This window comes from Ochotona princeps, chromosome 1 (genome assembly GCF_030435755.1).
Source record: "Ochotona princeps isolate mOchPri1 chromosome 1, mOchPri1.hap1, whole genome shotgun sequence".
Lineage (NCBI taxonomy): Eukaryota > Metazoa > Chordata > Mammalia > Lagomorpha > Ochotonidae > Ochotona > Ochotona princeps.
Genome location: NC_080832.1, coordinates 11393851 through 11538029, shown reverse-complemented (window position 1 = coordinate 11538029; position 144179 = coordinate 11393851). Strand labels below are relative to the sequence as shown.

At 38.3% G+C, this 144179-nt stretch overlaps 1 protein-coding gene across 1 annotated transcript; it reads left to right on the top strand.

Moving 5' to 3' along the window:
* Positions 1-77685: 77685 nt before the first annotated feature.
* On the top strand, positions 77686-126485 carry OPRM1 (opioid receptor mu 1). Its single transcript, XM_012929893.3, has 3 exons — positions 77686-78112; positions 124863-125215; positions 125950-126485. Exons 1-3 carry the CDS (start codon positions 77820-77822, stop codon positions 126483-126485), a joined length of 1182 nt encoding a protein of 393 aa, XP_012785347.2. The 5' UTR covers positions 77686-77819.
* Positions 126486-144179: the final 17694 nt, after the last annotated feature.

The window sequence follows — 144179 nt, the reverse complement described above, 5'->3', positions numbered from 1 at the left end:
TTCTTCTCTGCAAAGATTTTCATTTTTGGATCCCTGCACATGCAAAGGTATAACATAGTCTCTTACAGTGTTTAGGCTTTTTCTGTTGGACTTCACAGGATAAAGTTCCTTAGATTCACTAGCAACATTGCAAGGATCAGAGATGTAATGTTTTTCATGAGCAAGTTGTGTTCCATTGTATGCACTGACTTCATTTTGTTTACCCATGCATTCATCAGCTAAGGACACTTTGGACTGTTTTTCTCTTGCCATGACCAGAAACATTTTGTTATGCAGATATGTCATTATTTTTTGGATAACAATATTTCTTGTTTGTAAGGCTTAATCCCCAAAGCCATGACATTTGGAGGCAGGGCTCTCAGAAAGTAATGAGGATTAAGTGAGCTTGTATGAGAGGGCCTGTGGGACTACCTTGGGAGGCTCTATAAGAAGAGAACTGGGTTTTATGAGAAACCAACATGCACTCCTATGTTCATAGCAGCACAATCAGTAATTGCAAAAACATGGAAGCAGCCAAAATGCCCATCAGCAGAGGATTGGATAAGAAAGCTATGGTTCATCTACTCCATGGAATACTACTCAGCTATTAAAAAAAACAAAATGCAGTTCTTTGTGGCCAAATGGGCCAAACTGGAAACCATAATGCTAAGGGAAATGAACCAATCCCAAAAGGTTAGATACCACATGTTTGCCTTAATTTAATATGATATGATGTTAAGCATATCATGTTATGTTATGGATATTATGTCATTTGTAGTATATAAACTAAAATTGAACTGTGAATGCGGGGTCACAGAAAGTGGTTAAGAAATCGCATTTATTTTTAACATGTTGACTGCTCAATATCATGTCAAGTCAATCCATAATGATGTTAATTGTTGCAGATGGTATATTAGTGCTTTTATTTGACCGGGAAGATACTCTGCTGACTCTGCCCTCAGACCAGAGAGGGTCTTCCCAATAAGTAGATGGACTTGTCTGGACTATGGGATGTTGGACTCTATGCTTGGCAAATTCTTGCAGGGAGGGAATTTCAACTAAACTTGAACTATGGTTATGCAGCGGGGTGGAGGAACCCACCATGGGGGGAGGGTGGGGGAGAAAATCCCAGATTCTATGTAATTACAACACGATGTAATTAATGAACAAATTTAATAAAAAAAAAAAAAAAAAAAGAAAGAAGAGAACCAGGAATCAAGATGGTAGAATAGAGTAAGGACACGCTTAAATAGATGGAAAAAAATTTAATCAGGATGAAGCAGAAAGGACATATTCCAGGAAATAGGAAAGGACAGAACAACAGCAGAGGGGTACCTGGAGACTGACAGACACAGGAAAGCAGAGGACACAATGGTATGGTGTTGCAGAGACTGATACTCGAGCAGCATTCAGCTAATGGAGATCTGAACTCCACCAGTAGCAAGAACTACACCAGCAACCAGGTGGGAAGGGACGGTCACTGGGAGCTTGGGAGGTAGACCCAGACAAAGAACTGTCCATCCTGCTGGTCTGTTTAATTTGACCAGGAGCAGAGACACAGCAGCAGATCCCAGATGGGCAGTGCGAGAACAAGGTGGATTCCACAGGCCAGTCAGCCCCCTAGAGCCGAACTGGGCGCCATTTTGCATAAGGAGGCAAAGGAAAGGAAAAGGACTGAGCATTCGCTGAGCTGGGAGTGAACTCATTTCTGACTTAGTGAACTGCATCAATGTGGCATTCTACAGGTTTCACCCAAGACAGGTCCAGGTAGCCCTCAGACATGATGGCCAGCAGATCAAGAACTCTTGCAGTGGTACATCAGGAGCCATTTTGTACACTGTGGCAATAGCCTTGGGGCTGCAGGGGACAACAGTGAGCTGCACATGTGCTGAACTCACAAGAACTCACTGAGGTCCATGATTTGCACTGTTCCCACAGGAAAATATTACCGACTGTAGCATCATATGGGTCAAAATAGGTCTGTGCGGCACTCAAACCTAACGTCCAACAGGTTCCAACAAGATCAGTGCCACCAACAACATAATTATATAGGACACCTGGTGTCTCTCTAATCCTGGGACCTGCTCCAACCAGGAGTAGAAGAAACGTTGCAGAGATAACAGTGTACTTCAGCACGACATCAAAGGAGGTGGAGAGTGGTGAGAGGCCAAGAGTTGTGGCTGTGGAGACCATGGTCGAAATCTAACATAAGAGTCCAGACCTGGAACTCGCTGGAGGTAGTGGCACAAGTGGCAGCAAATAAACAGCCATGCATCAACTACAATAAGTAAAATCGAATTGTAGACCTGTGGGTGACAGAGCTTAGAAACCTGCCTCAAGGAGAAGACTCTGCTAACCAGAAGTGCAATGACCAAGAGCAAAAGAAGAGACAAAGGCACAATGAGTATCACCGAAGACTCCTCTGCAAAGGAGCAAAACCCTATGCCAATCTCAGAGGTAACTGAGGAAGACATCGAGAAAATGGGGCATACAGAATTCAGAAAACTCATTATAAAGCTTCTGATCAACAATGAGAAACACATACAAGAGTTCAAAGAATTTAAGGAAGTAATAAAGCAAATCAAGGCTGGTATATCAGAAACTAAGAACACAGTAGAGCAAATTAAAAGTACAGTGGAGAGTCTCCAAAATAGATTGAAGCAAGCAGAAGAAAGAATCTCAGAATTGGATGATATTTCCTGTCATCAGGGGAAACAAATAAAAAGCTGGAAGCAGAGGTGGATCAGGCCAAAAAAGGTATTCAAGAATTGAAAGACACTATTAAGAGGCTAAATATAAGAGTTATGGGAGTCCCAGAAGGTGCAGAAAGAGAAGCTGAGTTTGCAGATGTATTTAATGAAGTAATAAAGGAAAATTTCCCTAATCTGGAGAAAGAATTGGGAAACAAGATCCAGGAGGAGCACAGAACTCCCAACAGATTTGATCAAAAGCGATCTTCACCAAGACACATGATCATCAAGCTCTCTTCAATTGAACATAAAAAAAAAGATCCTTAAATGTGCACATGAAAAAAATCAATTGACATACAAAGGAATGCCAATTAAACTCACAGGAGATCTCTCACAGGAAACTCTACAGGCAAGAAGAGAATGGAATGACATATTCCAGATTCAGATTCTAAAAGAAAAAAATTGTCGGCCTAAGATAACATATCCAGGAAAGCTTTCTTTTGTCTTTGAAAAGCAAATAAAATTCTTCCACACTAAAGAAAAGCTAAAAGAATTTGTCTCTTTCCAAGTAAGCCCTACAAATGATACTTCAAGATGTCCTCTTCACAGAGAAGAGGAATAGCCCCAAACAAAACCAAAGGCAAATGGGAAGAACATCCCAGTAAAATGACAACAGAAGACTAAACCAATGAACAACCCATTCCTAAAATGACAAGACCAAAGTAACACCCATACATATTAAACTCTGAATGTAAATGGCTTAAGCTCAATCAAACGTTATAGATTAGTAGACTGGATTAAAAAACAAAACCCATCTATTTATTGTCTAGAAGATTTCATGTGTTTCATAAGTACAATGCTAGGAAGAGAGTCATACTGCCTTCCCTCCCGAATTCCACAATCATCGTTGACCTCAGATTATTTTGCATGTTGGGTTTACCTCATTTTGCGAGTCAAACAAAGTTTATTTTCAACTATGTGAATTCACCTCTGTAATTTTTTCTCCTTTTTTCCTTTGAAAGATGGAGAAAGAAAAACTAAGAGACACAATGTGCTTTCATACACTAGAATTTACATTCCAACAGTTTACGACAGTCAGGCCTGGACCAAGCTGAAATCACAAGTTTGGAACAAGATAAAGAATGTGTTCATGCCAAGTTGCACCTTAACTACTGCTGGGCCACACTACCTTCCCATCATTATTTTTGGATTCATAGTCAATCAATCTTCATGGAGTGATAGTTATTTTAGTCATGTATGTATGCTCTTCAAATTCTTCCTGTGGCACCAAAGTGAACTTACCTTGATTATTTTAATTCCCCTGTTGATGAACTTTTTAAAGCACCTTCATATTTTGTCATAGGAAATTTATTCGTAAATCAGTTATTATTTCTCCACTGGAAAATCCCGAGAAAAATTAGAGGAATATTCCTTAGACTTATCTCTTCCTCAGGTGATAAGGAGAGAAGGCTACACTCTTTATGCTCCAGGGACCCTTAACCATCAGCTGATGCCTGTTCTCAGAGATGGTGTAAATACTGAGAGAAAATGTGAAGACAGTGTGAATGTGTTAGTGGCTTTGGCAATTCATTTTCAGATTGAGTTATACTTCCCTTTTCTAAACACTAAGTACCTATGACATTACTTTTAGTAAACTTAGAGTTATGCACTGAGTACTGAGTTGAAGCAACAACACAGTTCTTCTAAGAAAGGTGAACCATAGCTGTTTCTTTCCCACCCCATGTCCATTTCTGTCAATAGATTTGAGTCGAAACCTTGGCTGCCAGAGTGAAAGGTGGGATGGATTCTACTGTGACCCCTTTCTTCCCCTTTCTGTGTTTGGATCTCATTGGAAGAGAAAATGCAAGAGGATTAGCATTCAGAGTAGTAGGGCAGCGTGTCTACATATCTCTATGAGTGTAGACATGCAGGACTGGACCCTGATCTTTCTCTGGTTGGAGCATATTACCTTTGGTGATGATGTCCAGTGTGCTCACAAGTCTCCACAGATGGCAGCAGGAGTATCCTTGTTATGGCAGTGTGCCAGTATGCATCCAAGTCACTCCTGGCACTTGTGTCCCATTCAGAGATAGTAAGACTGTCAACTGTAGACTTTACAGCATTTCACACCCACAAGTTAGTGTTCTAGAATGGACAAGACCTTTCCAGATTTAGCTATCACCTAGGATTATTACACTCTCGTGAAATCTGTCTGTATTGTTGCATAGGGCCACAAAAAATGTATACATTTACTTCAGTACTCTTTCCCTGATCATATATGATTAACATGGTTAGGAAACCAGTTACCCCATAGTCTCCCCTTACAGGCCACAGTCTTTCATCAAGAACATGTATACCCTTTCATAACACAAGGGTAGCACTACGGTGGTCTTGTAGATCCTGCAAAATGGCAATCACGCAACTTTGGACACAGATGCAAGGATTCTCTCAGTATACCACCTCTCTCCCTCGAACACTTCTCACCACCTTGGAGAACAGAAAGAATCTGACAGTTAATAATATATTTCCCAATGACCATTGTCATATCCACTTAATCTTCATCTCCACAGTCCTTTCCACATATAGACTAAGAATATGCACACTGAATGCAATTAAATCATCTTTATAGCCACTTACTAAGTTGAAAGAGAAGGGTGCAGCCTCAGCTAATGATTCTGTTCTCTGTCATCAACAGCCACTTTCCCAAACCAATATGTCACTTGGGGATTTCAGCAAAATATCAATCCATGAAATCTACACTTTCTTCAAACTCCCAGGTGATGCTGTTGCTGTTGCTTCACAGACCAAACTGAGAAAAGCAGGAGAATTTAGTATTTTTTCTCTTCTTTATGGAGTCTGAGTTTCACCATTTTATTCTGAATGTGTTAAAATCAGAGAGACAGAGACAGAGAGAGATTTCCCTCTAACCTGCATTGGCTTGTGCGCTTCCCAAACGCTCACTACTACACAGCATGCTCAGACTAAAGCCAGGAGCCAGGAACTCAACATAGGAAGCCTATATGGGTAGCAGAAACCCAAGTGCTGCCATGCAAGGTGCATTTTATCAGGAAGCTAAAATCTTAGTAGAACAGGGACGTCAACCAGGTATGAGATGCATTTTTTTAAAGGCAACATATTTACTGCTAGGCCACCCTCATTTTTAAATTTAAATATAATGAGAGAAATATAAGAGTTCACCCTGCACTGCAAGTCAAGCATTTATGTCTTTCTTATTTAAGATGTACAAGCTTGTTTCAAAAATATGTTAACCAGAAGGAAATGCAGATTAGACTTCCAGGTTAATACTGCATGAGTGTGCTAAATTATCCTCAATTCCTACTGGTTAGTACAAAAGAAGGCAAGCAGTCCACACATGTTTGTAAAAAAATATAAGATCCTCAAAACCGCCATGATCCTTCCGCCAAACTAAATGCTTCCCTGAAAGGTGATTTAACCTAAGGAAACAGACTGATGTAATCTCAGAGAGTTGTGATCTACATTCTTGATGGCCCATCAGCTCCTGTTTGCACTCACAATATCACCCTATTGCGATTTTCTTTCCTCTATCCTTCTAAGCTAAGACTCCCCTAATGCAAGTGCTTTTGACTTATTCTTTATGTTTTGCCTTCCCCTCCTGCAGACTCACTGTCTTAGGCCATGTGCTGCTGAGGTTATCTGAGGATTCCTGCTCACAGACTTTACTCTGATTTCTTTCCAATTTCTGATCTGGGTTTCCCTGTACACTCAGCGCCATCTCTGGTCACGAGATGGAACTGCATGCAAAAAAAAATCTAGTTATTCCTCTACCCTGGGAATGCCCGTTACAAGTTATGGGCTGTTTTTGTCTGTAAACCAGATAAAAAGCCCAAAGTGTTCTTGCTGCCAACAGAAGCCAGTGAAAAACTAGTGATTGCTTAAGTCGTCGCACATAGGTAAGCTTGAATGCCATTTCTTGTGTACACATTGCAAGGTACAAAGTTGATTTTTTGTTTTGTTTTCCAAATAGTACCTGTTACTGGGATATATCTGGTGTGTTTATGTTGCGGCTTGTGAGTGAGTTCTTGGATTTGCAAATAATTACTGAGTTTTTTTTAAATTTTACATGTGTCAAGCACAGTATGTTTATGCGCTTTAATTTAGCTTCATATCTTACTTTATCTTTCCCTGCATTTCTTCGTATCTTTTCTGCTTTTCCCACTGATGTCATTTTATGTGGCTTTCTGCCTGAATCAGTATGAATTTGGATAACCCAAGTTTAATTGTTTGAAAGGAAAGCCCAATGCAATGGCTCAGTGGCTAAGTCCTTGCCTTGCTTGTGCCTGGATCACATACAGGCACTGGTTCATAACCTAGGTGCTCAACTTCCCTTCCAGTTCCCTGTTTGTGGCCTCAAAAAGCAGTGAACAGCCAAAAGCCTTTGAATCACCCACATGGGAGACCCGGAAAAAGCTCCTGGCCCCTGACTTCACAGCAGCTCAGCTTTGGCTTTTACAGCCGCTTGGGGAGTGAACCAGCTGATGTAAGAGTTTCTTTCTGTCTCTCCTCCTAGAAATCTACCTTTCCAACAAAAATAAGTAAATGTTTTTCAAAAGTATTTAAAAGATGAGCACTTAGTTGCACATTAACTCAATTAAATAGAAAATAATTGAATTACTTACAAATAGCAAAAAAAATCAAATCTGAATGTTATTGTAAAAAATCAAAAACTTTCACCTCGTCTTTTCATTACAATTCTTCTTTTCCCAGGATTTTGAATACCCAAGAAAGAATAAAAATAAAAAAACAAGCAAAATATTGATCTCTGACCTTCTTATTCAGAAGGCAAAGTGATGTATTTGGTCAAACTTAGAGGAGTCAGTTTCCAAACCCTGAACAAATGACTTTGTGCTTCAATAAAATGAAGTCAAAGCAGCTTGTAACAACTTGAAAACACAAAAATGATTAAGCATGTTGAATAACTGAAGGACATCTGTTGCAATTTGTAATGTACTCTTAAAATTTGTGCATCACATGTAAGTCATTAATCAACCATCCATAAGCGACTGATTGTTTATCAGTCTCTTGTAATCTCTTGAGATTGTTAATGTCCCTTTAAGCACTGTTATTGCTGCTGCCCATAACCAATGAGGATCTAGTCCTCACTGTACCTTTATTAGGGCCTTGGGACACCTACTGATATTTGTTCCTATGCGAAGATGCTGGACACTCTTTCATCATGCATTGCTACCTTTGTCATTTGTTCGTTAACCTCATGTGAATGAAGGTTCAATATCCTTTTTTTTTTCTTTTCTTTTTCCTTCTTCTTCTCCCCATGGTGGACTGTACTCAAGGGGATACATCATGAAAATGTAACTGAAATTAGCATGTCCAGAGAGAAACAAGTCCTCATGCATGTACTACAAGAATAGACTCATAACAAAATGACTGACACCCCAGTGGCAGCATGATGGATGGTTCACTAAGACATCCATTGCAAGACTGGAGGGGATAACAAAGAGGACGGGAAGAAATTTGGGGGAGGGGGAAGACCCCAGCACCAATCAAAGTGTATAAAAACAATTAAAAATAAAAAATAAAAAACTGCACATCACAGTAAAATGTATAAAACCTAGCTATTTCTAGCTATTTCTTAGAAAACATTGCTGACTCTCAATGCGGTGCACCTGTTGCAACCAAGATCTCTTTCCTGTACTGCAGTGCAGGTCATTCCAAGTCTGAGGACCCCTTCACATCTGCCTGTCTGCCCAGCACAGAGCACGGTGCCTTACTCAGGATTCACTCTTGATGGTGACCACAAATTAATCACTTGGGTCCAATCTTTTGAGCTTCTGAGCAGTTTGACAGCAGTTTCTACCCACATAGCAAAACTACATTCAGAAGGTAATTTACAACTTCAGAAACATAAAAAGGAAAACAGCAGTGATATTGCCATCCATACTGAATGACTCCTATGGAAATAAATTCTGTCAAATGGAGAATTCTTTAATTTCTAAGATATGGGAATTAACTACTTAAATTTCTGAAATTATCTGTTTTCATTTCATTTCCAAGAATTAGCTACTCTGTAAAATTGGACATCAGCACAGAGGGCAGTGTTTGATTCTATTTATGGGAACTTTTTTATCATATGTTCTGTGCCAGGTACTCTGCTAAACACTGGGCTTTTAGAGTAACAGCAAGGTTAGCAAAGGTCCCATGTGGAAACTCAGACAGGGCATATGCAGGCATGAGTGGATAATACACGTGTGTGCATACAGATGCTATTAGATGAGGGTCTTCCAAAGTTTATAGAAGGGCTGGAATTGTGGCAGGGTGGGTGACCACAATCCACTATACCGCATCCCATCTCAGCACCAGTTTGAGTATCTCCACTCTGTCAACTAGATCAGTATCTGTCATTCATGTGCCACGGGATTCTAGTACTGAAGTCTGGAGATAAAGATCTGACTTTGGCCTTGAGTTCTTTTATTTTAAAAGCAATTTAATAAAAGCTAAATTTGCAAATCAAGATTTCTGAAAAATATACAGTTTAAGTTATTGATGAATGATTAACTTCTAATATAACAAATACATCTAAAAACAGAAGAAGTTTCATGTCCCTATGAAAATAAATATAGAAATTATCAATTACATGAAGAGTAACTGCAAAGTTTTAGGCATGTAATTACATTTTCAGCTGCAAACAAAAGATTATTAGGGTGGGGACAGAGGGAGATTTTTCAGTTGACTGATCTACTCATATTCTCAGCTTTTCTCTGTACCAAGATGAATCAGCTCATTCACAATTTAAGTGCGAACTGATGGCTCCGGTGGGTGCATAGTCCAAGATACCAACACTCTTTGTTGTGCGTCCCCTCACCACACTATGAGATCCATCTCTGGTGTTCAGGGACTGCCTAGCTTCCACTCCAAGGGTACATTTCTAACCTCTCAGCTTGACACATCATGAAAAATGTGTCCATTTTTCTCATATACACTGCTTTTTAAAGTAATCACATATCATGAAAACTAGAGTAATACAATATTCTTAGCCACTGTTTTGACAAAAATGTAAAATAAACTTTTTACAAAACCAAATTTTCAGCAATACTGACAGACACAGATATATATATAACTTATATATTTTTGTATATATTTCCTTTTTTCTGTATTTTAGCTCCCACATATAAGGGAGAACATGCAATGTTTATCTTTCTGTGTCTTGCCAGAGACCAGCTCCAGCTGACTGAGAGCTTGCAAAGGATGTGTGGATCGGCGAGACTATAGGAGGAAGAGATAAGACATGGACCACTATGGCTTGATGCTCATAATGGACAACTCAGAAAAGCTGCTTTCTTTATTTATACACAAATCATCACAAACTTTTCCTCAATATCCAATTGCTTCATTTTTATTTCATGGTTAAGAGAATACAAAAAACAACCCTAAGGAAAACATTGTCAACAATCATTACTCATTGAAACCTGCAGTCACCTGGCTGAAGCCAGGAACTCCACGGTTGGCAGTGCATGTGGTTACATAGTGACCAATGATTTAGTTATACTTAAAATCAATTTTTACTAAACACAAACAAATATTGCTTAGAATACTAAGAGTACAGAATTAAATGATCATAAAAGGATCTTATAAAAGCATATAACATAGATTCTTTGCTAAATCTTATAATTGATCATGCATTAATTACCACCACCTTCACCTAGTGCTGATTCAATTGTTTTTTGTTCTTTTGTTAAAGGGCAGTGAAAGGGATCAGGACAACTCAGCCAATCCACAAACAGAGGGCTTTACAGGAAACTTCCTTTTATCTTTATAAACTGTTTTCTTCCCCTAAACATAAGTGCCAATAAAAGATAGAGATTTTAAGCCATTTTGAGGGGGGTTCACATTTGTTTCCCTTTAGAAGATGCCCCATATACTTTTGCTTTCTGTGGTGAGAAACCCCGTAAGAGTTCGAGGCGCATGGTAAACAAACTGTACCTCCATGATTGCTATCAGTTCCAAGATATTATCAAGCCATTCCTTAAGGAAAACATTACTTTTGCTAGGGCAAATTCCAGGACAAAAGTAGGCACATAACAGGATGTTTGGAGACATTGTGGGCTCAAACTGCACTACTGTATACTTTTAGCTGTGTGTCATAGCCTTACATCGCTAAAGATGTTTTTATCATAACATGATTAATCAATTTGAGGTGTCATACCAGTTACAGGAATCATTTCACATTAGCAGAAAAACAACAACAACACCCTCAGGAGAATTCTATGAAACATCAGAGAGGTGATTGAGTGTCCATACAGTGGGCTGAGGCAGCAATGAGGTGACCAGAGACATTCCGCCGGGCCTTGCCTCACTGCCAGAAACTCCTCATAGCCTTGCTAACCGAGGAGCGGTGCTCATCACTCACTCATGCCATCCGACCCAACTGCATGGCTCCCCACACTGTCTGGTTTATTTCACTCAACATGGTAACCTCCAGCTGAGTTCATTTTTTTCATTCAATAATTGTTTATACAAAGTGTCTACATTACCATTTAAATATGCACTCTGAATTTCATTTTTAAACTTTTATTTGGTGAAGTATTAAGCCTTTTTACTGTAATGTTTTTCATAAATTACAGAAAATAGATGTTAAATTAGGTTTGATTTGCAGAATGCTAAATCCATACATATGGTGATCCTTAAAAAACTCAGGAAAATATTGTGAAAATTTTTTGAGAAGGGAGCCAATGACTGAATAGTGAAAGCTGAGGTTCAGGTTCAGCTGCAGAAGATAGCACAACAAAGGAAGCACCATGAGGACTACTTAAGATAATGCTCAATGGAAAAGCAACAACATGAAAGAGACTCCAGGGACAGTGAGAAGGAGAGACACGCCACCCTTAACTGGGCTGCCAGCCACCCCTATGTTCCTGTGACCAGATCTCTACTGAGAAACACAATCTTACCAAGATCAGGCAGGAAGAAGGTGCCACGACCACTGTCACTGCCAGCTTTAGCTGAAAGAATTCTCTGGTCCCCACTGACTTTGAATCCAACCTGAGAAGCTGATGAGGTCTGAGCCACTAACTTACAGAAGCCACATTCCCTCCCAGTTAGTTCTGAGGAGTCACTGCTAAACTGTTAGGCTCAACAGGAGCACTCAGAAGCCCCCTGGTCCAGATTCAAGACAGTTTCCAGGGTAGAGCGCAGCTTTTCTGCATCCAGTTACTGTGGGAGCTCTGGGCTGAAATCCCAAAGCTAATACAAGTCCCAGGATCCAGCTGCAATCCTGCATCCTTGCCCAGTGTCTCTGGGGAAGCTAGGTGTTCCCTGCACACCAGAGACGGATCTCATGGTGTGGTCAGGGAACTCACAGCAAAGAATGTTGGTATCTTGGACTATGCATTCATCTGAGCCATCAATTCACACTTAAATTGTGAATGAGCTGGTCCATCGTGGCACAGAGAAAAGCTGAAAATATGAACAGATCAGTCAACTGATAAATCTCCCTCTGTCCCCACCACAATAATGTTGGGTGTTCCTATGGACTCTCGCTCCGTCTATGAACACTGGCTGGGGCTGCCTGGCCCCACATCGCTGGTGTCCAAATGTGCTTCTCAGACCCTCTAGGAAAACGCAATGGCACAGCTCTAGGAATCAAGGCTTTTAAAAAGTCCTCCAGAAAAGATGGACGAGGAGTGGATAAAGAACCTGTGGTACATCTCCACAGAACACTGCTCAGCCATCAAAAAGAATGAAACTCTACCATTTGCAACCAAATTATCCCAACTAGAGACCATTAGGTTCAGTGAAATAAGTCAATACCCAAAGAATAAATACCATATATTCTTTCTGATACAAAGCAACCTTTTTGCAAAATACGAGATCAATAGCCGTTTCAATACAATTTGTGCTATTTCTCAGAGGTTTTGATATTTTTGATTATCATTCATTAAGAAAAGGGTTTTTTCTCTTTTTTTTAAAGATTTATTTATTTTATTACAAAGTCAGATATACAGAGAGGAGGAGAGATAGAGAGGAAGATCTTCCGTCCGATGATTCACTCCCCAAGTGAGCCGCAACGGCCGGTGCGCGCCGATCCGAAGCCGGGAACCAGGAACCTCCTCCAGGTCTCCCACACGGGTGCAGGGTCCCAATGTGTTGGGCCGTCCTCGACTGCTTTCCCAGGCCACAAGCAGGGAGCTGGATGGGAAGTGGAGCTGCCGGGATTAGAACCGGCGCCCATATGGGATCCCAGGGCCTTCAAGGCGAGGACTTAAGCCACTAGGCCACGCCGCCGGGCCCAAGGGTTTTTTTCTTAAAAATTTCCTTACGGACTCATAGATCAAAGAGTGACAATCATGTGTTTTAACAAGGTTTTTTATTTTCTTTTTCATTTCTTCAGCAACACATTGATTATTCTATAGCATGTTGCTTAACTTCATTTTAGTTTTCTATTTCTTTTCCCATTGTTGATTTTGTTTTATGGATTTTCATTTAATGGGGTGTATAGTAATTGTAAGAAAGACTGTCACATGCGGATGTGAAGGTATAATGCAATATGCATCTACCTCCAAAACAAAGATGGACTTCTAATAAAAACTGTTAAATATATTTCAGCAATAGGATGCTGCGGTCTCTGCCATTGTCTATACCTGCAAAGTCAGGATACACTTCAATAGTTGAATGATGGATGTAACAATTGCTCATGAAGGAGTACACTATTGCCATGATGTAGATGACATCATTTGTGGAATAGAAACTTGGGGAGGGGGTAAGGGAAATCCCAGAACCTATGGAACTGTATTATAAAAAATAACATTAACAAAATAACAGAACAAGAAGAGGTCTCCAGATGCATAGAAATCAGCACTGAAAACAACAGCAAGAATGGGGAAGGCACCATGACTTTGCAGAAGGAACACAATGACGTGTTGTCATTTGAAAGGGAGATTGACAATGCCTAAAAAAGAACTCGAGTGAATTATTGTACACTTACCAAAAATGCAGAGAACCGTTCAGTGAAATTAGGAATTCAGTACATGACATTGGCAAGAAAGCTCAAAAAAGGTAGAGACAGAGGAAGAGAGAGAGTTTTCCATTCACTGACTTACTCTCCAAATGAGCACAATATCCAGAGCTAGGCTGGTCTGAATTCAGGAGCTAGGAGCCCCGTTTGGGTCTCCCACATGAGCAGCAGCTACCCAAGCAACTGGGCCATCGTCCATTGCTTTCCAGATGTATCAGCGGGAAACCGGACTGGAAGTGAGGCAGCCAGGACTTAAACCCAAAGTCCACCCTCGGTGAGGGCTCTGGAGGCAGCAGCCATACTTGGTATGCCACAGCATTGCTCCTAATATACATGTCTTAAAGGCTAAACATAGCTGGTGGTGTTCTTGCAGTACAATGGAGACTTTAGTAAGAAGTTAAGAAAGTATTTCTAAGAGGAGTAAATCTGTGCAACTGTAAGGGAGAAAGCTTTGCAAAGGCTGTTGCTCAGAGGTTCAGTGTTTTACAGACAGCAGGAACATAGGGCCAGAATTACAGCAAGGGATCAGATTTCAGAGGATTTATATGAGTAAACCTAAACTTTCCTGTTATGGGTGCGGGAAGCCTTTAACAGGTTTTAAGCTAGAGAGTGTCGGCATTGGGGTAGAATTTGGAAAGGGAGCAGCTATGAGAAGTAACTAAAGTGAATGTTCTCTGACAGTGAAAAGCAGCATCACAGGCCAAGATTTCTGAATCCCTGGAAGATTCTCTGTGTATTGATAAGCAGGTGTTCAGATCTCTAGGCAGTCTTGCCATCTTAAAAGTGCAATCAACCATATTCATTTCATGACGACATACAAGAAATTCTTAGTTCTGAATTTAAAAAAAATCTGATGGATACACATGAGTATTTGGTATTTAAACATAAATTGAATTAATGTCAGAGGTTTACCACAATTTTGTGAGTGGTTCTCTTTAAAAAGGCAGTTTGTTAGTAGCTGTCTGTTCCCTTCGATTTTGTATCAAAGCATGTTTTCAATGTTTAAGATTGTAGTTTTAGAAATCAAAAGAGCTACATGAAAGCGTAAAGTGATACGCTGTCCCAAAAGAATCTTTACTGTGCTTGTCTTCACCTCTGATCGCTAACTTTGAGGACTCCTCACTGCACAGGTGCTAATCTGTGACAGCTTCAGAAGCCTGTGAAAACAGGAAAGCTAAAGCCGGCGCTTGCTACTACCAGAGAATTATAATAAAGTTTTGATCTATAACTCATGATATCATTCAGTGATTGAGCAAATTTGACATGACAGCTTTAGTCTAATTAATGTTAGTTTCATTACCTTTTCTGTTGTAATTAAACATTGCTCAAAAATAGTCCCTTTTCTTGGAAACTCATCTTTAGTGTTGACTAAAGATGCAAGCCAAAACACTCCCACACAGAGATCATTCACAAAATTGTGAAAAATACATGGTTATTTTCTTTTCACAGAAGTAAATATTTATTAAGCATGAAAGAAGAGAGACAGTTCTCATTCAATTTATTGCATTACAAAATTATTCCATTATCCAATAAATTCTATCAAAACCTTCTTTTATTTTTGATAGACATTCCAAGTCACCTAAATCTTCTTTAGTGGAGCCATGTTTGAAAGACTTGGTGCTCACAAGAGTATTGCTCATAAAAGAATTGCTGAGAATAAAAACTGCATCTGGACTCAGCGAAAAAGCATTGCACTCGTATTGACCAGCCGATCTATGCCATTTTATTTTTGATCAAGTTAGCATACCATATAGTAGAATATATTCTGTTTTCTGTGACCTTGATAAAGTCTAATTTCTGCATCTTTATTCTTTCAATATGCTTGCGTATGTATTTTCACTGTCCATTTCAAATTTTCAAAAATAAAATTGGCATATATGTACAAAACATTTCTTCATGGTTCATTTTACTCAGGTCTGTGGACAGAAGCTCTGCACACCAGCTATGTACCAAGCAGCTGTTGCTAGGATGTGTCTGTTTCCATAGCAATAGATGAACTCTTCAGCCACATCCAGATTTCTTCGTCTTCTTCACTATCCCTGAAACCCTGCTCTAAATGTAAATCAAGGTCCTCATTGCTAACGGCACCAGAATAATCTGAACTGATGATATGCAGCATTTAATATCAATGTGTATATATAGTAATGTACACACATGATTATTTTAAAAATTGTTTTATTTGAATTGTAGAGTAAAAAGTAGTGGCGGGGGGGAAGCAGACAGATTTTCCATCTGTTGGTTCACTTCTCAAATGTCCACAACTGCCAGGACTGGGCTGGGCCAAAGCCAAAAGTCAGGAACAATCCCCGGTCTTCCACGGGGGTGGCAAGGACCCGAGAACTTGAGCGTCTGCATCTAGCTGAGAATCAGGGAGCTGCATCAGGAGCAAAGCAGCCAGGACTCAAAAACTGTGCTATGGGATGCCAACATCACAAGCAAAAGCTTAGCACAATGTTGTGCTACAACGCTGGCCACGATAATATTGATTTCCCCCTCCTTTAAACTCTGCATTGCAGGTATTTACATTGGGCAGAAATTCTTGATTTCAGAGGATGAACACTCTGCCATGTTCAAGTAATCAGCAACATTTTCTGACACTCTGCTTTTCAAACAGAGCGATTAATAAGAAAAACAGCAGGTGTAACATGATGACATCTTCTCTTTTTGTATCCTTATACAGAATTAAATGTGGAACCATGATGTAAATAGTGTGAATTAGAGTCCACGTGAATATGTGACAATCAAGTAAAAACAGAAGACAGACCCATCACTGACTCTTGAGAGCAAAGCTCAATCTTAGAATCACAAATGTGGCACTGGTGCCTTGACACGGGTGCACACTTTCTGAGGATGAACAACACACATGTTTAACAGGCAGATAGAAATACTGACTCTCCCTTCTGAAGTTTCCACTTTCTCATCATCACTCCAGCAGGAAGTAGAAAAGATACATGATGGTCCTAAGCAAACCATGTACTCTTGGATTTGAATTGTCTGTATCCAAAGAACATACATGTTTATAAAAGTCTTAAATTCATTAACAATTACTTGTTTGAGTACATTTTCAATAAAATATTCTAATTTTGAATTAAACCTAAGGCATAATAATTCTGCAAAAAGGAATTGTAATATTTGAAAATGTTAATATTATTTTAGAATGTCATTTATTGTGTTTATGGTCAATATTTTATTTTATGCTTAAGCATATGTGAAGAGAGTAGATTTTATCTTAAATGTTCTAACCACAATTAAATATAATACTTTAAAACCATCTAAAACTGTAAATGATATCTTTAGTCTGTTTCTATAAGTATATTGACAATGAAGTTGGAAGTTGGAAGTAACAGATTAAGAGATGTTATATAACTTGTCTTTTTCTTAAATGTTACTTTAAGAGAGAGAGGTAAAATGTTACTTTGCAGCGAGGTAAAAAGATAAGTTACATTGGCTTAGGAAAAAAACTACTGACTAGTTTTATAATTTGTCTTCAATAGCTTTTCCAAATTGAAATTGGTTATAGTAGAAACAGCATCTTCTTCATATTCATATTGTGGAACTGGCTCTTTGGGTTGTTCATGGGGAAGAGTTGAGCTCTGGACCTTTGCGTCTCCTCAGAGTGGTGACCAGCTGCAACTGCTTAAAACAGCTGATGATGTGGTAACTAGCATTTGGCCCTTAAATGATGTCCTGTGTCAGACCCATTTCCGTTTTGTCTTCAATTATGAGAAAACAACAGAAGATAATTTTCAATATTGATTTTAGTCCTCAGTACAAATTCAATTAGAGAAAATTAAAGCTATGTGAAAAAAACCTCCTTTTCAATAAATGTTACTGGTAATATTTCTCTGAATAAATGTTAAAAACAATATAGAAAGAGAAAATATTTATTTAGACACCCTGAACTCAAAGCAGTTTCTCACATTATGTTTCTCACATTTGTTCATGTTCAATCAGTTTTTTGGAGTAAAAATATGGGTCTGCCTCATTCTAAACTAATTAAGCACTTAGATCATAGAGACGGAATCTACAGCTAATATGTCATATATGTACTTTCTGCATCATTGCCATTACATAAAAACTAAACAGAACTCCTTGTTTTACTGGTAATTATAAATATAGAGTAGTAATTAACAATGTTATAAATATACAATGTAATAATTAATGGCTAATACAATAAGTATAAGCTTTTAGCAACCTTAAAATAAATATTAGATATAAAATTAAAAGGAGAATGAAAAGTATTTTACATTTATACACTCTGTCTAGAATTGATTTCATAATGCTTTAAGATATACTTTGTTACTTGCATGAATTCGTCCTGATACAAGAGAATACAATACTAGAGATTGGTTAAAATAATGATGGAACAACCCTATAATGGACTCATTTAAACCTTAAAGTTGAATGTAGAAGTATCTTTAGCAACTCATGAATGCACTTGCCCAGTACATCGAGTGTAGAAGATTGCTATATCACATCCATCTTTTAAAACATATCAAAAGATAACGGTAGTTATCACTGATAATGATCTTACAGGTGCATTTTAATATATTTCTTACATTTTCTGTATTTTGTCATAATCACATGTACCATTTTCAAGGACAAAAGGTAAAGATTGTAATATAGAAAATCATCTGTTAGTATTAGACAATAAAGTGGTAGAAAATGATTAAAAGAGAAATTTACTATTAAAAAAGTAAAATAAATTCTGTTACAAGACTTAAATTGCCTTTCTCCAGCATCAGCTAGGCTGATTTTAAGAAGCCTCTTGTCCTAATGTTACAGTAGTTCAACTGAGAAGTAAATAGTAGCTTATGCCTAAACATGCTATGCAAGGATATACCAACAGGACCAATGTTTTCATAACCACAAAATCATGCATGAATCTTGAGTAATACAAAAGGGATATTTGGGTGAACATTCCATCAAAATGATAACACATTTTTCTGCCACAAATGTGATGTCAACACTGAACCTACTCACTAACATATGTTTAAAAAAACTATGCATGCAAATCAGAATTTATGTATGTGAGCACATGTGAAGTACTTCAAACCAGCATGTATTAAAACAGAATTAAGAGTTAAATTTATTTGGGAACAAAATAATTTTAAATCTGTGTGGATTTCTCATAATATGTATTTTCCATGAACATTTTGATGATCTCTTATATGCATGGATGAATGTATTTTAAGATTCATTTACTTGTTTATTTGAGAGAGTTACAAACAGGATTGAGAGAGAGACAGAGAGAGAGACAAAGAGAGAGCGAGAGAGAGAGATCTTCAATTCATCGGTTCATTTTCCAAATGGCCAAAACAGCCAGGCCTAAGCCAGGTCAAGTCAAAATCCAAGAATTCCATGAAGTCTCCAACATCGCTGACAGGAACTCAAGTACTGGGTCTGTCTCCTGCTGCCTGGACCAGAAGTTGGATAGGAAGTAGAGGAGATGGGGTTTGAATCAGCAAGCCGCCATTGAAACAGGAGTATCAACCTGACAGATTTCAAATGTTTAAGCACCAAAACAAACTGACATGTTACTTTCATTTTCTACCAACTTTTGGAAACATTCTTAACTTTTCCTAAAGTCAGAGTCAATGTTAGTTAACACAAGTGAAAGCTTCGGAATATTAAGTAAATATAAAAAATGCATTTGTGTTGACTTTTTGAAAGTGAAAATTTTGTTGTTGAAATACTTTGATCATTTCATTTGAGAATGACAGAATTCTTCACTTCTGAAATACGTAGGAAGGTTGCTTATTGGTTTGAATTTTGCTCTTGTTTTATTCATTCATCTGTTAATTTATTATTTATATTTGCAAGCAATGGTCCGCCTCCAATTTTTGCTAGAGATGGTTTCTGTTCTTTAAGGCTTGAATGTGTTCATCATTCCCCACCTCACAAAATTTGGCACTTAGCAAGAGCTAACTAAACGTTCGATGTTTGGATGAGTGATGGAAATGCCAGAGTCATCTGGATTTCACGTCTGGAAGAAGGGCTTCTGCTTGCCTTGGAATGTGCTCAGGACTAGTGTCTTCTCAGATCAGTTTTCCACTAAACAGAAAGACCATTAGTGATTATTTTAATTCCTAACGTTTATTTGGGAACTTTCTTCCATTAAAAACAAGTGTTCCAAGTAAAAAATCTACCAAAAAGAAACATACAATGACAATTAATGTGGAAAATAGGTCTTAGTGTGATGAACGTGTTTTTTGGAGTCTAGTCCCAAAATTTTATTTAATCTAATTTATTGCAAACGAATTGAAAGAAGAAACTGAATATGTCTTTAAGTGTGTGCTTCAAGAGAAAAATGATGGGAGTGTAAATAAGCTGGATGACAGATTCATGTCAATACACAACTTTCTCAGAAATGATGGCCAAAAAATCTAATGTGATGGATTTTTTTTTAAAGATTTTATTATTATTGGAAAGCTGGATATACAGAGAGGAGGAGAGACAGAGAGGAAGATCTTCCATCCAATGTTTCACTCCCCAAGTGAGCCGCAACGGGCCGGTGCGCGCCGATCCGATGCCGGGAACCAGGAACCTCTCCCAGGTCTCCCACACGGGTGCAGTGTCCCAATGCATTGGGCCGTCCTCGACTGCTTTCTCAGGCCACAAGCAGGGAGCTGGATGGGAAGTGGAGCTGCCAGGATTAGAACCGGTGCCCATATGGGATCCCGGGGCGTTCAAGGGGAGGACTTTAGCCGCTAGGCCACGCCGCCGGGCCCTGTGATGGATTTTAATTGGGAAATTTCACAGGACTGCATTCCTGTCGATATGAAATGATTACATATACTTTGGTTTTAACTGCTTTTGATTTAGCAAATAGCTTGTATAAAATCAAGTTGATTTTATGGCGCTAGCATGAACAGATGCCAAAAACATGTGTTGAATGATTAAAATGCTGATGTAATCCTGTTCATAAAGGTATAAATTCTAGAGTAATAGCAACAATATAATGGTTGCTATGTACAGATGAGAATATACTGAAATATGTATTCACTTCTTGGATCACATTTGCAAGGTATAATAAACAGAGCACACACACCGTCAACAGGTCTAGAACCCAAGCCAAATGAAAAGTAATAATAAGCTAAACATTGGGATGGGCCCGTGGCATGGCCTAGTGGCTAAAGTCCTCGCCTTGAAAGCCCCGGGATCCCTTATGGGCGCCGGTTCATATCCCAGCAGCTCCACTTCCCATCCAGCTCCCTGCTTGTGGCCTGGGAAAGCAGTTGAGGACGGCCCAATGCACTGGGACCCTGCACCCGCACGGGAGACCCGGAAGAGGTTCTTGGTCCTGGCATCGGATTGGGGCGCACCGGTCTGTTGAGGCTCTTGGGGAGTGAATCATTGGACAGAAGATCTTCCTCTCTGTCTCTCCTCCTCTCTACATATCTGACTTTGTAATAAAAATAAAAATCTTTAACATTGGGAGAATAAGTCCCAACGTTCCTAAACAGCACTGAATATTCTCTGATTCCTTTCATTTCCTTTTAAATTCCTTTCATCATTTTTTATTAAAAAACACAAAATTAATTCTAGAAAATATTAATTTATGTGTGTCTCCTATATAAATCTTTCTCTGGTTGTATTTTCTTCCTTGGCCTAAGTGACTGAATGAATAGTCATTCTATATTCCAAAATCGGTGAATTTTGTTAAATTGTTATTCATAAAATCTGAATGAGGTCGAGGCCAGCATTGTGACACTGTGTGATAAGCTACTCCCTGACACACAGGCATCCCGTATGAGCACCAGTCCAAGCCCCAGCTGCCCCATTTTCCATACCCTTCCCTGTTAAGGTTTCTGGAAAAGTGGAAGATTGACATACATGGGACTCTGCCACCCATATGGGAGATTTGGTCAAAGTTCCAAGATATTGGCTTATTTCCACAATATGGGAAATGAACTGGTGGATGGAAGATCTATCCCCATTTTGTCTGCTCGTTTCCCCTGTGTATAATTCACTGACCTTCAAATAAATACAGTTTTTTAAAAAGAATTTGACTATGATATACTGACATGTTACCTATTTGTTTTACCAATGTACAGGATAAATTTAATGAAAATAATAACTTTGAACTCAACCCAAGAAGGGAACATTTTGATACATGCAAAGCATAAAACACAGGCAAAAAATGAATACATTATTTAGATATGCTTCATTGGGTTTCAGACAATTGAGATTTCTTATAGTAAACAGGTGTTATTGATTCCTAAATACCTTATTTTGCCTCAGAAAAGCTCATGAGAGTGTAATTTCTACCGTATGCTAATGCTTTTCAGTAAAACCTAGTGTTGGCTGCATTTCTTATGGTCCATGTGCAATGAATATACATCCGTATATGGTTCTTAACAGCAGGGATTATTTTATTTACATCAGTTTTATTAATCATTTTTTTAAATTTCCCAGTTGTGTAGCTTTTTAAGGTAATATTTTTCCCTGTTCTTAGAGTTTATGCTTTTGACAGCATTTTCTTTTTTTATGTATATGCAATGCATACAACATCATTGAAAAATCTATCACAGAAGGATGCAAAGAAATGGAAGGTAAACTAGTTCTAAATATAAGTTAATGATAAAAGTAGTTAGATTTAAACATTTAAGGGAAAATCATAGCAATTTCTTTCAGATTAGCAGATACTAGAAAACTAAAATAACTGACTCTCTATAATAGTTGAAGAGCACACGCATCAGAAGATTCAAAAAGTTTGGAAAAATTCTTATTGGATGTTTAAGTGTCTGCACCAAAATCAGCACATTTTAGCTTCATTTTCCTCAAACTACTTAAAGCTCTTTCCAACGTAGAGCATTTATCTACAAACTTTGAAATAGAAAACTGAGACACAGAAAAATTATGACTTGTTCAAGAAAAGTAACAGAAAACTTACTTGTCACATGATGTTAGAAAAATGAATTCCAGCACACAAGAAAACAAAACCAAAATTAATTCTTTTCACATCATTTTGAAACAAGGCAATGCATACCAGTTAAAGGAAAACAGAAATTCAAAATCAGAACATGATTTTACTACAATAAAGAATACATTTCCATGACTGAAGTGCTGTTCAAAGTTCTTAAAGCAAAAAACATGATTGAGCACAGGTATGAAAAGCACCCACTCATCAAACCTGAGGGAAAACGCACAAAAAGCAACCATTTTTAAGTACCAAAAATGCTGGAACACCTGAAAGAAGGGAAATTCGTCCAATGACCTTAAAATTCATCTTGGCTTTGGAGTAGCAACTGTCAGTGATCACAGAAAACCCTGACTATGGGAAGGAGCACTTCAGTGGGCAAAAGATACAGGAGTCTAGATTAAAATGGCTGAAATTAGTGGGATAAGAGCCTTCTGAAAGTTGTTTCACAAATATTTGTATGTGTGATTTTGCCCAAATGCTAAGTGGCTGCTACAGAAGGCAGGGCTAAGAGGTAGTCCAACATTTCCTGGATGTTGATTGTGAGCTCCATGTGGATGTAGGAGATCACATTATTGTAATTTTGGCTATCCAAGCTGGACAGCCCTCTCTGAAAACCTGGCCTTTTGGGGACACTCCAAAACCCACTCTTTAAAAGTGAGGCTACACTATAGGAATTTGACACACTGGTTACCATGCCACTTTGGAAACCAGCGTCCTCTATTGGTGTGTCTGAATCAAGTCCCAGTTCCCTCTCCAAGTCCAACTTCCTGTGAATTCACACATTGGAAGGTAGCAAATATGACATGAGTTCCCAGCGCTGGTTGCTGTGCATCTCTGATGAGTGAAAAGGCAGATGAGAGACCTCTTTCTGTGTTTCTGCCGCTTAAGAAAATGCAATCAATATATATTTTAAAAGTAGAGCTAATGAGAGACTAAAAAGAAAAATGTGGACCGAAAATAGAACATTTCATACTCAAATCATACCTATGTTATATAATGGATTTCATGGCTGAGAAGTGAATTTGTGAGATCTTTGTGGGGAAAATCCAAGCATGCTACAAAGAAATGAATGTCAGGCAGGTCGTACACCCTTATCTAGGTGCTTTCCATTCTGAAATACGTGAAGGAAAGAGTTCTCAGTCACAGCATTGTTGATTCACGTGATTCATTCTTGCTAAAGAGGTGCCAGAAGCACACTGTCATCTTCTCCCAAATTGTGACAGTCAAAAATGCAAAATCTTCTTCTGTGTGGAGGAAGATGAAGTAAAAAAAAATTGCCCTCTGGTTATAAACCACAGAATTGCAATAACAGGATACAGAGGAAAAGTGTAATCCAATAATATTTATCAAGGAACGCACAATAAAAACAAATGAAAGAACCCTAGGGATACATACAATTGGAAACATGTCACAGTCAAAATCTGTTGGTTTATGAGCATTGACCACATTCTCATAACAGGGAGAAAATCTAAACAACTGTGGGATATATGGTCACCAAAGGAAAATGCTGCAAGTCGTGAAAATCTAAAATAATACCCAAACAAATAAAAACTATGGACTGGTGACAGAAACGAAATGGAAAATATGTAGAAATTTATTATGTCTTAAAGAAAATTCAATAGTTATCTCTTGTAAGATATAAATCAAAGATGAATGTAAGTAAACTAGAAAAATTCATTAAAAACAGAAGAAATAAAATCTATGAAAGGAAAAGCACCAAAGTAACATATGTGGACATTGTCATCATTCCCAAGAAGATACTTACAGGTGCTTTCTCTAGTAATTACCCACAGAGGTGAAAGAGAAAATGCCACAGATACAAAGATCTGCTAAACTATGTGAAAACTATGAGCACTAAAAGCAATCCTAGAAACTCACATACTCACTTTACTGTACATGTAAGCCCAGCGACAAGCCAGTCCGATCTCAACTCCAGCGTGAGTGCAAGGGTACAAGCACTTGGGTCATACTCCAAGGCATTTTCGTCTGTTCGCAAGAAGCTAGGTTGAAAGTGGAGCATCCAGGACTTGAACCAGTGCCAGCACTGCAGGGGAGGCTTCACCTGCTAACGCAGTAGCTTCACACAGTGTTGAATCCAAAAACCAGGTTTATCAATGGGGAAAGCAGCATCTCTCCAACACTGCTTCTTTCTCTAAAAGATATGAGATGATAAAAAATGTTATTTAAACTTAAGGGAACTTGTATTAATAAACGAGAATTTAGCCCTTTGTATTTATTTTTTAAAATTTCCAAAAATGTTGACACAGCAATCCCATCGTGGAAGCCTGTCTTAGAATCTTCATTATGTTAGGATTTATATGTGACATTTTTACTGCAACTGAATTACAAACTTGAAAAAAGAAGTTTATATATTTCCAAAGCAAATAACTGGCTAAACTCATGGTACATTCAAGCTATAATAGGCAAAAAGTAACTATGAACTGCATACAATCTGTCAAAAGCTGTATTTTCAGGTTACAGATTTATACTTAATATGTCATTCTTGAAACACACACAGGCACAAACACACAAAAATGTGGCTGTACATGCTAAACGTGACCCCAAATCATACACGTGTTTTGTTTTGTTTTGTTGTTTATTGGTATTATTTGTTTCCTTGCTGGGAACTGGTGGGTGAATACGCTGAACTGTTTATATGTTTCACTTACAGTAAGGAGGTTTTATAGGTTTAATAAGAAAATTTTTGGTTTTTTCTAAAAAAAAACCCACATGCCTTTACTGATTGATTTTCATAAGAAATAAGTGCTGCTGTGAATTAAAAAAAAAAAAAGTTTAAGGGCTCGAAAAGTCAAATGGAATCTAAAACAAACCAAAGCAGTTATTTGACATGAGTTTAAACTGCTGTTTCAGAAGCCCACACCCCTATCAGTCTGCCTCCGCTGCGTCCTGGCTCAGTTCAGTTCCAGATTCCAGATTCTTGGCTTGCAGTGTTGATGCCTGAGCCATCCATGTGGATGGCCAGAACTGGGTTAGCCTGGGTTCAGTGTGTCTTAGCTCTGGATGTTACGGGAATTGAGGGGAACAGCGCAGCAGATGGAGGATTTCTTCTGTCATCCCTTCCTTCTGTCTGCTTGAGTATCTCTCTTCCCCCTCAAACAAATTGAAAATAAGTAAAACTACAAAAAAACAAGAAATGCTGCTTCCTGAGTACCCTGTGTGTTAGAGTCAATGTCCCACAAAATAAATTTGTGCTGGTTTTCCATTGTCATATCCTAGACCGAGAAATGACAAAATGGGTTTTCTCTCTTTTTAATTGAGACATGCAAACTTTCTCTTCAAAGTATCAGATTTTAAGTATTATAAACTTGAGAGGCTACATGGTCTCTGTCCAGACTACTTGATTCTGCTGTTGTTGACCCAATGCAATCATAGGCAATACATAAGCAATTGACAGCACAGGGCTGAGTTCCAATTAAACTACCTAATGACACAGAAATTTAAATGCGCCATAACTTTCACTTTGTCACACAATCTTATTCTTAATATATTTTTTACTAGTATAAAAATGTGGAAATCGTGTGTAGTTCATGGACTATGCCAAAACAGGCTTTGTGCCATAGTTTCCAATCCCAGTTTTGGATAACAAAAATATATATGTGGAAATACACCTGCTGGAATCAGGGTCCATTATCTAAAACAAAGCCATTGGGACACTGGTGGGTTCAGTGTGGAACTCCAATACTAGTGTTGATCACTCCTACCCCTAAATGACCTGATAAATGCATCCTAAAAAAATATTTTCTCCTGTTCTTTCCTGGTGAAATGCACTTGATTGCTTTCCCACCTCTAAGTCTCATTCTTTATGGAGGAAAATGTTAAAGTTCTAAGGTGGGGGAAAAAAAACACCCACATTAGGCCATGCAATCTCTCACTATGTGAAATTGTGAAAATGATTTTCTCCTAACAACCATACCCAGAAAATGGAACTTTTAATGGGCTAGATGAGATGATGAGAGTCCCCTTTTAGATAATAGAGCCCTGAGACAAAGGCCATGCTGACTGTAGCCAGGCAAGGTGCGGATCAGTAGGGGCTCCAGGAGGCGGGGCAGAGAGCAGCAGAAGGGAGGATGGGGGGAAAGAGGGCTAAGGGAGTTGGGGGTGGAAACCAGGGGCATGGGGCAGCTAGACGAGGTCAGACTAAACCACTGCAGGAATCCTCCTGAACACGTCCTGATTTTATCACCAAGATTAAATCTGCACACAACAAAGCACTTTGTTTTTACAGATTGATCATTTATTAGTTATTCGTGATGTAGTTTTTTTTTTGTCTTTTTGTATTATTATTACTTTCTGTGATGTGGTTTCGCAGATATTCCCCTCTTTAGGTCCATTTCCTCCCTGACCATTTTCCACCACACCATCATTTTCTCCATATCATTACAATAGCATATAGTCGTCCATCAGCAAGACTTACAAGTCCAACATTCTACTATGCAAGCGTATCGTGGCATTGCAGGTAATGGCATGATGGAAAACATAGTATCCAGTTGTCAAGTTTGTAGTTAACAGTTTCACCAGGATGGAATGAGACAAGAAGAATGTGAACATTTCCATTGTTCTTGAGACTTCTAGCTAAGACCTATTTGGATGTCCTTAAGGCAGAAGACAAAACAAATGCCTTGGTTGATGAGAGTAAGGTTTCAGGAAACATACATGCTGCAAAAGTAAGAGTTTCATGAGGCAGGGATGTTAACAGCACAGTTGGGAGGGGGAGGAATGTTGTATTTGAGGTAAATTTTGTAATCATGTGCTAAGGTCAATGAAGGATGCTCAGTACCTGCACTGCTATTGCAAGTCCTAGACATTTCCCATCTATTAACCTCTATAAGACCCAAGAGGACATGTCACCACTTCAAAAAGTGTGTTGAAAAATGGAATTCAGCAACAAATGTATGATGGTGCAGAAAATTTGAAAAGCAAGCATGTAAAAAGTCTCTCAAATGCATTTTATAAAAGAAAAGTGGGGCCCGGCGGCGTGGCCTAGCGGTTAAAGTCCTCGCCTTGAAAGCCCCGGGATCCCATATGGTCGCCGGTTCTAATCCCGGCAGCACCACTTCCCATCCAGCTCCCTGCTTGTGGCCTGGGAAAGCAGTTGAGGACGGCCCAAAGCTTTGGGACTCTGCACCCGCATGGGAGACCCGGAAGAGGTCCCTGGTTCCCAGCTTCGGATTGGCCGTTGCGGTCACTTGGGGAGTGAATCATCAGACGGAAAATCTTCCTCTCTATCTCTCCTCCTCTCTGTATATCTAACTTTGTGATAAAAAGAAATCTTTAAAAAAAAAGAAAAAAAAGAAAAGTGTACATGGATTTCACATTTTTCACCAACATGAACTTTTACTGGTTTTCCATTGCCTGGGAGCTTTTTGAAGTTCCCTTTGCCTGCATGTCTGCATGTGTGTCTGTGTGAGTCTCTGTGATATCTCAGGTAGAAATCTAAAAGCATATATTGAAAAGCACCAATTTAGTTATAACTTTATTATTACAAAATTCGTCATAGAACAATAAACCAGTAACCACTCCCAAACTAAGAACAAACAAAATTCATATTTACTTATATACATGTAGCGTATTCAACTTCCTGTGGCATTTACATAAACATTCTTAGAAGCAAAAAAAATATTAACTTCCCTGAAATTTGCAATACTCTAGATAACTCAAAAGGTACTTCCTCCTTTTCCTTTTTTAGTGGATGCGAGTAAATACCTATTGAGCAAATCTCAAAAATAGCCAGGCAACTCTTGCTTAACTCCTGGGCTCCCCATGGGAGTAAAGGCACCCAATCATGCAATGATGGTGGTTGAGGAGTTGCTTGTACAGTACCTGTTATGGTTCCTGGTTTGCAGAGATTTTCACGACCTTCCTTAATTACTCAACAACAACATCACATTCCTTATAATGGGGAAATAGTTTGGGGGACTTTGCGCAAATGACAGTTGCTTCCTAGCCCAGGATGGAATTCCCCCTAAAATGAAGTAACTAAATCAGGGACTATCAATGCTTTTGAAAAGAATACTTACAAATTCATCTCCTCTAATGTAATGTTTTAATTTGCAATTTTAGCTACTGAGATAAGTAATTGCTAATTGCTAATGTATTGATTGAATATTTTTATCTTATTTTATACTGAAGACATTTGCTTATGATTTTACTGAGTCATCTATCTTCTTTAAATTTTCTTCTAATAATTCTTAACATAGATTAGATCTGCCCCTCCCCCGTTTTCAGTATCTTTTATTCAATATCTTGATGAGTTTTCCAGGTTATACTAGACCCACACTGAGGGAGCAAATAACCTCTCCCAGTGTATTCACACATAAGTAGAGATGTGCTGGGGACCTACTTACTGGTTTATACAGGGACTCGGATGTTCGTAGTGACTGATGCTCTGGTTATCTGGAATACTATTCTTTACCAGGACAGGGAAAGCACAGGAAACTATAAAATCCCATACCAGAAGGCATTCCAATCATATCTTCTGGATAATATTGTTCAAAACTAGACAATCGCTCATGCCTAACCAGGCCTATCTGTAAGAAGACCAGGAACAGGCAATTTCTGCCTGCTCTGGACAGCTTTGCTCAGTAATACCACACATCGACTTTCCTTCTTCTAATGTTTGAGGGCGTTCCAGATTTGACTTACAAGTGATGATGTCTGCAAGTTCTCGTGATCATCAATATATTATGATCATCAATGTAAGTTTGTTTAGAATAAATTTGTGGAGGAAAAAAATGTCCAAGTTTAAATTATTGTTTGAGATTCCAGTATCTCCTCTTTTGTTTTTCATTCATTGTAAATTGATGTTGGAAATGCTTAGAAAGATGTTGATGGGTTCTGAATCCAATTCAATATTGTCACTTGAACTATTTTAAATTGATTTTCTAGCTGCAGAATTCATAGATATGAAGAACAGACCTGAAATTACTGCCGTCAGAATAGGGGTATAGCCAAACAGAACAACGATCTGCTCTGTGTGAGCACAGTGCTACAGGCTTCAGGGCTGTTGTACACGCTGGGAGTCTCAGCCTGCCTATGACTGTGAGTTTGCCCTTGTAGTGTACCCGTCTGCGATAGGCACACTGAACCCTTGACCTTGATGGAAAACAAAATCTTCTGCGGATGGATGTTCAAAAAATCATTAAGGTGGCTGACTGCTAATCAGAGTGTAGCAATAAGGCTATTAGGACCAGATGCTGTTCATTTTGCAAGCCTGCCAAAATGTTGAGCATATCACAGCCCTGCTGTGCTCTGGAGACGCATGGCAGAGGAAACTGGCAGTGAAAATATGCCTAGCTCAGCTACATATTGCTGGACTTGTGGACTTTTTTCACAATGTTTTGAACAATAGTGAACCAGAACCAAGTAAAGCACTATAACGACATTTCTCCAGCATAATATAGATGAGGAAACCTAATTACAGAAAGATCAAAGGTCATTTCCCCGGTGATACAAATCCAGTGGCAGTGAAGAATTGAATATGTTGGAGTCCCCATAGTTGGAGCCCCAGTCAACACACTCTATGATGCTCCTTGATTTGCTCAAGGTGAAGGAAAATGCGCAACTTAAAACAAAAGCTGGGCTGCATCAGTATTAGCGGTTTCCAATGTGTGACCCACTGATCCATGTATCATTAACATCTGTACGTTTTTATTAAAGGCAGTAAAAACCTTTGCAACTCAGCATGGGTCTTGCTCTGAATGGAATAAACTCATAAACTGAGGAAAACTGCTTTGCCCATGAGTTTGGTGTGTATTTTCTGGCTAAAATTGTGATGAGCATAATTGCAGTATGTGTCCAAATTTCCAATATTTTCCCATTATGATAATAACAGTAAAATTTGGTCAGGGAGTTGTTTGCAAGGTGAAAAAAAGCAGCATTTTAGTCCCTGGCCTTGATGACAGATTAAATCAGATTTCTGTTCTTCACACAGAGTGCTTAATTACACCCTACCTTGACTAGCTGGTGGTATTACAGACTAAGTCTTTCTCAGATGATGGCTTTGCTATATATCCAAGATTTTGATCTTTCTTAATTATATGTTGGGGACAGCGTTGTGGACAGCAGGTTAAATCACTACTAATGCAATAGATTCATGTGAGTGCCAGTTTATGTCGCGGCTGCTCCAACTCTGACCCAGTTCCCTGTTGCTGCTCCTGGGAAAGCAGTGGAAGTTGGTCCAAGAGCTTGGACCCATGCTGTATGCAGGTGGCATATCGATGGTGAAGCTTCAGGATCCTAGCTGGTGCAACTAGTTGGGAAATGAACAACAGATGGAAAATCACACATAACTGGGTCTGAAACATTTCTGTACTGCAAACATGTCTAGTGATTGGCATTCAGGTTGTTTCCAGCTTGGACTTGATACAAAATAAACTGTTACATATTGAAAAAAGGATTTTACAAACTCATTTTATACATGGTTTTAAATGGAAACATGGACTCATTTCTCCTAAATGTTTAAATATGTATAATATAGAATGCATCATATACACATATATAGCTGTATATACATATCATACAGTATATATGTATATATAATATACATATATATACAATATAGGCATATTTATATATGTGTCATAAATAGTGATATGCAAAATTCTAAGTGCTGGAATATGTACATATGTAATGCTAACAGCCATCACAACTTGTTTCCAAAGTCATATCCCAATTTGTTCTAGGTACTGCATCCTTTTGCAAAGGTTTTGTGGTGTTGGTCTTCTCAATTTCAACCAACCCATAAGTGTTGAACAGAATCACTTATTTTGTTCTTTTTTTCACAAAACTTTTAACCTTATTCCTCTGATCTCTGTATCATCTTGCAAAAGAATCACGATGCCAGTAATGTCGCTAAAATAATGATTAGAAATAGATGATCAGTCAACTGCCTGGCCAAGCTACTGTCACTTTGCAAGAATATTTTTATATAAATGTATGTGTTTGAGAAGGAGTTACCTGTTGCTGATCGACTCTCCAAATACACAGAGCGGTCGACCTGAGAGCTGGGAACTCAATCCAGGCCTCCCACATCGATAGCCCAGCTATGTGATCCATCATCAGTCACCTCCCTGCGTCTGCTTCACAAGGAAGCTGGGATTGGAAACAGGGCCAGGACTTCAACCCATCCGTCCCAGTATGTGATGATGAAGGTGCCTTCACTACCATGCTAATTACAAGGACAAACACTCATCCCCAAGAATCTTCCTTGATGATTGCTTATTTGCGTCCCTTAACTTTGTTTCCAAAATCTATGATTCACAAAATTGTTACATTTTAATGGATTAATTGATGAACTTACATTAATAAATTCCCTGCTATTTAACTTCGGTTCATGGATGCAAAACTTTATGAAATCTGTGTGCATTTCTCTCATCATACTCATTTCCTGTGAACTTTTGAAGACCCTTAATTTAATTAGAACAAAATGTGGTTTATCATGCTGCTAATTCTCTCTGCTTAATTATGTTAACTTAGAATACTTATATCTGAATCCACATACATGCTTAGTTTGTTCATGGTTTGATGTGCTCTTTTTGGGGATCTGAATGTATCAAGATTATTTCTGTTTTACAAAAGAAATTATAAGTTCATCTGTTTCTTTTTTCTGAAACTGGCCAAATATCATGAAGATGTAGAATTTTATTTGCCATTATTTGTCCCGAGACTATTTTTGGAAGGTGGCTGATGGAAATACTGATTTTGGCCTGCTCTCAGTGCTTCTTTCGCTGGGAAGCCGTAGGTCTCACTGGCTCGATGCAAGGACACTGGTGTCAGACACTCAAGCCAGAGCCATAATGTCATCCCGTGCCTTCAGCCAGACGATGATCCTCCGGAGCTGCATTTTCCCCACGGAATACAAGAAAGGTGAAGAACAACAATTACAACAATTACAATAATCTTTCAGAAACTTGTGAATGTGAAAAGAATGAAATCGAGTTAAAGCTCACAGAAGTTCCAGGATTGGAAGAAGCAGCATTCAGTATCATTGCTTCATCTCTTGTGGAGGCAATTTGAGCAATTGATATTCCTGCAGCAAAACATATTTCAGTAAATTACATTCCCCCATGATTTTTAATAGCTAATTGGAAGATTTGGTTCTTTCTTGATTGGTTTTGCTAACAATTTTAACACTTTACAGTCTGTATTCTTTTCCCTTTCAAATAAACCAATGGGATTCATTCTTTGCTTCTAATAATTGTCAATTCCTAACTTATCGTTTTCTGCCTTGTTTTCACTCATATTTATTCCTTTCCACTGTTTATTCTAGTTTCTCTAAGTTCTTGCCTTAGGTCTTCAATATTTTATTTTGCTTTTCTCTTTGTTATCTGCATAGTTATGCTATTCCATCTATGTCAAAGATTTTGAAACACACTTTTATGACTGTAGGGACCCATCCTATTATTCAGATCATTTATAATTTCATCAATTTCACATCTTGTTCATCTGATCTGCAAAGACTGGAATACAGTAAACTAAGCATCATAATTAATGTGATTTTCTGTTTTTCTTGTAGTTCATCCAGTTCTCAGTTAATGTTATTTTCTTTTAAAAATATTTTATTTTTATTTGAAAGGCAAAGTTACAGAGAGACTGGAAGAGATAAGGAGAGAGAGAGAGAAACCCTCCATCTGCCGGTTCACTCAAATGACTACAAAGCCTAAAGCTGGACCAATCTGGAGCCAGGAGCTTCTTCCATGTGAGCCCATGTACTTGGACCCTCTTCCACTGCTTTTCCAAGTGCATTTGTGGGGGACTGAATTAGCAAGGTGGCCACCAGACGTTGAACCAGTCCTCACATGGGATGCAGGCACCACAGGTAGAGGCTTAGCCTATAGGCCTCAGTACCAGCCCTAATCTAATCTGTTCTTTTCTGATTTCACTCCATTCTGATATTCTGATGCTAACATAGTGCCTCCTTTATTTTTCAAATGACATTAAAAGATGAAATAAAAGAATACAGGAATGTCACTTTGTAAAAAAGGATACCAAAAAACCCAATATATTTTTATGTTCATTTGTGTGCATTGAGGTTTTTAAAAAAAATCATATAGAAAGACTAGACTTCACATATTGTGTATATATAATTTTAAGAATGTATCGATACTTGTCAACATTCTCACCCCATCCACCTCCCACTTCCTTTCTTACATTCCATTTACCTTTTGGTTGACATATTTTGATTTCAGCTTATAATTACACGCTCCATTAAATCAGTATTAATAAAAAAGACTACTGTCAGCTAGGAGTACAGACAAGAATTATAAATAAATGCCACATCTTAAAATGTCAATTTCACTCATATATATTTTTTATGTTGCTTATATTACCACAACTCAGCGAAAACATGATATTGTTTATTTTTCAGGTGGCTTATTTTATTAAACACTTTGTGTTCTGCCAACTGACCATTCACTACCATGCACATGGATCTCACTCAGCAGTCTTTTTCATTTTTTCTTTTTTTTTCATCTTTTTATTGGTGTCTTTCAATGAGGAGACATTCTTAATTTTAACTTACAGAAAATTTTCAAAAATATTATTTGTGATTTGCATATCATGAATCTTTTAAACAGGCTGCTCAATATTTGATAATACAGACTGGCGCTGCATTTTTTTCCAAGTGTTTACACTTTTTAAAGTAATGGCTTAAAGTACCTGAAATTAATGTGTGTATGTGATATGAGGAAGATATTCAATTCCAGTTTTCCCCACTTTCTTCCCATTTTCAAGCCATAGATTATTCAATTTTTTAATTTTTTTTTTAATTTTTATTGGAAAGTCAGATATACAGAGAGGAGGAGAGACAGTGAGAAAGATCTTCCATCCAATGATTCACTCCCCAAGTAAGCCGCAACGGCCAGTGCTGCGCCAATCCGAAGCCGGGAACCAGGAACTTCTTCCAGGTTTCCCACACGGTGCAGAGTCACAAGGCTTTGGGCCATCCTCGACTGCTTTCCCAGGCCACAAGCAGGGAGCTGGATGGGAAGTAGAGCTGCCGGGATTAGAACTGGCGCCCATATGGGATCCTGGCATGTTCAAGGCGAGGACTTTAGCACGCTAGGCCACGCCGCTGGTCCCAATTTTTTTTTAATTCTTTAATTCTCTGCCCCATATCAATTTTGTCTACATCTATTTTATGACTTATTTTTCCTAGTCCAATATAATCTTACCCTAACTGCCTTATCCTCACACAAGTTTGATAATTAGTAGGGCCGTTCTTACCGAGTTTTGAAACACTTTGGTAGGCTCCAGAAACAAATAAATTCTTGAAAGTTTGGCTTTGTTATATTCAACTGACACATCAATTTTAAGAGAATCAGCTTTATTATCACCTCGTTGCAGACCCCTCCACTTTCTCAAGTTTTAAAAGACTTTTGTAGCCTTGGATGTAACATTTTTACACACTTTGCTAGACAGATCTTTAAATCTGCCCAGTTCATATGTCAGTTGGCTTTTGATGATTTTTCCTTTAGTTCTTACTCACATTGAGCTACACATTAATATATTTATACATTGTAATACAGTCACTTTAGTCAAGTAAATTAACATATGTATCACTCAGAAAGTGTCTGTGTGTTGAGAAACATTCAAAATTAACCTCTTTTGGATTTTATTTCTACAATACAGTACTGAAATACAATTATTTAGTTACGTAAACTTCACAGAATTCATTCTGCTTACCCGAGACGTTGCAGCCCCTTCACCATCACTTTCCCATTTTTCCTTCCACCCCAGATTTTGGTCATTTCTATCCCACTCTCTGAGTTGAACATTTTTTATTCTATTAATAGATGAGAAAATGAAGCACATTATTCTGAGTTTCAATATTTCATTAAGCATAATTTCTCCCAAGGCCATCCACATTGCTGCACGTGACAGGATTTGCTTCTTCTTTAAGACTAAACAGCATGCTATTGTGAAAAAAAGAAATTCTACATATCTATTCTTTTTTTAATGAACATTCAAGTTTTCTCTATTATGTGATGATTATGGAAAATGTGGAAATGAATATGAGAGTCCACAACATGATTGACACACTTCTAATCTTAACACATAGGCAGGTAGATTGATAGATGAATAGAGTACATATGTGTATGTTTTACTGAATTATAGGTCACTCCATTTTAATTTGAGGAGCTATCACATTGTTTTCCATAATGACTATACCAACATATATTTTGCTTACAATATACAATGGCTTCCTTTCCTCCACTTGCTGATCGGTGCCTGATCATCCATCTTTCTAACACAGTCATTCCATTAAATACAAGGTAATATCACATTGTGATTTTTACTTGTATTTCCCTGATCATTAATGGAGATTAGAAGACTTCATGACCTCTGACCTGTTTGAATGTCCTCTTCCAGGAAGTGGTTATTCAGGTCCCTGGTCCACATTTTATTCAGGTTATTTGTTACTGCTTTCTATTTGGTTGCATAAGCTCCTCATTAATTTACATATTTATCCTTTGTCAATCCTTTATCAAATATATAATTTGAAAACATTTTATCCCATTTAGCAGATTGCCTTTTCACTCTGACGATTATTTCGCTTGGATGTAACCCCGTTTGTCTCCTGCTGTTATTGCCACCTATGTGTGTGGTCTCATGACCAAAACACTCATTATTCAGATAAATGTCGAAAGACATTTTTGCCTGTATTTCTTCTGCCTGTTTTTTAGTTTCAAATTTTATCTAAGCATTAAATTCAGCATGAGCTGATTATTCTGTATTGCGATGAAAGAAAAGGGTCCGATGTCAATATTCTATATGTAGATATCCACCTTTCCCAATGTCTTTCTTGAACAGCCTCCCATTTCTCCACTGGGTTCTTAGCAGCCTTAGCATAAGGTCAGCTGACCACAAACAAGTGTGTGCATTGGTATGTGAGATTTCTACTCTATTCCATGGAATTACATGCCCTTTTCTGTCCTTACTATACTGTTTTAATTATTGTCAGTTTTTCAATATATTTTGAGGTTGCAGAGTGCAAAGTCTCAAGCTTCCTTGTTTTTCAAAGATGCTGTTAAACGACTTTATAATTAATGCTTCCCAATTTTATTTTTGATGAATAATAATGCAGCAACTATTTTGTTTCTAGCATTTTAATTCAGTTCTGTCGATGGGATCTGATTTTCTTCTGGCGTTTTCTTCTTTAGAATTACAGTGAGAGAGGGAGAAACAGAGAAAGAGATCTGGTTCACCCTACAAATGCTGCCAGTCAGGGCTGGACCAATGTGAAACTGGGACCAGGAGCTTCTTCCAGGTCCCCACACGGGTGCAGGGCCCAAGGAGTTAATCTAGCCTATGCATCTTTTCAGGATCCTAAACAGGGAGCTAGATCAAAAACTAGGTCAGCCGGGACGTGAACCAGTGCCTATATGATATGCTGCTGACACAAACATGTCACCTTGCTATGCCACCATGCCAGCCACTCTGCTAATAGTTTTGAGTAGTAGATTGTTTGGGTTTTATGCACATCTAGTAGTAGAACTATGAATAATAGCATTTTCCCTTGTCTTATTAATATAATATTCATATCTTTTATTTTCCTTTCTTCTCACAGTAATGGTAATCTTGTGTTACTCACAAAACAAAACAATCATTTTTTAACATATTAGAATTCATAATGTGTGTTTTTGGCTTAAGCTAATTGACTTTCTATTTTTCATTTGGATGGAGTTTTTTTATTGGAAAGGTAGATATACAGAGAGGCGGAGAGAAGAAAGTCTTCCATCCAAAGGTTCACTCCCCAAGTGGCCACAATGGCTGATGCTGCGCCAATTCGAAGCCAGGAGCCAGAAGCTTCCACCAGGTCTCCCACATGGGTGCAGGGTCCCAAAGCTTTGGGCCATCCTGAACTGCCTTCCCAGGTCACAAGCAGGGAGCTGGATGGGAAGTGGAGCTGCCGGGATTAGAACCGGCGCCCATATGGGATCCCGGGGCACTCAAGACGAGCACTTTTAAACTGCTACACTATCACTCCGGGGCCCTGGATGAAAGTCTTTTGTTTTGGTTTTTTTTTTAATATTTATTTATTTTTATTGGGAAGGCAGATATACAGAGAGGAGGAGAGACAGAGAGGAAAATCTTCCGTCTGATGGTTCACTCCCCAAGCAGCCGCAATGGCCGGTGCTATGCCAATTAGAAGCCAGGAGCAAGGAGCTTCCTCCAGGTCTCCCACACGGGTGCAGGGTCCCAAGACCTTGGGCCGTCCTCAACCTACCCCTTCCCCAGGCCACAAGCAGGAAGCTGAATGGGATGCAAGGTTGAGGGGATTGAACCGGCGCCCAGATGGGATTCCGGCGCATTCAAGGCGAGGACTCCAGCCACTACACTATTGCTCCAGGCCCTGGATGAAGTTTTTTTAAGATTGAATATTGAACTCTATCATTTTTTTCATATATATATGTATATATAGTCAACAAAGTGAAGAGGCACACTACACAGCAGATAGGAAATTAATGTCTAAGATCTACGAAGACTTCCAGAAACTCAGCCATGGCAAAACAAACAACCTGTTAAGAAATTAGTGAAGGACATGTGCACATATTTTTTTTTTCAAAATAAGAACAAAAGAAATTCAATTGGCCAATAGATACATAAAAAAGAAAACTCAGGCTCCCTGAGTTACTAGGTAAATGAAAATAAAAAACATATTGAAGTTTCACCTAACTCCAATGAGAATGTTCCACCTACAGAAATTTACAAATAACATTTGCTGGCATGGACATAGAGGAAAAGGTACCCTACTTGACTGATCAATCATACCACTCAGCTATCTTTCCCCTGGGCATATATTCAAATTAAATGAAACTTGCAACCCTATGTTTATGGCAGCACAATTCACAATAGTGAATATATGGAAACAAACCAGTTGTCTATCAATACATGAATTGATGAAGAGGCTGTGGTACATCTTATGTATTACTACTCAGTCACATACATATACATGTACACCTAACACACCCATGGTTAACTATAACTGAACAAAAACATTTTAAATCATAAATTATATTCCTTAACATTTTGCTTAGAAATTCTATCCATAACTGGAGAAAATCATGCTTTGTGAAGTAAGCCAGTCCCAAAAGCAAAAATAACAGGGGTTCTCTCTGATGTAAGATAGCCTTTATGCAAAGTGTAAAATAAATAGATATAAGTAAGCAAATATATACATGTATTCTCATAGATGACTTGACTTGTATTACAAAGACCAGCATACCAGGAAGTTAAGATACATTGCCATAAGCGTCTCCGCTCCTGAATAAAAGTAGGATTCCCAATGAAATATTTAAATATCCTTTTACATTATGATACTAGATTTTCTACCTTTGCCTATGCCTATTATACCATGATACATTTAAATAGCAGAAAGTTAAATTTACAATGGTTACTAAGGGACTACACTACTGTGATAATTCAGGGGGAAATGGCAGGAGGAGAAAATAAAGAAGGCGGAAGGGAAGAGCCAGGGAAGAACCCCTATACTCACAAAACGGTAGCATGAAAAATAATAATGAAACTATTATTGATTCTCTATTGGGTCAGATATGCAAGTAGCAGTTAAGATGTGCATGTCTCTAATTGGAACATCTGGATTTGATACCAAATCAAGTTCTTAACTCTGATATTCTGCTAATCCAAATCCTGGGAGGCAACAGTGATAGCTCAAACATTTGAGTTCTCGCTAACCCAGCCTGAGACCGGGAATATGATCCAAACATTTAGGTTTTGTGGAGACCAGCCCTGACATTGGGGCGTCAGCCAGCAGACAGGATCTCCTGTCACACCGTCTTTCTATGTGTTTTTCTGCCCCTCAAATATAAATAAATAAATAAATAAATAAATAAATAAATAAATAAATAAATCTTTCCAGTACCTTTGTTTATTTAATCTTTGTCATATCCTGTTTATTTTTTAAACCCTTCTCATCCATAGTGCCCTATGTCCCTTCAGTGGCAGTTATTGTAATTACCAGGAAAGCTACTTATAAAATTACAGCCCTTGTGATTTCTATACATTCAGTATTTTTAGGTTTCCAAATCCTAAGAAAATTTTATTTATTTCCTGTTAGAGACATAACGGAATTAAGACTAGGCATGTCTCCTGAAAAAAATACACTGAGGTGAAAGAGTAGTACAATTTCACTGTGATTTCAAACATTGTCCTTACCCTATGGCAGTGGTTTTTCTGTTTCATTTGGTTTGGTTTTTATTCTGACAGACTTCTTCTTTTGTTTTCTTGTGAGGTCATAGCATCCTGGAAAGGCTCTCCCTACACACTAAAAGCTTTACTCTATGGTTACATACAGCCTGTGTCCTTCATTCATTTCTAGCATTAATAAGGCAGAAAATGCCTTAAATTACATGTCTTATTCAAGTCAGGGGAAAGGTGAAACATTTAAGAAAATTCATGTGCAGGTTCCCATCATATGACTGCAGCTAGAGGCCTTTAATACTGCCCAATCCAGCTATGGTTTTCACACTAAGCTTCAGTATTTACATGTGGAGCTCAGATCATCCCTCTGGTATTCTAACTAAACCGGCAGCAAGCATACCCAGGTGTCCTGAGTCTTTGGGGAAGTGGATAGAGTATGTACCTTCTCAGCTATTTTAGCATGGCATCCACAGAATAATGTGTGTTGTTATACCCTGTCTGCCAATCCGTTACAGGCTCAAATAAGTTTGTGCAGTGTTTTGTTCTGAGACAAAATTTCAGTTCATGAGCATTTGCCATCATCATTTCCAAAGGTTCAATTACTTGGACCAGATAGTGTCTCCGAAGACGTGAGGCTTGGAATATTCTAGCGCTATCACTGTTACTCCAAAAGCTAATTCACATTCCACAGAATGAAATATTTATTCCCTAGGGGAGTGAAGACAGCTAAAGAGCATGTTTAAATCGCCAAGCCATTATCACTTCTGAATGCTTTTACTGCTTATTCCATTAGACAATTCAGTGACTCAAACCCAGGGTTTTTCTTTTTATCCCCGAGTGCAAAGTTCTACATTTGGTCTAAAATTGCAAATATACTGGAGTGCAGAAAATGACACTCTGAAATTGGCTAAAGGGTTTTATTTAACATGAGAGCTCCTAGAACCTTTCTGAACAGGCACCAAAAAAATTATGTTTTGTAACTATGTTCTGTGTCAATACACATTAAGACATATCAATATCTGTTATTCTTCCAGTTAAACTCTTTTCCCATTGATATGCTTCTACTATATATATATATATATATATATATATCAAGATTGCCAAGTGTTTTTTTCCTTTTTTTTTTTTTTTTTTGGAAAGATAGTGGAACAGCAAGACAGAAAGACCCATCTTCCATCTGTTGGTTGACTGTCAAATTCCTGCAACAGCCAAGCTTAGAACCCAATGAAGTCAGAAGCCCAGAACCCTATCCTGGTTTGCCACATTGGTGGTAGAGTCTCAAACAGTTGAACCATCACCTGCCACCCATTAGGATTTGCATTCACAGGAAGCTGGAACAGAAGCAGTTCAACCAGGCACTCCAGTGTGAGATTTGCTTGTCTCTACAAGTGACAACCTATTGCACCAAATTCTTGTTCAACACTTGTTGTTTTTGACTCAAGGAAAACAAATCATACTGGTCTCTTCCTTAACCACATATTCCACAACAAGACCACCCATACATATATCCTAGACAGTACTGAGTAGTTCTATTCATTTAAAATATATGATAAGCAGGTTAGTTTTTCAAAGTTAGACAGGATTGTGCCAGAAACATTTTATTTTTATTTCCCATTATCATAATTTAATGTTTGTCTTTTGAAAATCCATGGTTACTTGAAAAATATGGGAGATTTTGTATTCTAGTGGCATGGCATGATAGAGAAGGAAAGAGAGAAAGAGATTTGGTGACAATAGGGAAATAGGTCTCCAAGCTTATCTGGCCATTATTTAGGTCTTCACTGATCAGTAAAGAATAATCTAGGTGACCAAGAGCAACTGTATTGATGGATAAGAATGTGTTGACAAGAATAATAAAAAGCAAGACAAACAACCCAATGAGAATAACATAGAGTACAGAGAACATTCAGAGACCAGCTAGATAGCTCCGACGACTCAGCATATGAAATAAACATCATTCTAATATTCTCTTTACGTTGTATTTTCATAGGCTCAGGATTTCCCCTTTCCTCTGCCCTATTCACTCTCTCTCCTACTGATTTCCCCTCTATTATTACAATAGTACAGACCTTCAGCAAATGTCAAGGTTCATCATTCTGTTATTTAAGTGTATCCTGACATTGCAGGTATAGAGGATGGCAGGAAGTCCAGCATCCTATTGTCAAAATATACTTAGCAATTTCATTGGGAGTCCATCTTTCATTTGGAAGCAGAGATACATACACTGCAATGTATCTTCATTTCTTAGTACTCTTGCCTGTATGATACAGTTCCTCTAAATGAATATATGTACATTTAAGTTGATAAATAGATAGATAGATAGATAGATAGATAGATAGATAGATAGATAGATTTGTATTTTGCATGAAGTTGCCTTATTAGAAAGAATGCATATTTGTCCTTTGGAGATTGGCTGTTTCCAGCATTGAGTTCCATTTGACATATCTCTGCTATATAGCAACCCTGAAGTTTTCACAATGACAGTTAATTCAACTCAAAGAGTGTAGTAACATGATCTGAGCATTATAGTAGCATGCCTATCCTGAACTTACTCTCAGCAGTTAATGAATTTGGGACAATTTACTCAATATGAATACATAATGGTAATTATCTACTTGTAATCATTTCAACTATAATTTTAAGCAAAACAATAAACTAGGTTGAAAGAAAACAGAATCAGAATCAAATCATTCTGTGGAGAAGCAGAAATTTAGAATTTCAGTCCTGCTTCCAAATATCTTGCCCATCCACTCAGATGACTCTTCTTTGATATTGTATTTCTAATATCTCCTACCAATATATTGAATGCATTTCTCTCTGCTCTCTTTGATAGGAAAACAAAACAAACAGAAATTGTTTTGATCTTGTTGCTTTTTCTTTTTTAATCATTACACCATGAAATCAGTATCCCAAGCCTTTATCATCCCCATGCCACTGAAACTAATCTCGATTTTGGCTAACAATAGCATTCACTTTGCCATATTTAGCATCCAAACTTTCTAAAACACCTCAGGAATATTTGACTAAACTGTTTACGTCTTTCAAGTGCCTTTTTGCTTAGATTTTGAGCTGAGTTTTCTGATTTTATTTTCTCACTCATCATGTCTTCTCTGTCTGTTTTATTGGGGTTTTATGTATCATTTGACTCATGAATATTGGCATATTCCATGGCTCCATGTTGTACCACATCTGTTCTCTAACTATAATCCAGCTCTAAGTGATTGCATTCAGTGCTATGTATTCATAGCATCCCTTTAGCAGCAACATAGATTAAGACATCTCAGCTCCAACATTACTCTGGTTTCCATACCATATCTATATCTATATCTATATCTATATCTATATCTATATCTATATCTATATCCATATCCATATCCATATCCATATCTATATCTATATCTATTTCTATCCATTAACAATAACATGTCATAGCTAAGTTCTATTTCTCCTTCTTAAAAATAGTTTTCGTGTAAGTTTCCTCATGTTTTAGTAGTATCACCATTATTTCAGCTACTCTGACTTTTTTTAGATAGATCTACTATCAGGGAGTCAACAGAATCTAGTGTCTTTGACTTCCATTTCTTATTACCAAATAGAAATACCTACTGAGAAGTGAGTCTGTGAGTCCAATGTCCATCATCTTACATCCAGACAGGTGAAAACTTGTCAAACTTCTGTAGCCTTTCTACATCTGTGTTCTGTCTCTTGCAGTGTAACCAGATTTACCAGAGAAGAGTGATTTGAAAACTACCTGACTTCACTGTTGTGTTGATTATTTGTCTGGTCCCATTGACTACAATACTGACTACACAGTCAGCTCGTGACTGGGACACTGGCAAAACTGAACCCCCATCCTAAACCGCCCTACCCCTCAAGTACCCTGGTAACGTCAGGATCTGACCTCTTCTATATCAGTACAGCAAGGAGGAAGCATGAGCTGACAGACTTCTTAAAAGCTGTGATGTCAGGAACAAGCACAGCATCTCTCTATCACATTTGACCAGATAAGGTGTCAGAGGCAAACCCAGATTCCGTGTATAAGAGAGGAATACACAAAGAATAGATTATGAAATATGTTATCTGTTGGGACCCATCTTCTGGGACTAGCTTCTACATTATCCAACATCGGATCATATCACCCTTCACTTTCAACACTCTAAACACTTTTCATGACACTCGCACTGGGCTTTATACTCCTTAGCATGACCTACCAGATCCTATATGTTCTCTTTAATATTAATTAACACTATTGACATTCCAAACATCTAGGTGACTATAAATACAGCCATGTTATAGTTCATCTGGCATATGTTGTTTAAGGCAGGCTGAAAGAACTGCACCTGTAATGCCTACAAGTGCCAGCATCCCGTATAGGTGTCAATGTATGTCCCACTTGTTTCACTTCCAATGCAGTTCCCTGCTTATAATCTAGGAAATAGTTGAAGATGGCTCCAGTCAATAGGCCTCTGAATACTTGTAGAAGACCAAGGAGAATCTGCTGGCTTCAGGTTTGGCTCAGCTACAAGTATTACAGCCAACTAGGAGGTGAACTAGCAGATGAAAGATCTCTTTCTGTGGCTTATAATTTTTTACTTAAAAAACCTTATTTCATCTTGCCTTTATACATCACTTTCAAATGCTGAACATTAAAGATCTAAGCAAAGTCTACATATACTTATTATAGCTTCAGAAGTGTAATAATCTAAGCCACCTTGTGCACAACCAAACTCCCACAATCTCCCCTATGGAATCAAAGCCTCAAGGTACACGCAATGTATCTAGAGGTAGTAAAGGTCTAAAAATAAACATATGTATGCTTTCAAAGCGACACACCCAAGAATGTTTTAGTCTATAAATGGACTGACAGTTCCTCCACTGACAGGTAATTTCTCTACCCACTTCATGACAGCCAGGAGGAGACATCTCTGCTATTAGTATCAGGAAAAGCTGTGTCTCCGCAGAGGAACAGACAGCTGCTTACCTTCCTGTTTTGTAGCAAATATATAATATTTCTTAGTTGTAAACCTGATGCTTTTGTCTAGACTCCAGTGCCCAGATACATGGTCAAATATTTGCTGGATGTTTGTGCAAGGGTGTTCTTGGACAAGATTAATATTTAAATGGGCAGATCTTGAGTAGATAAATTATCCTTCATAATAACACAATTACACTAAAATAAACATATATCTATATTATATAAATATAACAAAGTGTATTTATATTTATTATTATAAATATAATAATTATATAATACATGTACTATGTTTCATCTGCAATGATTTCTGGACTAAATTAAGGTGATATTCAATATTTAAACATAATGCAGGCAGTCCTTATGTAATTAGAAAGTCTGATTAGATCAAATAATGGACCACAGCACCCAACCAGCACACGTGAGTACCAGGAAGGGAGGGGGCAGAACCTGCAGGGGAAAAAGGGGTGGTTCCCTTGCTGGACAGCTACTCCTACTGGAGAGCCTGAGCTCTGATGGGGGTAGACCAGACTAGGCAGGGCTACAACACCTGGGAGTCTCAGGTTCTCATCTCTCAGGGTTAACTGTATGTTACGACTGTGTAGCAATGTGTTAGAGAAATGTTTGACACTATTTTATCGTGTAATGTTTTACTTATGTCATTACTTACATCTTTCATTTTTCTTTTGGTGGTTATACTAACAGCTAAAAAGCATTCTAATGTGAAAGAATACACACAATGCCACTAACTGACTTCAAACCTACAGTTTTCTTCCAAAAAAAAGAAACCACATAATTATTTAGGTTTAATTTATGGTTATAGGGCAGTACTGTACTGAATGCTTTTGCATTATTGATCTATGTGCATAAGATAATGAAATAAACAATTGAATCAGTCAATGAACCATGGGAATTGTTCAAAATTCAAAACCACTACTGGGATTTTTAGGTATCACATGTCATTGATTTTTACATTTATACTTGAGTCGTGTATTATAAACAGTAGGTTATTTGACATCTTTCCTTAATTTTATTCATTCTTTCCCTTGTGTTTTCCACTTAGCACAGTTAGCATTACTACATTTATAGAATTGTAACTTTTGTTGAGTGTTTAGTATTATTTGATCCAATATTTTTCTTCTCCATAATTTGGATATAGAAAGTTTTCCATGCCTCCATGAGCCATGCTCTACCCATTCTGTGCCTTCTTGAGCTTATGGCCTATAATCATACTCTCTGTTTTATCCTTTATTTTAGTTGACTGAGCATTCACCTCATTCTAGAGCATACATCCCTACTTGTGGGGGGATCTATCAGGTATTGTTCCACTGCAGAATACCAACAGTTTGAATTTTGTTTTGTTGGGTATCAAGTATGTCATAGTTACACTTTTTTATGGAAAGGGAATTTTGGAAACAGAATGGTTCCTGCTTTCAGGTCTTGCTTTAAGATTTTATGGAGAGCAAGAGAATATTATTTAATCTAGGGTTAATTTTTGTGTAGTCATGAGGTAAAAAAAAGTTTTGAATGCTTTTCCTGATAAGCATGAATTGGCAGTTCTCCTTTAAGATAGCTTATCAACTATACCTTCTCTCAGGTCATGTTGCTCTAATACTGTCCAGTGGTTCTTCAACTGATCCTTTCTTTGTGCACATGTACCTGTTGGTATGCACCCAAAGGCTTGAGCGAAGCCTTCAAGGGGCTATATGTTTATATAATTATATAAAGTACCAGATGCTGTTCTGCCCTGTGAACTCAAACCATGCTGGCCTCGATGGACTCCTTGTTCACACCTCAATTCAAAAGAACAACAAAGTTCTGTCTGACGCTTCTCAAACTGTGTGTCAGTCTCAGAAATTTTTTTCAGGCATGAATTTGGATGACATTCAGATTTCTCTTGTACATTTCCTGTGTCCCACACGTTCCTGTGTCCTAAGTTGCCTAATGTCAATATCTGGAGCATCACAATAGAGCTATTTTTGGTATGGAATTAAAACTAGTCTCCATAATCCTCTTCCAGAAATGCTACAGCTAATGTTTTACATTTTTTTAAAATGCTGATCTCAGATAAGAAAACAATCCATAGTTGACATAATAAACACGGATTTTACCCACATATGCATTTACATTTGCAAGAAATTGCATAATTAATAAGAGTTAACATTTCCTTAATTTCTTTTTTTTTTTTTAAAGATTTATTCATTTTATTACAGCCAGATATACACAGAGGAGGAGAGATACAGAGGAAGATCTTCCGTCCGATGATTCACTCCCCAAGTGAGCCGCAACAGGCCGATGCGCGCCGATCCGAAGCCGGGAACCTGGAACCTCTTCCGGGTCTCCCATGCGGGTGCAGGGTCCGGCATTGGGCCATCCTCAACTGCTTTCCCAGGCCACAAGCAGGGAGCTGGATGGGAAGTGGAGCTTCTGGGATAAGAACCGGTGCCCATATGGGATCCCGGGGCTTTCAAGGCGAAGACTTTAGCCGCTAGGCCACGCCGCCGGGCCCTAACTTCTTTTTAACTCATATACATGGAGGTCAGTTATTACAGTAGATCAAAGAATTCATGAAGAAGGAATAAAAGAAATTCCTTTTGGTGAAAAAATTTCTTGAAATCCATGCATAGCTTTTTGATGATGCAGATTTTTCTATAAGCCCTTTGAAGACTTCTCTATTTCTCTGTGTGAAGGCATCTGAACTACTATGATCTATTAATTCTCCCATCAGCTACAGCAAAAGGAGATCATTCCACCACACAGAATTATTGGATAGCTCTCATTTGCTGGGGATATCTTCTTCTGGCTGGAGAATAATATACACAAGCACTCCGGGACTAATACAGGGCAGCAGAGTCTGTGAAATGTGCTTGGTTTTGTTTCCTTTTACTGCTTCTTTATGGGTTTCATATTGTACTTGGATTGAAGCTCATACAGTTTTTAATAAATGTAAACCCCAGGAGCTTAAGAAACATGTTCTAAGCTCTACAGCTATAGTTATTCTTTATTTTATCCTTTACCTCTGAATACTTGCACATGCTGTATTTCCAACTTTCTACTCAACCTTTATCTATTTAGTAAATATTTATTGATTACGTACATCAGTCCACTGTGTGACACACTAAGTGTATAATATATGAAATAAAAATCTGCTCTGTAGTCATGAAGTATGTAATCTTGTGTGGAAATGGATAATACCAGTAAACAAATTAATGAGCATTTAAAGATTAAGGGTGGTAAGTGTTATGGAGAAAATTAACAACAGATTTTGCTAGAGACAAAAATTAACATCAATGCTGACAGCAAAAGTATTATCTTCAATATTAATATATAAAGTTATCTAGTGAATAATTTAAAAAATGAACCACAGGTAACAAAAGAAAGCAGGAGGAGAAATGTGTTTGTGCTGAGATGTTAAGACAAGAAGGAACTTGATGCATTTGGGAGGTGAAATGAAGCCAACCTGGCTGATGGGCAGCAGGGCAGAGGAAACTAGATGAGTTTCAGGATAAACATCACATGGCCCAGGAACACCTACACAACGGCCAGTGATGAAGGTAAATCATCCCACACTGTGATCCGCTTAGATTCCATGAAGACTACTTTATCTCCTCTGTATACAATACAGATAGAAGCAATGTTACCAACTTGGGAACTGGCACAGTCCAGAACATAAAAGGACAACAAACAGTGGTGGTAGCAGTGGAAGGGAGAAGAATGCATGGCTATTACTGTGGGGTGGGTGGATTGCTTATGAATACATGTCAGACAAAGGAGGGAGATGATCCCAGTTTCTAGTTTGAACACTAAGCGAGCAGAGATGTCCTTGTCTAATACAGGAAAATAAGGAGAGTTAGAGATTGAATCAGTTCAGTTTGGTACTCATTGTGATTGGGATGTTTAGAAGTAATCAAAATAAGGACATTCACCAACCAGCTGAACTGATATTTTATAGAGGAGGGCTTGAAAATAAAAATACAGTCTTGATTGTTATTAGAATTTCTATTATGTTTGAAAGCATGAAGTTGAACAAACTTAACTTATGGAGAAAATGCGATCTGAGAATTCTCCCTCAAACTGGCCTCTCTCCAAACGCCCGGAATCTAGATCTTTGGACAAAAGGGGAAGCAGTGAATTGGAAGACAGGGAAGAGGGCACTGTAATCGCACCCAGAACAACGGAGGAAAATATCATAAGAGCCCAGGCTGGAGGAAAGAAATGGGTCACTGAGTTCTATAGCGGTAAAAGTCAATCACCAAACTTGTGAAAAGAAACTTTTGTGAATAATTCAAAAAGAAAGCAACATTAAATAGAGTGATAAGAGACAGAAAGAAAACAAGTAGAGACTGAATGACAGGTAACTTGGAAGAAATGATTTTGAAGGCAATCGGTGAAGTGAAGAAGTTGATGAAAGGAAACACACAATCAAGGAAGAAATTGGTAATGGCAGGTGATGCTATCACGTGCTTCACACCTTTCCTCGCAGTTTCCACTGAAGTAGATCCTGAATATTTGCTAGGGTATCGATTTTGGATGTATACATAAGCTGGTAAAAAAATCAAAATAGTTGCTTTGCATCATTAAAAAGGTTGAGTCTCCGTGATAGTTCACAATTCTGAAAGAACCAAATTTTATGCCAAGCAATATAATAACAAAATGCAATGTTAGCAACATGATTTTATAAAACAGGTGTCTAAACAAAAATATCCTTTCTGTTTAACAGGAAGAAATGGTTGATGACACAGATTCTTATAAAATTATAGTTATTCAGGCATTGTACATCACTGACAATCCTCTGCTTATATAAAAACAAGAACTTCCATGGCAAAAACAGAGGGTTTGACCTCACATTTAACTTCAAAATGCACTTTTCCTAAAATTTTGGTAAAAGAGGCCAAATTTTCAGGTCATCTTCTGAAAATATGAGAATTTGTCAGCTCTCCCACATATGGAGGCATAATAGGTGAAGAGCAGGTAACAAGCCTGAAGGAAGAGGAGGAGAGGCAGATGTTTGACTTGTCCCTGAGCAAGTCACATTGGGCTTGCACACTGGGAGTACCCGGGCTAATGCCATGACTTCACTTCCTGTTACCAACAAGCACGCTTACAGACAGCATGCCATGGCTCACAAGGATGGATCCCACCATGCTTATTGGAAATGGAATTGATTTCTTTCTTTGCTGATTTACTGTATGACTTCAGCACTATGCTGAATAAGAGTGATAGACTTATCTTAGTCTATATCTCAAAATCTTTGACTTTCCTTTTGTATTATATGGCCTTCAGGACTTTATTATGAGACATTTTCCTTCAATAACTACACTGTTCAAAATTTTTATTGTGAAGAATTGTTGGCTTACCAAATACCTTTTCTGCAGTTATTAATGTGATCATGATTTTTGCACTTCATTCTTCTCATGTGACATAACACATTTGTCAATATACATAAGGTACATGATCTAGTATCCCTGGAATGAATCCCACCCGGTTATGGTGAATGATCTCTTTCATGTGTCTTTGGATTCGATATTCTAGTGTTTTGCTGAAGAATTTTGAAGTTATGTTTATCAAGAATGTTGACCACTAGCTTTTATTGTTGGTAATGATTGTGTCTGTTCCTGGTTTGGGTCTCAAAGTAATGATAATCGCATAAAATAAATCAGGAAGAATGACCTCATCTTCGCTCATTCGAAATAACTTTAGAAATTGAAGTTAACTCTTCTTCAGACATTTGATAGAAATCATCAGGGAAGCCCTCCATTTTAGGATTTTCTTTGATGAAAATAATTATTATTATTGATTCAGCCCTGCAACTTAGCTTTACTTCAATCTGGCTCCCTGTTTATGGCCTGGAAAAGCAGCAGAGGATGGCCCAAGTGCTTGGGTTCCCTACTCCCAGGTGGAAGACTCAGAACACGCTCCTGGCTCTTTGCAACTGTTCAGTTCTGGCTATTGAGGCCATTTGGGCAGTGAATCAGCAGATGGAAAGTCAATCTCTCTCTCTCTCTCTCTCTCTCTCTCTCTCTCTCTCTCTTTCTCTCTCTCTTCCCTCTATCTCCCTTTCTCCATCATGCCCCTTCTTCCCCATCTGTAATTCTGACTTTCAAATAAAATAAATAAACCTTTAAAATTTATTTTCAAAAAACCAACAATATTGAATTACTTCTCTGTTCTCTTTGACTTAGCAGAATCCCAGAGAATCTGAAAATTTCCATTTCTAGGTGATTCATGTCTGGCACTTATTTAGCTCTTTTAAATGAGTTCATGGTTTCTTGAGAGCCCTAGACACATTTTGTCATATAACACTTTATGCACACTGAAAGACTAGTGATGGCAACCTGGCTTCCTCAGTGACTGTCCTAGAAATCCTAAGCTGTCCGTTTGTTTTCTCACCTTCTGAATTTTTCATGGACCATCACTAGAGAGTACTTTAGCTCACAATATGCCACAGTTTCAATTTTAGAAAACACCCCCAAACTCAAATTTCTTCCTACCTCACGTAGTGGGAGGTGCCCAAAAATGGCTAGATCCTCCCTATAAACTTCTTCCTGGGCCTGTTTTAGTACTAGAGTCTCAGAGTCCTTGCCCTGTGTCCATGCATGTGAACACATGAGAATACCTACGGAGCTCTAATCCCCCATAGACCTCTGCAACCTGAGGATGCCCTAAGCTCAGTTTGCTGTTGAGCGTCAATGCTGAGCTCAGCTGTACTACCTGATGCTGCACCTGTGGAATTGTGCAACTGAGACCATGCACCGTGTTAAGCACTGAAGCAAGTCCATTGTCTCTGCCAGCACTTGCCTGTGGATGACATCACTTCATCAGTCTGGTAATGATTCCCTAAGCAGGCCTGGGAGGCCTTGCCTTCTGCCTTAGGTAGTATGAGTGATAACAGAGGCAGCCTCTTAGCTGCTTAGGAAAGTACAACATGGGTCACACCTGGCTCTCACAGTCACCAGGCTCTGTTAAATCTTCAGAATGCATAAGAGGCCTGTAAGAAGCAAGTGACAGTACAGGCCAGGCCAAATATGTCTCACCAGGGCACAGTTCTCTGCCTAATACTGGGATAATCCCACAGATTCTCCATCCAGGGACAGAAATCATTAAGTTCTACACACTACAAACCCTTGCTTTGCCAGTTTTGCAGAGAACCATGAGGGTAAATTTCTGGTCACTTAGATTGGCCCCAAGCTGGTCATATCTGGTTCCCACAGTCACAGGTGTCTGCAAAATCCCCCAGAGGATTTTCCAGGGCCATCAGAAGCTGGCAGCGACACACGCTAGCAAGAGTCCTGTTCCCACACAGAGCACTTCTCAGACTGATACTGAGGATTCTGGAGTTTGAGTGCATCAAGTGGCCTGGGCTCTTTGGACTTCCTCACATCCAGGGCTCTCTGTGCTTGTTCGAGTCCAGAATCTCAGGGTGGTAGGTTGAGATCTGTGCTACTGGGTAGGGTGTGATCCTAATCTCCGTCTCCTTGCTTCTTGCTGCAGTTGGAACTGTTCCTTCTGCTGATAGTTGGAGGAGAGAAGGCAGAAGCCCCCTACTTTAGGAAACTGGAAATACTCTCTCCACAGGATATAACTCAAGACAAAGGGTTCAGTCTGATTGAATTTATCCTGATTCTGCTCAATCTTTTCAATGACAGTGAGATTGACCTTATTGTCATTAGTTTACATGTGAGGAAAACTATGTTTTGGAAGTTAAATAACTTACACAAGAATTCACAACTGATACGTCTGGGATCCAGGGACCAAGACCAGCTTATCAACCTCAAAGCCCAAAGGTAATAGCTTCACAGAGCATCAGTGGCCAACGTGGTTAGAGGTGTATATAGGAACTGTAGTACCCATGTAGTGCTCAATTGCAGTCACAGCAACTCCATGAACTTGAGCAACTTGATTTTTCCTAATCTGTCTGTCTACTCACCAGTACAGTGTGCATGATTTGGATTTCAGAGAGTATTTACACAGAATTAATGAATTTAAGGAGATAACATTATTATGCAGTGTACTAAGTCACCATCTGTTAATACTGGCATCTCTCATGGGCACTAATTTGAGTTCTGGCTGCTCTGCTTCTGATCCAGCTACCAGTTAGTGTGCCTGGGGAAGCATTGGAAAATGAAAAACAAAACAAAACCTTTAGTCTCTGCAACCCCTGTTGGAAACCCAGTTGGAATCCCCGCATCAGCCATGGTGGTAATGGGCCTTTGGAAGAGAATCAGCAGGTTAGAGGCTTGCTGTCTCTCTCCTTCATCTCTCTCTCTCTCTCTCTCCATCTCTTTCTCTCTCTCTCTCTCTCTCTCTCTCTTCTCTCTCTCTAATTGTGACCCTCAAATAAAAATATAAATCTTTTCTTAAATAACTTTAAGCTCTGCAATGAACTCAGTACAAAACAACCATTATTCTGACATCTTTTATTAAGATGGACCATTTTTCTGCACTTGAGAAGGTCACATCTTTATTACAGCATCCCTATTAGTTTGGCGAGCTGAGATGCTTCGCAGTCAAATCATTCTGAATCACCTTTGAACGTGTATCCAACATAAAAAAAACTAAAAATTGAATTTCAGAATTCTGACAACATTGTCACTGTATATGCATTAGCCTGATGTTCAAACTATCATCCCTACCTAATAAGCTTTGTTTTGCTGTAAAGAGACAGGAACTAAATCCATCAGCACTCTATCAGCACCAAAGCTGGAAAGCCCTCCAGTTACGTTTGGAGGCAAACATTCTACAGAGCTCGGAGGAAGTGTGATGTGTCACGATATTGTAAACTTGCATGAAGTCTGCATTCTAAACACGCACTAGGAATAGGGAAACTGAACACAAAAGAACAGCTGGGTCAGCCAGGCTTCTGAGTAATGATTGTGCCTGAACTAATTGTTCCTTTCTCCTACAAACAAGAGAAGGCAGTCAAGTGGATGTGGCAGATCTGGGTTGCTCTAAGATGACAGAAAAGGGCTCCAGCTTTTTCTGTAATTGCAGTCCCTTGTTCTTGTGGCTTGTACATGCAATAAATGTCAATCTGTGAGAAGGACCAGCTCTTGAATCCCATCAAAATTTTTCCTGGAAACCTGGAGCATTGAACTTTATATCCTCTCATGTTGTGCCAGAAGCAGCAGGGCATGCCACATGACTAAAACAACATGCTCCAAGGAAGGCTAAGTTTGTTTTGTTGGCATAGAAATCATCTGCCTAATTGACAGAAAAACCAGAAGTAAGAGCTACTTGACACTTACTTCCTAAATGTTGTACATTCTAGCCAGGCCGTATGGGGGAAGGGCAGGCAACTAAAAAATATCAAGCACAGAAATAATAATAATTAACAATTTTAAGAGTTAAATGATAAGACATACATGCATGTCATTGCTTTCCTGGATTGGAAACAACGAGATGTTTCCTGGATGGAACGAATGATATTTATGCCAAAGTAGTAACAGAAATCACTGCAGAATGCTGGAAAACTTCTTAATTTTATCATATATTTGAGAACTTGTTAAACAGAGGAAAACTTTGGGTTCCCAGATATAGTAATTAAAGATTTAGCAAAAATTCAAATTTAGAAGAGATGAGACAACCACCAAAAGATGAACAATTCCAGGCTGTTCTTTCCAGTCTGCATGAATGTCCCTGTGCGGTCATCCAAACTGAGATTTTAATCCCCAGAAATTTGAACTGACACAATACATAATTCTCAATTACTTGAATGTTACAAAAAATAATATGAACCCCCAATATTTCTTATAGTGCTTTCATGGTTTTTCATTTCATTTACATGTAGAGAGCTTTACAGTATATTTTCCATTTTTAAAAATTAATCTTTTGCAGTCATTGAAATAATTTAAAAATGTCATTGATGGATTTGTTTCACAAATGAATCATCAATACAGATAAACTACTAAAATTAGTCATCAAAATGATTGCATAAAAGTTGTATTTAAAGTCAAACATGGAAAAAAATCATTTTGTGTTAGAAAGAGAAATGCTTGAGTGTTCAGATGAGCTTAATTTCTAAACCATCCCAGTAACACTTCAACCTTCAACTAAATAAGTCATTGGACTTCCACTTGAAAATTTAGAGACGGAAATACCATCATGCTGCTAATCCTACATACATGAAACATGAAATTTGCTAACTGCATGTAAATAAAAAACTTTTTAAAATATAAAATCTTACATATCTCCTCGCATCCTGTTCCATATGCATGCTATGACATCTGTCTCAACAATATAGATGAAGGAAGGAAATTTTAGCACTTATGTGATGAAACTTAATTCAGTAAAAGCAGCAGAACTGAGTATTTACAAGGCCTCCTTCATCACAAAGCTTACCACCAGCTAAACAATAGGATCACAACAAATGGGACTTTCAGTAAGGGCATGTGAACATTTGACAAACATTTAAAACAATATTAAGAAAGTAAACCAGTACAAATAAATATTTGCCCGCAATGCCTGTCATGATGGCAGCTCTCTCAACAACTCATAAATTATTCAGAATCACAACTTCTCAGAAAGGAGCAAGAGATAAATCATCGTCCTTTGTGCTGGATCATAAATGGATCCATTTTTTCTTTTTCCTTAAAGTGATTGGACATTGGCTGAAAACACAAATTTTCTGAAGTCTCACTCTTGATAGAAATGTGGTCTTTATGGTGACATCTAGTCATCATAAGTATCATCTTTTAAAAAGGTTTAAGTAATAAATAACAGCACAGTTCAGCATCAGCCATCACTGCCTAGGTTCTCATATTTAATGTTGGAATTTTTAGCATGATTAGTTTATTTTCAACTGCTTTGCATCAGTTACGTTTTCCGTGTGTCTTTAAACATATGCATTCCCAACAATGCCTGGGAGAAAAAATTGATTTCCATTAGCCACAACAGAATACCATAGATCAAGTGATTGAAGCAACAGACATTCAGTTTTTGCAGTTCTGGATGCTGAGAATTCTGAGCTCTGCCATGGCTCTTGTAATCACTTTACATGACCAAGACCAGGGAGAGAAGAAGCAGGCATTCTTCTGTATCAGCTCAGAAGGATGTTAAATGTAATTGCCAGCGGAAGCCTGCCTCTCCAAAGACGATCACATTGGAGAGCAGATATAAGCACAAAAGTTACAAGAGGTATCAACATTCAATCCATAGGAAAGGAGTGAATTGATTAGTAATCTATATTGCTCAATATCCTTGATGGTTTAGTGCTGCAAAAAAGTGTGACTTTCCACTTGAACAGTAGCCTTGAGTCCCAAATGTTTTAACTCAGTCAGAAGTCACGAAAGAATAATAATGTTGCCAGCAGTGGAATATAAAAAAAATACTATATAAAATATGGATAGAAGTTTATAAATCTCAATATGTATTTTAATATATATTATATATATATATATTATTAATTACATTGTATTATGTGACACAGTTTCATAGGCTCTGGGATTACCCCAACCCCTCCCCCAACCCTCCCCCCCATGGTGGATTCCTCCACCTTATTGCTGAATTACATTTCAAATTCAGTCAAGATTCTTTCATTGCAAGCATATACCAAGCAGAGTCCAGCATCTTATTGTCCAGATAAATTCAACGGTTTCCTGAGGAGACCATCTCTGGTCTGAAGGCAGAGCTGGCAGAATATCATCCCGATCAATTTAAAGCCACATCATAACATCAACGACAATTTACAACATTGTGGAATTAATTGACATGGTATTGAGTAACCAATATGTCAAAAAAATGCAAGTACTTAACCACATCCTGTGACTACTTCATTGACATTTCAATTTTAGTTCATATACTACCGGTTTCTATACACCTTAAAATGGCTATAGGATACTATTAACAAAAACACCGTGTTTTTGTAACGAGATTACACAGCAAGATAGAGCATCTTAGCAATGTCATCTTTTAAAATTTTCTTCGCATTTTTTTACTACTTTCTCAAAACATGTCCCTTAAGTGTGTAGCATTCATTTTTATAATTCTTCCTAGAAACAATATACAAAGGAGGTGTGCTTCTTCCCAAGCACACGGCTGGAAGATGCTTCCCAAGGCCGAAGGCGTCTTCTCGTTTCTCACTGGTTGTTTTGGCCTTGGTCAATATATTTTTAAATCTTTTTTGTATCTGTTACAGGAAACAAAAAATAATCGGAGAAATTTGATCATTAGTGTCATTCAAGTGCGTGAAATAGTGACAATGGGAAGATGCCAATGAGGTGTAAGGTGGAATGGAGCGGGATTGAAGAATGAGCACCAAAAAAACTGGATAGTAGGAATAAGTTATATAGCTCAAATAGCTTAGTATGTATTTTGTGAGCAAGTAGAAAGAAGAGACTACAATGATCTAACCAAAAAGTAATACAAAGCAGGAGAAAAATTGGATTACCCTGCATATACACAGTGAAATGGTACAATATGTCCCATAAATATGTACAAATATGGTTAACTTAAAATGAGTTCAGCATTTTTTGATTTATGTATTCAATAAACATTTATGGAAGACCAGTTTCAAACTGGAAAAAAAGGCCCTGCTTGCATGGATTTACCATTAAAGGATAGAAAATAATAAATAAACAAGTAAAATGTAATAGGTTACTGATCAATTAAATAAATCTTAGTAAAGTGTCATTATTTACCCATTGGTTTAGCATTGTGACAAAATTTTGCTTTCAGTAATGCTTGTCCATTGCATACGACCTAGGCCCAATCAAATGTGTTGACACTGCGTAGGAGGGCGAATGCTGACCCTGGATCAGGTGGTAAGGCAGCTCAACTCTGACCCTCAAGATCTCAATCTCAGGCAGGTTAGTCGAAGAAGGTGTTTGGATGTGTGGAAACAAGCTTGAGCCAGGCTTGCAACTTGCACTGTAACTTACAGTTCATCCACTGGTCAATGAAGGTCAAGGAGCACAGCATCTCACCCAGCCCCTCAGGAGACAGAACTGCAGAGCTGGAGAGTCGGACAGTAAAGAAGATGGACGTGGAGAAGCGTAAGAAAGGAGGCCAGTGATACCTTTTGCAAGGTGTGGAGGCTACTTTACAGGTGTGGTGAGGAAGGAGGTGAATGACCCAGCCAAAAAAAACACCTGAAGAAGATGAGAGAGTGAGTCACAGAGACGCCTGGGAGAAATACTTCAAGTAAAAAATCCTTGAAAGAGCATGCAAAAAATAAGGGGAGAGTGGCAGAAAATGGGGTTACATAGGCAAGTCAGGACATAAATTTTCTAGAGCTCTTTTGTTCAATGAAAATAGGTCAATTTTTCTCTAATTAAGATATGAAGATTATGGGAAGGAAAACCACAGTTGGTCATTTAAGTAGTTTTTGTTTTAACACTCAAAACTGTGGGCTGTCTGCTGATGTCACACACAAAAAAATGGAAGTTGAGAGTTGCAGAAAGGCACATACTTACTGATAAGGAGAAATTGAAAAATTCTCCATGCAGAATCATGTACAAAGTATATACTCACAGTTCTTAAAAGAAAAGATAATGACTATTCAAGGTTAGGTGGTTTACAGTTTGCTCTGCTGAATTTAAGAAATAGTTGAGCTAAGCATAAAAAGTCACTACAAGCCTCACTGAGCACAAATGTCCCTTCATTTATGTAGCATATACATTTCCAAAAAGATCCAATGGATTATGAATTCCAAAGTGACATAATTTCTACACTGCCATTATTCATGTAACCGCATGCAAAAACTAAACTGAAATTTCCCTAAACAAAAAAAATCAATAACTCTGCTCTATAAAAAGCTGGCATGCAAAAAGCAATACCCTTCATATAAATACAAATAGAATATATGGTGTTGAAGATGGCCACGTTTGCAAAAGGAAAACTATGATTTTATCGATATAAAGTATATAACTTGGATCTCAATAAGAAATATCCACATTTCTAAAAGAAAGTTTATAAAACATTTTTAAATCACAGAAAATAAATTTAAAATAGGTGAAATTATAAATGGACCAGTTTTTCTTAACATGGTTGAAACACAATAAGATACCTTTTTCTTTTCCTAGAATTAGATGAGTTGACTATAAATTTAATTTAAAAAAAATGTTCTGCACCTTAAATGTCGACAAATATCTTGTTAGAGTTATAAGCCAGTCTAGATTATCCCAAATCTGCCAAGATCAACAAAATTATACTTCAACACAACAAATGGCTAAATACTAAAATGAAATAGACACGAGACAACTGAATGGTACCCTATAGCCATTTTAAGGTATATAGCAGCCGGTCCTGTCCTGTATATAAACTAAAATTGAGATGTCAATGAGCTAATCATTGGTTGTGGTTAGGACTGGTTTTTTGGAGTTTTTTTGTTTGTTTGTTTGTTTGTTTGTTTTTTAACATACTGGTTACTCAAAACCATGTCAATTCCATAATATTGCAAATTGCTGTTGATGTTATATTGGAACTCTTAATTGACTGTGATGATATTATACCAGCTCTGACTTCGGACCAGAAATGGTCTCCCCAAGAAACTGTTCAACCCATCTGGACAATAAGTAGCTGGACTCCATGCTTAGTATATGTTTGCAAGGAAAGAATCTTGATTGAACTTGAACTGTAATGCTGCATCAAGGTGGAGGAATCCACCAGGGGGGAGGGAAGGGGAGGGGTGAGGGGATTCCCAGAGCCTATGAAACTGTCACATAATGCATAACATTAATAAAAAAAAAAGAATGTATCAAAGCTATGAGGAATTGGATGCATAAAAAGACATAGTGACTAATGGAACAGGATAAATTTTCAGAAATCAGTTGTGTTGCATATGCATATATGTATATATACATATAAGATTGTGACAACTCGTTTCTATGTGACATCACAAGGTATAGATAAAAAGGTAAATATCTTAACAAGTAGAATTTAGATAATGGGATGTTCATACCAGAAAATAATCTAGAAGTTAGATGCCTCTACAATCTGGAGATAGGAAAACTTGCTAAATAAAACTCAAAACATCACAAGACAGGATAAATAAATAAATACAAATTATAAAATAGAAAAGACTTTTGTCCTGCCTTAGAAACCATGAACAGCAAATGAGACAGTTAGCAAAAGTATTATCAGAAATACTGACACCTACAACACAGACCTTCAAATATTCATAGAAACTATATACCATATTGTAATTCCATGTTTCAATGAATACTTTAATGTCCCTTCATTTTCTACGACAGATCATGTATCAGTCACATTAGTCTCAGTAAATTTAAAAAGATTAAAACTGCACAATGTATTTTCTCCTACCACAAAAATAAAAATGAAAGTCAACAATAATAATGGAACACTTATAAACACTTGGAATTTAAACAACATGCTACCGAATGATTAAAGGATCATTAAAGAAATATAAAAGAAAATTTTAAAAAGCTGTTATGAAATAAATGAATATGAAAACACAAAAGTATCGAAATCTATGAGATAAAGTAAAAGCAGTTTTAGGAAGAACATTTAAATCACTAAATATTTAATTTTAAAAAAATGAAAGGAGACTGTCTCTTGAGCCAACCCTGTGGCATTAACAGATTTTGCAGCCTACTGAAGTGCCCACATCACATATAAACACTGGTTCAAATCCTGGATCCTGCACTTTTAATCCAACTTCCAGCTATAGCACCTGTGAAATATAGCGAACCCATGACTCAAGTCCTTGGGCCCCTACACCCTCATAGAAGATCCAGATAAGCTCCTGGTTCCTGGCTTCAAACTGGTCATCTACTTGCCATTATGGCTATTTGGGGAGTGAACCAATGGTTTCCCAGATCACAAACAGGGAGTTCAATGGGAAGTAGACAAGAACTGGAACCCATATGGGATCCTGGCAGACGCCAGGGGAGGAGTTTAGCCATTAGGCTACCATTAGGCTACTGAGCTGGACCCTAAAATATTTTTTTTAAGTGAGAGAGAATGTCTCAAATTATGGATCTAATAATGACTCTTTCAGACAGAAAAGCAAACAAACAAAACACCACTCCCCAAATCAGCAGGATAGAAATAAGGATCAGACAAGAGATAAATAAAATTGATAACAACAATAACAAAGACCTCAAAAGATTAATAAAACAAACTTGTGTTATTTGAAGGGTTGTGCAAAACAGATGAATTTCTAATCAAACCATCAAATAAAGATAAAAATTGAATAAAATGAGGTGAGGAGGTATTACCACCAATATTGATGAAATACAAAGTCATAAGAAACTGAGATGAAAAAGTACACACTAACAAAGAAGAAAATGTCAAACAACTTTCTGCTTGTATGTCATCTACGGAGATTAAATTTTGAAAAGACCTAAATAGTCTATGCATATTCATAAAAAACAATAAGGTTAAAACAAAACTCAAATGTGTTCTATCAAGGAAAAATCTTCCGATGACTTAAATACTGAATTCCACAAAATATTCAGAAAGAAACTCCAATAGTTTTCAAGCTATACCAAAATAACTTGGAACTCTGCCAAAATCTCTTCACGTATGTGCCTAGCATCATTGATACCAAAACCAAACAGACATGATACGAAAACTCTAACCTTAGTGAACACACCTGCAAAGATTCTCCATAAAATATTCGCAAGTCAAATACAAAACCACATCAAGAAGGTCATAGAACATGAACATGAACAAGGATTCTGCTTTCATGAACTAATAAACAACACAAATCACATCAATAGGATGAAGAACAAAAACCCACTGGTTGTCTCTGCAGACGCCAGGAATACATTTAATAAGCTCAGACATCACTTCTTAGTAAATTTTTTAAAAGAGAGAGAGACCTTCACAAATTCTGTTTTTAAGGAACACACCTCATGCCTGTGAAGGCTAAACATGACAAACCAACACTCAGTATCAAACATCTGTAAGGAACCAAACGAGGATGCCCACTTTGACCACTGTGTCAGTGTTGCGCTAGAAGCTGTAACAAGAGCAGTTAGGAAGGAGAAATAGAGGCACTGTTGAAATCAGAAAAGTCAAATTCCATAAGCTTCTAAACAACATGGTGTTTTACATGGAAGAATATACACAATGCAGCAACAACAGCAGTTAGAATTGATCAAACAGTTCAGTGAAGTTCCAGATTGCAAAATAAACACACAGAGAAACAGAAGCCATTTATATGCTGATGATGAATTCCCTGAAAGAGAAATCAAGAAGGGAATCTCTTTCCCAGTAGTCACCGTAAAACCAAATATGTAGGAATAAATTAACCAGAGTGAGAGTTCTCCACAATGAATATTATAAAGCGTAGATGAAGGAAATCGTTAAGGATGCAAAAAAGGAAAAATATTAATCATGCATGAATTGTAGAAATCAGTACTATGAAAATGCGTATTAGAGATAAAGCAGTCTACAGATTCTGCAATCCCTATTCAAATACTGATGACAATCTTCGTAGAGTTAGAAGAAAAACTCCTGAGATCCATAGCATTTTACAAAACATTCAGGACAGACGAGATAAAACCAAAAAAAGAAAAATTAACAGGGAAACACCATAATTATCTGACTTCAAATCTACAGCACATAAAACAGTGTGGTACCTGCATGAAAACCACTGCATAGAGCACGGAAACAAAACAGAGCCCAGAAATTAATCCATGTGAATATGCCATTCAGATTTTTGAAAAAAGTGGTCATACTGTACAGTGGAGTTAGGATAACCTCTTCAACAAATGGTGCTGACAAAGTAGATGCACTTATAGAAAAAGATGGAATTAGTTCCACATATCTCACTATAAGCAAAATTCAACTTAAATTCAACCCAAGAGCAAAATGTAGGTCCTGAGACTGTGACGTTGCTGGTGTAGAAACGAGTCTTCCGACAGTATCCTGGGAACAGATAACAAAAGCAAAGCTGAACAAATGGGGTGACATCAAACTCAGAAGTCCGCATAGCAAGGAAACAGTCATTGAGTGAGGTGTGCATTCACAAGGAAATATTATTCAGCTATAAGAAATAAATTCTATCATTTGTATCAAAATGGATGCAACCGGAGACCATGTTGAGTTAAATGAACTGGACACAGGAAGACGAGTGCTAACCCATTCTTTCTAGAAAAAGAAATTTTAAAAAGAAGAACAAAGAACTGCCTGTGTGTCTCAGTATTGTTACAAATAGTGTTTCATCAAACTTCTTTCATAGTTTTGCAAAATGAAAGATTCAGAATAGCATGCTATGACAATTTTAATGATTTTAATTGATTACCTCTATTTGATGATAGTTTTTTGATTCAATTATTGTTTATAACACATGTCTGCATCCTCATGAATTCAGTGTCTTTATGTATTAGTTGTTAAATTTCTTATTTGGCAAAACATAAATGTTTAACTGGAATGTAAACTTAAAATATGCTATCTCAAAAACTAAACAAGAAAGAAGTATAAAAGGGAGATTTAGAGTAACAGAGAAGGGGAGGGAGAGAGGAAGAGAATATCACTAGATTAATAATGAAACCTGTTAAAAGCTAATTAAAATGAAAAACTAGTAAATAGAATACAACAAAACCAAAATGACAAAACACAAAGATAGAACACTCTTGAAATAAAGGATAAAAATGATGGAAAGTCTATATTTAAGTGTGATAGAAAATTATACAAAGAACTGATAGAAAAATCAAGCAAATGTCTCTTAGCAAGGATGACCAAGCTTACAGATAAGAAAAATGTAATCAAAGCTACATGGAGAAAAGACATCACTCATGGACAAAAATCCAAATTGAAATCATATTATATTGTTAAATGAACAGGGAGTCATATACATTTCCTATTGAATTGTAAAACGCACAATCCCTAAAGAAAGGAATTTGATGATGTCTAAGAAAATTGCAATGGCATGGAACCTTTAACCCAGTGGTAACAACACCAAGACTCTGCCTCAGAGACACAAAGCAAAATTACAAAACAAACAAAGATATTATGGCATTTCTGCTTGCAGCAGCGAAAAATCAGCACAAAATAAATAAAAGTTTACTGGGAGAAGACATCTAAAGCGTCCACCCAGGCAACTGTTTATAACTATATAAAGAAATCAGCGGTATAGCTATGCATCCTGTGTGCCACCACAGGGACATGCCTTAAAGCAGCAGGTTGTAAACTGCTATTAAAAAGGTGTAAGAGTGCAATCAGGAGAAAAATACTGTGCAGCCTGTCAAGAATTACCAAAACATGGAGAAGAACATTCTAGTAACACATATACATATCTGTTTAGGATAAGAACTTGTTTAAAAAGTATAAAATTCTAGAAGACAGGAAAACAGGTAATGAGAAACTATAATTCTTTATATTGTATTTTACATTGTATATCAGACTGTAAAAATTTCAAATGCCAATAAAATGGTTTTCATCGCTATAACTGTTTGAAATCACTTTAACGAATTTGTACTGGGCCTGGCGCGATGGTGTAGTGGTTAAAGTCCTCGCTTTGCACTCGCCGGGATCCCATATGGGCAGTGATTCTAATCCTGGCGGTCCTGCTTCCCATCCAGCTCCCTGCTTGTGGCCTGGGAAAGCAGTCAAGGACGGCCCAAAGCCTTGGGACCCTGCACCCGTGTGGGAGACCTGGTGGAAGCTCCTGGCTCCTGGCTTCAGATCAGCGCAGCACTGGCCATTGTGGCCACTTGGGGAGTGAACCTTTGGATGGAAGACTTTCTTCTCTGTCTCTCCTCCTCTATGCATATCCGCCTTTCCAATTAAAAAAAAAATCCATGCTGAAACATATTTTAAGTCTAAGAATCATAATTTAGTTTTTAAGACATAACATAATTTTCTAATGTAAATTAATGAAACAGACTTTTTGGTGCAGGAGAAAACACCACAAGAATGCCCCATGTATTTCACTGAAATGGCAATTCTACTATGGAACAAAGTAAGAGAATGACTCTGGTGGTGAGTTTCTTTTTAAAAATCAATTTAGTAGTCAAATGGGGGCTGGGGGAGGAGGGAGAAATTCTTTGCATAATAAAATTATCTGATACTTTGTTCTGCTGTCATTTAGGTTATGAAGATCTTTGTAAATACTGGATATCAGGAACTGTTTGTTGGGTGGTATGTAAAGATTTTCTCCCATTCTGTTAGTTGCTTTTTCACATTTTTGATTATTGTCTTTTCTGTAGAGAAGCTTCTTGGTTTGATGTAGTCCCACTTGCCTGTTTTGGCTTTGCCTGCCTGTGCTTTTGGTGACTTTTCTGTCTTTACCAATGCCTAGATCTTCCTGTAGTTTGTTTCATGTGTTTTCTTCTAATAGTGTAATGGTTTCTAGGTGCAGATTAAAGTCCTTGATCCGTTTAAACCTGAGTTTTGCATAAGGTGAGAAGTGGGGGCACTGCATCTTCTGCAGGCTGCTATCCAATTGTCTGATCACCATCTGATGAAAAGACCAAGTTTTTCCCTGAAATATCTTCAGTTCTATTGTTAAATATTATATGGTTACACATGTGTATGCAACGCTGTTGAGAATTAGGTGAAGGAAGTGATCAGGCATGTTTCAAATGAGCAAATTTAGTGACCAATAGACATATGAAAAATAATCAGGCTCCCTAGCTATCAGGGAAATACAAATAAAAGCCACATTGAGATCCCGCCTAACTCCAGTGAGATTGGCCCACAATCAGAAATCTACCAACAACACCTGTTGGCATGGATACGGGGGAAAGGTACCCTACTTCACTGTTGGCGGGAGTATTGGCTAGTACAACTACTATGAAAGTCAGTATCAAGAGTACTAAAACAACTGAAAATTGATCTGCCGTATGACCCAGTTATTCCATTTCTGGGAGTATATCCAAAGGAAATGAAATGAGAAAGTGACCTGTAGTTTGATATTTATAGCAGTACAATACACAATAGGAAAGGCATGGAAACAACCCAGATGCCCATCAAAAAAACATGAATGGATAAAGAAACCACAGCACACCTACAACATGGATTGCTACTAAGTCATCAAAAAGAATGAAATTCAAAAATAGTGACAAAATGGTACCAAATACAAAAATTATTCTCAGTGAAATAAGCCAGTCCCAAAAGACAAATATCGTATGTTCTCTTTGAAGGTTGTCTATACCTTCAGAGAAAATACAAGATCAACAGATATATAGGTAATCCTGTGTATACATAAGTTTATCTAGAGGAACTGTATGATGGAGACTAGCATACTGCAACATGAACATATATTATAATATGCATATCTGCTCTCAAATAAAAGATGGACCCCAATGAAACTGTTAAACATATCTTGACAATATGATGCTAGAATTTCTGCCATTGTCTATAGCTATAATAGCTTGATATATTTAAATAGCGTAAGGATAGTCTTGTGACTGTTGGACAATAATACTGTAATAATACAGGGGAAAACATGGAGGAGAAATGAGCGGGATGGAAGGGAAAATCCCTGAACCTATGGGATTATATCATGAAAAATGTATTTTTTAAATCTGTTAGTTAATTTATATCTAAAATGCTATAAATTATAACTATCTGACTATAATTCATTGATTTAATGCTATGATCTCATGGGCATAATCAAATACAAATATTTCACGATAACACTTCTTTGGGTTTCCTGTTGGAGTATCAATTTGATTTTCAGCAACCAAACAGGATGCCAGCAGTGCAGGTGGAGGCTTAGCCTATTACTCCTCTATATGGCTCCTCTCTTCACATTTTTTATTTCATTTTTATGAAGTAAGTGAAGTTAATGAATACGGCTTTGGAAGCATGGTGAGACTTCCAACCTACCCTGCACCTGATCTGGGTTCCCTCCTTTCTTCTGCTCTTATTTATTTATTTTTTTTTTTGCAGTGAAGCATATTCAGTTCACTTCATAATTACCACTAAACACTCTGCCGGGCAAATAATTCAACAAATACAAGTAGAAAAGAAAAGCGTTTAGTTAAGACTTTGAAAAACAATAAAATCTCAGAATGTCATTTTTCTCTCATAGAAAATACATTATGTTTTCATTTTAGGCACCGCAGATCAGGGCAAGCATATGACGTTTGTCTTCCGAGGACTGGCTCATTTCACTAGGCATACTGGTTTCCAGCTACATACATTTTGTTCAAGAGACATGATTTCAATCTTCTTCAGGACTGAGTAGTATTACACAGTGTGTAGATAAGGATTGCTTATCCTGTATCCTTCTTACACCCCATCACATCACTGTTCCCTGCTCCAGTGGAGTAGGAGCTTTGTTAATCCTTTCACTAAAGTACATGGATGATACCAAATACATATTTAGGTAAATGAACTTGTGAAGATGTTTGTTTGCTGTAACCAAAGATCTAAGGAAGACCAGATAGGATTAACAGTGTGTGAACACAGGTGTTCAATACGGACAGCATTGCTTCTAGACTTTGCAGTAACATCATTAGACAGGAAGATGCACGAGTATGACCAACAGAAGTGGTTAAAGAGGAGGGTTTGAAATCACTCACTCCATCTTCTCCCAGGATCCAGTTACCCACACAGATGTAGGATAGTATCTATCATTTAGGGCTTTTCCAGGTAAAGTGCACATTATGTAGCCTGGAACAGATGGCTCTGAAAAATGTGTTGTATTCATAATTTGTTGGAAATGGTTTAAGGAAGACATCTGAATGAATAGTGAAGATCCCCAGTTTCCAGGTCCCGCAGGGCCCCATTCTTACACGGGTGACCACTATTAAATTGTTGAAACAATTTGAGCCCCTGTTTCTGAACAGCAAAATGGGAATAAAATAGTGCTAATTGACATAAACCATCAGCTATGTGAAGTTTCATATGACTCCAAAGCTGTGCTGGGTTCTTTGTCATCTACCTACACAATCCATTTATCCAATCAATTCAATCTCTCACCCAAACAGTGCAGATCACAATCACACAAAGGCTGAGAGGCACTGAACTATTCAACACGCAGGATAAGGTGGTGCTTCATGTACTCCTTACAGAAATTACAGACAAAAGGCATTAAATTTATTTTACTTAATTTTATTGGCATCCCACTTAAACATAAAGAATTTTCTCCTATAAAGGACATATCCCTGATTTTAGACTTTTTTCTCCTTTTTTTCTATTGTGTCCCAGTAACTGCCTTACTTACCTATTCTAGTTGTGCTTTGTGAAAATATGGAAGAGGGTGTTTGGTGCAGTAGTTCAGACTCATCCAGGGGCCTGGCATGGTAGCTTAGAGGTTAAAGTCCTTGCCCAGCATATACAGGGATCCCATATGGATGTTGGTTCATATCCCAGCAGCCCTGCTTCCCATCCAGCTCCCTGCTTGTGCCCTGGGAAAACAGTCAAGGACGGCCCAAAGCCTTGGGACCCTGCACTCACGTGGGAGAACAGGAAGAGCTCCTGGCTCCTGCCTTTGGATTGGCGCAGCACTGGCCATTGTAGCTGCTTAGGGAGTGAGTCAGAGGACTGAAGATCATCCTCTCTGTCCCTGCTCTCTGTATATGTGACTTTCCAAAAAACAAAAACTTTTAAAGGAATCTTTAAAAAAAGACTCCTCCAGAAATGTGTGTTTATTCCATCAGAGTATGATGGTTTGAGTCCTACGTCCACCTTCCAATGTAGATTCCCACTAATGTGTGCGTGGTGAACAGTGGCAGTGGCTCCAATGCTTGGAAACCTGCTCCCTCCTTGGGAAACTCAGGTTGAGTTCCCAGTTACCACCTCTGCCTGGTCCAGTTTCAGCTACTGCATGTATAGAAGGAGTGAACCAGCAGATGTGAGGTCTCTCTGACCTTATCTCTCTCTGTCTCATCTTAAAAATAAGAAAAAAAAACTTCTTAATTAAAAAAAAAAATCATCTTTGCCCTGACGTGATGGCTCAATGGGTAAATCCTTACCTTCAGGTGCCAGAATCCATATGGGCAGAGGTTCATGTACCAGCTGCTCCACTTCTCATCCAGCTCCTCACTTATGGCCTGGGAAAGCAGTGGAGGATGGCCCAAATCTTTGGGACCCTGCACCTGTGTAGGAGAACCCTAGAAAGTTCCTGGCTTCTAACTTTGGATTGGCTCAGCCTTGGCCAATGCCGTAATTTGTGGATTGAACCAGTGCGTAAAAGATCCTCCTCTCGGAAGCTTGAATCCCAACCATGAAGACTCTCAGACCTTCACCACAAACTATTAATACGAGCAACAAGGAATATACCCCAACTGCCAAGGAGGCCACAGGGAATTGGATGCCCTCGGAGGCCGAGTACTCTGAGGTCACCCACCCCCAACCGGAGCTTCCGCAGGGGATGGAAGAAGTCCAAACACTACCTTGCAGAAACCAACGTCATCGGAAAGACAGCCAGAAGCCCTGAGCGGTCCGCAGAAACAGAAGAACAATAAATGTCCTTCGGGACCAGGGAGGAGAGCTTTCTCTGGACCGAGCCTGGCTCCACCTCTGGACCCCCGCCCTCCCTCACAATGACCATCGGGATTGCTTCGAAAACCCCTCACAGCAAACAAACAATCATACAAACTAAAAAAAAAAACTAAAATAAATAGACAAACAACAGAAAGTAGAGTTTGAAATCTGACAGGAAAGAGCTGGCATGGATTGGCTCATGCCTCGCTGGGTGGGACACAAAGATTTTCCTGCGCACCCCCCCAAAAACAAAAACAAAAAAAAATGTGTTCTGCACCTTAAGTGTTGACAAATATCTTGTTAGAGTTACAAGCCAGTCTAGATTATCCTAAAATCTGCCAAGATCAGCAAAATTATACTTCAACACAACAAATGGCTAAATACTAAAATGAAATAGACATGAGACAGCTGAATGGTACCGTATAGCCATTTTAAGGTATATAGCAGCCGGTCCTGAATATAAACTAAAATTGAAATGTCAATGAACTAATCATAGGTTGTGGTTAGGACTTGTTTTTTTGTTTTGTTTTGTTTTGTTTTTTAACATACTGGTTACTCAAAACCATGTCAATTCCATAATATTGCAAATTGCTATTGATGTTATATTGGGACTCTTAATTGACTGGGATGATATTCTATCAGCTCTAACTTAGGACCAGAAATGGTCTCCCCAAGAAACTGTTCAACCCATCTGGACAATAAGTAGCTGGACTCTATGCTTGGTATATGTTTGCAAGGAAAGAATCTTGATTGAATTTGAACTGTAATGCTGCATCAAGGTGGAGGAATCCACCAGGGGGGAGGGGCGTGGGGAGGGGTGGGGGGATTCCCAGAGCCTATGAAACTGTCACATAATGCAAAATAATTAACAAAAAAAATTTATAAAATAAAGATCCTCCTCTCTCTCTCTCTCTCCTTCTTTAGGCAAAGCTACTGTACCTTTCCAATAAAAATAAATGAACCTTAAAAAAAAACCTTATCAAATGTCTAGAATATTTCAATTGAATGAGGAGAAATCACATAAAAATAAACCATACAAAAAGGAGAATAAATAATGTCAATTAACACAAAATGCACTCTGTTCTCCCATTAGGAAATACATTTCCGTGAAAAACTAAGATCTGATATTTTCCTCACAGGATTTGCAATGTAAAGAGATGTAAGAAGGACTTTGGGTGATAGGTCTCATCCTATATTAAACTTGGACAATCTCTTCACTGAAAAGAGAAGGATTTCTATTAAAATAAAAAATATCTAAAGTGAAAAGCAACATAAAATAAACATTTCTCTCATTGTTACAACAAAAAAATGCTACAAATCAGACAAAAATTACGGCAAAGTTATAAAGATGCAGCTCTCTCTACCTGTAAATGCATGCAGATGAAGATGTAAATATGTTAGATAAATGCAGGCAGCCACACACACACACACACACACACACACACACACACGTACGTAGAAGCGCTAATTAATTCTAGGGTTTCATAGAAGCTAATTTTTTAATCAATGTAATAATAAAATCTTTCAAATGTTTATCATAGTTTAATCTAATCAAAACTCTGCAAGTAGGATTTCCTGTTTCTTTACATCTTATATCAGAAATGCAATCTCAGAGTGTATCTGAAATACTTTTCCCATATTTTTAGCATGTGTCTAACCATTCACCCTCAGTGACTGTCACTCTCAGTGTATATTTTCAACAGAAACAGTGGCTTATGGTCAGGCAATAAATGTCTATTAAAATGTTTACTATGTTCTTGAGAATATATGGGCAAAAAGCACAGAGACAATGAAGCGGAGAGTGGGTACAGAAAGCCACAAATTGCTTAGTACTTGTGAGCAAAATACCAACTGGGCAGCCGAAGATGTTTTGTCTGGAAGGAACGTAGAAATCAGATTTAATTTTGCCCTGTAATCTTGGGAAGCCAAGGATGACAATCAGCATTGGCACCGTTCAATTTGCATGTAAAAATCCCATTTTGGCAAAAGCACATAAGGTGGTGTAGGGTGAGTGTGCAGAGAGGAAGGTAGATTAGTTAACAACTAACAGTATAATTTTGTGTGAGCAATCAAAGTGAACTGTGAGACCACAAGTGAGAGGGAATAAAAAAGAATCAACAATTGTGATTGAAAAAGGAATGAGTAAGGGAGGACAGCAGTGTATGATTTTATTTAACAAATATGTATATTATATTTACGTATAATAAGTACTATTATTACTGTCTTATTAACAAAACTCATATAATAGCCATAAAAACACATGAAACAGCAGTACTAAACGCCTAATTTTTAGGGAGTGAGAATTTAGCCCAGGATTTAAGATGCCTGCATCCCACATCACAGAGAATGAGTTCATTTCTGGGCACCAGTCCCTGAACCCAGCCTCCAGTCTTTGCAGACCGTAGAAGCTTTGACGATGGCTCTCTGATACCATGACCCAGACTCAGATTAAATTTGCAATGCCTAGTTGCAGCGTAGACCCAGTGCAAGGTGTTAGGAACATCTGAGGAGTAAATAGGATTTGCCTCTCTCTCTCTCTCTCTCTCTCTCTCTCTCTCTCTCTCTCAATCTCTGAAAAAAAAAATAGAAAAGCACATGATTTTATCGAGAAATGCAGTCCACAGGATCAGCCGGCTAATCACTCTAGTGCAAAATGCAGTTTCCTATTTTTTGACCCGGGAAACTTGGGGTTCTAGGACCATTAAATGTGTTTAATATAAAATTTAGGGCATATCAGATGATATCACAGGTCTGTGATTATTCAGGCCAAAATCTCTACCAAACTCATGTGCACTAGATGTGACTGGGTCCGTGCGGATGCAGATGAAAATCAAGAGAAGATTGACTTGCAATAAGTTTTCAAAAGCATATTAACAATGGTAGTAGAGAGGGTGCTGAGAAACATTCACATCAGGAAGGTGTGCAAGCAAAGGAAGAAAAAATGTTAAGGTAAATAGAAAGGCATCTTAAGAGTGGGAGGATAGGAGGAAATAACACTGTGGAGAGAAACAGTAAGAAGAGAATCTATAAATCAAAGACTAAGTTGGCAATGGGGTAGGCATTGAGTGTCCTTTATGTCCTTAGAAATGAAGGAGGGAATTTAAAACAGGGAGGGAGAAAGGGGAGAAAACTGAGAGTAGAACTTGGTAAGAGATAAAACTAGGAATAATGAAGCTTGAATAAATAGAGTATCCACATGGAAAAACCTTTTGCAGACAGGCAGATGCACAGCATTGCAAACCTTGCTGAGGTCTTGTAAAGGCACAGCCTCCTCTTCTATGATTGGTGCAGCACAGGGCATGGGAGGAAGAACAAGGGAACAGAGACAAAGAGCAGAAAATGCATGAACATTCTGGTTGATGCAACTTTTACCTTGCTGCTGTGCCATACAAGACCGATGCACCAGAGCGGTTTGCTCAAGGACTGATTTTAGGAAGATAGCCACAGCATGGATATGCAATTAGTGGATTGAGAAGAAATAAAAGCAAGATAGCAATTGTGTATTCCTCATGATCAAATTCTGTCATTTGAGAAACTGATTGGCAAACCCTGGGGGTCTCTACTCTTCCAAAGAATCAAAAGTGTCAAAACTGACTACATCATGTTAGGGAGTTACATAGTATTCTCACTGTGTTGGTGTCTGTATCAGTGATGCCAGAGAAGCAGTGTGTACATCTCCCACCACCTCATCAGAGTCAAGGCAGCCCTTACATAGATACTAATACATGCCATATCCTTCACACTTAAACCCACAAATGGAAAAACTACAGAGCTTCACTCATAAAGTGTCATTGATGGATCAGTGCAAATTGTTAGTTATAATAAATCAGAACTGCTGAGTAAGATTCTTGGTATTCCATGGAATAGATGAGAAGACATGCTCCCACATGTTGAAATCCGACATTTGTCCTAATAATAAATATGTGTGTGACTGCTTGAGTTGTAGACTGAACTAATCACTTTCCATGGAACACCATTTTTGCAAAAAGATTGCCTAAAACACAGGATACATTCTTTTCTGAATTATACATTTAACAGATATTTTCCTGAAAATGAATAAACTTATCACATAGAAAATTGAAAGTATTTATCACCAATGATAAAATACAAATTTTCAAACAAAAGTGGAAATTTAAAACTTTTTTCCTCAAAGGTGAATTGACAGCGTCCTATTACTGGTTTATATTTCCTGTAAGGCAAGAAGTGATATTGACAAATGTGATTTGTTGAGGTATCTGAATGAAATATTTCCATTTGGAATGTGACATGATGCAATGAACTGAATGCTCAAGGCATATCACAAAGCCATGCCAGAATAGCAGATACATTTAAAGTGGGAAACAGGCCAATAGGGTTAAGGGTATCACAATGTCCCCCCAAAAAAGTTATGTGGCTGCAATTGCCACATTCTAATATTTATGAAACCAGCACTTTTTAATTCAATTTAGAATCAAAGAAAAAAAACTTCACTTATTGTTTTAAAAAGTATCAAGTTATTATTTCCTTTTCCAGCAATCTGTCTAGGCCAGTTCATCTTTTCTCCATAACCTTCAACTTAATACCATTTTGTAACGGATCGAAACTCCAACTGTCTGCTTCCAACTCAGACACTTGAAAGAATCACAAATGTAAAACAATGCCCTTTTTCTCTACAAAGTACTATCCTGTTTGACAAAATGCAGAATTTTGTTCTTGGGGAAAAAAAAAGAACTCACATTTACCTCTAACATGTATTATTGTTATTTTGAATGCACTGATAATTTATTTCAGTTTTAATTATTAATGTGATAAATATTGATAAGTATGGCCCACTTAAACAGAAGCTGTTTGAGTGTTCCCCAATTTTTAAATAAGTGTGGTCCAGAGAGGCAAATTTTCATCTACACATAAAGTGATCAAGACACTACTCTGAGAAAAGCAGGTTTGGGCTATGACAGATTGAAGAGTGGGATTCATATGGAAGTGAAACTGCAAATTTTAAGCCAGACAGATAAGTCTATGAAGGACTTAATCCAGTTGCTTAGATGAATTATTGAAAGTATTGATTAAGTTGAACCCAGAGACTTAACCCTCATAGGTCCTTTAAGGTGCTACTATATACAGTGTGATATTTCCAAGAATTCTTAATCATTTCCAAGTCACACACAACAAGATTATTTTACCTTAAAAGATTCCTTTTCTTTAGCTAAAATGCAAAAAAATAATTATATAGATATATATGTAACATCACAAAACTCCTTTAAATTTGATTCTATTTTTATTATGCAGTTGTGCATAGTAAGCAACCTAGTCATGTTGCAAGAAATTCATCACAAGGCCATTTATTCATTGTGTGAACATCATAGCCAGTGCTTAAACAAACCAGGACATATAGGCCAATCACTGCATATGACTTGTTGATTTAATAAGATGAACACCACCTGTGTGGGGCTACTGGCAGCATAGCATGGCATCCTGTTGATATTATTTTAGAGAAAACTTTTTCATAGGGTTGAGTCCACACTAAAAAAATGATAAAAATACAGGATAGCAAATACATATACCATTAACATAGTTGTATATTTGTCCACACTTAAAAATGATAAAAATACAGATAGTAAATATAGAAGCCAGTAACATAGTTGCATAGTTGTAAGTATTATGCATACTACACAGTTGTATATGCTATTCTATTGTACGCCTGTCAGCATAGTAGTTTTGTTTACATCAGTACCACCCCAAACATGCAAGTAACATATCACAACATGACATTAAGGCAGCTATAACACCATAATGCAGTTGGAATTTTACACATTCTTTATATGGTCTGATATTGATATCTCATTATATAGCACTCATGATTTAGCTAAGTCACAAAGAAGCAGATATTACAGCTTGGATATTGAGGTTCTTTTTATTTAAAGTCCACTGTTTTTGTTCACTCTATTAGGTGAATGCTTAAGTGACTACATTGTTTATTGGTATTTACTACCATGTAAATGAAGAGCATCTATTTCATTTTTAGTAGATGTTTATGTAGTACCCTACTGGCCTGTGAGAATGTTGTATCAAAGTGTACTTGCATTCTCAACTGTACACATTCAGATGTCAGATGACACAGAAAAGAATCTATAAACAAATTCTTAAAGTTTTGTGCCAATGAAATCCTGACTGTTCCTCTTTTTCCAAGATTTGCATCACTGTGATTGTTGCATGCAGAGTATTTATGACTTCAGTCTTCATTGATAGCTGTTAATCATGTGTTCCATTAACAGCCACTCTCCAAAAAACTCAGGATGAAGCTATTAACATAAGTGTAGGATGATGACAATTATATGAATTACTAAAGCCAATATATTTTGAAATTCAAGTGGGGAGACTTTTAGCACTCTCCTGGGATTCATTCATGCTATGATTAAGTCCACTGCTCCGAAACAAATATTTTTCAGAGAAATATTTTTATGATATAGGATTTATAACTATGCTAAACCTAGATTGATAAATAAAAAATTATCCTTACTCCAAATAAAAGACCTAGGTTAATTAAGAAGCATAAATAAAAGGTAGATATTCCTGCTACACAGAGAACATGCTGAGGCTCAAGATATTAAAGACTACTACATGGTTAGAATGCATGCTACACACAATAATCAGCATTGTAACAAACTTACTAATGTATTTATAGTCCATCTCACTTTTTGGGCCATTTGAGCTTTCTTAATGATTTCCAGGCCATTGTATAGCTAGCTACAGAAAAGCTGTTGTAAAAAGTATAACTTAATGTCACTCTTCTCTGGGTTTCTCAAGGTTGCCTTAATACATATACTTGAAAGAAAAATTAATTTGCTCTTCATCTAATCAAATTATATATTGATTGGATACGAGCTGTGTTGATACACTTTAAGGGAGTATATGCAACACTGTCCCAGAAATGCTGCACCCAGATGTAGAGATGAAAATTATCAACAAAATTGGAGAAAAAAGAGAAAAAAAACCTGTCTCAGTTGAGAATGTAGAATCGAAGCATGAAGTTCAAATTCTTATTCTGAGGAAATGACTGTCAATGAAGTCAAATAATATTTCCAACTTCATGTTGCTAAAAATTGGCAAAGCCGTTCACAGCATGATTGGTCTCTCAAAGCAGGATCTCAGTAGGAAGTGCCTATTCATCCTTCGCTGTGAGTTTGCAGACTGGTTCCATGGCTCCTCTGGAATGAATGGCAGAGTTCAGTGTAACTGAGCTGACACATTAGATCGCTGCATAGATTGTTTTTAGGTTTCTTACTAGTCTTCAGGAAATATCTGTTGCAACTTATTACAGAAATTACATCTTTTAATGAAAAAGTCTAAAAAATAACACTAGCCACTAGCAAAACCTCTCAGAATGAATACAGCCTATCTTTAAGTTGTCTGTTTTTAAGACAAATGGCCTAAAAGTAATATGGAAATTAAATGTTCCTTTCAGGTACCACATCCCACATCCCAAAAGGCTAGAGTTAACTTTCCATCACCAACTGGTGATATTTATTTCTGTATTTATGGTTAAGGGTGTTTTCAGGCACTAGAATGAAAATTATTTCAGAATTACTGTTAACTGTTTAAAAATAGTTTATTCTTGCTGTGCTTATTTTTTAATGGCAGCATTCATGGACTTAAAAGTGAGAGGCACATACTTTCTTAATGTAACACTGTTACTCTAGGACATTTTGTCGGCAACTCCAACCCTAGACATCTACGTACTTCCTGATGGAATGCCTACTCTGGAAAACAGAACGAAATTAAACAATATTTATGGCGTTTCGTAAAATCACACGTCTGTCTCAAATGTCTGCAGACAAAATGAATGAATCATTCCAAACGAGTCTTGGGGACTTGAGATTTGGATCGACATTGTCTTCAGTTGAGTATCCTGCATGCCACAACCTGCTGAATTCATCAGCAGGATGTAGAGGTTCTAACGGAAGCCCAAACAGTGAGGAATAATGGGAATAGGTTTCCTCCACAAAGTTTTTTCCTCTCATTTCTTTAAAAAAAAAATACGATTTCTCAAGTTCTGTAGAGCTGGAGATTTGGAAGGTGTGATTGTCTTGTATTGAATGAGGCGAGGAAGGGCAAGGGAGAAGAAAAGATAGACTCTTGCGCTGCCTTAGTCCAACAGCTGCAGTGGTTCACTAGGGGTGGAGGGCATGGGACGTCTGGAGCTGCTAGAGTTGCATCCGACCCCTATCTTCCCTGCTAAATTATAAAAAAGAAATCGGGGCTGTAAAACTGGAGAGCTGTCAGACCCTTGCTCACACTTTATTACTATCATAAACTAGCTCTCTCCCTGTCTGGCCGCCCCTCCTCTCAGGCTCCCTTCCGCGCTCCGCCCTCGACGGGTTTGCTTTCAAGAGCAAGAGTGGTGATACCGACTCCTCAGTTCGCTTTGCGCAAAATCCACCTTTCTCCTCCCCTCCAGGCTGCGGAGCCCGCACCGCCAGCACCTCGCCTCCGCCCATTCTTGCCGGATTGGGATGCGGCTCTGTGTACTACGAAGGTGGGAGGGGGTCACAAGCAGAGATAATGTCAGATGCTTGGCTCCTCGCTTTTGCTTGACACGCCTCTGGGCTCCGCGGAACTGGTCGCGGTGAGAAACCGCAGGAGCTGCAGCTCCTGCAAGAGCCAGCGGCAGAAGCCCGCGGAGTCCGGAGTCCCCTAGGCTCCGGGTGATCTCGCCTGCTGCTCACCAACGCCGTCGGCACCATGGACAGCAGCACCAGCCCAGCCAATGCAAGCAATTGCACAGATACCTTTGTGCGCTCCTCCGGTTGCTCCCCAGTACCTAGCTCGGGATCCTGGGTCAACTTGTCCCAGTTCGATGGCAATCTCTCCGACCCGTGCGGACCGAACCGCACAGAACTGGGTGGACGCGACAGCCTGTGTTCCTCGACCGGCAGTCCCTCCATGGTCACGGCTGTAACTATCATGGCCATATATTCCATCGTGTGCGTTCTGGGTCTCTTTGGAAACTTCCTGGTTATGTACGTGATCATCAGGTAAGGAGGGAGGGCACTGGAGCTATGAGTGGGCACCTCAGAGGCTAAAAGGCACCTGAACCCCAAGGCTAAGTATATTTCTGCTTCTGTGAGGGAGAAAAATACTTTCAGGTGTTTTCCCCCTTTGATAAAGAATCCAAAATTTCAGAAATAAAGAAGCTATTTGGGTATCAGCCAAAAAGCTCTGGGGCAGGACCAATGGGGCATGCTTTGTGTTAGAACTCTCCCCTGTACAGAGACAAGAAAACTCCTGGCACAGGGTCCTACTGTCACTTCCTTTAGAAGAGCTATGGCAAAAGCAAATTGTGAAAAACAGGAGAAGACTTCTAGTTGTTGGTGTTTTTTTTTCTAACCGAGCTTCTCTGTGCCCCAGGACCTCAGATGACAACTTTCCTACTCTCTGATCCAGAAGGACTGTTCTGTACATAGCCCCACCCTTGATCTTTCCCTGTATTGCGGTCCTGCTTCTACCATGAAGCCATGAGAGGCAGAGCAAGTTTTCCTGGCATTTTTCCATGGCAATGCCACTTTGGTAAAAAGTAAATAAATAAATAAATAAATAAATAAATAAATAAATAAATAAAATGCGATATTTGCGTTACCTCTGTCCATTTGCAGTTGGTAGCTGCAGTTCTGCTTAAGAGTCACAAGCTGCATATGAAATAGGTAGGGTGATCCATGAGAACAGAAAACTGATCTTCCATGCCTCCAAACATTAGAACCAATAAGGAGTAACCAAAAGCAACGTAATTCTCCATGAGAAACTATTATTTACCCATTTGTCATGAATATTCTAGGAGGGGGGAAGAAAGTGTGTCTTTATCTTGTGAAATTATCTCAAAAAGATTTGTGGTTCACATTCTGCTTACCCAAATGGCTCACCTTGGTTAGTCCAGCAGTGAATGAACTCTCAAGAATAACTGAGATTGATGTTAATTGTATTAGTCTTGATATGTGTATCAAATATATCATATGACTGTGAAAGCGGAATATTCACTTTTTTAAAAAGTAGATAAATATTTTAGCTCTTAAAAATAGTTCCTGATGTAGGTTTTATCTTCTCAGAAGGGGTGATGTGTGCATAACCAAGGTGGCATTTTCATATTTTGTTATAGTGATTGCTTTACCTACAAGTATTTTGCAGGCTTTCATGGAATATTTGAATTCTATAACAATCACTCCCCCGATTACGCTTTTCTTATAAATGTGCTGCATGTTATTTGTAATCAATCTGTTCTATGTATGTGGCTGGTTTCTTTAATGAATGCTAGTTAAAAACTAAAGCTAATTTCCCAGCTCCTTTGATAAGTGGTAAGAAGAGTTTGAGAAAAGAGCACCATCTATTGAGAGAATGGCTAACAACAGAAACATTCAGAAGAGTCAATGAAAGAATTTAATTTTTGAAAAACCTACTTTCTGTAACCCAATATAAAGAATCACATCAGAATAAAAATAAGTTTCACTCTAAAATTCTGATCATAAAAATCATTATCGAATGTTTATCCTTCAGAGGAGATGTTACTCATTTCATCACTTTGAAAAATTACACAATCATTAAGTTGATATAGCTAGAATGACTACAGATAATCCTTGTTAACTGAGTAAATTGAGCCAAAGAAAATTTAAATATTTCTTAGGAATAGATAACACTTACTTCGTCTCAAAGTGTAAGTTGTGTTTGTCCAAATGGCAAATTATGATCTGCATTAATCCAAATAGATGATTGAAAGAGTGGACTTAGTTAGCAGTCGTAACAGCAAAACAAGTTACCAGGAATGTATCTATGCAATACTGAAGAAAAAGCCTAATTCTTTGTTGCTTTTTCCAGCTTCTCCTTGGTATTATCTTCCCTTGTTTTTCTTCCCTTCTTTGCTCAAATAATGCAGCAACAGGCTGTGAAATAAATAAAGGGGGAGGCTTTATTTCTGCTTAAGAAGTTGCTGGTTGTGTGAGCTTATTTTAAAGGCATTACTTCTCTCTTGTCGACTTGAAGAAAAAAGGTGACCTATTACTAAGAATATGATATTGTACTTTATTCACTATATTAAAACTTTTGACAAAATGACAAAATGCAGCACTTTCAGATGTTAGCCCAAAGACTCGCCTGAGGTAGCTAGGATGTTTAATTCCAAGGTGAGATAAATCTCTGAGAACATGAATGTGAAACAGAGAAATAGGCAGTTCAATGATAAATGATGTAATGGGAAAAGCACCTGGAGATGAAAGAAGCTGTGTCTGCACAGCTGATAGCGTCTGACTGCCTCCACTGTAGAACTCTATCTACCAAGTGTTGAGTTCAGGGATATCATTGCCCATAATAACAAGATGACTTCATGTTCCCTCTACTGAAGTGCAAAAAAGAAACGTTCACTTCCTTCCACTATTTAAAATTAAAAGTACTCCCTAATGGTCAAGTTGTTAGCTTTCCGATCAGACAGACTAAGATTAGGATGTCTTAGTACATCGAGTGAATCATAATGTTCAGATGGCTATGGCAACATCCATCAAAAATAGCTGGAAAAACAGTTGCTGTGATTGGAGTTTTTCTGTTGTGTATTTCTCGACACCATCATTCTCATACCTTCATCAACAGTGTAACTGGTATTTAGGGAACAGGATTCTTATAAACTACTCTCCTAAGAAATGAAATGGAAGAGAGGACTACTGTCATGTGACCTGTAGAATTAAAAATCAGATGATAAATGACAAAAAATGTTCACCTGAAAGTGAACATTTTAATGTTTTAAAAGAGAAACAATGCTTACAGGACAATGATTTTATAAAAATGATCATAAAGTTCTGAAAAATAGGATGGTAAAGATGTTACAAAAAGTAGAAATATTTAAAGTTAAATGATAGAATATATTTGTCTAGAATCAAAGAAAAATGCACCAAAATAATATGCACATTTTAAGTCACAAGACTGCTTCTCTAAATGGATGTATATGATCAAAGTGTAGAAGCAACCATTCCCACAGAAATTGATATAGATAATACCAGATGCATTTAAAGACATATCCATGCAGCTGTGAACATGGTATGCCAGAGGTAGCTGAAAAAAATGGAAGCTAATACCTACATCCATGCGGGCTCTGTTAACCTTCCTTTCAGTGAAAAAGGGCCAAATGATAGTTCCTTCACTTTCGAGATTATTTCTTCATTTGATAAGGTGCGTTTTAGTATGACTAGTTATTCAAGGATGTTTTAAGTATATGCACGGTTTCATTAACATTTTTCTTATCTACAACATACTCTTGATGTTTGAAAACGTCTGATGAGCTTATTCTTACTCTATATACTACAATATTTCATTAAAGTTTAAATTATGCAATGATCAGGTCTTGCCATATTGGGCTAGAAATATAAATTTTTATGTTAATTCAAATTTGAGTAGCAGAGAACATGAGGAATAACAACTTTTCTTCCAATTTGAGGACATGTTTGGAACTCAGCATTGTGGCTAGCGTGTTAAGCAGCTGCCTGTAATGCTGGCATTCATTATGGGCCTTATTTCACATATCAGTGCATCCATTTCTTATCCAGCTCCCTGCCTGGAAAGCAGAGAAAAATAGTTGAAAAGACTGGGTCCTGTCGAGAAGGAGGTCCTGGATCCTGGTTGTTGTCTCCTGCCTAGATAAACCCTGGCACAAACTCGGCCTTTGAAGCCATACCAGGGATGAACTAATAGATGGAAAACTTCTCTGTCAGTCTTTCTCTCCCTCTTAATTTGTAACTCTGCCTTTCAATATTTTTTGTTAATTCATTTATTTTTTTAATAATCTTATTTTGTTGATTAGGGTACAAAGGGTCAAGGGCTACAAGAAAGTGGGTAATTCCATTGTTTACACACTATCATTTTTTCCCTGTTTCTGGGGTTAGGGGAGAAACAAAGGGAAAAGCCTCCCACGCATCCCAGGTCCCTGATGTGAGGCATGCTCTGAGGGTCCTGCTCAAGCAGTTTTGACAGTTCAACAGTTCTGAATTGCTGCCAATCTCTCCATTCCAATAGCGATGAAACCTATTCAGAATCCACTGGCTGACATAGTCTCTTCATGGTTGGAGTTCTGAGATTAGCAGTTCAGTTGGAGGATCTCCAAGGAAACTTCCTTTCAATATTAAAAAAAAAAAATGTTTGAGGTTGATGCAGTGGCTCCCTCCTCCTTACAGCACCCATATGAGGCCAGTTCTAGTCCCAGCTGTTCCACTTCCAGTGCAGCTTCCTGCTTAAAGCTCTAGAGACTTAGCAAAGGGTGTATAAGGACCCTGGATTCCTGCACCCACGTGGATACCTGAAACAAGTTTCTGCCTCCTGGTTTCAGATTGGCTTAGCTCTGGCCACTGCAGCAATTTAGGGGAGTGCATTAAGGGATGGAAGATCCTCTCCTGCTCTCCTTTTCTCTGTAAGTCTTCTTTTCAAATAAAAATTTTAAGATTTATTTATTTCTATTTGAAAGGCAGATTTTACACATAGGAAAGGAGAGACAGAGCAGCAACCAGAATTGAGCCAATCTGAAACTGGGAGTCGGGAGCTTCCTCCAAGTCTCCTGTTGGGGTTTGGGAGCCTAGGCACTTGGGCCATCCTTCACTGCTTTTCCTGGCCATAAACAGAGAGCTACATTGGAAGTGGAGCAGCCAGGACTAGAACAGGCACCCATATAGGATGCCGATGCTATAAACCATAGTGTTAACCTACTACACCACTGCGCCAGCCTCCAAATAGATTTTTAGTATTTGTATGTGTATATTTATTTGAACATATTTATTAAATTTATTTGAACATATGTCACTAAATATGATCTGAAGCAATTTTAGTAAAAAAAGGTAATAATTAAAATGCTAAACTATTAATGGCATTTATTTTATTTCATAAGACCACAAAATATTCTAATGAAAAATAGATATAAAGTAATGACAATCTCCTAAATAAAATTCTTACATAAAAATGAGTGTATGTATGGATGTATACATATGTATATATATACATACACTCATACATATATATGCACACGTTTATTGTGAAACAGATAGTTTCCTCTCTGCTCCCATTACAATCCTCAGATGGAATTATCATAAGTTTGATAGTGACTATTTATCCATATATTTTTCAATCTTGCTGCATTTGTGTTTCCACACACAAAACCTTTTCTTACATCCTAGAATAACTTTTCACACTTGCATTATTAACTAAAAGTTATATATAAAAGTTATATATATATACATATATATATATGACACCAAGGGATTTCTCAATAAATTCACACTTTATTATTGCTATCATAGTGGTATATTAAAGTTATTCAATGTAGCTTCACTATTTACTCGATATTTTTGTAGTCCCAGTAGATCATTGATAGCTACTAGATGTCATATATATACATATATATATAGATATACATTCTGACAAGTAATTCTACTGAGTACTTTTAAATCAGTTTGCTTAAAAAATATACTAAAAATTATATGAAAAAATATTTCCAAGTCTTTCTAAAGATAATGAGTATTTTCATTAATGCTTAAATGTAATACTTGGAAAAATGTTTTCGGCCATTGTTGCCATAAGCAACTATATTAAGAAATATAAACCCAGTGTTAACAGTGTGGCATAGCACATGAATTTGCTGTCTGCGACATGGACTTCCCATGTAGATGTCTCAAACTCTTACGGCTGCACTACCTCTGATCCAACTCCCTAGTAGTGGCATGAGAAACACAGCAGAAGTAATTCAAATGGCTGAGCTGTTGTATCCATGTGGGAGACCAGCAAGAAGCCCCAGGCTCCTGGCTTCTGCCTGGCAGTCATCTGGGGAATGAACCATCAAGTGGAAGACATTCTCTCTATCTATCCATCTTTCTATCTATCTATCTCTTTCAAATAAATAAACAGGTCTTTATTATAAGGAAAGAAACAAAGCAGCAAAGTTTCTCTACTTATTTGAAGTGAAAGAAATCATTTTCTGACTAAGTTAAAAAGTGATTGGTTGATACCACTTTGTAACAAAAGTTGAAAATATTATCTCTTCTTGGAGTTTCTTAATTAGCAGCTTGTTAATATCAGCAGGAAACAAGCTCATTCTTATATTAACATAAATATGACATTATAAAAATATGCTAAAGATCAAATCCAAATATTATAAGACATTTTAAAATATGAGCTTTTCAAGCCTTTAATCTTTCACTAATTCGAACATATCGTTAATTGAATTATTGAGCATGCTCATCAAATTCACTTTCAGAAACATCAACCATCTCTACTCCCACTAAATGGACTCCCTGAGAAATGAATATACCTTAACAATACGATACTAGATTTTCTATGTTTGTCTATACTTACAATATCATGATGATTTAAGGAGCAGAATTTAGATCCTGCGACTGTTACCAGAGGACTATACTACATGGTGGGGAGGGCGGGGGAATGGTGAGAGGGAAAATGGGGAGGGAGACAGGGAGGGCAGGGGAGGAATCCACAAACATACAAAAATCTATCATGGACAATAATAAGATTATTTTTAAAAAATAAGTAAGAAGAGTAAAAAAGGAACAAATTGAATTCAGCAACTTGAAAGTTGTTATTAAAAATGCATCAAAGACAAGCTCAGGCTTAATCAGCTGTGAGAGCCCAGAAACATTGCTCAACTTGTTGGCTCCACGCCGCTTCCACTTCTCCTGGCTGTCTCTAAGGCACCTCCATTGAATTTCTAGGGATCTCTTGAACAACAGTTGAAAAATGGCTTCTGCCTCATTTCAGATCCTCCTTGGGTCCTGCCTCATGTTTTTCCTTTCACCTTCGACTTCACCCGTTATTAGAGCAGCCGTTTGCCCAGACATAACTTACCCACAGTGCAGCTTAGCTGCATGGACATCACGTGCCATCAGTACTGAAGCTACACTGTTTCCCCTTAGCTCGCATCAGCCTGATACTCCCAATAGGCACATCCAGACATGTAAGAAAGGCCCCGCCCTAGGGAACCAACTTAGACTGAGGAAAAGAGAACTATAGACAAACACAGCAGGCTCCCCCATCTGCTCAGTTGCTGCTTTTAAGGTGCCAAGTTCAAGGCACTTCAGAGGATTCTGTTCACAGGGTGATCATCCCACGATATGGCTTGGGGGGGGAGGGGTTCTCTCTTTTCCCATTCTTTTTTCTCTCATTGCCCCCTGTCGTTTCCCCATCTCATTCCCTATTCCTGTAAATCACTTTCCAAAATGGTTCACTTTCACACATTCCCTTTCTTAGTTTCTACAAGGGATGTATTTCCTGTTGATTTCTCTATGTTAGCACAGTACAATTTTAACTAATAGGACTCTAACAGACTCATTGAGTATAGATTTTTCTTCATGACTGGAAAGTTTTAACAAATATTATAAAAAACATCCTCACTCAGACTTATGGAGTTAATAAGCTAAGCTAGTCCTTCTGTTTATTTCTTCAAAACAGCCCTTTTTTCTCAATGGAAAAAAGAAAGGAAAATATTCCTGTACAGGATTGAGATTTCTTCTTACTGTCAAAATATCAAGAACACCACTGTCCCTGTTATGTAGAAGTGCAACTTACTATGCCACCTGACTAATTATCTGGAAAACAAAACCACCATCCATAAATCCACAAAATTCAAGTTAACAATGATTTTAATGTCTTGTGAAAATCTTGAAAATGGGATTGAACTCTCATGTTCTTGGTATTAAAAAGAAAAGCATGTTTGTCACAGAAATTCAGTTAACATGTTTTTACTGAACATGTATGTGTGTTGCTTTAACAGATGTAATTGCTGTAAACATCTATGAGATCGGGGATTTGTTTTTACTTTGAAATGGGAGCTTTTGTTTATAAGTTCATGAAAAACTAAAGACTATCTTTGTAAACAAAGAGTCAAAATCTCTTGTGGTGAATTTGCATACTGACTTCTTACCCTAGCCATCCTCTTTTGCTTCAAGCAATCTCATTTCTTTTCCCACCGATTCCTTAGATTGAAGTTCTTTGTGCCAAGATATAAATTATATTTGAAATGAATTGTATATAATATTATAAATTCAGAAGAAAAGAATAGCTTGGAAGAAAAACCTGGCCTTGGCTCAGAACTCCAGTAGTGAACTCTGACACAACTTCAAACCATTCTGTGAGTCACTCTTCTCACCTGAACAGTGTGTGAACTAGACTAAAATATCTTAAGGTCCTTCCTGCTACTGCCAATAGTTGCTTCATGAACTGCTTATCCAGAGAAAGAGCACTCATGCAGAAAATCAAATATTCTTAGTCCCAAGTTATCATAGCTGCTTGGATTTTCAGGATTTCAAAGGAGTTCTGAAAGACCAAAAGGGTTCGGGGAGAGGACAGAATAAAAGGGTGAAGGACTGAGAGGTGTAGGGAGAGAAAGAGAGAGCAAGAAAAAAAGAAAGAGCAAGAGAGAGTACTGAGCTGCTAGGTGTCCTTTGGGTCATGGTCAAGACAGTGAGCCAAACTGAAAGTAACTTTCACAACTTTGTTCACCTAGAGTAGTGGAAACAAGAGCTTAAACAGGAAATGAGTCACTTTACCAATTTTTTTAAACCTTTTTTTATGGAAACCACTGGATGGCAGACACATGTTTGAACACAGATGAAGAAATGGAGGCCAGAAAGTAATCTTTTCATTACACATGCAGCCCCAACACAAAAATTCTTATATTTTATGGACTCAAATATTTGGGGAAAGGATGTGGGGAAAAGCTAGTGTGAAAATCCTGAATGAGAGTGGAAACAAGTGCTTAAAAACTCTGATAAGGGATCTCAACAGCAGTGCATGGGAATGGCCCCACTGGGAACTCCCTCCGTGGGCTTCCCAGTCAAAATGCTTGAGTTATAAATGCATATTTGTATAACAGCAGGTGTGGGGAAAATCATCTTATCTCTTCTCCCTCTCCATCACTCTGTCAGTATTTTCTTGATATTTGGAGAAACCACTGTAATATTTGCCTCCAGTCATGTTGTATTCCAAAACTGACACAAAGGAATCCTAATCAAATCAAATACATCTTTAAGAACTTCCAGGTGGCACTCACAAATATTGTGGCTTCTAATGAGAGAAATCATTCAGTTATAGCTTAAGTTTCTGTCCAGCAAAAAATACTGTCAATGATTCTTCTGACTCAATTACACACAAGCATACCAGTTGTATATAAATGGATGTCTCAGTGCTTTGGATTGCCATAACAGAACACCAGGCTGCATGGCTTAGAAGCAATCACAATTTATTTCTCATAGTTTTGCAGGCTGAGATGTTTCTGATCAGCATCCCAGATTTTCTATCTGGTGAGATCTTGCTTACCGGTTCACAGGCAGCTATCTTAGCTGTGAGGTCGCACATGGCAAGAGAGGTGAAGGAGTTATCTGGGAGTCCCTCCGTGGTTTAATCCCCAAACCACGTGACCTAATGATCTCCCTAAGGTATCAAATCCAAGTACCATTATTTGGGGAATTATATTCTAACCCCTAGGAATGATTCAGTCTGTTGCACGTGGTATTCTGAGTGATTCAAATAGCAACACTTTGCATTTACTGAAAAGTATTACTACAATAGAGTTTTTTAAGATTTATTAATTTTTATTGGAAAGGCAGACAGACAGAGAGGAGAAGAGACAGAGAGGAAGATCTTCCATGCGATGATTCACTACCCAAGTGACCGCAATGGCTGGAGCTGAGCCAATCCAAAGCCAGGAGCCTCTTCCAGGTCTCCCATATAGGTGAAGGGTCCCAAGGCTTTGGACCATGCTGGACTGCATTCCCTAGAAGAGCTCCTGGCTCCTGGCTTCGGATGGGCACAACCAGATCAGAGCAGCACCAGCCCTTGCGGTCACTTGGGGAGTGAATCATCGCACAGAAGATCTGGCTCTCTGTCTCTCCTCCTCTCTGTCTGTCTGCCTTTCCAATAAAAATAAATAAATCTTTTTTTAAAAAAGCACAACTAATGAAGACAATCAGAAAATTATGTTTCATATGAAATATGGTGGTGGCATACTCATGTCCAGAGAGATTTGGGATATAAATTTTATCCTCAGACATAATCCTTCGAAAACCAAATAGATGCTCATACTAGTATCAGTCTATCACCAAATACACAAAAACACATATGCTTTACATTATGTATATATTAAAAAATTTTCAAAATTAAGTTGATTTCATAGGTATCATTTGTCAAACATTGGTGCTGAATGTCTTAAATAAAATTCATGAGCTGACAATGGTGAAATGAAAAATGGCACTTTGGGGAGCTTATTTGGTACGTGTTTCTTAATAAATGGAGACAAAACTTTTTGTTAAAATAATCTGTCAGCTTACAGTATTTTTCAACATCAGAAAATATCAATACAAGAATGAAGTTCTAACAAACCAGCCCAGGTTGTCAGGCTGGTTGTTCTTTCAGTCAGTGTCTGCTCAGCAACTAATCCTGACGTTGAAATCTACAAGCAATCCCCCAGGATCCTCTTGGTGTCTCTTCAAGACCCCAACATAACCCTAGCTTTGCATTGGGCCCTGATGATCAGCAGTATTCATTATCACTCTTTAACCAATGATTAAGGAAGGACATGGGGAGGGCACGGGGAAGGAGGAAGGGAGATCCCAGAGCCTTTGGAACTGTACCATAAAATAATAATAATAAAAATAAAAGAGTAAGTGCTCATATGACATTTCTGAGAAATCTTTTGTTGAATATGTTTTGTGTTCACCTTAAATCAGGCAGTTTCCAAAACTCTCTCATGACATTTTCATCTTTAGCATTTGAAAGCTTTTAAGAAAAATTGAAACTGTCATCTCCATATTCATGCTAACTTCTTAGCACTTTAACATCAGTCCAAATTCCAAGATGCCTCGGCCTGCATATCCACTGCCTTGAGTTTATTATCTGCAACCAGAGAGTGAGAGGCAGCTTTGCCTCACCAAGCCGCTCTATGCCATTGCTCATTGCCTCGGTTTTTTCTCTTTTCTTTCTGACACATAATTTGCTTGTTTAAAATTTATGATCTGTGACTCTCAAAGTTTTAAAGTAATATCTTATATTTTAGAAGGGAGACCAAATCATTCATTTGGATAAAGAGGAGCCCTGGGATAACGTAGGGTACACTGAGGATATTTCCTTGGCTTTATGTCCATGGTATTATTCAACACTTCATTCCTAAAGACTCACTGAAATCCCTTTTTGTTACTTTCTAAAAGATGTATTTATTTTTATTGAAAAGGCAAATTTACAGAGAGAAGGAGAGACAGAGACAAAAAGATATACCAGATGGTTCACTCCCCAGATGGCCACAATGGCCGAAGCTGAGCCAATCTGAAACCAGGAGTCAGAATGTAAGAGCTGTGTGCTTTGTTCCCTGTAGATCTGCCCTGCCTCAGGACTCACACCACCACCTTGCGGACAAATGTCAGTCATCACCTTATGCTTTCATTTACCACTAGATTAAATATTTTATTCACATAAGATTCCCAATCATAGTTTATCTTTCAGAATCACAATTTCTGAACAAACCAAGTCATTGCATGTATTGTCCCCATTCTTGTGCTTCTCATTTCCTTCAATTCTTTTCCAATGCACCGGGTCATTCCACATCCATTCCACACTCCATGGTGATCCTGATGACATGGAAGAGAACTCTAATGCTAGGTAATCTGTAACCTGTTTCATTTGTTTGATTTCCCATTGATCAGTCTTTTTACATCATTAATAAATTCAGTGGTAAAAAGATTTCAACCATTTTTTTTAGTAAAATGTGATTTTGTGATTTAAATCTTCCACATTGAAATCTGTTGCAATTGAAAGATCAAAAGCAGAATCTTCGTGCTCAGTTTTTACCCATCAATGGTATTCAATAGAATCAGAAGAAACCACGTGTAACAACCATTCTGTGAACTCTTAACTTTGAAAATCATTTTCAATTTCATCCTGATCCTGCTGGTCTGTTTCTCTTAGCACAGTCAAATTGGTCAGAAGATGGAGATGGTGGTGAAGAGTGCTTTAGGGATGATTCAGTGAATCTCTGAGTCTGTATCCTGGCACTTCCAGAATGGATTTTTTCAAGATCTGCAAAATGATGTTCATCAACTTTCTAAATCAAGCCGTTAAATGCTATCCCCAAAGCAAGCACATATCCCCAAAGCAAGTGGAGAATACCTTGAACTTCTATACTGCCCCTCTCCCCCTGCAAGGACAGATTCTTTTTGAGTAAAGAAGCTGTGGTGAGCAGATCAATGAAAGGGACCGCATTGGTTTCTGAGCACGTTTATACTGACGCAGTGGCTTCAGTGCCAGCAAGAGGTCGAAAGTTTGTGAGCAAGACTAATATCTGTTAGTTAAAACTGTTTCCATAGCATAACCTGAGCATCAGTTCCTCATTGCTCCTGCTGAGCAGAATGAGGGAAATTATTTTTAACATGACAATTTTATACTTATCCAGGACCCACCAGATGAAGAAAAGAACTACACGAATTGAAGGAAATTAAACATGATTATGCCTCCTGTAATATTAATGTCCTAAAACCACCAAAATAAATGATCCTGTTAAAAAGCAGGCAGTATTAATGAAGATCCTGCAGAGTCATTTTCCTCATGACAAACGGAAACTTATTTAAATAAACCAACAAACTGCAGATGAAAAACGATGCCTGAAAAGTTTATGACAAATTTTACATTATATCGGATAATTTGACTTTCATAAAATTTTTGCAAGTTTATACAGGGAAGATATTGTTAACTAGACTATTACTAAAGAAAACAAAATGTACTTACTATTTGTTTTGAGTTCAAAATACTCAGGTGTTCCAGAAGTACAACTGCAACAAACAGGTACAATTCTATCTCTTTGCAAAGCCCCATCTAGTGAAAAGCAAAGCAAGACATTTTACCAGTTAATAAATGCCAAGGATAGTACTAGAATAACAAACCTTGTTCTCTCAACAGTCCTATAAAATTTCTCTCATAGACGTTTATTGCAATCAATTATTGTAGCTGCATTTTCTCCACCACAAAGCCCACCAATGGGACAGGTGCTGTTTAAGTCTTCATTTCCAAAATTTTGCTAAAAACATTATTTATGTCTAGTAGACAACACAGATAATAGCTGGTCATCAGAGTCTTGATTAATTTTTGTAAAATGAAAGAACATTGGGCCAGGCGGCGTGGCCTAGCGGCTTAAGTGGTGGATAAGACTTTATTTTGAAAATTTCTTATTTATATAATTTTAACAAATTTTACATATTTCATGTAAATATAAGATAGATGCAAGAACATAATGAGGACTTTATTTCATTCACTAGTTAGTTTCTAAAGTGAGTATATTGTCCAGAGTTGAGCCAAGCCAAACCAACCCCAGTTTTCCTACATTGCTGGCAAAGTCTCAAGTACCTGTGACATCGGCTGCCTTCCCAGAAAGCTAGATTAGAAACAGAAATAAGGCATCCAGGAAACGAACCAACTCTTCAATAGGAAATGTCAGCATCATAGATTGCAGATGGACTCACTGCACCACACAACTGGCTTGATGCCAAATTTTATTTAAAAACTAATTTTTAAATTTTTTTATTTTAAATTTTAAATTGTATGGTACAATTCTACAGAGTTTGGGATCCCCCCCGCCGACCCCATTCCCACCCGTGACTGATTTTCCCCCACATTGTTACAGTGGTAAAGTCCTTCATAAGGAGTTATAATTTAAGTGCCGGGGTACACTTAAGTAACGACTGAGACAATTTTTAAAAAATGCTTTTAAATGTGATTCGTTTGATCGGTTCCATCTTTTTTATCTTAAAAAGAAGATCATGGTTCTGAAGAAAGGAGAACTTGCTTGCCCATCATGTGAGACGTCTTCACAAAGTACATTGCTGGATCTTCAGTCAATGCCACAAAGTTCCTGTTGAACATTCCCTGGGAAGCAATGACGGTGGCTCACCATGGAGAAGACCTGGGTTGAGTTCCTATCAAGAGACAGGGTTTGGCTCCGTTCATTCCTGGCCATGCAGACATTTAGTGGGTGAACCAGCAAATATGCTATCTCCTTCTCTTGCTTATTCATCCTCTCTTTCTCCCTCTTCTTCTATCTTTGCTACCTGTCAACTGAAATAAACATAACTCTTAAGTCAGTCATTGAAGATTCATTCAGGTGGCTGACAGGTACATTAGCTCAGCTCTGTATCTCACTTCCCAGAAAGGTCTGTAATTGACAACTTTTATTGATAGGTCTGTCTCACAAAAATGGGAGTGAGGAAGAGTGGAAATTTTTCTTCTTACAAGTATACTACGCCCGGAGGCTTTTTCTTCACATTGGACTGTCACATTTTGAATTGACCTTTGTGGATTTGTGGTATAACTCTAATTGTAAAAGCCCAACTGTAATCAAAGGTTTTCTTATCTTCTCCCTCCGGCAGAATCACTTCTGGAGTGGTGGTTAAGGTGGTGCTATTAAGTCATGTCAGGAGACGAGTACTGTGTCAGGCTCAGTGCTACAGTGTGGATCTAAGTAGTACCTCTGGCTTTTTAACTTAAACCAAACACCGTGACATCTCCACCTTTCCAGTTACAACTGTGATGTCTTTATAGCAATTCATTGGAAGATGAAATTTTCCATTTGGAGAATGTGAGATCCTTGATATTATGTCTTCGTTTCTTTTTCAGTTGGATATCCCAAATCCCAACAGAGGAATAAATAATCATGGGACAGAGTAGCTAAACTACGTTAGTACCCTGAGTTGCTGATATGCAAAATCTTATATGAATCATGCATTTAAATTAATTCTTTAGATTTTGATGTTTTAATTCTACATTTTTCTGCTTTAATTAAAGATCATTATTTAACTTCTGCAATGAATAATTTTAAAAAATAAGAATTCCTAAGAATGAAATTCCTAGGCAAATAATTTGTTTCTTGTTTGGGGTATCATTTCCTGCATTCAAGAGAAGAAAATCTCAGTGCATGATGGTTTTGTCTGTTCCTTCTCCAACTTTGTTGTTTCAGGAATTCAAATAGGAGGAGAGCCATGAGATATTAAAAGGTAAGAAAATTGAACCTGATAAAAGAACCAAATCTGGAAGCATCTAAGACATCAGTTTGGAAAAAATAAAAGTTTGGGGATGAGTACAATTTTTCTTAGGATTTTGTCTTAGTATCCACCAAATTAACTGCAAAGCAAAGCATTCCACTCCAAGCCTTTGCCTTCCTCCTCTATTATGGGAAACATCAGAGGAGCAGGCTGAGGGCATTTCAGCTGAAGTTCTTGCCAGGTGAGAGTAAGTAGGCATGCCAGTGTTACTCCTAAAATGCTAAATAAACAGATGCCAAGAGTAGAAATCCTGCCTTCTCCCCAAATTCTTAGCGTAGACGAACTGCTTTTGTATTCCACTTTATTCCACACTTCATGACTTAGAAGCAGATAGGGAAAAAAATGGAATATCCAAAAAGATCTTCAGTAAATGGGATTTTGTTTTAATACACAAATAAGGTATATTGAAAATGGGAAAGCATTCAGAAAAGAATTCTCAACAGTGAGGTTATATTCAACCGAAAAGTCAATAGAAAAATTCTCCACTGGTGGGGGGGTGGGTAGAAATATGAAATGACAATGGTCATAGTAGCAGGAAAATAAAATTGAGATTTGCCCAGGAAATGAGGGATAAAATAAGTAACAAGATAATGTATTGACTAAGAAAATTTGAAACCTCTACTCCTATACATTTTAAATTCCAAAGTTTAGACTAAGAAAGGACGTTCTACTTCACAGAATGGAAAACACACTGTCAAAATTTACTAATGTCTCACTCTCAGTAAAATAAGTAATAAGTGTGTTTCATATGATGCAATGACAGGTTAATTGAAAAACCAGATTTATATTTGTTTCTGAAAAGAATGAACTCATTTGAGGTTCAACCTAAGCAAGTGGCTTCTTGCCAATATCAGATGCAATGTGTTTGGCACAATGAGCAGGAAACACTGCCCTAGGAAATCAACGTAATATTGTCATAGGCAATGTATGTGTAAGGACACAGATTTTTTGCCATTTCAACATTCCTGACACTTAGGTGCTCCTCCTAATGTTACTCCACCATGCCATGATCTCTGACAGTTTTGAAATTTTGAACATCCTTGGTATTGGTTACTGAACACAATGACAACCTGTCTTCCCTGAGACTTATCTCAGTTAAGAACAGTTGCCTACCAAATACCTGGTAAAAATAAAATTTGAAAGATGTTAAGTTGATTCAGTTTTGAAATTAGGAATATTTTATGATGAATCAAAATTATGGAAATGTGTTCTATGAAAAGTATAAGCAATAGGATAATCTTTGGATGGTTTATACCATACCTGAAGCCTAGTAAAGCTTTTACCTTTAGGTAGAAGCTGTACATTAACTGAATGCCAAAATCGAGTTTTGAATGCACAACAGGGTCTTCAGCACTTGCCTGTGCGTGTTGTTTATGATGATTTACTTTTTAGCTTTATATAGTTCAGTATTCTTCAGGCTTTTAAGAATGTATCTGTAATTAGAAAATGAAGAAAAATGAAATAGTCTGAAAACAGAGAGAACTTTTCCAAAAGTAGATGATCTTGAAAGGCAGTAAAATATCACATTTGTGAACTTTCTTCACTACAATAGAAATCAAGGTCATGGTTAGAGTTTTCCTATCCGAAACACTTTGTTACCTAAAATATTGTTAGTGCCATCTGAAATTTATTCCAAATTGGAAGAAATATCTATACAAATTTAATAATACTTACTGCACCACATGACTGAAATTTCTTCTTTCAAAAACTAATGAGACTTACGTACTTTAACAAATGATGGGCTTGCTCATCAGTTCCATTTTCTCCTAACAAATGCTATTGAATTCTCCATGGGGGAAGGAAAATACCTTCCAAAACACCACTTCGCCTGAAAATATTAGCAAAAATATTTCAGTAAGCCTCATTGTGTTTCCTAGAAGAATCTCAGGGAGGCATAAAAATTACATTGCACAGGATTATATATTTCTTGTGTGAAAATTAGCTATAAATACACAGTTCTGAATACACCAGCATCTGTAGGAACTAATTTCCTGATCCTTATGCTTTCCTTCAATTGGCCCTTTAAAACATTTTAACTACTGCTGTAGAAAATTAACTAAATTTTAAAACATTTGGATACCTGCAGGTACACTAGATGGGATAAACATGGATTACTAATCAATAATCTTTGATAAATACATTTTGAAATTAAATCTTCATGGAACTTAATTGAATCTACCTTTTGCAAAACAGAAGCAGTAAGAACATTTTTATTTGAATTCCAACTCCCTGCATAGTATACTGGTTTATAATTTTTCTCTGTGCATTAATATTGAATAACTGAAAGTGGGTATATCTCCAAAACAAGGACATAATCAAAGAGAGGAAACACAGTATTATCCAGCTATTTTGCTCATGAAACAATCAGACCTAGATATCTCAAATGTACACTGTTCAATACTTTAATAACTATCCTAAACCCCATTTCTCTTCTTTTGACAATGGAGACAAGAATCATTTTTGTCTTACTCATTCCATGGTTTTTGTGAGCCTCAGTTTGCACAAATGTGCATAAAAGAGTTTGCAACAATTACGTCCTTTATGAAACTATTTTTCATACCACAGATACATTCAGTTTCATAGATGAGATATTGTGGTATTACACTGAAGTAGAGAAGGCTGAACAGTGTTAACTGCATGATATGCCACATTTTACTTACTCCTCTGTGAGCTAACAGAGAAGGGTGGCTTGCATGGTTAGCAGTTGTCAATAGTCCTACTAGGAGCATGAGGCTACAAATCCCTCAGAGATCTTGCTTTCAATTTGTCTGAGCTTACACCCAAAAGTTCAATTGTGGGATCTTACACTAATTCTGTTTTCAATATATTTAGGAACTACCATCCTGGTTCTCACAGTGTTATTTGGTTTTACACGCCCATCAGTTTTGCAAAATGATTTCTTTCCCCACGCCATTTACTCACACCTGCTATCTTATGACTTCTCTGTGGTAACCATCCCAAGGATTGAGTGCAAGATGGTGTTTAATTGTGAATCTGGTTTGCACTTCTGTATTAGCGATACTGAACCTCTTTTAATCTGTTTATTGCCTTTATGTCTCTTCTTTGAGGAAACATTTGTCAAGCCCCTTATTATTCTTTTATAATCAAGATTTTTGATGTTGGAGAATTTTGAGAGTTTTCTGGGTATCAATCTTTTATGTGACGTATGATTTGCCAATATTTTTTCCTAACCTCTCAGTGCTGTTTTCACTACGTTGATAGTGTCCTCTGCATATGCAAAGGTTTATTTCTATGACGTTTAAGTTGTGTGTTTTTGCTTTTGTTATTTTTGCCTTTGGTTTATATTCAAGAACTCATCACCACATCCCAAACTGTGAAGTTATGTCACATTAGGTAAAATTTTAAGTTCACCCTATTGTGTGAGGTGTGAAATGATCTAGTTTCTTAACCACGATGACTGAAACCTGTCATTTCTCAAGTGAGTGCATCACAGCCTTTATGGGAAGTTCTTCCTTCTGGCTTCTTCTATTCCATTGATTGTTATGTCTGCCTTCATGGCATGATCACGATATTTTGACTACTGGAGATGTGAGACAAGTTTTGAGATCAGGAAATGTGATGCCCTGGGTTTGCACATTTTTTCAGGATTGTTTTGGATAGCCTGGGTCTTTTGAGCTTACATATGAATTTTTAAATATACTTGTAAGTTTCTGCAAACCTTATTTGGGATTTGGATAAATATTACATTGAATTTGTAAGGACATGTTGACATCTCTGATCCTGGAACATGCATTTCCTTGGATGATATTTTGTCTTTATTACATATACATATACATATACATATTACATATATCCCTGACTACTTCCTAAATACTTCATTTTGGGGATACTATTGTAAATGAAACTGTGATTCCAATTTCCTTTGAAGATTGTTGGTTTTCATATGGAACCTTACTGGTTTTCATGCCTTCACTTGCTCTGTCTTCTTCAGTTCAAAAGTATTTTCTATGGAATTTATAGGCTTTTCCACACATGCAACAATTTCATATGTGAGCAGACATAATTTATTGATGAATTGGGATGCATTTAACCTCTGACCTCTACCTGTAACTTCTGTGTGGTTCTTGCTACCCTGCTAAAAATTGGAAAAAGCAGAAATCCTTACCTTATTCCTGACCTTAGAATAAAAGCTTTCAGCTTTTCACCCTTAAGTGTGATGTTTGGTTTGATTTTTCACATATGGCTTTCAATACATTGTGATAGATTTCTTCCATTGCTAGTGTTTGAGTGTTTCTGATCGAGAAGGGTGTTAGATTTTCTCAAATCTTTTTTTTTTTTTCTACCTTTAATGAGATAATCCTTCTTTACCCTTCATTCTGCTAACTGGGTGTAGCACATTAATTGATTATCATTTGCTTACATTACAGGAAAATACCCCAGTTAATCATAATGTATAATCCTTTTATATGCTGCAGAATTCAATTTGATGGTATTTTGTTAAGAATTTTTGCATTGGGGCCCAGCACAGTAGCCTAGCAGATAAAATTCATGCCCAGGACATGCCAGGATCCCATATGGGCTCTGGGTCTAATCCTGGTGGTCCCGCTTCCCATCCAGCTCCCTGCCTGTTGCCTGGGAAAATAGCTGAGGATGGCCCAAAGTCTTAGGATCCTGCACCCACATGGAAGACCCAGAAGAGGCCCCTGGCCTCTCGCTTCAGATTAGCTCAGCTCTGGACGTTGCGGCCGCCTGCAGAGTGAATCAAGAGATGAAAGATCTTCCTCTCTGTTTCTCTTCCTCTCTGCATATCTGCCTTTACAATATAAATAAATCTTTTAAAAAAAAGAATTTTTGCGTCCATCTGCATAAGGTATATTGGATGTAGTTTTTCTTCTTCATAGTGTTTGTACCGTGCCTCAGTGTTAGGGACTGTTAGCCTTATAAAGCATAACTTAGCAAATATTGCTTCTCTGTAGTATTTTGGAAATTTTTAAGAAGCTTTGGTATGAGTTTCTTTTAAATGATTGTTGCAGTTTATCAGTGAGGCCATTTAGTTCAAGGTTTCTGTTTATCAAACACATATTTTTAATTAAGTAATGGATTAACCCTTCACCTGCAGTGCCAACATCCCATATTATTGTGCCACTTCCGATCCAGCTCACTGCTAGTGGCCCAGGAAAGAAGCTCCAGGCTCCTGAGTTTGAAACATCCCAGCTCCCAACTTCTGTGGTTGCAGCCATTTGGGGAGTGAACCAGCAGATGCAAGACCTGTCTTTCAAATAAAAATAAATAAGTCCTTTAAAAACATATTTTATTTCTGATTTAATCTGATAATAGTTTTAGATCTGTTCAGAATGTCTCTTTTGTGTGTGATTTGTTCCTGGTAGCTGTCAAGAACTGAACTGCACCTCCTCTACAAAACTCATAAATGAAATTCTAACTTCCAATTTAAGAATATTGGGAGAGTGAGGCCCTAAATCTATGAAATTGGTGAGTTTATAAAGGAATAGAAAACAAAACCTCAGTTTTGGATGCCCCGGCCTCCAGAACAAAACAAACAAAAACCAGCAACTCTCTGCTGTGTAATGCATTCACTGTATCGTGTTTTGTTGGAACAGGCAAATCAGAGCGTTTCAATAGATGTCATGGATCCCAAAGTCTGTGTTCTTCACAAAGGTTATCCTGTTGGTTGTCATATGTTTATACCCTCTTGGATTACTTTTTATTTCTAAGAAGCTGAGATTTGGGTCTTAGGTTCTTAATCAACACAGCTAAATATCACAATTTTCCTGACCTTTTTTCTCTATTATTTTTCCATTGTGTATTTTACTTATCTATACTCCTATCACTATTATTTGATTCTGTCTGTCACACCTGGAATTGAGTTTTTCTTCTTTTTCTAGTTACTTAAGATACAAAGTGCAGTTATTGGTTTAAGGTATTCGTTAAATGTTTTCATATGAACAGTTACACGTATCGTCTCCCTTTAGCACTGTTTTTCCTGCATTCTGCAACTCAGAATATTAAGTTTTCATTTTTGCTCATTTTAGATATTCTCTGATTTTCCTTGTGGTTTCCTCTCCAGTTCATCTGTTGTTTCAGAGTGTGGTTAGCTTCCATAAATGCATTTATTTCCTGGTTTTTTGCATTCTTTCTACTTGTCTGTGGTAGTTAGAAAAAACACCTTGTAAAATATCTATCTTTGTAAGCCTACTGATACTTAATTTGTGGTCTAGTAAAACTAAAGACGTTTTCCATGTGCATTTGAGAGGAATGTATTTTTGATAGCTGCAAGATTATTCTGTATTTAAGCCATTAAATTTGATTGATTTATTGTGCTGTGCAACTCCTGCATATGTCCTTATTCAAAGCGGAATATTGACGTTTCTGAGTATTATTCTAGAACTGCCTGTATAATTTTATTTATTTTTACTTTATACATTCTAAATGATCCCGTGTTGGATGAGTAACTCTACAATCATGTTTCTTATTATTCTGAAACTTTGTTAATATATAATGTCATTCTTTGTCTCTTTAAGTCTCTTCTCAGAGGAAGTTTATTTTGTCTGATTTAAATATAATCACTTTTAATTTGGTTATAATTTCACTTTCAAATTATTTTCATCTTTGGGTCTAAAATCAACTTACTATAGCCTGGATAGAATGGGATTCTATTTTTTTAATCCATTCTACCAAAACCTGTCCATTGAATGAGGATTTGTTGTACTTGCACTTAAACTAATTACAAGGAAGAAATTTAGTTCTCTCATTTTTTTTTGTTTGTTCCTCAGCTTTTGGTTTGCCATTTGTAATCCGTGCTTTTCGTTAGTGTCTATTGTCTAAATATTTTCTTTGTTATTATTGAGACTACATTTAGCATTCTAAAGTTTTCACATCTAAATTTGAATTTGTACTAGCTTAATTTCTTTTTTTTTAAAGATTTATTATTTTTATTGGAAAGGCGGATATATATAGAGGAGGAGAGACAGAGAGGAAGAGCTTCCATCCGATGATTCACTCCCCAAGTGAATGAAACGGCCGGTGCTACTCCGATCGGAAGCCAGGAACCTGGAACCTCCTCCAGGTCTCCACAAAGGTGCAGGAACCCAAGGCTTTGGGCCATCCTCAACTGCTTTTCCAGGCCACAAGCAGGGAGCTGGATGGGAAGTGGAGCTGCCGGGATTAGAACTGGCGTCCACATGGGATCCCGGGGCATTCAAGGTGAGGACTTTTAGCCGCTAGGCCCAAATTTGTACTAACTTAATTTCAATAATGTGTAACAGTTCTATTCTTTCATACCTGTGCCCCAATTGCTCCCAGTTATTGATGTCACGAAAATCACATATTTTTGTATGTTCAAAAATATAAATTATTCATTTTACATGCCTCACTGTTGGCAACGCCCCCGTTGCCGCGTACCCCGAGCCGAGCGGAGGGACTAGGGTTACAAAAAAGACAACACGCAGTGGACCATTCTTGTCAGGAGAATGCCGAATGTGAATGATCTTTATTGCAACTCCAGGCTGCCTTTTATACTCTGCCTAGCTCCTCCCAGTGTTTATCCAGTCCTCAAGTGGCCACCCTAAATCCCTCGAGCTCCTCCCAGTGTTTATCCAATCCCTCGGGAACATAACTTGACAAATAGGAAGCAGGAACTTGTGGTTAAGCCAGGGGCTAGATGTATCAGGCCAAGATTGCCTATCCTGTTACCCTTTGAGAAACAAGCTAAGCTGTGAAGTTAACCCTTGGGAGGCCGGGGCCTACACCTCACTATCTTCAACAGAAAACAAAACATAGACTTATAAAACAAAGTCACAACCATAATATGCATTACACTAGTAATGTTTTGATGCATTTATCTCTTAAACTAAAAAAAAAATAAACATGCAATTTAGGAAGAAATGAAATCAGCATGTATAGTCTATATTGCAGCTCAGTTTACAATCGCTAAGATGAAATCATTCTAGATGTCTATCAATGATGACTAGATAAAGAAATATGGTATATATATATATATATATGATACATATGAGAGACATGTATGATGGAATATTACTCAACCATAAAAAGAATACAATCCTGTCATTTGCAATAAAATGGATGCATCTGGAGTTCACCATGCTTACTGAAATAAGTTAAACACAAACAGACAAATATTTTATGTTTTCTCTGATTTGTGATGGCTAGTATATGAAGTACAAAAATGTAGAGTAGATGAGTGAAATTAACATAGTGGGATTTCATTAGTGTTATTGCCCTTGCCTATACCCCTGAAAAACAGTGGTATTCTAGTTGTTGTATTCTTTATTTATTGGAGGAATAAACCTGTGGTTATAAAGTGCATTAAAGTATTCCATCACAAACATTTAAAGAAAAATAAAAAAGAGGGGAAGAGGATAGCAAGCAACATTGTATTCTTAAAATAGTATACCTGAACACATAATTTCGTTTTCATGTAAAAAAATAAATTTGTTTTTATTTAGAAAGATAAAATGTGAAAAAGTAAATAAGGTTAAATAATTGCTATGGTAGTAGCTTTTGTAACTTTCCAAACATTAGCCTTTACTGAGATCACTGTTTTTTTCTGTTCTCTGGTTTCAACCTACAAAAATTGCTTTACCAATTCTTGCACAGAAGGTCTGTTTTAGCAACCTCTCTCAGCTTCCATTGATCTGACTTATCTTCACCTCCTCCTCAGCTCTCAAGCTCAGCTCTGCCAGACCAATGTTTCTAGATGGCAGGATTTTGTTCTCTTCTAGTAGGCTGAGTATGTCAGCCTACTTCGTTGGTCTTACGGAGTTTGCGACAAGAAATATGTTGATAATCTGAAAAATCCTTGCAGGTAATAGGCTGTTTGTGTCTTGCCACTTTCCAGATGCTGTCTTCCTGTCCGTCCTTTGCTGATTTGATTACTTCCCTCAATGTGAGTGTCAGAATTAATCTTACCTGCATAGAAACCATTTGGTTTTTGGATTTATATTCACCTCAGTCACAAAAAAATAGGACTTTTTCAGTTATTACATTTATTTAAATAATGCCTACATTTATCCTTTTTTTCCTTTTTTGACTCCAATTATGTATTATGTCAGCTCACTTAGTGGTGTCCCATAAATCTCTTAGGCTATAATTTTTATATCCTTTTTAATTTGTATATTAAAATTCAATATTTTCAATTGTGCATCTTCATGCTCACTGATTCTTCTACCTACTCAAATCTGTCTTTAAATTCTCTCAGGTAAATTTGTAAAGAGTTATTTATTTATATATTTCTTTAGAATTTAGAATGACACAGAGAGAGAGCTATTCCACCTGCTGTTTCAATTACTAAATTGTGTGAATCAAATCAAAGCCAGCTTGCAGGCAGTTCATGTGACTGTATCTGGGAATGGCGAGATTCTGAGTACTTTAGTTATCTTCTGCTGCCTTGCCACGTTCAGGAACAGGGCCATGAGTCAGTCCTGGGGCTTCTGGGATTTGGATTGGCAATTTGATATGAGCTGGTAATGTCATAAGTGCCACTTAAACCATTATGCCACCATGCCAACCCTTTTCTACAAAATTTTAACTTCAATTATTTTGTTTTAGGATTTTAAAAATTCTTTCCTCTTTAGGCTTTCTATTAATTTATTAGCATCCACTTCATTTATCTTTGAGACACTATTTGAAGTCTGAACTACTTGGTCCATCATCCAATCTGTCTCTTTGACTGTTTCTGCTTACTCTTGTTATTAGAATGGGTCATCTTTGGGTCGGGTGGCATGGCCTAGTGGCTAAAGTCCTAGCCTTGAACGCTCTGGAATCCCATATGGGTGCTGGTTCTAATCCCGGCAGCTCCACTTCCCATCCAGCTCCCTGCTTATGGCCTGGGAAAGCAGTCCAGGACAGTCCAAAGTCTTGGAACCCTGACCCGTGTGGGAGACCTGGAGGAAGTTCCTGGATCCTGGCTTCGGATCGGAGCAGCACCGGCCGTTTCACTCACTTGGGGAGTGAATCATCGGAAGGAAGATCTTTCTCTCTGTATCTCCTCCTCTCTGTATATCTGAATTCCCAACAAAAATAAAATAAATCTTAAAAAAAAAAGAATGGGTCATCTTTTCCACTTTTTGCAGGTGTTATGATTTTATGTTGTTGAAGAAAGCTGTAAATTTAAATGGGAGATGATGTAGTAATTTAGATTAATGATGATATGGTAACTTGAATTATCCTAAGACTCTCTACCTTTTGGGTTTGGCTTGATTTGCTTTGTAGATTTTTGTTTCCATGAGGTTTGAACTTGAGATCTTGTCCAAGGCTTTCTGCACCTGCACCTCTTTCTTAGCAATGTGCTTTGATTTTCTGATGTTCCTGTATAAGTAGTTGCTTTTGAATATCCTGGAATTTTATGCTTGGCTCTACAAAAGAAAGTGAAAAAGAAAAAAATTAATAAAAGTGAATGAGAAATGCATTTTAAGTTCCCTACTAGTAATAACAGCTGTAAGAGAAAATATGTAACGTTGCTTGGTAAGGGCATATAGCCAGCCATCTGCCTTTATGGTTCCAACTCCCTGGTCAGAAACAACAGACTAAATCAAAATGCAGATCCTCATATTTGTATTACAAGATTCTTACTGTCTGTCTTGTTTTTCACACATTGCATGCCCTTAGTTAGTGAAGAAAGATAAAAAGCCAATAGTCAAATGAAAACTAAACGACCCAAATTGAGCATACTCTACAGAGAACTTTACAGAGAACTTTCTTCACCCTAATCATACAAGCTGGTTATGTCACTCTTCCTCTTTTATAAGCAGTAATAATGGAACTGACAGGGTTAATTAAGGTCAGAGTCATGAATGACTTCACCCAAGAAGTGTGCCATCAGGAGAACGGAAGCTCTCCCATCCAGATAAGCTATAACCCTGAAAGAATGCATGAGACAGAGACAAAGAATAGACAGTGTGAGCAGGTAGTTAAGATCCCACCGAAGTCTGCTGGGATTTGGGAATGATGCATAATTCCACAGTAGTACCAGTCCATTTGTTGCCTTGTATATCTTCCAAAACAGAGTCTAGATGGAATCAACAGTGCCCATCCTATGACTGGATCCGGCTGGGGTTAGAAATATGAAGTCATACCTGGACTTGATCCCAGGAGACTACCAGATCTCTGGAAGATTGCTTGGGATTTCAAACGAGATACCTAGACCCCGAGGGCATAGTGTCCTTCTCAGGACCGTCTCCTCTTCCACTCTCATCAGGAGTTGTGTGATGCGTGAGGCTGAGAATCAATCCTGCACAAGCACAAACACAGAATTTACCAAAAAATGTCAGCTCTGATATACGTCTGAAAATCAATAATTACTGTCTTGTTGTTGAGTGGCCACAACATAAAACAGACAGTAGGTAGGGGAAAGAACACAAAGAATTTACACATGAAGAAATGTAATTAAAAAGCAGTCACACAAGGACTTCAAAGTAAGACGAGGTTTTTATATTGCAATGGGGTAAGCCATCATTTTGAATGTACACCTATGATCAAGTGCAATCTAACTTCCTAACAATGCTCTCAGGAAAGAGCTGATGATGATGGCCCAAACATTCCAGATCCTGTTAGCCGTATGAGAGACACAATTGCGGTTCAGGCTGCCGGCTTTGGTCTGCCCCAGCTCTGGCTGTTGCAAACATTTGGAGTGTGAAACTGAGGATGGGAGATATTTCGTGTATCTCCATCTCAATATGTTAATCTGCCCATCGAATAATAAGAAACCTTTTCTATAAGATTTATCCAGGAAGTCAATTAGCCTAATGGTAATAACATTAGTGGAGAAGTTTTCCTCCCATATCAGAGTCCAATTCTGAGTTCTAGATCTTGATTCCAACCTCACATTAACTCTAGAAGGCAGTAGTAATGCAACTAATTTGGCTCCTGGCATTTACATCCATATGATATTTATTCTAGCCCAGCCCAGGCTAGTATAAGCATTTGTGGGTTGAACTAGCAGAAGAGCTCTCTTTCTCTCTCTCTCTCTCTCCTTCTCTGTTAAATAAACGAATAGGTTCTATTTCATGTCTTCAGAGAGATGAAGGAAAACATTGCTCCAGAAGGGGAAAAAAGATGCAATGAGAAAATAATAAAAAGCGATCATCAACGAAGCATAATTATGGTCCCAAACAATCTGGGTTCAAATGCTATCTTCAGCAACTCCCAACTAGATGAGTGCCTGTCAAGGCAAATTTTTAGCTAAACTCTGTCTCCAGTTTTTTCCTCTGCAAAGACAGTTACACCACTAGCATCGGCCACTTAGTGTGAAGAGGAAATTTTTATACAATTTTAGAGCTCTCAGGACAACATCTAAGATACAAGTGCTTACTAAAGAAACAAAGTGGAAATCTTGAAAACCACAAGTGTAATATTTTTATCAAAAATCTGTGGTGGGGTTGAAGAACAGCATGAGATGAGTGAAAAGGCCTGTTATAGACTGGCAGGATACAGCAGAGGGCATGAGAGTGAACAGAATGCAGAAACAAACACCACAAGGCTGCACACACAAGCAAACATTTATCTATTAAAATTGGAGAACAAAGTGGGTAAATATTGGAAGAAATTATAGCAGCAAACACCTGCTAGCAACAGGATGTGATGAGACTGTGAGCTTAAGGACCTCTTCATGTGAAATACAATGTTTTTTTAAAATAAAAATTCACATCACACTTTAATAGAATTCAAGAATTTACACAATGAAAGTGACAGTGACAGACACCACAGTATAAGAGAAATGGCATTTTATTGGGAAATAGTATCAGAGTTCCCATCAACACAATGCGGATAAAGAAGATGAGGAAATAATATTTTCATGGAGAATAAAAATGACTGATTGTCAAGTCAAGCTAGATATTTTAGACACTGCATTCACAACGTATATTATAAGCATATAACTTTTAGACATTGAAGTATATAGGGAAACAGCCTGTTAACAGGTATTGAACATGATCTCATGACTATTAGAAATGAGATAAGGCAAGAGAACACAAAAATATTCTTTTTAACACAAGAATAAAATTATGTTCATATACTTTGTTGATAGAGATTAAACCCATTTTCCATATAATCAAAAAAAAAAACCCAAGCAATTTTGAGTGTTTACTATGTGCTGGCCGTTGGGAGTATTAAGACTTAATTGTACTTGCTCCAGGCCAGAACATGTAGCCTTGCCCTGACTACACCATGCCGCGTGATTTTGTCTGCAAAGCCGGGGGGCGGGGCTGCAGCTTGGTCTGGGGGTGTTGAATGACTTCCAGCAACTTCCATGGATCAAGCCACTCACAGGTAAGCAAAGAAGCTAAGATGGAGAACCTTAGGGGAATTTGAAAGGCATGTCTAGGTTAGCCCACGGCACCTGCCCACATGGAGACTGGGGCTGGACTAGGTAACATTTCCTTCTGCCCAACAGCACACACAAAAGCTAGAGCTGTGAGGCCTGCCTGGCAGAGTTTATCCACTGTGCCACGCTGGTAAATGTCAGGGCTGGGGGAAGGCCTCTTCAGGCTGTGTCCCACTGACATGCAAAAGAACCATGTCTGAGGGAGGATTTGTGTGCTCATCTCTGTGGGACGGCAACACCAACAAGTTTGAGAGAGAGCTGTGGTTGGTGATGGGCCGAGTCAAACAGGACCACAGCATCAATAACACTCACAGGAGCCTGGGTTTGGAGCAGGCCAGTCTGGGCCAGGCTGCAGCACCTGCCAGCACACGCAAAGTCCAGGATTGGGGTCTGACCATGCCAGGCTGGACCACAGCACCTGCCAGCACATGTGAAACCTGGGATGGCTACAGGCCTGTTAGTGGAACTTTGGAAACTCCTCTGCCAGGCTGCAACTCCCATTGCGGAGCCATGAAATTCAGAACTGGCAGAGGACTGGCAGAAGGTCAAATGTGCAAGGCTGCAGCACCCATTGGCATTCCTGTGTGCCAGGCCACAGCATCTGCTGGCATATGTGAGAGTCAGAAAAGTTCTGGACCGGAACAGCAATTGCCCAGCACATACAAAAAGAGGTGGGGAGTTGGAGGCAGACCTGTTGAAGTTGCACCAACTAGGCTGCAGCACCCACCAGTGTGTGTGATAGCCGGACCTGTGGCTGGGCTTGGTTGGGCTGGGCTCGGCTGCAGCACACACAGGTTCAATATAAAAAATGGAAGTAGGGGGCAAAACTGACCAAGCAGCTACATTCAAGAGTTTGTGCTTTGGTTGGGGCAGGTGGCAGATCAAACCTGATACTGCACTAGCTGGAGCACACAAGAGTCAAGTCTGAGGATTATTCAGGTGAGGTTTCCTGGGGAACTCCCCAACTAGACTGCTGGACCCAGACCCTGTCTCATGAAAAATCCAGACATGTGGTCTGACCTTGGAGTGCAAGTATCAGGACTGGGCCTCCTTGGTTGGTGATACCATGCCATGGAGAATATACCCAGTTGCCAGCGAAAAGCATGCTAGCCAGCTCATCTAAGCTGACAGAGGCCACTGAGTACCTCTTCATAAGAAGTTTCTCAATCCTTGTACAATGAAGCCACAATGTTTCAAAACAATCAGGGACACCCGGGCAGCAACCTCAGAGCATTCTTCCCCACATCAGAGTCTCTAAGGCAACACCAAGTGCATCTTCATCCCCAGAACGCTGACTGTAATAAAATGGGGGGAAATAATGGGAGGGAGAAGAGAAGGGAGCGGGAGAGAGAGGGGGGGAGAGGGTGGAATCCCTTCACCTACACTACTGCATCATGGGAAATAATAACAAAATAAAGGAAAAGGAACCATTCAATAATATTCCCTGTCTTACTAGTTATATAGCATGGGAAAAGAAAGTTCATCTATGAGTCTTAGTTTCCTTGTCTGTAAAATCGGAAAAATAATAATAAACATTCATCCCATCAACTCCATAAATCAATTAGTATAATTCTATGAACAAAAGCAGTACTGGCAAATGTTTCTTTTCCTCTTATTTATAATGAGATATTTGGAAAGGATGTTTTCTTATAGTGGTCGGATCTAAATTTACTTTTTCTTTATTCTTAATTCTTTTCAATATTGTTTCTTTTGTTTGATACAGTAAGTTTTATCACTTTTACAACTCAAAGTTAAAAGAACATTTTGAATCACCAATATCTTAATCATTAAATGGTCGTCTCAGACATAAATTTTAAAAACCACAGAATAACAAAGGTCTCTTATAAGCACACATACCTCATAAAAATTAATTGTGTTTTTATCCACTACATATTTTATGTGTTATGACTAACATATAAAATTTATACATTCTTAGAGAATACAGTACAATAACTCAATCTATCTATGCAATGTAAGCTGATCAAGACAGATTATTTGCGTTTCAATTTCCTTTTCTTTTTGTGTTTTGAGTCTAAGCACTTTCTTTTCCTAGTTTCTTTTTTTATATGTTTATTTATTTATATTGCAAAGTCATATCTATAGAAAGGAGGAGAGACAGAAAAGAAGGTCTTCTGTCCGATGATTCACTCCCCAAGCTACTGCAACAGCATTGGACTGCGCCAATCTGAAGCCAGGAGCCAGTTCTTCCAGGCCTCCCATGTGGGTTCAGGGCCCCAAGGCTTTGGGCCATCCTCAACTGCTTTCCCAGCTACAAGCAGGGAGCTGGATGGGAAGTGGAGCTGCCAGGATTAGAACAGGCGCCCATATGGGATCCCGGCGCGTTCAAGGCAAGGACTTTTATCCGCTAGGCCATTGCGTCCAGCCCCATTTTCCTTTTTTTCGTACAACAGTGTAAGATTGTTGTGAATTATGATCAGCCCGCTGTGCTGTGGAGCACTAATACTTACTGCTTTTATCTATCCAGACCACTCCTTCCAGTTATCTAATCTCCTGTTATTCTGCCTTCCAGCTTGTATTGATTGATCACTTTCTGAATTCAAGCTGACTTTTTAACTTCCATATATAAGGAAAAATATGTTCTATTTTTCTCTTTGTGTATAGCTTATTTTATTTAACATATTGACCTCCAGTCCTATCCATTTTGATGTAAACATCAGGCTTCCATTGGTTTAAACGATTGAATGTTCATGGTTTATATATGCCACATTTTCATCCGTTATTCTATGGACGGACATGTCTTCTGGGCTACTGTGACTCAAGCTGTAGGGAACATGGAAATGTAGGTACTGCTTTGATACACTGATTATAGTTCCTTTGTATATATTTCTAGAAGTCAGCCACCTGTTTTTTGTGGGAAATCTATTTTTATTATTTTTCAGAAACCATCATACTCTCCTTCATAAAAACTGTACTGATTCGCTTTCCTGCCAACAGAGGTTCTGTTTTCTCTGCTTCCCTGCCAGCATTAGCTATTTTTCTCTTTCTGAAAATAGTTATCTAATTACATTAAAATGATATCACACTGGTTTGGCTTTACAATGCCATGAATGGATAAGTGATATTTTTTCATTCTTTCACATATTTGTTGACCATCTGTTTCTCTTCCTTTGAAAAATGTCTATTCATATTCTTTGTCCATTTCTTACCTGAATTGTTTGGGGTTTGGGTTTTGGAATTTTTCATTCTCTGGAATATTCTGCACACTAATCTGTTGTCAGATAATAGTTTACAATATTTCTCCCTTTATCCTTTCTCTTCATTTCTTCCTTTACTGTGCAGAAGTTGGTGGCTTTCTTGTTTTCCTTCTTTTTTTTTCCCTCCTTTGTTTCATATATATGTTTTTGTTTTTTTTTTTTTACGTAGGCATTTATAGCAGCATACTTCACTCTTACTTTTGGTTTTCCTAGATCCTGAGAGTTTTGATATGTTGTTTCTATTTGCATACAATTCAATGAATTTTTAATTTCCCTTTTGATTTCTTCAAGGACTCATCTTTTTTATTTTTTTAAAATTTATCTTCCTCTTGCTCCTCCTTATTTCCTCTCCCTGTACCAGTTTCCTCTAGATCGTTACAGTAGTACAGCCCCTCAGCAGCAGTAACAAGTCCATTATCCTGCTAATGAAGTGTATCCTGACACTGCAGAGGAAGACAGTTGTAGAGTCCAGCACTCATTTCCTTCAGGAGAATGTTCGTTACTCACCACGCATTTGTAACGTTAGTGGTTTCTCTTGTTGGTATCTTTGCTGGTTTCTTCATTCCATGGTGGTGAGAAAAGATACATGATATGATTCTTGCTTTTCTCTTCCAAGACGCTGATCTCTAGATACACCGCACAGATTTCTGGAGGGGATGTCCCATGTGTCAAGGCATGTGCTTTCCTGCCGATGGGAGAGATTTCTGAGTCTGCTGGATCCATTTTCTTTTTCTTTAATTATTATTTTTTATTGTATTTTTGACAATCTTTACATAGTTAATTAGGGTAAAAAGGTTCAAGGGCTGTAGGAAAGTGGGTAAGACTATTATTTCCATATTGATTGTTTCCTTCAGGTATTTGAGGTAAAGGGGGTTTTATGGGAGAAGCCCCACCCAGTTTCCCACCCTCCCCAGATCCCGGATGTAGGGCATGCTCTGAGATTCTTGCTCAAGTGGTTTTGATAGTTCACCAGTTATGAATCGCTGCCAATCTCGCCACTCCAAGCACGATGAGGTCCTCAAAGAATCCACTGATTGACAAAGTCCATCATAGAGTCTCCGTTTGTCCCGTATTCCGCTGCCAACATATAGCTGAGGCGGTCGAATGACTTGTTCTGTCTTCTGTCTTTTCTTGGTTAGGGTTCTGAGTTCGGAATTTCGATTGGGGAGATCTCAAAAGCAACTTTGTCTGATGTATTCCCAGTCCAGATTCTTTTATGTACTAGCAAGTACAGGGCCCGACACAGTCCATCACCCCCATCAGTTGGTGGTTGCACTTGCTGGGTCGGTTCTGTTTTCAGCCCCGACTTCCACTGGAACCAATGGGTGTTTGCAGTGCAGCCTGGTTCTGCCCGGCACATACTCGGCCCTCACATAAACCAGTGGGAGCTGCAGCCTAGTTGGAGCGACCCACAATAACCCCCACCAGCCCCCCCCCAACCCTGGTTTGCCAGTATGTGTAGCAGACTGGTCCAGTCTGTCCCACATCCCATTCGGCTCTCATACATGTCAATGGATATTAAGGTTCAGTTCCATCTAACCAGCTCCACTATGCAGCCCACACAGATGCTGTTGGGTGTCTTTCTGTCTAGCCACCCCAGCCCCTGTCCTAGTTTTCGTGGCATGGATCCATTTTCTTTAGGATACAGATGAACTTTGATGTTTTTTGTTGATTTTGTTGCTGTTGTTCAAGATGATCTGTTTTTTGATGCAAACAGTTTTGAAACTCACGTCTCATTTAGGTTTGTTTTCTAAGGAATTTATTAATGCAGCAGAAACTCAGGGTCACAATAAATACATAATAGTAACTATAACACAAGTTTCACCAAATTCTCATGTTAATATAATGTTAACAGAAAGACAACAGATTCAATGTAATGCTTAGATAAAATTCTAACATAATATTACCATTGCTACGACCCTCTCTATCTCTCTCTCCATCCATTCCTTCTTCTCTTTTCCTTCTTTTTTTTTTTAAGATTTATTTGTTTGAGAGTCAGATCTACAGATAGAGAAGGAGAGAATGAGAAATCTTCTCTCTGTTGGTTCACTCCCCAGATGTCCACAGTAACCAGGGCTAGAACAGGCCAAGCCAGGAGCCCATGTTGGTACAGGAGCCCAAGCACTTGGGCCATCCCAGTCTGCATTCCCAGATGCATTAGGAAAAATGAGAAGTGGAGGAACCAAAACACCAATCCCTTTCTTTCTCTCATGCTCCCCTTCACTTCTTTCTTTCTTTCTTCCTTTCATCCTTACTTTTTCTTCTTTCTCTATCTTTATTTCTTTCTCTACTTGTTCTTTGTTATTTTAATTTTCCACTTCTCTCCTTTCTTTCTTTTTCCATTTTACTTTTGAGATAACATTTTTCATTTTACATGATAAGTCTAATGTTCCATGAAATAAGGCATTCAACAAATATAAAGCAAAAATGCAATAGACCAGCAGGAATATACGCAAGAACTATAAATAACAATAAAAGGAAAAAATGCCCTTTTAATTCAAGCAGCACATTTTTGTATTTTAATGTTGTTATTATTATTATTTTACAATGTGGTTCCATAGGTTCCAGGATTTTCCTTCTCTCCTCCCCAAATCCCCTCCATCCCACTGATTTCCCCCATATTAATGCAGTAGTATAATCTTCCATAAACAGACACAGGACCATCATTCTGCTATTGAAATGTAACCTTACGTTACAGTGAGTCCAGCATCCTGTTATCAAGACATATGTAACATTTCTTTGGGAGTTCATCTTTGATTTGGAAGTAGACATATGTACTACATTTCATCTTCACAACTAGTAATGACAGTTTCTATTACACAGTTAAGTTACTATACTTCCCCTTAACTGAAAATCCATAAACAAAAATCAACAACAAGAACAGTAATAAAAAAAACTTACAAAACATAAAGTTAGATAACATGCTACTGAATAGCCAATAAGTCGTTGAGGAAGTGAAAAAGAAAATCAAAAACCTTTCTGAGGACAGCATTGCTACTGTATAACCTATGTGTCACTGAATAAATTAGTACAAAAAATTTTTTTGAGGAAATGAAATTAAAAACAAAATTATCAGATCCCATGGTATGTAGCAAAAACAGTATTAAAAAGCACTTTTTTAAAGGAGGAGCATTTAAACTGCAGGGCCATGCACATAGTCTAGTCAGGGGCTGCAGACTTCTTCATTTACATCTAAAACTATCACCCATTGGTTCCAGTGGAAATCAGGACTGAAAACAGAACCAACCCAGCAATTGAAACCACCAGCTGATCGTGGTGACGGATTGTGCCGGGCCCTGTGCTTGCTAGAACATACCAGAATCTGGTCTGGGAATACCTCAAAGTTTCTTTGGAGATCTCCCCAATCGAACTGCTGAACTCAGAACCCTAACCAAGAAAAGACAGAGGACAGAGCAAGTCAATCAACCACCTCAGCTATATGTTGGCAGCGAAATACTGGGCAAATTAAGACTCTATGATGGACTGTGTCAATCAGTGGACGACCTCATCGAGTGAAATTGGCAGCAATTCATAACTGGAGAACTATTAAAACCATTTGAGCAAGGATCTCAGAGCATGCCCCACATCCGGGACTTGGGGTGGGTGGGAAACTGGGTGGGGCTTCTCCGTCAATATCCCCCTTTACCTCAGATACATGATGGAAACAATATGGACATAATAGTATTACCCACTTCCTTAAAAAAAAAAAAAGGGTGGAATAGGGAGGACTAAAATAAATAAGTAAAATAAAATAAAATAAAATAAAATAAAATAAAATAAAATAAAACTATCCAGATCTGAGAATACAGTGCAGTATGCATTTCTACTTCCAGACAAAGATGGACTTACAATGAAACTGTTTACTATATCCTGACAATAGGATGCTGGACTCTATGACATTGTCCATGCCCGCAATGATGGACATATGACTGTGTATGAAGAACTATACTTTAGTAATGATATAGAGGAACTAGGCGGTGGGGGGGGGGGGATTGGGGCTGGGATAAGGGAAATACCAGGGGCCTATGGAACTGTATCATAAAATGATAATAATAATAATAAAATGCAAGTAAATAAATAAATCTATAAAAAAACTATCATATCCTCTTGTTGAGTTGATCCTTTATTATATCACAAATGTGTTTGTCTCTTCTCACAGTGCTCATCACCAGTCTGTTTGCTTTGTTTTATCTACTTCTGCTACTTCTTTGTGTTCAGTTGCATAGATTCTTCTATCCTTCATTTTCGATCTCTGTGTACTTTCTGGTGAAGTGACTTTCTCATTGGTCCTGATTTTTATCTGTGTTTTTAATGGAGGAATTCACTTCGCTTATATTCAAGGTGATTGTAAGGTAAGATTAGGATCTGCCATTTAGTTTGCATTTCCTATTTGTTCTAATAGCCTTTATTCTTCCATTACTGCTCATGTTTGTGGTGTTAATTTCCTATATTGATAAACTTAGTGCTGTTCTCTTACTCTTTCACTTCTACTCCTCCAGTGTGTTTTACACGCTCACGTGTTTCTGTTACAGTAGTTATCTTCCTTTGCCTCTGCTCACAGGATCCCATTAAGCATCTTTCATGATATTATCTGATAATAAAAAATGCTTTCAATTTTTTACATTACTCCAAAGTTTTATTTCTCTTTATTTTGTGAAAGATATGTTGCTGGATACAATATTCATAGTTAACAAGATTTTTTTTTCTTCCAGAATGTGAAATATGTCATTTTTTCAACTATTCCTTTCTCCCTTATGAGGTTTTCTGCCGAGAAATCTGAGGTCGCTTAATCAAGATTCTTTCCATGTGACTTGATACTTTTCTCTGGCAGTTGTTATCTTCTTCTTTGTGTATTATCTCTACCAAACAGGAAGAACACTTGATCAGACCATGTCAGTCGAGCTCTTATCTGTTCATGTCTATGTTGGCTCCTGTGGGTCTCCTTTATTTTGTATTTCCATATCTTTTCCATATTTGGGCAGATTTTTCAGTCTTTATTTAATGAATTTTCTGTCTTGCTACTTCTCTTGCCCTTAAGCAAGACCTAAAATTCAGCTATTCAAGCCTATTCAGGGGCTTCTGAAAAGTGTTAGGAGCTGTCTTTTTTTATTATTTTTATTAGTTTTTTTTGCATTATGTGACAGTTTCATAGGCTCTGGTAATCCCCCCACCCCTCCTCACGCCCCTTCCCCCCTGGTGGATTCCTCCACCTTGATGCAGTATTACAGTTCAAATTCAATCAAGATTCTTTCCTTGCAAACATATACCAAGCATAGAGTCCAGCTACTTATTGTCCAGATGGGTTGAACAGTTTCTTGGGGAGACCATTTCTGGTCCGAAGTCAGATCTGGTAGAATATCATCCCAGCCAATTAAGAGTCCCAATATAACATCAACAGCAATTTGCAACATTATGGAATTGACATGGTTTTGAGTAACCTGTCGACAAATGTCTTGTTAGAGTTACAAGCCAGTCTAGATTATCCTAAAATCTGCCAAGATCAGCAAAATTATACTTCAACACAACAAATGGCTAAATACTAAAATGAAATGAAATAGACACGAGACAGCTGAATAGTACCCTACAGCCATTTTAAGGTATATAGCAGCCGGTCCTGTATATAAAGTAAAATTGAAATATCAATGAGCTAATCATAGGATGTGGTTAAGAACTTGCATTTTTAGGAGCTGTCTTGTAAGGAAACTACCTTTCCTTCTGCCTCCCTTCGTATGCTTAGAGAAGCACTGTATTGCCATTTAGCCCGTGCTTTCCCCTTCTTCATCCCAGCATCCTATCCAGAAAGATAATTTGAAAGAGTTTACAAAAATGCGTGCAACAATGCAATAGAAATGAAGAGAACATAAAAACAAGAACAAAGAAAATGAGGTCATCGGATCAGCAGGAGAGTCGGTCCGACAGAAATGTGTGACATTAGAGTCTCCTCCATTCCTCAGGTATCAATATCATTGATTTTTTCCTAGCATCACATGCAGGAGTGAAAATGTGATTACCTGCCCATTTCACATTTCTATGTATGAAGCTTACCATCAATCCAAGAAATTAGGACTTCCCCTTGCTTTCCCTGGCAGATACTTTTTTCATGCCTTGTCATTTAAGAGGAAATGGAACAGGAAAAGCAAAGACAAGATAGAGAACTAAAGCAAAGAAATGTGGATAAGAAGAGATTAACGCTCAGCCAAAACAACTATGATGTCCATCCCAGTTTGACCTCTGAAAGGATGTTACCTCATTATTCAATTCCCCAGATGTCCCTTTTGCCTTTTCCAGCAATCAAGTTAGTTGGGCTCACATTTTGAGGTCATTACCCTCTGTCTTCACTAACAGTAATTCACTAGAAAGTTGATAAACAGCTTCATGACATTACTTTGAAACAAATGTAAAGGAAGTGGTTTAGAACATTTTGAAAAAGCAAGTAATCACGTTCTCTCCTTCACCATGCTAGCGGAGAACATAACAGAAGATATTTCAATAAATGTTCCCTGTCTTTTAATACTAAATGAGAATATAATCACTGGTTTTGATTTCAATTGTTCTAAAATTCCACTCCCCTCTCTCTTTCTCTCTTTGTCCCTCTCTCCCCCAAAACACAATCCTTGGATATCAAAATGAAATGGATAATAAAGAGGAAATTCATGTAGATACTCATTGGATCACTTTCTTCATCTATTTAGAATATGAAATGTAGAATAAATACATCAATTCCATTGGATTTATCCAAATGATCAGAAGAGTTAGAGATAGCATTCCAGAGTTTCGTCTTCACAGAGGTTGTGAATTTCTGCATGAAAATAAAAGGAAACAAAAATCATGCCAAATGTAGGATGCCTATCTGTCCCAATGTTATACTGATTACCTAACAAGAGTTCTTTTTGGTAAAGTAGGTTCAGCCACCACCTATTGAGTCTGGCACTGCCTATTGGCACTGTTTCATGGTGTGGTTGCTCCACTTCTAGTCCAGTTCCCTGCTAAGGCCCTAGGAAAGCATCTGAACATAGCCCAACTCCTTGAGCCCCAGCCACACACATAAGAGATCTGGACTGGGATTGGCCAAGATTTTAGCTTATCCCAGTCCTAGTGCCCATGTGGAAAATAAAGATTTCCGTTTTACTCTCTTCATCCTCTTTCCATCTGTAACTCTTTCAAAAAAATGAATATCTTCACTAAATAAATAAAAGTAAAAAGGGCTCATACAGTTTCTACTGAATGGAACATACTTCTTTTATGCTTCATTTAGTATTATCATGAAACAGTAGAAAAAAATCAACCCTAAAAAGGGAATCATTCTTTGGTACATTCCAATTGGCTCTATTTTGAATTCTGGAAAAGGTGGTTGGACAATGTGAAGGGCTGTTGTAGCACAAAACCATCAAGCTGGATTCTAAAATATGTATATGGTCACTTTCCAGGCTGTATGCTTCATTTCTGGACCTAAATAGGGCCATCAAAACTTAAATAATCAATGCAAAAAAAACACAAAAAATTGCAAAATTCTTTTTATAGTCATAGTTTATTCAGTGTGGCTTCAATTAGTTTAAGTTGTTCAAAATAAAATATTTGGTAAATGTTAGTAGTTGGGAAAATTGTGTGTGAAACATGGGTCTAAAGATCAATAGAAATTATTATTATTTTTTTAAAGATTTTATTATTATTGGAAAGCCAGATATACAGAGAGGAGGAGAGACAGAGAGGAAGATTTTCCATCCGATGTTTCACTCCCCAAGTGAGCTGCAACGGGCCGGTGCACGCCAATCCGAAGCCGGGACCAGGAACCTCTTCCAGGTCTCCCACGCGGGTGCAGGGTCCCAAAGTCTTGGGCTGTCCTCGACTGCTTTCCCAGGCCACAAGCAGGGAGCTGGATGGGAAGTAGAGCTGCCGGGATTAGAACCGGCGCCCATATGGGATCCCAGGGCTTTCAAGGCGAGGACTTTAGCTGCTAAGCCACGCCGCCGGGCCCAATAGAAATTATTTTATAATTACAAAAATACATTTACAAACAAAACATAAATATGTAACATAGACAAGTAAACGAACTGTCATTGAAATATACCATATCATGCTTTTCCAAACTACATTGCCTGGAAACTTAGTAAAATCACTGTATTGGGCCAAACCATTTAAGGTCTTAGAAAAACACAATTTTCAAAATAAAATGCATAGACATTCGAGTTAATAAAAAAAAATCTAGTCAATACCCTAGAAAAAATTTAAAGAAATATATTTGCCAGATAGAGTTCAATGGACTAATTTGAAAGATGAAAAACAATAGCTTAAAGAACTGCCAATTCAAGGATACCATAAAAATGATCCCTCCTGAGGAGCCTATGAGTCCCAATGAGACTGTTTAAGGATATGTCCATGCCCCACTCAGTCCACTATGCCCACTTTGCTACTAAACACATTCGCGGCACACAGTAAGGTACAATGGATGCAAACAGGATTGTGAGTTAATATCCAGGACCCTGCAGAGGCAAACTAAACAACAGAAATAATCATTGCCTGAGCTCACCTCTTTGGCTCCTTGATAAGCATGCTGTGTAGGCTTGGCTGTGGGGCTTTCAATGTGACTATTCTTTCAGCTTTGGACCACCATGTCAAAACAGAACACAAGGAAAAGCTTATGGTGTTGAACTGCATTATCCCTTTTGTGATGAGAATACCTATTCAGACAAAATCTTCAGGTTTCTATTGGAGGCTGTTGGAATTCCCAAACCTTGAGTCTTTTATAATTCTCATTTTTGTATTTAGGAAATGCTGAATCCCTTTTGATATGTTGCGATGATTCAAAGTATGAGTAACAGGATCCAGAATCTGGCTGTCTTTAGATGGATCTTTTTAGGATAAATTGGGAAATTTTAACAACATTCCTGTAAAATGCCCATACTTTCTATAGATAGATACTCACTTTTATTTCCTTATTATTTTAAGTGAGCAGATAAAATTATATGTTTGTGGGTATACACTGAGACATCTAGAAATCGATATAGATTGTCCAATGGCTAAATTGGGCTAATTGAGCCATTATCAAATCATGCTTTCTCTCTCTTGGTCAGGACCCTACCCTGTGTTTTGCCAACATACCATTTTGAGTGCGGAAATGGGGGAGGGGAGGGTTGTTTGTTTGTTCAGTGGGAATAATCATAGATTAAGAGAATATGGTGCTGAGGGTGGCAAGGAGAATGCCTGGATCCCAACCATGAAGACTCCCAGACCTTCACCACAAACTATTAATACGAGCAACAAGGACTATATCCCAACTGCCAAGGAGGCCACAGGGAATTGGATGCCCTCGGAGGCGGAGTACTCTGAGGTTACCCACCCCCAATCGGAGCTCCCGCTAGGGATTATAGAAGTCCAAACACTACCGTGCAGAAACCAACGTCATCGGAAAGACAACCAGAAGCCCTGAGCGGTCCGCAGAAACAGAAGAACAATAAACTTCCTTCAGGACCAGGGAGGAAAGCTTTCTCTGGACCGAGCCTGGCTCCACCTCTGGACCCCGCCTGGCTCCACCTCTGGACCCCCACCCTCCCTTGCAATGACCATCGGGATCGCTCCGAAAACCCCTCATAGCAAACAAACAATCATACAAACTAAAAAAACCTAAAATAAATAGACAAACAACAAAAAGTAGAGCTTGGAATCTGACAAGAAAGATCTGGCATGGATTGGCTCATGCCTCGCTGGGTAGGACACGAAGATTAGTCACTCTTCACCGTGGTGTTGGGGACTTTCCTGCACACCCCCCCCCAAAAAAAAAAATGTTCTGCACCTTAACTGTTGACAAATGTCTTGTTAGAGTTACAAGCCAGTCTAGATTATCCTAAAATCTGCCAAGATCAGCAAAATTATACTTCAACACAACAAATGGCTAAATACTAAAATGAAATAGACACGAGACAGCTGAATGGTACCTTATAGCCATTTTAAGGTATATAGCAGCTGGTCCTGTGCACAAACTAAAATTGAAATGTCAATAAGCAAATCATAGGTTGTGGTTAAGAACATGCTTCTTTTTTTTTTTTTTTTTTGTTTTTTTTTTAACATACTAGTTACACAAAACCATGTCAATTCCATAATGTTGCAAATTGCTGTTGATGTTATATTGGGACTCTTAATTGACTGGGATGATATTCTACCAGCTCTAACTTTGGACCAGAAATGGTCTCCCCAAGAAACTGTTCAACCCATCTGGACAATAAGTAGCTGGACTCTATGCTTGGTATATGTTTGCAAAGAAAGAATCTTGATTGAATTTGAACTGTAATACTGCATCAAGGTGGAGGAATCCACCAGGGGGGAGGGGCGTGAGGAGGGGTGGGGGGATTCCCAGAGCCTATGAAACTGTCACATAATGCATAATAATTAATAAAAAAATGATCAAAAAAAAAAAGAATATGGTGCTGAGACAAATCTGAACAAAAGGTTAGCTGTATGACGAGTCAGAAATGTGACTGTAAGGAACCTGATTGTTCAGCATAAAGACACTATTAAAGGTAAGATGCAAACGTGAGGCTTCCTGCGTTGGAAGTGACTAATGCAGTCATTCATGCCCTTAGATGATGAAGGTCTATAATCAAAAGTGCGTTTAGCAAAAATGAGTTTTCTGGGGGCCCGGCGGTATGGCCTAGCGGCTAAAGTCCTCACCTTGAACGCCCCGGGATCCCATATGGGCACCGGTTCTAATCCCGGCAGCTCTACTTCCCATCCAGCTCCCTGCTTGTGGCCTGGGAAAGCAGTCGAGGACAGCCCAAGGCTTTGGGACCCTGCACCCGCGTGGGAGACCCGGAAGAGGTTCCTGGTTCCCTGCATCAGATCGGCGCGCACCGGCACGTTGCGGCTCACTTGGGGAGTGAAACATTGGATGGAAGATCTTCCTCTCTGTCTCTCCTCCTCTCTGTATATCCAGCTTTCCAATAATAATAAAATCTTTAAAAAAAATGAGTTTTCTGGTTTCTGGGAGAAAGCTCCTTACAAATAACATCCAAATTAACAACTTGAAATCAAGGTCAGTTATTCTAAAAGCCTCAAATCAATTTTAATTTTTGTGTTTGTTTTGGTATTTTGGAAGATCTTGTCTAAGTTACTTTTTGTTTGCCACATTCAGAGTCCTCAGTGAAGTTAAATATCTTCTCTCATCGAGCTAAGTGGCTTTCTCTACTTTCTCTACTTTTTCCACTGAAAAATCTTTTTTAGGAAGTGAAACTTCTACAGTCGGCCCTGCAAGATGCCATTATCTCTGCAACCAGGGCACCTTTCTATCAGCAAAGTGACTTCTTCATGGATTAAATATGCTCCTGGGCCATCAGAATTCTTAAAGCAGAAACGGCAGTTCCAACCTGCTGACCTGAGGCAGTTCATGAAATCCCCTCATGTAATTTTGGCTTTTTAGTCTTTTTGAAAAGACTCACTTTCCTGGCTCACTGAATGAAGGCTCCAGTCCTAAGCACCCATACATCATCCCTCAAAGTCACTGCCATTTGGGGCTAATGAATCAGACTTAGCCTTTTGAGACTGAGAAACAGTAAACATGACAAAGTTTGGAAAGAATGTATGAAAAAATAAATAAAGGTCCAAGGTCGATTTTCTGATTTTAGGCTCTGAGGCAACTACTCAGCTATGCAATTATGGCATCAAAATGTGGCCAGTACAAAATTAACCCCTATGCTGACTGCTGGTGATTCCATGCCAGAGCGGTGAACTGACGCCTGGAGGTGGTAGACTTGGAACATTAACAGGGAGAACGGCGTTCTCAGGTGCCAAATATGTGCCCCTACTACCAGCACTGCAAATCCACGAAGAGAATTTTCAAGAAAAAAAGAAGTCATAAAAGGAGGCTGTACGGAGTAACCAAGCAGGATTGCAGGGTCCTTCAGAACCCTTTGAGATGACATTTTGGCAAGAAACCAGCAGTTGGTCACAAATCCCTCTACCTGGCCATCTCCCTGTGGCTACAAGATGAACAGTTAGTTAGCTATTGTTAATTAACAGGTACAAAGAATATCTGTTGTGTTGTAATTATTGCTGCTTTCACAGTTACAAATGTGTGCTAGTCACAAGGTTAGGATGCAAAAAGAGAAAGGGAAGTACTGAGGTTACAAAACCACCTACAAATAAGATGTAAATGAATTGCTATGGCTATGCGCTCACAAACCATCTACAATAATACACAGTAACCAAGGATGTGTGCAGACTACAGCTGGTCAAGCCCTGATTTTAAACATGATGGTGGCTTCATGAGTATATACACCCAAAACTATCACATTCTGCATTTCACGTGTCACTGACTGTATGCTAATTACACTTCAACAAATGTGCTAAAAAATGCAAAAGCAGAGCTACCATAGACTACCATCATCAGTGGTCTGACCAGATCTCACCATGGCACACAATTCCCTCCATGGACAGACTACAATATGAGGAATCTTCAAAAATGTCACCGGAGATGCATATTGTGGGGAAAACGTGTGTGATTTCAACATTTTCAGATCAAATTAGCTGATCTTTTTATTCTGTTTTTCTACATTTCTGAATGTCTTTATATTCTTCCCTGCAAGACATTGCCATTCCCTGATAAATTTTTACAATTCAATAACACCTAAGGCATCATGCCATTTTTTTTAAGTTTTCATTTTATTGTTAATGTTGCCTACATATTGGAGAGGGCTACATGCCCGTGTGGACCTCTGATTAGGATGGAGAGGGTCAAGGAATGAAGGGAGGTAGATGAGATGTGTGTTGCACTCCTTCTTCTGCCTCCTTTGTCTGCTGGGTTTAGGAGAGGAAGCCCACTCTTTCCTGTCAAACTACATCACTGCCCCAGGGAGGATAGGGGAGGAGTAGAAAGTGCAGACACATCGCTTGATTCCACCTTAGAGACCACGCAATGGGAAAGAACTGTTCTGAGGGTGCTGCTTGAGTGGCTTTGATAGTTCTGAGACATTGTCATTTTTGTTACACAAAGATTGAGAAAAATCTTTCCAGGGTGTAGTGTCTGAACAGATCTAGTTTGATGTAGCCACAGGCCTTTGGCTGCAAAACCTGGCCAGAAGAGATTTTATAAGTTGTTCTACTTTCCATCTTTTGATGGGGGTACTTGACACCCTCTGTTGACCTAGATGAGCTGACGACCTTGTCTTTCATACGTTCCTGGATATGTTATTGCACAGGTGTCAGATTCTGAGAAGGCTTAATCCCAACATATGCACTCCAAAGTCAGACCACATATCCCAAGAATTTTTCCTAAGGCCATGGTTTGAGTCCAGCCATCTAGCAGGGGAGTCCCCCAAGAAATTTTGCTTGAGGCATACTCAGACTTGACTCCTATGTGCACCAGATAGTGCAAAGTTGAGTTCTTTCACTCCCCTGCACTAGCCAAAGAACATAACCATGGATGCAATGGCTTAGTCAGTTCTCTCACCAGCCCAATCTCTCATGTGAACCAGCAGGTGTTATAGCCAGCCCTGACTAACACTCTGCAGGCCCAGCCATCATGCACACCAGTGGATGGTGTGGCCTACTTGGGGCAACCCTAATTACCCCCAAGCAAGTCCCAAATGAGCTCTGGGTTTTGTGCATGTCTACAAGTGCTACAACCTAGCCCAAACTATCCCACATCCACTCTTTCTCTTGAGACAGCTAGCATACACTGGGACCCAGCCTATCTTCGCCTGTCAACTGACCCAGACCACATTCATTGCAGTCTGGCCCCAGCGTGAAGAAGCCTATCCCCTGTACCAGAGCTCACCAGTAGGTACTATGGGTGGCAACGCAGCCTGACCTTACCAAGCATTGCTCCTAGCCCTAGTTTCTGTGTGTGCCAGTGGGCAACTGGTAATGCTACCAAGCCTAGGCCATCCCATGCGGGCAGGCACCATGACCTGAGGCAGACATGCCCTCCAGAGTCCCGTCTACATACCATTCTGCCTCAGCTCCCTTGCTCACCTGCAAATGTAATGTCTCAGTCCATACAAATCCTCAGAAGCCATCCCATGCCTGTGAAAGCTGTCTTCTGTGGCCCCTATTCTAATATGTCCCATGTCCTCCCTGCCCCGGCAATGAGCAGCGTAGCTCAACACGCTCTGGGGCTTAGACCGGTGTTCCCCACTCCACACTGAATGACACCACCAGCATGTTCCTGGGCTGAGGCCCACATCATGTCATTTCAACTCAATGTCTTTGTTGGGGGTTCTCTGCACTCATGCTGCCTGAAATGACCCAGTGCTCCTAAAACTACTTAACTCATACATATCATTATACTTGAAAACTGAACATGGCATCTGCACTTACAGAATGCCTCATACACCTTACTCCTAGTTTCCTCTGCCTTATGCTCTGTAGGATACCTCTTCTCAATGCCTCTAGCCAACTCTGTGTTTGAATGTGCATATGTGTGTATACATAAACATATATACATATATATACATAAATATGTATATACTTTTGTAATGTTTGTGGATTCAATAGCTTTAATGATATCAATGTGTTTCGATATTTCTCATGCATGTAAAATTATTCTACAATCTGTTTTACTTGGTTAAGAGTGCCACACTTTTATGATACCTTCCACAGTGAGTGATATATTTAAAATAATGCCCATCGATCAGCAAGGCTGCTGTAATCATAATCATTTTATAGAAAGGAAAACTGACAAGTAGAGAAATTATTTATCTAGCTCATAGAACCTGATTGTAAACAGGCAAACTAGCAGATTTTTTCGAAAGAATTTGGAGACAGACTACTGTAAATCTCTATGCATACAGACCAAAGATGGACTCCCAGGGAAAGAATCGAATACATCCTAACAGTAAGATGATGGACTCTGACAATCTCTACATTGTCTGGAAACACTTCAATAAGAGCACGGTGGACTTGTGACTGATCGTGAAGGACATCCATTGTAAAACTAGAGGGGAAATCCGTGAGGGTGGGGAGACGAACTCTGGGGCAGGGCACGGGCAACCCCAGAGCCTATGGAACTATATCATAAAATAAAATCAAATATTTTTAGATGTAAAAAGAAGTCTATATCCCATCTTAAAAATGCTTTCCACGATTTCGTTTTCAGAAGCTTGTCCGTATTTTCCATGGGTGTCTTCACTGGCTCTGTGATTATTCTTGCTTCCTCTCCCAGATACACTAAAATGAAGACTGCCACCAACATCTATATATTCAACCTTGCTCTGGCAGATGCCTTAGCAACCAGTACTCTGCCCTTCCAGAGCGTCAACTACCTGATGGGCACGTGGCCATTTGGAACCATCCTTTGCAAGATTGTGATCTCCATAGATTACTATAATATGTTCACCAGCATTTTCACCCTCTGCACCATGAGTGTGGATCGCTACATCGCCGTATGCCACCCCGTAAAGGCCCTGGATTTCCGTACACCCCGAAATGCCAAAATTGTCAACGTCTGCAACTGGATCCTCTCTTCGGCCATTGGTCTGCCTGTAATGTTCATGGCAACAACAAAGTACAGGCAAGGTGAGTGATGCTACTGGCCCAAGAGCTGCAAGGTTTATAGCTCAATACATTGGTGTTGTCAGGATTCCAGCAAGAGTGATGTAGAAGACCAATGTCTGTCCCAGTGTGGTTATACTTATCCCTAGAAGATGTCTTGGAATATTTTTGGAAAAGGACTTTTCCTTTTACTTTTAAGCTCACCAAACATATTGTCTATTTCTTCCTGATTGTTCTATATCGATGGCATCAAAATAGTATGGAAATAAGGATACAGCTTGCCCAAGAGTATTTAGAAATTGAACTCAAATTTACCCCCTTGGGGATTCTATTAAAAAGTTCAAATGACTGCCTATATGACAAGAGCATATTTCTAGACTTAATAGGAGAACCACCAATCAAAACAGTACGGTAAAAACAGCCATTAGTTGGAAGTTCCTAACAACTTGGGCAATGATTCTATGTTTTATATCAATGTAGATTCCATGGAGTCTAGCTCATAGTCAGAGGTCCATAATTGTTCTCTCTGAAAGCTTACTGTGGTCAGCCAAAGTGGACCAAAAATAATCTATGATAAATAAAAGAAAATTTTCCCCAAAAATCAACAGAGCTAAGGTTCTTGCACAATTTCTTTAAATCTTTTCTTATTGTTTTGCGTGGTAATATACCTAAGTAGATGCTGACCAGGGCAAAGTAAGCACAGTGAAACTCTTTGTGACATAATCAAGTGTTGCTGCTCCTTTGTCCTCTTCTTCTAGGCTCCATAGATTGCACACTAACATTTTCTCACCCTGCCTGGTATTGGGAGAACCTGCTGAAGATCTGTGTGTTCATCTTTGCATTCATCATGCCAGTCCTCATCATTACAGTGTGTTATGGGCTGATGATCCTACGTCTCAAGAGTGTCCGTATGCTCTCAGGCTCCAAGGAAAAAGACAGGAATCTGAGGAGAATCACCAGAATGGTGCTGGTGGTGGTGGCGGTGTTCATTGTTTGTTGGACTCCCATTCACATTTACGTCATCATTAAAGCATTGATCAACATCCCAGAAACTACGTTCCAGACAGTTTCGTGGCACTTCTGCATTGCTCTTGGTTACACCAACAGTTGCCTGAACCCAGTCCTATATGCATTTTTGGATGAAAACTTCAAGAGATGCTTCAGAGAGTTCTGCATCCCTACATCCTCCACCATCGAGCAACAAAACTCCACCCGAGCCCGTCAGAACACTAGAGACCATCCCTCCACAGCCAATACAGTGGATAGGACTAACCATCAGGTATGCAGTTTCTAAAACCAGATATACCTACTGAGGGTTATGTACAGATTACAGAGTTTTGTAGGATTCCAGGATTTGGAGTCCATAGAAAGAGATGAGTAACTAGAGGGTTTCGGTTCAGTGTGAGAATGGATGTGTGTGGGGAGCAGATTAGAATTATAATGTCAGCAAGGTGCTTTGCTATATAAATAGCATTCGATGGATGACGATGTATTGATTTAGATGCAAAGACATGCCAACTAGAAATCCATAAGCCTCCTAAGAAAAATCATTATTTTCACCTCTACTTTTATGAAAAATCTAAGATTTTAGCCTATTATACAAATACCCCTGACCTAGAATCCCTCACATTTTTCCAAGAAATGTTTTGGATTTTAGAAGCATCACTTCAATATCCATAGAACTTCTCAAAAATCACTCCTGCTCTGGTTCTATGGCTAAATAGAAGGACTAAGTGATTTGCCTCCTGTATTCTTTCTTCGCCATACTATTGCCACCCAGTCTAGTTCAATCCAGGGGCACCCGTTTTGATTAACCAACCAGAGGAATAATAAAATATGTCCCAGATGGACCTGCTCTGAATCCTTATACCACTAATATTAAATACTGTTACAAAAAATACTGGTACTCACATGCCCTAGAGGGCTTGAAGTCATGCTGGCAGGTCCACTTCCAGCCAGAGACCCATTAAATTACTATGCTTCACTCCTAATTCCATTTCAAAAACAAAATGCAGAAATCAGTGATTCCTGACTTTGCTTTCCTCCATTTTTTCTCTCCACGTCAAGATTTCTGTATTTGTTCTTCTTACGAAGCAACTGTCCTCTTCAGTGGCTATCAAAACCTGGAGACACAAAAGAGGGGAATGATTAAACAAATTCTTTCAAACCAATGCTATAAACAAATTCTTTTGAATCAATTTGAAGAAAGTGATTTAACACTCAGGCTAAGGTTAACATAGTCTGGAGAGGAGTTAAACGGTTCCATCAATGCAAAGCGAAAGCCATGTGAAAACATCCACTGTCTTTCCTTTAGGCAGCCAGTATTATCCTCCTCCTTCCAGGTGCTACTGCTCGGGCCTCCTCATCTCTGTCCCTCTTGGCTTCTTCCAATGTCCCACTTTTGGAAAAGAGAACTCCCAACCTCTGCTGGAGCTCTCTCCAGAGTTAGGCATCCTTGTCCTTCAGTGGATAATATACAGCCCTTGAATCCCTTCCAATTCAGCATCCCCACCTGAGTGTGGGTTTCTTGCACAGCCAGATCCAGAAGAAAGAAAGCTAATTGCAAAAGCTCTAAGTAACTAAAAGGTTTGCTTTAAAAATACCTCCAATTAGGGCTTATCTCCACCATGGCCTCTAGGAAGCAGTGTCAGTGTCAGATAATACCAAAAACACATTAGTCCTGGAATTGTCAGCTCTGCTGAAATACCTGGCTTGGAGAGCTGGACAGAGAGAGAAGGCTCCAGGAAAAGAGGAAGAAAATTGGAATAAATCAAAGATTTCTTCCACTATTCTCTATTGATGTGTCATCATTATAATTTTGGCAGTTATATGAAAAAAATCAGAACAATATGTAAGTCTCTTGTCAGAATTTCAATTACATACCCAAATAATAATCCTTTGTAGAGATGCCTTGGCTGTATCTACAGGATTTATTTGACCAGATGTATAAATTCAGAATCTGACAAATAGGTGTTTGGTCACTTCTCTTTATTATCTGGTTTTTAATTTACATCATGGGGCATCATTTAAGGAAACAAAGATAACTGGATTTGCATTAATTTTAAGTGTTTATTGTAAGTTTATATTGTCTTAGATGTTTATGCTCTGTGTGTTTGTGTTTTCTCCAAGAAATATAATTTATTATACAAGTACATATCACATTTCAGCACATTAGTCAACTTCATATTGTACAGATCAGAGATTCAATATCAAACCTTCCCAGGGTGTCTGTACTCTGAGACCACTGTTCCCTGAGACCATGTCTGTACAGCACAAAGTGAAGTGGCGATTTGGCAGTTGCAAAGGTAATTTGATAAGCCATATGAGAAAATCCATGCCCAAAATAAGTTTCCAAAGCTAAGGGCTGCTCAGCCAGCTTCTGTTGCACAATGATTTATCCCAAACTTTATTGGCTTGCACTAACAATTTGCTTGATTTACACTTCTGGGTTGGTGGACTGGATCATCCCACCAGCCTTACTGGTCTCACTATGCAGACAGCTGCCATACCAATTCACCCAGGATGGTCTCAGCAAGTCTAGCTGGCGCCACACTGGCGCTCATGCTCCAGCATGCTGGTATGGTCCTCATGGGTGCCACCAACTCTGAGAAAGAACAGAGAAGTCTTCCTGATGTCAAAAGTTGGAACTAATGCAAAGTCACTACATGCTTTATCTTTAATCATTTTACTTTCAAAGGAATATACTAATACAGTAGAGTATAGCAAATGCGTGATAATTACTTATATGCTTTTTCTGGGTGAAGTAAAATCACTGTGTCAACCTGCATTCAAGAAGTGGGAAAAAGTAACCATGCCTTGCCAATAGGAGCTGCAGTAAAGTTGCAAAGGGATGAGGCATCAGGGAATGGAAGAGCTGTGGCCACTTTGTTACTGCATCACTTAGAGATGGAAACACAACTGTGTTGCTCCTTCTTCAACCTCCAGTACTTACTGAGCACAGGGTACCTACTGAGCACAACTGAAAACACTTGAAAGTACATGTTCAATGAATGAATGATAAAAGAATGTATATTATTTTAGGAAATTCAGAAGGTACTGGGAATGACCCCTTTTGGGGCAACCAAATAACACCTTAATGACAGCCTCGCCCTCTGATGTCATTCCATGCTCATGCTTCCATAACAGGAAAGTATTTACAGTAGGGTACCAACATTTTATCATTCCCCATATTTGATGCTGTGACTGAAAGTCAGACTTTTGAAAAAATAGTTACATATACGCCGTCTCTATATTTTGTCTTTAAAGAGAGGGCTGCGAATGGATTCAGTGCCCTAAAGACAACTTCCCTAGGTTAAGTATTCTTAATGTGATACTTCATGACCTCTTTTTCGGTTCAGGGCCCAGCAGACTGTGCCACTGTAGCATCCATGCCCAATTTATGTTCAGTTTGTTGTCTATGGCTTCTAGATCTTCATCAGGTAGATTTGGGCTAGGCATTCATTCTCCATCTGTTCTCAAGGCAATTTAATTTCTCTGCCCTTCTGTTGTCTTACTGAACTCTACCTTGCTTCAGAATTTCTGCCCTATATACTTAAACAAATTCAGGCCCAACTCAGATTTCACAAACTGACTTTTGCTTGGTTTCTACCCCAATGGTATTAAGTAAAGCATTTTCTATTTTGCCACCTAGGTGATTCTGAAAATGTTTTATGTTGATTTGGAAAAGATATGTCACTATTAAGGTCATTTGTATCATTATTGAAATATTTGATGCTAATTAAATCCAAAATAAGAACAATAACTCACACTGGTATGGTAGGACACAGATTTAAAAATGTTTTCACATGCATTACCACAGCTGCTTCCTGATGGCTAAATCTTAGAAAATGAATGTTCAGAGAAGTTAAATGATTGCATGATATCAAACAACCAGGAAAAGACAGAATCCAGATGAGCAGCCAACATTAATCCCAAGCTTCTTTCAACTTTGCACATAAGACCACTAGGCACTCAATTGTTATTGTAGGGTCTCAATGAAGAAGTCAAACTTTACCATGAACTCCAACACACACAATTTTTTAGGAATCTCTCCAGGAAATAATAGTTCTTTGTGGGAAGATGGGATTTAAGATTCTGTTTTGAATAAAACACTAAATTGCAGACTGATTTCAACTGTAACTTCTTCTCTACCTAATGTGCTCTTTTGTCTAATGTGAATAACCATTTCAGTCAAGCTGATTGATGTAAAATTTTCATCCAAGAGAACCATGTGCCTTACAAAATGATGTAGTTCTCCTTGAAAAAAGTCTCAACTTCACATCAAATCAATGTGCTTTATAAGATAAAGTGATAATCCAGTGAGAAAGTTCAATTTTCTCTAGCCCACCTTCATTAGTCCCTTCCTAAACACTGTGACCCTTATTTGGAATTTGCCCTATTGACATTTTAATGAGAGTAGTAGGTCAAGAAATCAGGAGAAGCTGTGCATTTTGAACAAACCATAGAACCAATTGGGAAGCAACAAAGCTGCAACTCCAATTTTTATAAGACATCTGTGGAGAGTTAATTTAGAAAGGAGATGATTTCAACTCCATAACAAAAGCCCAGAATGAGACTAGCTGACAAAATTAAGACTCCTGACAACATTAATGCATATTTGTGAATGAAAGCAAAATGGTGATTCACTTCAATCCTATGGTCTAAAAAGAAAATCTGTCCTCTTGCATGTGTGCGAGTGCACGAAAGGGGTGTGCCTTTTCATCCGATCTGGAGAAAAGATGTTATTTATCTCATGGCTTTAGGGGTTTAATGTCACCATACCTCCTTCTCTCAGTTCCTTTGAGCAGGGAAGAAGAAAGCAGCTCACATGTACAGGGCAGCTGATCTCATATCCACAAGGAAAGCACAAGACAGAATGGATTGGTCCAGAACCAAGCTTCTGTAAAATCACCTAACAAGATCCAGTCAGGGTCCAGGAGAATTCATCACTTTCCAAGGCCTGTTTTCCAGGACCTATAAGCTTCTGCCTAAGCCCCACCTCTTAAAGACCCACACCAGCTCAACAACACCTGAATAAGGACCAAGCCTGTAACACAGGGTCCCTTGTGAGACAGACCTCAGCTAAATCACAGAAAATTCCCAAATATCAATAAACACAAGATTGTTCAGATTTAAAATATTAACTTCTGAAACACGATCTCTTTGAATTACTCTTTCATGTTACTCTTAGCATTTCCACGTGTTGCAAACGAGGCTTAGCAGGTGGCTAGTACACTAACTGCAGGTGTCTCTGGTTGCTTTAGAACTCTGTGAGACAATAGGCTTGCAAACAGCTATAAGTAAATATCAGCATCCAAAGATCAATGATCTCACAGTTTCACAAGCAGATGTAAAACATGTATGACTCCTAGAACAGTGGAACTGGGGGGAAAATACTACAGATCATTTATCCAAACCTCTTCTGTCTACAAACAAAACTAAAACCTAGGAATGTAATTTTTTAATTTTATATCTTTTTCCCAAGGATAAAAATATAGTAGTGAATACCTTCAAATGCCTTGTTTTCTTTTTTAAAAAATTGGAAGTCAGTGTTACAGAGAGGGGATAAACAGAGACAGAGATCTTCCACATGTAGGTTCACTCCCTAGATGGTCAAAATTGAGCTGGGCCAGTTTAAAGCCAGCAACCTAGAACTCTGTCTGGGTCCTCTATATGGTATATAATAACAGGAACAATAAACAACAACAACAACAATAATAATAATATATAGTATATATAATAAATAACAGAAATATAACATATGTAATATATACAATGTTATAGATGCAATAACATATGATATAGGATACAATAATAATAACAATAACCAGTAACCAATAATTGCCCAATAACAGGAAACTGAATTAGAAGTAGAGCAGCCAGGACACAAATCTGTTTCCTTTCAGGAAGCCTGCACTGCAGGTGGAGAATTAGCATGCTACACCACAACACTGGCCCCACAAATGCCTACCTTTCAAATAAAGTTCAAAAAAATATTTGTGACTACCAAGAAAAAAAAATCACACTATGTCTTCATGTAAATTTTAATACATGTTAATTTTGCAAAAATATTTCAGCCAGTAGCAAAAACAACTCTATAAGTAGATGAGAATATCTAGATACTAAATTCTAAAAATATGTAGCTGATTCCATGATTTAGCCAATTCTACCCTTGTCCAGATGAATATCCTTAAACAAATGTTTGAAACTGCTTTTATGTCCTGTCCAGCAGGACAGTCAACGGGGTCGCAGCCACCTAGGAGAGAATGAAGGGACAAGAGACACAAAGAATGGACAGCAAGACAGTAGGTCTGATCAAGCTGTCAGTTTATTGATTTCAACTGAGGGTTTTTATATTCTTCAGTAACTAAGGCTCAGGGAAAGAGAAGCTGGGACGCAAGCCATGGTCTCAAGACCGATTGTTCTTGAGCAGCCACCATATCAACAATAGTAACCAACATATCGACAATAGCGTAGGTAATCAGTAACAAGATGTTGGTAAGTACAGCATCAATCACATTCTGAAACAGTTGCTAGGAACAATTGAAGCTAAGCGTGTGATTAGTTTCATAACTTCTTTCCCAAGCATCTAGCCAACCGGGGGTTTCCACTGTCCCATAGGTCTATATTCAAAATGGCTTCAGTGTGGCTATAGTGCACGGCTCCTGACACTTTTATAGCTACCATTTCAGTTTGAAATAAGTATGACATGATTATTGATTGAAATGTCAGGCTACTGGATAATATTATCCCAAGTCACTCAATAAGGTGTTTTACTGCTCTCATTTCCTTACCTTCCGTTTCGCTGCAACGTAAATTACATCTGTTGAAAAGCTGAAAGGGTTGAGATTATGTGCCAAAACAGATCATTAAGTGGCCTAACTCAAACTTATTCCCATTTGGCCTGAGTGACATTTTGGGCAAGATGACTCTTCTCTGTGACAGTTCAGTGGTGTCCCTGGTCACCACCCATGAAATGCCAGTAATCCCAATCCACTCACAATAACAGTGGACCGCCCAGATATCATCAAAATCCACATGAACTACTGACATAATGTGATTAACTGCTTAATAGATTTTTAAAAATCAAAATTCAAATTAGTAATGGGAAGCTTTTTTCATTATTATTTCATTTTGTGACACAGTTTCATACGCTCTGGGATTCCCCCAGCCCTTCCCCAAGCCCTCCCCCCATATTGGATTCCTCCATATTGTTACAATAGTACAGTTCATAACCAGTTATGATTCTTTTATTGCAGGCATGGACCATGCACAGAGAGTCCAGCATCTTGTCCAGATAAATTCAACAGTTTTATTAGGAGACCATCCTTGTTCTGAAAGTAGAGCTGGCAGAGTATCATCCCCTCCGATGAAAAGCTACTACACAACTTCAACAACAGGAATAAACATGGAAATTTACAATATCATGAGGTCAATTGACATGGTACTGAGTGACCAATATGTTAGAAAATGCAAATTCTTAACCACATCCTGTAACTACTTCATTGGCATCTCAATTTTACTTCATATACAACTGGCTGCTATAAGCCTTAAAATGGTTATAGGGTACTATGCAGCTGTCTCATCTCTATTTTCATTTTTATATTTAGCAGCTTATAGTATTCAAGCATGATTTTTACTGAACTTCGTGAATTTTAGGATAGTTCAAGCTCCCCACCCTCTCTTTGAATGACCATCAGTGTCGCTCCAGAGACCCAAAAATTAGATCAGACAGACAGAGACCAATAAGGAAAGCTTAGAACAGACAGGGAAAAGTCAGCTTGGATTCTCATATACCTTACTAGGTAGGATACAAAGATCAATTACTCCTCACAAAGGTATTGCAGATTTCCCTGCATACCCCTGCTAAAACTCTTCTGCTCCTCAGTCATTAACATATGGCTTGTTAGTCATGGAAATCTGAACCTAGTGTGTGTGAGAGTTGGAACAAAGCTCCAGGTATCTTACTGTAGGCTAACGACCTTTGTGAAACATGTCACTGATTTCCCAATAGAAAAATCCTCCCCGTTCAGTGCTAACCAGCTGGAAACGCAAAGTGTGGATGGAAGACATAGGAAAGCACCTTACTTCAAGCTTCTCTCTTTCAACGAAAATTATCTCCAGGCAGAAATATAACTAAGAAATAATTAAAGGTCAATAAAGATTAACGATCTTGTTAGAGAGTCCTGAGAGACCCTGAATGAGGTCACATCTCCTGGAGATTTTAAAACATTAAGAGAATTTATGGATGAAACACAAGCCAAAATCTCAGAAGCAAGGAGGAATGGGAGAAGGCACAGGCAGAGGCAGACAGCACCAAGTTCAAAGGCAGCATCGTGGCTACTAACAACTGCTCTGCACAAATCTCCTTCGGAAGCTGCAGAGCATTAAAATGCATTCTGACATCGTTTAGAAGGAAAGCGAGATGCTTCTGTGCTAAGCTAGGCCACAACACATTTTGTTTTCTGAGAGAATTATTTGACAAAAGAATCAGGCTAAACAAGTACTAATAATTTTTGTCAAGAGACTTGACAGACATATATTAATTAATATAATACTGCAGTGAATTTAATTTATATAATACTATTTGAATATAATACTATACTGACTAAAGTATTAAAATAAGGTAGATTGTGAATTTTTACTTGTTTCAGATCTTAATAATCCCAATAATTGGGGGTATATTGAGTAACCCCAATGACAGGATAAGGCCCGATATACTAAAGGAGTAAGCCAATTTTACTAAAGAAATATTGTAGCCAAAAAATCCTATTATAGAGATTACATGGAATGATTGCAGAATTAGAAAGCAAAAAAAAAAAAAATTCTGGGAATCTTTATTTCATGGACAGCACTCTACAAGCCATCGTAACTATTGCATCTGTGAATTAATTCAACAGTAATCTAATGTCTAGAAGTGAAGGCGTTGTCAGCCTTACCTTAATAGACAGCTCATTTTAGAAGTTAAGCAAGCAATTCAACTGAGACATGATTCAAAAATAGTGAATGGAGTTGAAAATAGTTACACATGATTTCCTTGAGATATAGAAGAACTATCACATATTAAAGAAATGTGAATGAGAAATTAGATTTCTACGATATAATCCTGCTAATTAGAGCAGAATATCAGAAATTATGGGGGAAAAGAAAACTAAAGGGAAAGGTAGTTCCATATATAAAAAATTAAAAATGTGATTTTTAAAGAAAATTAATTCATCAAAATACAATTGACACAAAAAGTATTTAAAGTATATATAAAGTATACAGCATAATAAATTGAGGATGGTCTAGGCTTTGAGGTACAGGCATTCCCTTTTTATAGGCGTTTTCTAATGTTAAAATGTCAGCATTTTACCCACAGAAGAAATTGAGAAAATCAAATATTAATATTGAGGAAATTGAGAAATTCAAATATTAATGTTGGTAGGTCAGGGAAGGAAATGCATGGTTATCTTAGCAAGATTTTTAGTTTTTACATGATCTACTAGGCTTTGCAGAATATTACTACTACAGTGAATTAATGTAATCCATTTTGGAAAGTTATATAGGCAAATGTTGGTAAATTCCACCTTTTTGGTTTTGGTTTAGGGGAAGAATTGTGTTTTGATTTTGTGTCTATGTTACATACATATGCACTTCACTTTTTTAAATCAAAGATCTGAAATGTAACTGAACATAAGCCCACCTTTCTTAAGATATATTTATTTTTATTTGGAAATTCAGATATACAGAGAGGAGGAGAAACAGAGAAGAAGATCTTCCATCTGACAGTTCACTGCCTCTGTGGCCTCAATGTCTGGAGCTGAGCCAATGCTAAGCCAGGAGACAGGAGCTTCTTTTGGGTCTCCCACCCAGGTGCAGGGTCCCAAGGCTTTGTGCTGTCCTTAACTGCTTTCCCAGGCCACAAGCAGGGAGCTGGATGGGAAGCGGGGCTGCCGGGACATGAACCAGAGCCCATTTGGTATCTCGGAAGGTGAAAGGTGAGAACTTTAGCTGCTAGGCTACCACGCCAGGCCCTATAAGTCCAGGTTTTCAAGGAGCATCTTATAGCTTCTGGAGAATGCAGGTTTCATAGGTAGTTTTGAAAAATCTGTGGCAAACCAGCAGTCCCAAAATGGCTATGAATATATTCAGATTGAATGTTTTAAGGGAATAAATGATGTATCTCACAATACCAGATACTAACCAGGATCCTGAAGTTGCCTGATACACCCTTAGTCTCATTTTTTTTAATTCTTTATTTTTCATGATATGGTTCCTTAGGCTCAGGGTTTCCCTTTCTACCCTCCCCGACCCTGTTCCCCAGTTTTCCCCTGTATTATAACAATAGACCTTCAACAACAGTGACAAGTCCATCATTCTACTACTTAAGTATATCCTGACATTGTAGGTATAGACAATGGTAGAAAGTCCAGCATGCTACTCTCAGGATGTGTTTAGCAGCTTGATTGGGAGTTCATCTTTTACTCAGAAGTATAGGTGTCTCTCCACTTCACATCACACTTTCCTCCAGATAAATATATATATATATATATACGTGCTTACCTACATAGCTATTGATTCTGGATTTCACAAGAAGGTTGTCTTATATCAGAACCTCACTTCTGTAAGATAGATGATCTGGGACTGATGTTGTGGTGATCAGACTAAGCCATTGTAACACTGGTGTCTCCTTATGGGCACAAGTTCACATCCCTGCCGATGGCCTGGGAAAGCAGTATAGGATGGCTTAAGTGTTTGGGTCCCCACACCCATGTGGGAGATCTATAACAACCTCCTGACTCGCGGCTTTGGCCTGGCCAACCCTGGCTGTTGTGGTTTGGTTAGTGAACCAGTAAATAAAGGATACTCTATGTGTCTCTGCTCCTCTCTGTAATTCTGTGAAGTCAACAATAAATATATATTTTTAAAATATGATGTAAATCCTTCAATACACAAATGAGATAAAAATTCTGTATTTGAAATTGAAACAGGATGTGGCTTTGTTTGGTTTTTCACTTTTCCTGTGCATTTGTTTTGAAACTTGCCACTTTCCAGCTATAACTATAAGAAAAGGAGTCTATGTAGCTTTGGGAAGTGTTTTTATCGAATTAAGTAGCACATTGCTGAGAAAATGCCTTCTGATTGACACATTCTGTTGTTTGGAGTAAAGTACTTTGTAGAAAACAAATTTATTCTAAAAGGCACAAATTCTCAGCTGTGGGAAGCATCTCAAACAATGACTACAACAGTATTTTCTGGGAAACAAATGCAAATTAATAGATAGGGAACCTGGCTTGAGGTGCCAGCTACTGACCTTCTGACCACCACTCGGGTGAACTTGGAGTTCAACTCTTGCTTCAGGCATGTAGATTCAGAGCCAGGAGTTTCCTCGACTCTTTCCATTGCCCAGGAAATAAGAGTGCATTCTGTGTTTGGCTATCTGCCCTGTTCAGGCTCTGGGGTCCAGCTCTTCTTCACAGACCACAGAAGTAACCACCAGACTTTTTACAAGGCAGAAAAGATTTAGTATTTAATATCGGGCAGAGTGTGTGCATATTAGAGGCAAGAGGAAGCATATGGAAGCTTAACACTGGATCTTTTGAACTACCAGATGATTCCTCCACTACTTGAATTCTCCCTTCCTGAACTGGTGCTCCAGATCTCAACACACTTGTTAGGAACTTGGAAGCATGAATGAGCTGCCAGTAACTTAAGGGCATGGCGATCTTTGCTTGTTGAGTCATCAACTCCAAAGGGAGGGTGTGTGTGTGTGTGTGAGAGAGAGAGAGAGAGAGAGAGAGAGAGAGATTTTAAAACTTATTATTGTCTGCAATGCTGATAATAGTTCCCAAGTCTGTTATTGATTCCTACTGCAAATTCATGCAGCATCAAAAATAGGAAAGAGCAAATGGAAGTAGGGGAGAGAAACTGAAAATAAAAATATTAACCTGTCTTTCCTTGCCCAGCACACTGCGTCATGTTGCTTCACCACTAAGGGTATCTGCTTCCTTCCAGAGATTGATGAAGTTGAAACACATAATGTCTTAAATTCTCTCCAGTTACCAAAAAAAAACTGCCGGAAATACATACAAATCTTAATATAGATGGAGACTAAAATCACCTTAAATAAGCTTTCATTTGAAACTTGCAAGCTTTTCAGACATTTTATGTTTTTGTTTTGTAAAAGCCAAAAAATATCCCACAGGAGTTAGATGACTTCCTGTAAAAATTATAGCTGAAAGACCAATTGACAGAAATGCATGGAGAAGGTTACGCCCCTGTATCTAATGTATGTATCTAAGTGTTGTTTCTAAAACTGTGGTCAGATCTACAGAAAGAGTTCTGTTGTGGTCATGGCCAAAGAAAAAAGTGTGATCTCAGAATGGGCCAGGCTGTTCAAAGGCAACAAGCAGATTTGTCTGTCACCAATCTGTTGGGTCTGACACCCAACACGGACAAAGAGACTCAGGAACCAGTAAAAACAGTTCACCACTCACAACACAGCAAACAGTTGGAGCATCAGCATGATAGCACCAGTCCCATTGACCCCATGTCTTACAGCATGACCCACAGGACCCCAACTGCTGCCACGCATACCGTGTGCTGCACCCCCACTAAAGGTCCTACCACTAAGGATTAAGCATCTTTTGTAGCAAGCAGTAAACACCAATCTCCAAATCCAAGGATTGCAAAGGATCATGTTATTGTTCTCATATAGCAGGCAATGGAGGAGCTTGCCTGGCTATGTGACCAGCTTTAAAAGCAAATCAGGCGATAGTTAATGCAGTCTTAGCGTTCAACTCAAGAAGACTGCTCAGAACAGCTCTGTGGAGCAGGTCTCCCAGTGATTCACCTGTCAGCCCCGTACACTCTTAGAAGAACTTCGATTTTCATGTGAGCATACAAACCCAATAGTAATTATATTGGACATCCTGACAAGATCCAGAACCAATTCTATTGTAATTATCCTGGATGAAGATTATCATCAACAGAATGCCATCCTCTACATGAGCTCAATCAGTCATGCACTGTGATATCCTCAACACAATGGAGTCCCACAAAGGCTTAATTTCATACAATCATCTAACACCCTTATGTATTATTTTCATAGATTGCATCTCCATACTGTTAGTTTGAATCAGATCACAATATAAACAGCTGGCGATCGCACCACACTCCCTGTTCAACCACAAAGAAATCTATGAACAATCAGCAATCCACATACAATGAGGAAAGAACTCAGCTTGACCTGCTGATCTCGAATGCTTTGTACTGTCTCATTAGCTCAATGGCTCAATTTAAGCATGGGTAGCCAACGTCCTCTTGAATTTATGTGTCTGTCCAGATATAATGTAATTACATGATATAAAACTACAAAAAGTTCACAGAAAATAGAATTTAAAGATCAGCTTATTTTGGTTCAACAATAAAATAATATTTAGTTTTTTCAAAATACATAACTATCCAGAAATGAAGAACGCAAAATGTACTCAAAATAAAGGCATCGCTTTGCTTCTGAAATTTTAGCCAGATAATAAATGATGAGAGGATAGGGAGGCAGAGGAAGGGTCGAGGCAGAGAGAGAAACAGCTTGAGTTAAAAATTAGGTTTTTTTCAAAGGAACTGTCCAGTATGACGTTTTTCTTCATAGTGGAAACAAATACAAGAGCAGATTCCTGATGGCATAGGAGGTGACTTGGAATCCTTAAAAAGATTAACGTCTTGGCCCTGAGAAAGCCTTGGAAGGTGAAGGAGAAAGAATACCTAACGTGTTTCCACTCGGTTCTCCCGCCCAGGTAATGCTCAGCAAACGTGTGCTGCAGCCCCCAAGACTAAACTAGTCACTGTGTCCCCTTTTTCTCTATTTTCAGCTAGAAAATATAGAAGCAGAAACTGCTCCGCTACCCTAACTGGATCTCGTGGCATTCCGACCATCTCTTTGCTCCGAAGCCACCGTGTACTTGGAAGCAGGTCTCTGCCTGAGTGTTTAGGCAGATCTGGTCTCCAAGGAAAGAGCCTGCCTGTGAGTTATCAAAAGTCTTTCCTCTGAACGGAAAATGATACATCATACCAATAGTCCAGCTGATGTATATAATCATGAAAATGATGCCCAATGGGACCAACACACTCCATGCTCTATGAATTGAGATCATCATAGAAAGTGATCCATCTAGAGATAATCTGTTTTTCAAGCAAATATGAATGACCTTGTCAAAGAAAAAACATCTGTTGTTACATTCACAATGGCAACACATGAAGTAAACGCTACCTCTGACCAGCACCCGGTGTGAATGTCCAAGTCTTTCTGGTCTTTCTTGTAAAAGGAATACATTGTTCTATTTTTGACCGATAGTGTTCATTTTTGACAGTATTATCTGGTTCAGACATCATTTTCTCCAGATTTCTTGGCTTGGTATTGCTTAGGGAAACCACATCTTTCTCACCCAGCTCCACAATTGCAAAGGAAGAAATTGCCACAAAGGACAATTCAAGACACAGCAGTGGGTCTGTTGGTTGCAGCAGGACTGATTCTAAGGCACTACAAGCCTTGGGATCACAAGCCTAAGGCACTGCCTAGGTCCCTGACAGGGGCACTGTCCACGCATAGCACCACGTGATTGGCTTCCCAGAGCTGTGAGATTCCCTTTCTTCTTCACAACTATGTGTTCACAGAAGACAATAGTCATCCAGAGGGCCAACCACTTCAGCCATGCAGAAAGTCACACACGGGGAGGTACTCTTCATATCTCAGTCACACGGCTTATTTACATGTTATGTTTTAAATGCGACTCAGAATATCCAAGTTTTCTGAATTGGCATGATAAAATGGCAGATGTTTTATTGACTGAAAAAGTTGAAAATTGAAAAATATATCTATCAAGGCTAATTAAGCTAAATCCCAAGACAGTAAGACTCAAGTGAACTTATAAAAAATGTATCTATTTTTGGATTCTGTGCAGTGTCTTAGACCTGAAATATTAATAATTGTCCAAATTTTTCCCAGATTATGTTCTTATAATGTCATCCCTATATTTTGGGCTTTTTTGATCTCTTCTAAATGTCAAAATTTCCTTCATAATGTGTCAATCTTCTCTAAGCAACTTCCCTAAGGCAATCCTCCGCTCTTACTGTAAAATGAAGTAGACATTTGGCAATCACTCACTCTATTTGATCTACATAGACAAGCAAGTTGGCTGGCCCATGACAGGCGACTCTCACTTTGAACTTCTCTCAGCATTGATTAAATGAGTCAAATACATTTTCATTGTTGACAAAATACAAGTAGCCAAAAAGTACCTGCTTCCCTTCTGAGACCCTCAAATCAACAAGCTGACTTACACTCACCTGGAAAATCTGTGTCCCTTTATCAGTCCAACAAGGTACAAATATTCACGGACATCCAAAGGTAATATTTCTGGCAGCTCCACAATTCAAAATGACTGAATTCACTGTCCCTGACCCAGTTGTCTATCATGACATGGAATCAACTCAAATATCCACGATAGAAGAAAAAAAAGATGTTTTTGAGTTGCCTTTTGATGATGTGCCATATTTGCCTCTAATAATTTCTCAGTCATGTCCCAGAATAGACGTATACTATGTTTGATTTTTTTTTTGACCAAAGTAGTTAAAACCAAAGCCTTAAAACTTAGAGTTTTAAACAAATGTATCTGTACACAAACACCATTGGGACTTGTACTTGTAGAAGTAGAATGAAATGAACAACAATAGGGGAGAATGAAATTTTTGTAGATAAACCTTTGAGGAGAACTATTCTCCCTTTTAATTTGTTTTGATGAGTTCTTTCTAGATATGACATGAAAGTTCTGTCATTCCTAACACACCTTCCCAACAATCACTGTTCCTTCTTCATCACCACCTCTTTGCATGAATGAGATGGTCTGTGGTTGAAAACAAACTAGTCTTTGTGCAAAATCTGATCCATCTTTTCCCCCAAATGTTAACAAGCATCTTCCTCACCATCTCTGAGATTACTCAAAATATTTAATGAAGTGGTTATCTTAAAAGCAAGACATAAGCATGTGAATAATAAACAAGCTTTTAAACGTTTTCATTCAAACCCTTTTTTATTGTGAATTTGCTGTAACTACCTTGCTATTCCACGGCAAACACGCAGGTAGTCACTCTGACTCAGTCAGGTGGGCTACGATTTCATATGAACTCTGAAGGAAAAGAAAATGAAAGGCTTCTCTTTGTTCTTCCTGCTGTACCTTTGTCCTTCATGATGTGATTTCTTCCTGAACTGGTATACAAACTGGAGATGGGAAATCTGGAAGAAGCAGGACTTAGTTGGGCCATTTGAAATCTTTCTCAATACCTAACAGAGGAAAAAGGCTGTTTTAAGATAAACTCTAAACAGACCTTTGAATTGAGGGAAGATATCCATTTCTTTAGATACTAAGATTTGTGTTGCTCAAACTGATATCCATTCTCTTGCAACTATCATTATTATGTTTTTAAAAATGATGCTAATAAGGCTCATTCAGCATAGTATATATTATCCAAAGAGGCTAACAACATTTTGTTTCCAGATTTTCACAGAGTGTGTGTTTAATCTCAAATTCCAGGCAAAAGCAGAAATTCAGAAACATCGATGCAAAGCCTGGTAGGTGAGTGCAGCTGATATAAAAGTACCCCAGAAAAGATTCTCTGACCACAGTTATTACAAAACATTTATAATGCTAATTCATCTGTACTTACATGTTTGAAAGCTAAAAATAAAAGCTTCCTGGTAATGCTTAAAGTCAGTGTACCATTGAAAAGACACAGAACCAGCAAAAGGCCTGCCATGCCTTTCATATCATGAGACAGTTTATACAAATCTATCTCCACCTATAGCATGTATCAAGGTGAAAAGGTCACTAGAGGTTTTCCAGATTCAATCAGCCATGATACCTGTGAGAAGCTGATACTATTCCTTGAAATTTTAGAAACATGTTTGTTATAGCCATAACAACACAAGGACAAGACACAGTAGCTTAAGCTGATTGGATTCTCAGTTGACCACCGATTTCCTAGCTATGGTTGTACAATTCTTGAGTTTATGCAAGAATATTCAAGGAATGGTTATTAGCAGCAGTACTGTATTCTTCATAGAAGCATTCATCAACATAGACATTGTTGCTTGGGCTTGGAGGTCAGGGAAATAAACGGAACACTTCATGAATGCCTAATCCTTTACAGCCCTTAATACTGTGTTGTTTTCCTAATTTGGGATACTGCAGGATCCTTGTGTGACAATAGGACCTGCAAACTCTATTTAAGACCACTGCAATGAGGTCCAAACCAAAAATCAACCAAAGCATCCAACTTTGGGACACCTGTTCTGGAACTAGTTAGATGTAATTCGAAATAAGTCAGACTCACATTATTCTTCAGCGTCATCAAATTTTAACAATTCACGGAATTACTTACATCAACAGCTGTTCAAAACCAAAAGCCGGTCTCAAGTTCTTCTCATCGCTATACTGTGGAATTACCTAAAACAGAAACAGATGAGTTAACTTTATTTTAATTCAACTAATGTTACTGTATCTTAGAAATGTGAATTACGAACATGAGAGCATTGGCACTGAAATTTTTTTAAAAATATTTACTTACTTGTATTGGAAAGTCAGATATACTCAGTGGACAGAGAGGAAGATCTTCCATCTGCTGGTTCATTCCACAAGTGGCCACAAGAGCTGGAACTGAGACGATCCAAAGCCAGAAGCCAGGAGTTTCTTCTGGGTTTTCGATATGGGTAGAGATCCCAAGGTTTTGGGCCATCTTTTACTTCTTTTCCAGGCTACAAGCAGAGAACAGCAATGGAAGTGGAGCAGCTGAGACACAAACTGGTACCTATATGGAATCCTGGCACACGCAAGGCAAGGTCTTTAGCCACCAGGCTATCGTGGTGGGCCTAGTACTGAGACTTTAGTGCTATAAAAAGCAAGTAAAGGGCTCGGCGTGATAGTGTAGTGGTTAAAGTCCTAGCCTTGCACGC

Coding starts and splice junctions, on each gene's coding strand:
- OPRM1 (XM_012929893.3), top strand. CDS start 77,820: ATGGACAGCAGCACCAGCCCAGCCAATGCAAGCAATTGCACAGATACC. Junction 78,113..124,862: donor GTTATGTACGTGATCATCAG/GTAAGGAGGGAG, acceptor TTCCTCTCCCAG/ATACACTAAAATGAAGACTG. Junction 125,216..125,949: donor AACAACAAAGTACAGGCAAG/GTGAGTGATGCT, acceptor CTCTTCTTCTAG/GCTCCATAGATTGCACACTA.